Genomic DNA, 113,491 nt, shown 5'->3' on the forward strand with positions numbered 1-113,491 from the left:
TTTGCCTCCATAATGAAAGGAACATGGGGATGAGGACAGGAGACTAGGCGGGAGACCCCTCGATCCAAATCTGCATACGCGTGGAGATGGGGAAGGGGAACAGTGACAAGGCGAAAACACAAAAGCAACTCAATCTGGAGGACTTCAAGAAACGAAGCAACCTGGAGCGGTTTGACTGTGGACAGCACCGCAGCCCAAAAGAAAGGGGCCCACCCAAAGGCCATGACGCTCACCACATCCTCGACCTCTATGGTTACCATCACTATTTCACCACCATCATCCGCCTCATCATCTACGCCACCTCTTTCCTTCACCTCTCTTGCATCATCATCACAGGTCTCCTCTCCAGTAGCCTCACCACTGGCCCCATCAGCCACGGCTCCACAGTACTTTCCCCTCGTATCACCTCTACCTCTCAGTCAGCCACCCTTCATCACCTCGTCCGACCTCGCTACTCCTACATATCACTCCCCCGCCCAGATCATACTGTCCCCACCCTCAGTAGAACCTCAGCAGCCCACCTTCATTCCAACCCCTCTTGAGATCCAGTTCCCACATGGACCAGGACATCTTAGGCCCCCGCCAGATGCTTGGGACTCCCTATTGGCTGAGATACACAGCATCCGGGCCTGTCAGGTAGAGTTGACACATTACACCCAGGAGCAGGCCCGTATTATACACGAGCAAGACACCCTTATCTAGGGACTCAGACACGATATCACACAGCTTCGAGAGGAGCTCAGGACCCTCAGAGCAGCGCCTAGAGGGACCCCAGTCACAGAGATGGAGGCACAAATAGCCACGATACAGTCGGCTATAGCAGAGATGACTAGACGGGTGGACATGGCAAAACGGGAGCGCGCAAAGGCAACCGTTTCAGCTGCCATACAGGAGCAGCAGTAGAGGGCTTCGAAGGCCCTCAACATCCGGATACGAGGGATCACGCGAGACAACACCAACACCACTACGACGCCCATGGAGAAGGCGATTACCTTTGTGACCACCACCATGGGGGTCCCCGACCATGGCATAGAGGGAGCATGGTGTGTTGGGAGAGATCTCAACTGAGAGCAGTCCCTAGTCATTCGCTTCAGAGACTCACATGCTCGTCTAGCGACACTCCGACGTCGAGCCTCTCTACGAGAGCATCCCACCCTGTCCATGGATGAGGACTTGACACCACTACAGATTGAGGAGCGACGAGTTCTTCTGCAGCAGGGGGATGTTGCCTGCAAGGAGGGGAAATGGGCCGTGGTCCGAGATGGTAAGTTGTTGACCGCCACCTGTCGAGCTCCCACCCGTATCCCCTAGGGGGATGGGGCCTATGAGACTTAGGTTTCCGAGACCGTAAACTGCACCATTTGGAACTGTAATGGCACCTTATGGTCAGACCCAACAAACTTCTCGGAGTCTTATATAGAACGAGACATAGTCTTTTACACGGAGACACACCAGAGCCCAGAGCGTCCACTACCGATAGTCAGTGGCTACACATGGGAGTCAGCCTTCAGGGATGAGACGAGGGATACAGGAGGAGTCCGAGGATCAGGCGGGGTCGCAGTATTGTACATGTTTTCCCTCGCTGGAGCCATCTCCATTGAGAGCAAGGACGCACACTCCTGATTCATGTGGATCCGGATCCGACGCACAGACACCCGTGACCTTTTCATAGCAATATGCTACTTTCCGCCAGACACATCCCACTTCGCCAGAGTGGCACGAGAAGAGGGTGAGACATCGCCATATGCACCCTTACATCAGGATATCCCAGACCTTTCAGCCCGCGGGGAAGTTCTCCTTGTTGGGGACTTCAACGCCAGGTCGAGTACGCGACAAGCACTACTCCTGGACTTCCAAGATGACTCTATCATGCTTCCAGACATGGACCTAGACGTAGCAGGTATGACTAGGACCTCATCGGACCGACACGGGCCTGTTACACCATATGGACACGCGCTCCTTGATTTGGACAGGATGCATGATCTCATCATCTAGAACAGGCTCGACCTATGGCCCTCCTCAGGTGGTTTTACTTGCTTTCCACACGGGGGGGCACTAATGTAGTAGATTACATCATGGGATCCCCTACCTTCACTTCATGTATCGCCGACTTCACCGTAGCACCACTCCCTCCAAGAGCTGATCACACATACCTATTCTTCACTATCGCCACCCCATGCTTAGCCACACCACACACACCACATAGGAAGCACGACACCTACCACAACATACACTTTGATCACAGCCTCTCACCGGCCTACTCTGGACGCCTAAACAGACTCCTAACCTACATCGATCACATACCACTCATAGAGGACTGTGCTGCCCTGATTAGTCGCACACTCCACAGGCTACCCTCCATATCTTTCCCCACACCACACGGTTCACTAGACCACCACCTCTTGGTTTTGTACCTTGCAACAATAGGTACGATGCGGAGTGCAAGGCTTATTGCCGACAGCTCCGACTTGAAACCAGATGTCACCTCCTGAACACACCAGACACGGTACGCAAGTACCAACGTCTCGTACGTCGAAAGAAGTAGGCTTTTCTTCGTCAAAATAAGGAGGAGCTGCTGCACATCTTGTACAGCAACAACTCTAAGGATTTTTTGCGGAGATTCCTTGAGCGTAGGTCCCCATCACCCCTCACCAACACGAGAGTCTGGCACACGTATGCACACCATCTATATGATGTCCCACACCAGCCCACTCCAGACCTCATACACACCTCGTCCCACCACTTGCACGTTGTTCACAAGAGGGGGACTCAAGGACGCTACATTGAAACTGCACAATGATCGAGCTAAGGATCATGAGGGGCTATGGACTGAGTTTATCGCATATGGGATTGACACGTTAGCCTCGATCCTAGCAAAGCTATTCAATGACGCTATTTGCCTTGGCTTCCCCCGCACTTGGACACTCAACACCATCACCCCCATCCACAAGGTAGGGGATCCCATGGACCCAAGTAACTACAGGACTATCATGATTGGACATGTGATGTCCAAGATCTATGCAACTGTATTGGATGCATCGGTCAGCCTGTTCGCAGAGATGAGAGGGCTCAGAGTAGAGGGTCAGGCCGGTTTCAGGCGAGACCATGGGACTATGGATCACATACTCACACTCAGGAGTGTCATTAAGGAGGCCAGATCACAAAAGGAGAGGGTATACTGTTGCTTTGTGGATTTCCGCAAAGCCTTTGACACAATACCTCGAGCTCGTCTTATCACACGCCTACAGACACTAAGATTTGATCAGGAGATCATCTGGGCAATCATGGCACTGTATGAGAGAGTCTCAAGCCGAGTTCGTACAGGCGCAGGTTGGACAAATGAGATCCTGAGTACCATAGGGGTCAAACAGGGTTGTCCCTTATCACCGACCCTATTTGGCCTCTACATCGATGAGCTTGAGACTTTCATGGGGACGTTCGGAGGGACCGGTTGCTCACTTGCCGGGATCATCATCAGGATTCTTCTTTATGCAGATGACATGGCACTCTTGTCGTCCACACCCGAGGCGCTCCAACGACACCGCAGCCTTTTAGACCATCACATATCTACACCGGGTTAGATCATATGGGGACTGCACATCAGGGAGACAAAGGTTGCCATGGTTGGCTCTCGATTCCTTCATGAGATTGGCAGCAGAGGGAGACGAGTGATGCTAGTATGCAAGGACTCACAAATGGTTTGTGAGACTAGGGTTCCACATCGACAGGATACCTCCTTTTCAGTACAGTTTAAATGCCCCCCTCGATACTCCCACCCACCATCCCGATTGGGCCACATACCAACCAGGTCATTCGAGAGGATCTCTTACAGCTACACACCTTTAGGACCTCGTTGGAGCCGAGGGAGCTTCCAGTGAAGCTGAGTTTCTACAGAGATTACTGTCTTCGCATTTTGGAGGAGGGATTCATCACACCACCGGGGTACACTGAGCTTCATATGCCTCACTCACTACGGATCTCCATTGGACAGTTTCGGGTATCATCACACCGCCTCCGCATAGAGAGCAACAGAGTAGAGGGGATTCCTAGGGAGCATCGCTTATGCATATTGTGTGACTGTCAGGAGGTTGAGTCGGAGGAGCATTTTATTTTTTGGTGCCCAATGTACTAGGAGATCCGAGGTCGCTACCACTGCCTCTTCAGAGACAGCTCCGGGCTCCTTTCCAGATTCCTCGCCTACCCAGATTAGAGATGCCTCGCGACCTTCATTCACGAGGGAATCCGACATAGAGAGTACTTACTCAAGCGACAGGGCTTAGCCACATCATCAGACACCTCTCAAAGCAGGATCACAGAGTTCTTTCCATCGAGTGACATTGATCGCCCAGTCTCTAGCCGCCGACGTGACAGAGACCCCGACTCGACGATCGCAGCACCACACACGAGACATCGAGGGGACACACAGATCACTCTGGGAGACCTCCCGTCATTGTTTAGACCCGAGATACGTCCCACGGGAGTTACGATGGCTCTGGTCTTGCGTCCAACCTTGTCGAGGAGACCGAGACGCACGGCACCCCCTGAGCACCAACATCCCATCACCGACTATGCACCAGCCAAGGGGACATGACATACGGAGGATTCGGCTCAGCTCCAATCCTTTTCTTTTCATTGTTACATCTAGATGTATTTGATTATGTATGATCAAACTTAGGATTCAACACGGGTGATGATGCTCGTTTCAATAGCTCCATCCTTACTGTGATTTGTATCAGGTTTTCTTTCAGTCATAGACCCGTCGGTCTTCCGAAGACACTAATAAAATTTCTTTCTTTCTTTCTGGCAAGTCAGTGAGTCTTGTTTCATTTTTCTACATGGTATCAGAGCCCGTCGGTCTCTGAACCTACCTCTATTTTCTCTCATATCTCACCCGCATACACTTCCTTCCCTTCTCTTGTGCAATGGCCACCATTGATCAAAACACAATTGCTGCTTCTACCATTGTTGTGGGCACCACCACCATCATTGAGCAAAAAGTGTCAAGCCTTTTGATGGCAAAGACTTCCAGATGTGGAAGTGGCCCATGGAGATGCATCTTCAAGAGTGCGAGTTGTGGGAGGTTGTCTCTGGTAAAGTCAAGGTCCCGACTGTTGAGCATGAGGCAGGAGAAGAAGACGAGGATGAAAGTGCACCTCTCACTAAAGATCATAAGTCCATCCTTGACAAGGAGAGTAAGGCTATGTCATCCTTGTGTAGGGCATTGGAGGATGGCCCTGCATGCCAGATTCGATCCTACAAAACCACCAAGGAGGTGTGTGATAAACTTGTCGGGATATATGAGAGAGAGTCCCCCATGACAAGGCGACGACTAAAGATGCAATTGATGAGAGCATCAAGATGAAGAGCAAAGAAACGGCTCTGAAGCACATTGAAAAGGTCTGTGCCTTGATCGAGGAGCTTACTGCGGTTGGTGCTCCCTTGGATGAGGAAGACCAGGTGTCTATGCTCCTCAACAGTCTCCCGAGCGAATACGAGATACTTATTGTCACTTTGGGCAACAACATTGAAGCTATGAAGTTTGATGACGTTGGTGCTCGACTTTTGGAAGAAGAACTATGCAAGAACAAACATAGAACCGAGATTGATTTCATCTATTTCTCTCAGGGCCTGACACAACAAGAACGATGTAAGCGATTCAATGTGTCTGCTCAAAAACGTAAAGATGTGTCCACAGTGAAATGTTTTAAATGTGGTGTGTTCGGGCATTATGCGCGTGATTGTCAAGAGAAGCACACAGATCTCGACCAAGGTCAAGAAAGCATTAAAAGGAATGAAAACGTCATGAATGTGGATGACATGTGCCAAGAAGAAATCAACAATTCCACCAGATGGTTCATTGATTCTTGTGCTAGTAGCCACATGTCGCCCATGCGGCACGTCGTGATGGACTACTGTCAGTTCAATCAGCCACGCACGGTATGCATGGGAGACTCCAACATTCAACAAGGGCTTGGGATTGGAACCATCAATATTGCAGCCCCGCATGGACGCTGCATTCAACAACATAGTAATGTACGTCCCAGGGCTCAAGAGGAATCTACTAGCCATTAGCTGCCTTGATAATAGAGGCTACATCACCACCTTCTCTCACGGGAGATGCACCATCAAGAACTCGTCTGGCACTGTTGTAGCCCGAGCAGAGCGTCAAGGAAACCTCTATGATCTGGACACCGATGAACAAGTAATGATTGTTGAAAAGCGAAGGAGCAGTACACTATGGCATTAACAAGACTGGGGCACGTTCACATGCAACGCCTTGCTGAAATGCAACGCTGTCAATTGGTTCGAGGAATAGAGCGCTTTTCTCTCGATCTTGACAGGTTTGTGAAGTGTGCCACAAAGGTAAACAAGCCTGCACCCCCTTCTCTCAAACTGTTCGACGAGCTTCACGACCCCTAGAACTGGTCCATTCGGATGTCTGTGACATGACAAAGATTACACTACGAGGTGCTCGTTACTTCGTGACCTTTATTGATGACTAATCCCACATGATTTTTCTCCACCTTTTGCATTACAAAGGGGAAGTTCTAGAGAAATTTCATCTCTTCAAAGCTCTGGCTGAGACTCAGACTGGTCTGCACATACTCACACTTTGATCTAATGGTGGCGGGGGGTACTCCTCAAACAGATTTACTGATTTTTGCCAAGTTCATGGGATCATTCACTAGATTACCCCACCTCTTACTCCTCAAGAGCATTTCATAGCTGAGCGTATGAGGAGAAATGACTCGCTGCATGCTATTTCAAGTGCAACTCCTATCTCATTTCTGGGGCTAGGCAATTACATTGGCTGTAGATGTCATCAACTGTCTCCCGACCCGTGCATGCAATATGCAGACACTAGAAGAACGATGGACGGGTAAGAAACCTGGTGTCTCTATCTTCAAGGTTTTCAGGTGCAAAGCTCTTGTTCATGTCCCAGATGAGAACCACTCAAAGCTTGAGGCAAAATCTCGTATTTGTTACTTCATGGGCCTTAATCATGCAAGTAAAGGTTACCGATTTTACTGTCCCTCTACACGAAGGATTGCTCAAAGTTGAGATGTTCGATTCATGGAGGACCAGCCAGCAGGAGAGATGAAAATTGATTCCAGCTCTCAGGAGCTGCTTCCTGAAACCAATGAGCTCAGTTCTTTTCCCCCACATACTCCATCACCCGCTATCTCCTCGCTGCCCACTCCCTCTGATTCCTCGTTTGCTATACTGAGACCTCTTCATCCCCAGCCAATTCAAAGAATAGCTACCCACCTCTTCGTCCTTCTCCACCTTCAGAAGGCATAACCCATGATAACCCACGATGCGAACGAGTGCTGCCAGCTTGATTCTAGGATTACGTACTCCCACTTGCTCTGCAAGATTCAAGTATGTTTGTTGAAGATTTTGAACCACCTACCTTGAATGCCGCTCTGCAGTGCCCCCCAACTGACAAGTGGATCCAAGCCAGGCATGAATAAATTGAATTTATCCACGCAAACAACACATGGACACTAGTCTGTTTGCCTCCAGGACGATAAGCTACTCGCACCAAATGGATATTCAAAGTCAAAAAGAATTCTGACCGTTCAATTGCTTGACACAAGGCTCGACTGGTAGCCAAAGGATTCACACAACGAGAAGGTGTAGACTTTTTTGAAACCTGTGCCCCTATGACTCGCATTTCATCTGTTCGCATTCTTCTTGCTCTATCTGTCATCCCTCCTGGAACATCCATCACATGGATGTCACTACCGCTTTTCTGCATGGAGATATAGAAGAAGATCTTTATCTTGAGCAACCCGCTCACTTCAAAGTTTGTGGCAAAGACCATCTTTTCTACAAGTTACACAAAGCTCTGAATGGGCTCAAGCAATCGTCTCGGGCATGGTACATGAAACTTGACAACTTCTTCATTAACAACGGATTCTCCCGCTCCCGCTCCAATACTGATAATGGAATTTATAGCATTCAGGTCCAATAGCATGTATGCATCATGGCAATCTATGTTGATGATCTACTCATTGTTTCTAACTCCGGCCAGCTTCTACTACAAACTAAGGGTCATCTTCAACGCACTTTCCAAATGAAAGATCTTGGTGTCGCAACTCATTTTCTAGGTATGCATACTGAGTGGTCAGAGAAACGAGACCGCATCTGTCTCTCCCAAACCTGGTATCTCACCTCTCTTCTTGAACAGTCGGGATTCATCAACAGCAAGCCCGTTCTTACTCCCATGACAACATTACCTCCCATTCCTGATGAATATTCTCCCATACTAGATTTTCCATATCGAGAAATCCTTGGAGCTCTCATGTATGCAATGCTTACTACTCGCCAAGACTTGGCTTTCTATGTCTCCTACCTCATCAGATTTACTTCCTCCCCTCATGAACTTCACATTGCTGCTCTTAAATGCATCATGTGATACCTCAAAGGTACACTGAACTGCTCACTCTCTTATTGCTATGATGGACCTCCCATGCTTGGGTATTGTGATGTGGACTGGGCCAGCGATCCCCACTCATGCAAGTCTACTTCGGGTTACTTATTCATTCTTGCTGGTGGCCCCATTAGCTGGTGTTCACGAAAGCAATAGTGCACAGCTCTCTCCTCGACTAAAGCTGAATATGTCGCCCAGTCATGCAACACGAGAGTCTATATGGTTACATCGCTTCTTCCCTGAAATCCCCACTCTTCCTATCCCGCATCCTCTCCTCTTCACTGACCGCCAAGGTGCCCTCTCCCTCTCTGGCAATGGGACTTTTCACGAAAGAACCAAACATATTGATATCCGTTATCATTTCATCAGAGAGATTCTCAAGAACGAATGTATCAACATAGAATATTGCCCCACTAAGGATGCTTGCTGACATTCTCACGAAGCCTCTTCCACAAGATCGCCACAACTCCCTTTGTGCCCAAATGAACTGTTTATCGGGTGGGAGTGTTCAGCCAACTTAAGGCAACCTGAGAAAATTTAACCAGCAGACAACTCATATGAGTACACAGTAGGTAGCATGTGAGTGTTGACATGGGGTGGGAGTAATTTTGTGATAAGACAACTCATCTGAGTTATCTGTTGGGTGGGAGTGTTGTTTGGTAAATTAGGTAGATCAGTGTGTAAGGTTAGCATGGTTGCATGCAGAGTAGGTTAGAAGGCGTGATAATAAGCAGTCAATTTTGGAGCGTAGAGTAGATACGAAATCAACGGGAAAGAGGTGGTTATATACCCGCTGAGGGTTCTCTGTGAGTGTGCCTTTGTATCAGTGCTCCACTATTGCTAATTGAACTGTATTCATCTTGCTTTTCGTCTCCATCTCTCTCTTGCAAGTCAGTGTGTCTTGTTTCATTTTTCTACACAGGATACTTCAGAACCAACTTCAAGGTCCGATCCAATCGATGTGATGAAAGGTAATAGCATGGGCCAATATCTCTCTTGAACAATATCATGTTCGCAAGTAGTTATTGGGAACCTCCTACAAAAGCGTGGATCGGATGGGCACAACGGTAACTGTAAAGAGCTTTGTGAGCTTCATGGAAGACCCAAGGCGGTGGGGGTAGAAAGCGTAGAACTGAGTGAATGAATACAAGCTGAGGGTCAAAGAGAGCCTTGGGGGATACGAGAGTTCAGTTGGTAAGTAGAGAGTGTGTTGATTCGAAGCTTTCTAATACTTTTTCGTCGGCTCGTTTTGACACTACTTTGAGACTATAGGAACAACGAGGCCAAATTAGAAAATCCATAGTGAGTCTGCAAACTAAACTCTACTTCAAAATGAACCTGGATCGTCTCCAATCTTTTTGCTGGTGTGTTCAAGTCTCTGGCCTCTCCTCGCGCCCAGAAATGGAGTCGTTCTTGTATGATGGATAGCCGATACCACACAGATGCACACGAGAGGCACAGTATAATCATTAGGGGACGTTTGAGGTCTCAAAAGGGCCTCGTAAGGAATAGATTAAGGAAGAGATTAAGTTAAGCAAAAGTGACCTACTATGGTAACCCAAGGATATAAGGGACCCCTGGCATTTACTAAGCTGACATGGGTCATCTTGTCCCTAATGGATCAAGGGCCTAGGATGCCTTGGATGGGGCCAAGGTTGACTTTAGTGGCCTCCAAATCTGACAAGGGAAAGGCCTAATAAAGAGGGATAATGCGCTTGTAGACCATTAGATCTATTCAAGATCTATGGTGGAGATGGAGATGCTTCATGAAGGGCTAGGATTGAGGCGCTTCATGGAGGGAGGGTGGAGATCACAAGATAAAGTTGGATGGACCGGATTGAAGCGCCATATTGGATGGCCCGGATTGAAGCGCCTCTTTCTCTCACCTCCTTCAATCTATCAAAGACTTTGATAAACTCTCTGTGCGTGTGTGTTTGGATTGTGGGGTTTGGGGGGGGGCTTGGGGATTATATATTAATGTAGCGAGATGGACTCATGACAATCTTTGAGTTTGCTCTCGCGATGCTTCGAGTATAATGTATTGGGAGAACTATGCACACCTTAATGATTTGATAGCTTTTGACACATGTAACACTATTGGAGTTCAGTGAGATTGAAGGTTATACACGTAGGAAACACCATTGTGAAGCCAGATCAATGATAGCTGCTTTTTGGGTCACTTTGAGGATGTTATTCCAAAATTGCCTCCAAATTCAATTCTGATCGAAAATACCATGTGATAAGAGAATGATATAATATAGTAGCCGGATCCTTCAAACTTCCAAAAAAAATTCCTCGAGATGAGAACACAAAGCATTGCCTCTAGGCTTACATTCACTCAAGAAATACCCAGAAAAGAATCTGCAAGTTGGTTGCAGCTTATGCCAGACATCATATCATTGTTGCTCGAGAAGGAGCCTTGTTTCTTGGTTCTACAAGGATGCATCTCAAGGTAGGGGTGCTCTTTTTGAGTACTTCCCCTTGATAATCTTTTAAAATGTTCATTTTTCATGGACCTTACACTTCAAAAGCTAAAATGCATGTATTTTCCCACACTATTTGGTAGTACGAACACTTCAATTCCATAATTTATGCACCTTCTATTTTGACAAAAAGACGTGAAAGTTTGCAATCTTATCTTTAGAGATCTTAAAGTATTGAGCTACATGAACATTCCCAACCTCGAAAAAGAAGCTTGGATGATGATATTCATCCTGTCCAAGCGTGAGTGTCAACATGCCAACATAGATCACAAGAATTAAATACTTCAGATCCATTCAAGGTGCACATAGCTGGTAACGATCTTCCATCCCAAATGGCAGCTAGCATCATGTGGCGAATTCGCACTGTGAATTCACATTCAAGCTTACATAAGCTGCTTATTAAATGAATTTTGGTTGATTGGACAAGCTTATTCAATATATAATCTGTAACATTGAGCTGTATACCAAAATATATGCTAATAAAGGCGCTTACCTGAACATTTCTCCCACAAAATCGATAAGCAATTTTGACCACCTTGTTAGTGGTCCATCATGCAGACTTTTCAATTGATTTCACCTCATAGATGACTCCTTCAAAAACTCCATCAGAGACTTGAGTTCTTGTTCCGTCGATTTCACAAACTTCAAGATCATGGTTTCTGGCTTCTCTTAGTATTACAGCTTCCACACTGCCATAGCAACGTGGATTGAAAACAAGCATGCATTTATTAGTCAAGTTTAGAATGTTTGCACGTTATTAACCCAAAAGGACAGATAACAGACAGTCACAAGTTTCAAATGCAAGATAGGCTTCCTATACCAAATTGTTAGGTCAAGGTTTTACATGCACAATTCCTAGGAGTCTTGACAGGAAACCACTTGCCCTTGTAACTGACGTGATCTGATAGGATTAAAAATGTTGATTTTAGGACATACACAATATTCCTCTGAACAAACGTACTTGTTGACGCTGAACAAACATACTTTTTGACAGTGTGTTCCTCTGAACAAACGTACTTGTTGAACAAAAAAGTTGTATTATGCAAACAGGTTCCTTCTGCGAGCTGGAACAGGGACCAAATTTGGCCTGTCCTGTTCCTGCTGTGGCAACTCTCTGCCCTTTTCACCACTTATCGTTGCCAACTTGGAAGTCAAGTATGTAGTTTTAAGGATCTCAAGGATCAACCAGATTCGTAGAGCGTTTTCAATCAATGAATTTTACTATGAAATGGCTGATGAAAAATCAATTCGTGAAATTACTCTGAATAGCTAAAACTCAATAAGTTGTTTAAGAAAAGAGCTAACAATTTGAACCGTCATAAGATCTGCAATATTTAGATTTGTGCTGCTCGAATGAGACCAGAAAACCTTCCCCCAGATAATCTCCTGTGTGAGCTGAATCTGTCTTTATAGTAGGAAAAGCATTCTACGACAGTGGCATATTCCAAGAACTGCCACATACTAACTAAGCAACCCATTGCAACTTCGTTTATGCTGAAAGAGAATTTTCAATCACATGCATGATACAGTGCTAACAGTTGGAAGATAACCTTCACCCTTCGTGGGTAAAAGACTCTACTTTTGAATCCTTCCCTTGGCATCCTGCCATCCTTTCGTTACAGGATGCTTTGGGGACATTCGCAGCCATGCAGGTGTGGGATCCCTTACAGATGGTCCTTCAAAGCCTCTTTGGGGTCCGGTGTCAAGGTATCAGGATGTTGTCTATTGCTGCTCTAAAAGGTGGTCTGATGCCAAATCAGACGTGGTGGCTGCTGGAAAGTGATGCCTTGGATAGCACAAAGATGCTTTGGGGAAATTTGCACAGCTAGACAATGAGGGCCTGGGACCCCTCATAGGTGTTGTTCTTGGGGCCTTTTGGCATGTACACAGCCCACATAACAGTGCACCCTTATATAGATGCAAAGCATTCAATGCGTACAACCAACTTTAATCCCCTCTTTAAATGTGTCTACTTTACATGACACTGAGACATAAAAGTTATTCTATTTTCCTAGAGATTTATTCATCGTTTTATTAGGAAGCTCTCCATGCACGTGCACATTTCATAAGCAATCCATAAATAAAGAATGGAAGTTTCTTCAAAGTCACTAACCATCTTTATATTTGGATCTACTGCAGATGGCTGTTAAGAAATCAGTGATCTTTTGAACTTCACATCTGCGACCTTCCCATTGTGCAAAGACTCTAGGAGTCATTTGGGTTCTTAAAAGTGTCAACCCCTTTCTGATGCCAAGTCCAAAAAACTGTGCTTCTACTATTTCCAAGTGATGCCCAAGAGGCTTGGCATCAATTGAAGGACCGCTCTTATCACATGTAGTTGCATAGCTGAAGTTATATAGTAGGTAATTTGGCCAAATTAACCAACAGACCATATCATGTTGCAAGGCTCTTCGTGAGCTATGAATCTTCATGCTTTTCTAGTGTGGTGTCATTGAGACAACTCCTACATGTTAGGTCTACTATTTCCAAGTGATGCCCAACAGGCTTGGCATCAATTGAAGGACCGCTCTTATCACATGTAGTTGCATAGCTGAAGTTATATAGTAGGTAATTTGGCCGAATTAACCAACAGACCATATCATGTTGCAAGGCTCTTCGTGAGCTATGAATCTTCATGCTTTTCTAGTGTGGTGTCATTGAGACAACTCCTACATGTTAGGACTGCTGAATTTCCTCTGAAGCCTTAAGGCTCAACAAGGCATCCCTAAGTGACTATTAGCCTTCAAATCCTCTTCCAAGCAGCATGCACATGGAATTAAGTTATTGCAAAGTCAGGTCGAAGATATAAAAAGTACCTGACTGATGCTAATCCACATGCACTTCAGGCCTAGTCTCCAAGCTCAAATACGATCATTTCTCTCCTGAACCATGACAAATTTAAACTTGCCATCCAGCTTTTATTGTACTATATAAAGTTACAATGTTACATTGTATCCATTGTTGTCAATATCAAAGGGATGGCCATTCAAAACATTTTCATCCAAACTTGCAAGCTGTCTCCGGTCTCCAACCACCCTCCAAACTTGAGCCTGACAACCTGGGGGCGGCGCAGGGGGCGGGGGAGAGGGTTGTCGATGGTAGGAGGAGGATGGAGCAAAGAAGGGCCTATAGAGGGGGCTGTTGTGGTATATCTGTTCCTCCTAGGCCTATCATCCTCCTTGGCATTGCTTACAATTTATTGGGCAAGGTAGTAAGCCTTAGGCTCTAGCCCCTTCTGTCCAACCTTATCTCCTCAATTTAAAGGCTAGCAAATGCCCCATACCACAAAAACAAATTCTCAAGGAACTTTCGGCATAGCATCTCGTGATCTGCATGTAGATGGAAGGAGTCTAGACCATCCAATGGTGTGTGCACACTGAATGAACTCACAATAGCCTTACAGGCTAAATAGCACGCTACTCACGTCCTAGCCACTGCCAAGCACGTGGGCTAGAGATCAAAATCTCACAAGCCCAAGCCTATAACTTTCATGTCTCATGCCACCAAAATCCATTCCCAAGGAACCTTTGACATAGAATCTCATGATCCGCCATGTAGATGGCAGGAGTCTAGGCTCAAGAGCCAGACTAGACCATCCAGTGGTGTGTGCATAGTGAATGAGCTCACAATAGCCTTGGCCACTCTTATATAGAAGAGCACCCCCCTTTATGGAAAGCATCCTGGCCAAAATTAGCCAACTAGCCCTTCGCTACTATCTAAATCCTCTAGACCCCACAATAGCCTCCTTTCCTTAATCCTAGGGATTCCCCCTAACCCTGTTGGATTAAGGTACTATTCCGAGGATTAGCGTCTAGGTACATAACACTACAACAGGTACAAGTGCTTTAGCAGTTCCACTAGACATTACATTGTTGCAGCCATGGGAGGAGCAAGATGCAGAGCATTTGCAATGCTCATACATACCATGAAGGACAATGTATACCATTGATTCCTCTGGCTAAGGAAAAAGGGGGGGGGCGGGGTTATATCCAACATGTAGCCATAGGCTGGAGGAAGGCTAGAGGAGGAGACAAAAGAAGGATGAAGGGTCAGAGAGGGGCCAAAGCTAGGGGTGGTTTGATAGGGGGCAGAGAAAGGTTGTGAGATCCTCGAACTGCGATTAAAGATTCAAGAGATGTGAAGTGAAAACCAGGGAGAAAATGAGGGAGGGGTGACGAGAGAGAGTTAAAGTAAGCAGGCGAGGGGTGGGAAGAGGGGCTGAGAGCTGGATGCAGAGGCAGAGAGAAGAGGGAAGGATGAAAGGCGAGCCCAGAGAAAGGGCGGAGGCAAAGGAAAGCCAACATCTCCGACAAAGGAGGATGGGCAGGAGGACAACCTTCTGGACCATCGACAGCGAGAGACATGGCATCAAATTATCATTGAGTTGCTTGTTCACTAGCGTGATCTTGATCATTCCGATGCTACTTGGCAGTCCGATGAAGATATGCAGCAGTACTTTAAGTATCAGACATTATTCATTCTACACAGTTCATCTTTCCCCATGGTCTTCATTTGAGTGGGAGGCTATGTCACAATCTGTGCCATATTCCTTTCCTAAAACCTTACGATTTTCAATGAGCACCTGGTAAGAGATTAATAAAATATTTTGTTGTGAGGTTAAGACTTGCAGAAGGGTTCACGCCCCACAAAAGTATTTTTAAGAGCCTTAGGGGTATGCTGAGTAGTGACAGTGCTTTTAAACTTACAACTGAGCATATTACCTCTTTGTACGTGCTACGTAAGCAAGGATGAATTTGCTATGTGAACCTTGCTTGTGATTCAACAGGCATTGAACTGTCTTAAGCAACAAATGTATGTTGTCCTGCTGGTAACCTGATCATTGATTAAGGATTTAAAAAAAAACACCATAGAGGATCAACAAGCAGACCACATAATGTCAGTATCAAGCTGTTGAATTAGTTTCAGTTAGTACCTCTAAAAACTCAGGGAAGAATAAGAAGACTTCTGACAGAGGCAAGGAGGCAGAGGTTACCCAACCTGCAGCAGCGCCTCAGAGACCTGACAGGCAGCCGCCCCAGGGTCCTGGGAGAGCTTCTTCTTCGTCTGTAGCCCGCCCTCCGTAGCCTCAGGTCCCCCTCTCTTCCGATCCCCAGCTCCCTTCCACTCAGCCCCAGCCCCTACCCCAGCCGCAGCCCCCTTTTCCCGGCCCACAGCATCAGCCCCCGCCTCTTCCTCTTCAGCCCCCTCCTCTTCCTCTTCAGCCCCAGTCCCAGCCCCAGCCTCATCCCTCCTCCCCCGCCCCTCTCAGCTCTTCCGCAGTGTCAGCTGCACCGGTGGTTCCTCAACCGCGGGCAGCCCCCACTCCCCCTCCTCCGCCCCCCCCGCTAGTCGCTTCCGTGGAGTCTGAGTTGCCTACCCCTCAACCTCCTTCCCCTTCCCCACCCCAGGCAGGGCACCCCGAGACTGCACCACCCCTGGAGTAGTCTTCCTTGTCTGCTAGCCCGACCCCCTCAGTTGCAGACTCTGGCGGGCCTCAGCTCCAGGAGAGAGAGCTTCCTTGCGACTTCTACAGGTCCGGTCCCTGGGATTACTTGGATGTGGCCGACCTCGGGACCTTCCCAGCTTGCCTCGACATCAGTATCTTCCTGCTCCGTAAAGGGGCGGATGGGAAGATCGCAACCTTGGCCCCGAGGGATGGCCCCAGCTTTGCTTTCACCTTTCTCAGCGACGGCACCGAGATTTGGACAGACGACTCGGTCTGGGAGGCTCTCAGAGAGCAGACGCACGCTCAGATTTGCTCCTGGATAGGCCCGTCGGGTGGACAGCTTCTCGAGACTCAGTGGTCCGAGGGTGACGTGCACCTGCGGTGGTGTTGCGCCGCCAAGCGTTTCAGATTGATTGTGATCCTCAGGCCCCCTCTGTCGTGGACCCTCCCCCAGGATGTCAGAGCCTGGACTCCTCAGAAACTTCGCGCCTTCTACGGGATGACTACCTCAGAGATCTCGAGTTGGCTCGAGAAAGCGTTTGTCCATGGCACCAAAGGCCTCACGCCTTTGCTAAAAGTTTTGAAGAACGGGCAGGATGACCCCGCCTCCCCCTCCAAACCCTCACAAAAGCGTCAGCGCCTTCATTCCGAAATTTCAGCCTCTTGATCGACCTCAGCCGCGAGCAGACAGTTGTTCGCAGCCTACCAGTCCTCATCATGAGCTTACACCTTGTCTCCTGGAACGTGAACGGGTTTCATTCTTCTGGCACCCGTGGTCCTAGGAAGCTCATCTTGAGACAGGAACTTCAGCCAGCAGTGATTGGTCGCTTGGATATACTCCTGCTCCAGGAGCATAAGCTTTCAGTGGCTCATTCCCGTAGCTGCGGGAAGATCCTCCCTGGACGCTCTCACACTTATTGGGAGCCCTCGATCGGTGCACAGGGGAGGAGTGGCGGTGTCTGCACCTCCGTTTGCGAGTCGTTTGCCCAAGGAGTTTTTGGCCATGGTACGTTGATCCCAGGGCGTGCACTTTGGGTTGGCCTAGAGTTGGAGGGCTCCAAAATAGGAATCCTCAACATCTATGCACCCACAGACCTCCGATGCAGAGCCACCTTCTGGAGGACACTCACAGAGATTCTCCCAGACATGGATTCGTGGATTGTTGGAGGTGACTTCAACAATCTGGAGACTTTGGAGGACCAGTAGGGAAGAGGACCAGAGTTTACAGGTATAGCTCAGGCAAAGCAGTCCGCTTGGGACTCCTTTATCTTCGCGATAGGAGGTAGGGACAGCTGGAGAGACCCGTCCTTCCGCCGATGGCACGGGAGCTTGGACTTCTCATGGGGCTTCCGCAGGGAAGGAGGCAGACTCCTGGAGAGACTGGACAGATTTTATGTCAGTGATTGGGCCATCAGCAGAGGTGGTCAGGTGGGTGTAGTGCCAGGGACGACACTCTCCGACCACGCGCCAGTGCTCTTATCACTAGACTCGGCAGCTCAGTCCCTTCCTCCCCGTTCGTGCAGGATTCCTGATTCCATCTTCTCTAGGGAGGAGGTGCGCAGTAGTATCGGTAGCCTTTGGGACAGAGATTGGGACGAGTGCGTGGATCTGGTAGAGTCGGTGGCGCAAGCTCTGCAGGAGTCCAGCCAGATTTGCCAGCTCGCAGCCCTTCAGGTTCGCCAGGAGTGGTGGGACAGAGAGAGAGCTCTTCGTAGGGACCTCGCCTCCATTCAGCGACTCCAGCAGGAAGCTCCGAGTTCGGAGGAGCTTCGGATCCAGGCCCTTCGAGCCAGAGCCCTTCTTGAGGAGACTCTCCAGCGCCGCTCAGAGTTTTCTTATCACGCCTCCCTCTCCTACTGGGCTCGGAAGGGCGACCGGATGAGCAAAGAGTTCTTCAGGACGCATGGCCAGAGAGCAGCAGGTGACCAGCTCCGGAGTCTTAGGACAGCGGAGGGGCACATCGTTACTGATCCGGAAGAGGTCTTGGGGTTGGCTACCGACTTCTACAGGACTCTTTTCCAACAGGAGCAGCTTGCCCCCCGTACTAGACGTTCCCGCGAGGAGGTGTGGAGGCACATTCCAACCCTTGTTCAGCCCAGCATGCAGACGACGTTGATGGCACCGTTCACCACTGTCGAGATGCAGGAGGCCTTGATGGCCATCGATGGGCAGAAATGCCCTGGCGAGGATGGGCTCTCTCGCGCTTTCTTCACCTCTTTCTGGGATCAGATCCATCAGCCCCTCCTAGCAGCCCTCCAGAGGATTTTCAGCAGCGGACATATGCCAGAGAGCCTCTCTTCGGGATTGATATGCCTCATCCCGAAATGAGGAGACCGACAGGAGATCCGTCAGTGGCGCCCGATCACTCTCCTCACCACTGCCTACAAAATCCTTGCCAAGATGATCAGCGCCAGAGTTCGGCTACTACTTCCTGACCTCATTCATGACACTCAGACAGGCTTTGTCCAGGATCGCAGTATCCTGGATAATGTCTTCACCTTCTCAGAGACGACGGAGTGGGCTCAGCACAGCGGGTCGCACTTAGCCATCCTACTTCTCGACTTTGAGAAGGCCTACGATCGAGTGGACTGGTCCTTCCTGGAGGGTACTTTGGAGAGACTTGGATTCTTAGTAGGATGGATTCAGGGTATCTCAGCGTTATACAGGACAGCTTCCAGCCAGGTCATCATCGGCGGCAGGATGGGAGAGCGATTTCGATTGGAGAGATCAGTGCGTCAGGGTTGCCCCCTCGCTCCTTACCTATTTCTCTTCTTCGCCGAGGCGATGACATACTACCTTCGGGCGAGGTCGACCGGGATCCGGGGAGTTCGCCTTCCCATCAGGGAGGACACGGAGCTCCTGGACTCGGAGTATGCAGATGACACAGCGTTGTATGTTCAGGATGATGAGATGATGCTGGAGAGGGTGAGGCTGGCCTTAGAGGTCTTCTGCTCGGCAGCCGGTGCGAAAATCAACTGGAACAAATCAGTTGGTTTTCTCACAAACCCTGGGGCATGCTCACAGTGGGGGAGGTTTTTGGGTTTCAGATGGATCCCGCGGGGGCAGACAGCTAGATATCTCGGCTTTCAGGTCGGCCTGGACATCACGCCAGCTCAGCAGTTTCTCCCGGTGCTAGATTCCATTCGACGGAAGCTGGCTTTCTGGAGCACTGCTAAGCTCTCTCTTGCAGGTCGTGCTCTTGTAGTCAACCAGGTTCTCCTGGCCACGGCCTGGTATGTGGCCTCTTGTTGGTGCTTCTCGAGATCCAGCGTGGCACAGCTCAGGAGGATGGTCCGGAATTTCCTGTGGTCTGGGGGGGATGGTCTCAGAGATACCAGAGCCAGGGTAGCCTGGTAGACAGTCATTCTTCCGTAGGCTGAGGGTGGCTTGGGGGTCATTGATCCTGAGCTTCAGAGTCAGGCCCTGCTGGGCAAGTTAGTTATCCGCGGTTTGACCCCGGGGGGGCAAACGTGGAAGATGTTACTTCAGCAGGGGATCAGTTCTTGCGTCCCGCGCCGAGGTGGAGAGTGGCTACCGTCCCTCCGGTGGATCTTCACCTCTGCACAGCTTACTCACCCCCGCTCCCCGCTCATTCGTAGCCTTCTCACGGTTTGGAGGCGACTCCGTCTCAGTCTCCTCCAGTCCCCTCCTAGCAGTCAGGAGGAGATCGACCGCCAGCCGCTCATCTGGAACGATTAGGTCAGAGACACCTTGGGCCTTCAGCTGGGGGAGATGTCACATATCCTGTGGGACGGCTGGATGCGGGGGCCAGCCCGGTCCCTTCGAGTTTGGAGGGACACTTGGAGACCGTTGCTCTAGCAGCCGCAGCCGGAGGTGTCCGTGGAGCTCAGGCGAGACGCACAGAGATAGACGGAGCGATTCCTGCCGGTTGGTTAGTTCCACCCGAGATTCAGATCCTCATGCCTGGTGATGACCGTTGGCTTGGACAGTTCACCCCCCGTGGCATTCCACTGGTGGTTGCAGGCCGGATGGACGACACCTCTGTATCCTTCTTTGCGGTTTTGGGGGACGGCCGACTCAGGAGAGAGGGTGTGCTCATCGACCCCCTTCTCTCGTGGCAGAGGGTTCGGGTCGTAGGCCTCGTGGGGAAGGTTTGGCAGATCGATCCTAGTATAGAGCACGATCAGCTGCAGTTATGGCGACTCTAGCTTTGGGAGGGGCGGGCCCTGTCAGAGCTTGATTGGGACCCAGGTGAGTGGAGATGGCCAGAGGTTGTGGCAGGCCAGGGGCCGACCCCTTTCTTTGCTTACAACACGACATTGGGCAGGAGAGTTCTCGGGAGGATGCAGAGTTGCCCGCCCACCTTGCGGCCCAGTTGGTATGCTCAGGGTATCTCCAGGCTATTTTTGCAGGCCTTGTGGGAGAGCTGGCGGCCGCATAAGAATTCCTACTTCCTTTGGCTACTCACCCACAAGGGTCTTCCAGTGGGGAGCTGGTTGCGGCAGATTGGTCAGGATGGACTTTGTCAGATTTGTCATGAGGACGAGGAGTCACCAAAACACTGCCTGTGGAGCTGCACTCGCGCCTAGGAAGTGTGGAGGTGGACCTTCGGGATCCTTACTCGCGCAGCACCGGAGTTAGGTTTGATCACCTGGGGCGCGTTCTGCTGGTGCAGCACCACACCTGGCTATCATCAGTTGTTCGAGGCAGGCCCGCAGGACCCCATGTTTCTTATCACACAGGGGACTTGGGGGCCGCTTGAGGGCATCCCGCCGCACTTGGCAGAGGCGGACACAGGATCTCAGGAGAGGCAGCCAGTCTGGGAGATTATTAGCAGCATCGTTGGATGGCACATTTGGACCTCGCGCTGCGCGCAGATCCTCGGTGGTACCTCTCTTTCGACTGCCCAGGTCATGGCTGACATCTGGAGCGAGATTATACACACACTCAGAGGCCAGTGGGACCAGATACAGGGAGATTCCCGGGCTGGCCGGGAGAAGCGGAGACGTTTCCTCCGAGATTGGGATACGCAGGGCCTCTTCTTCGAGCATACTTCTCAGGGCCTTCAGTGGCGCTATTCACCACCTCTCTGGCTGTTTATTCACACCCGCCTGATCCCTCCGTGAGAGAGAGCTTTTTGTTTCCATTTAGGGCTGCGTCCGATTTGTGAACGCAGCCCCGTCAGCTGCAAAACTGACCCCATGTATCTTGTTTTTTCGAAGTAATATAATCAGCACTGTATCTTGTGGAAAAAAAAAAAAAAACTCAGGGAAGAAAAATATTAAACTGCAATTCGTCTTTGCTATCCAAGCTGTGAGATCTTGAAAAATATTGTGCCTGTGCACTTTCTAATTGGATACAAATGTCAGCTCCAAGGATGATGTCGAATCCATCAGGATGTTCCTCTAGGATGTGGCCAAGTTGTTCACCATTCCCCCATTCAAGCTTTTCGCAAGTAATACCTGCATAGGAACATAATCAAGCCATCAGAGAGAGGAATCTAGTGCTCTTTGGCCTGCATGTGCCCCAACCATATATGCTGTGGATTGAACTACACAAAATAAGTTACAGTTGATGCATCAGCAAAGCCAATAAAGATGAACCAATACAGTGAAAAGGTTTGATGTAGCATGTACATTGTTATAACAACAAGAGCTCTTCCCATAAGTTTCTGACCTTCATTGGCCCACTCATTTAGACAAATGATTCTGCTCTAGAATGTGAAAGATCTACCCAGATGTGTTAAAAAATGTTAGCTTATTCAACAATTTGAGGTGTTGCCCTGGGCTTACTTTGTATTTCCTTTTCTTGCTGCACCCAAAATTTGACACTGGAACTGTATATTCTGGCATTGGACTGTGGATAGTAACACTACACTCCAATCTCCAGCATACCTTAATATGATCTTGGCATTTACAACCCTTAAAAGTCACAGGGCAGCACCAATTGCCATTCCACACCAAAAAAGCACTGACGTTTTTTATTCTGGCAAATTATTGATAAAAAAGGAAGCCAAACATAGATATGAAGAGATGTGCTGAACTATAACAAACTGTAAAATAAGATGGGCAAGAGAAGCACCTTCTAGAGACAATCCCTAAGATACAGCAAATACCCTCAAGATGGTGATTCTGTACATCACTTGGTGTGTTGTGAGATCCCCATCTCCCATAAAACTTATCCACTGTGCAGTGTATTGCAGGCATAATTATTTACAATGTCACATATTTTATAGGTGCTAGGCGTACACACTTGGTAGATGTTTGAACTTTGCTTTCAAATTCAGGAATCAGAAATATACAATCTACAGCACTAGGAAATTTTTGACGCATTCCAACTGCAGTTCGATTAGCTGGTCTGTAACCATAGGGTAATCCAAATGGGCTCATCCTTGTGGAAGCCTATTTTCTATCAGTACAGACAAAGTCTAGAAAACGGAACGACTTTGTTCCATGTGTTTTGCCACAATGGTACATATGCTCTTCGCATATCCTCAGGTGTTTCACTAAGTGTCTGACCATCCAAGATGATCATCACTACTTGATCCAAAGTCAATCCTTCTTGCATCAAACACTATAAACTAAACATGATTGATAAACCACATGTCTTTGTCTAGCACCACATGGATTCACAATTTGGTAGCCCATGCACACAACACATCCTATTTATAAACTACTAGGCAACTTTTGAAGCACTGATTGTTTCCTATGTTGGAGTGAATTTAGCCACCTTTGTTAGGCAATTATCCACCACAAGAATGGAATCATGTCTCCCTTATGATTCAACAATTACATCCATAAGGATTCTCTCCAATCTACATCATGGTATTTCCAATGGTTGTTGTAACCGGCCTTTGGGAACCCCAACGGGCGGTGAGCAATTAATAACCAGCAAATACCATAATTTCAGCCACTTAGAGAATTGTTACAGCCAACCAGAAAATAATAACAGCCAAACAAAATAATTGCCCCTTTCGGTATTTCTTTATCTTTTATTCAGAAGGCATTCAAATACAAGAAAGCACCGTAGTGCATCAGCCCACAGACAACCAACTGAATAATCCGTTCATAGGCACTTCCGTCCTGCTATGCAATCACAGAAAAGGCATCCCAGTCCAGTGCAACATGCCACAGTGGCCCTTCTTCCGAATCTGGCTGAGGGTTCTAACTTGGCAGCTCTGAGACCCACTAGGGGAGCCCTAGTTGGAGACAAATCAGCCCAATCTGCATTGGTAGCTCTGAATACCCGTCAAGGTAGTCCTAGCAAGACAGAGGCCAGCAAAACAACCACACCTGGCTGTTTCTGGCAAACAAAAAGGCTAGCTGCACAAAGCAAAAGGATTTGAAGGTTCTGAGGCAGTAGGAAAGCTCTCGGAAAGCAATTAACCGATCGGAAAGCTCGAGAAACCCTGGGAAATCAGAAAACATGGAAAAACGAAATTCCTTGGCAAGATCTCTGGCACCCCAGTAGGTGAAAATCAGCAAAAGCAACCTTGGAAAACTTGCTGAAGAGAATCGCCAAGAAGTAAATTGAGTTGCCTCGAAGCTCCAAACTGCCTAGAAAAGTGCGGTTTGATAGGCACCTGGCCTGGAAAGCTCCTAGAAGAAGTGTGAGTCAGATTTGGGCCTCTGGGAAGGCATGAACAGTAGGCATGCAGCAAAAACGAACTAATCTAGAGGATCCTGGCACAAAAACGAAATTCAGCCTTGGCAGCCCACTAACAGCCCACAAACTGCCCTGGTAGTAAAAAATCAGCAAGGCGATGTGATAGAACAGCCCTGGAGCACTTTCCTAGCCTGTGACTTGCCGCTCCCTGTTTTTCTGTGGTCAAGAAAACGTGGCTATGTTTAGCAAAAGGGATTTTTACGCCTCTCTAACCTTCAGTCCCTTGTCTTGGCCCATGGAATTAATTGCACTAAAGTGTCCTTTAAAAAGCTCAGTCCACTGTAAATTCCTAAAAACTAGAAATTCACGTCCGCGTGACAGACCACCCTCTTGAAACACAGCAAACGTCCTCGTTTGCACCGACTTCTCAGAGCAAAAACACTGCAGTCATGCAAAAATAAGCATCTGCTCATCAAGAACCGAAACATCATGGACAGAATGGCAAAACCGGGAACAACAGGAACGGGATCAACAGGAATGGGATCAGCAGGAACGTGAGCCGTAGGAACAAAGAAAGCAGGAATAGGCACATCACATCAAAATATCAGCCTTCTTCTTTTTGCAATCTTTCACAAAATGTCTTGGCTCCTCGCAGTAGAAGCACTTCCTCTCTTTCTCTCTCTTTTTCTAGTTGCCTTCATCTAAAGAGTCCTCTCCGTCATTAGATTTGGGCTAGCCTTTGCCAAGCTTGCTCTTGCCTTTGCTCCCGTCTTGTGCTATTAGGGCCTTGTATCCCTATTCGTACTGTTGTACTTCTTTTCCCAAGCTTGCTACAGCAATACTGGAACCAGCTCATTGGCACCACCCTACGCCCTACAATCATTGTAGTCACAAAACTAGTATAGCTCTAGGGGAGCATTCCCAGCAACAGCCTTGCTATCCTAGTCGTGCTCGTCCTTTGACCAACTAACGCTAGCTGATCCCGCACCAGCTTCAACTTGGTGATGTGTTCCTGTACCGATTCCCCTTCATCCATCCTCATGCCGTACAACTCTGTCTCAAGGTCCAAGATTCTCGCCTCATTGTCGAGCTCATACATATCCCTCAATGTCATCTAGGCCTTGAAAGAAGTGTCCGTCAATTGAATATGAAGCAACACCATATCCACTGTCGTTCCCAAAATGATAGCCAAGGCTTTCGCATCCCGGATTTGCCATGCTCTCACTAATACAACATCCGTTGGCATTATCACCGCCGCTGATGATGATGTGGCTGGAGTAGTTACGGTGGCTTGAGGTATCAGCTCCGTCAACGTTAGAAAGGTAGGCGAACAAAAGTGCTGAAAAGTCTTACAATCCCCTTCCATATGATTCTCGCCTGTCTGCAATCTCAAAGGCAGTGCTGTATTGTCTCCAAAGCAGAAAGGCAGCGAGAACAAGAAGGGTCAGCTCCGAACCTGGATCTCCAATGGTTTACTGCTGTCCCACCATGAATAGAAAGCCAAAAGAAGAGAGTGATTTTTCTATTCCGGTGGGATTTCCAGAGTCTCTGCCAAAAAAATTTCTGCAAGTCAGCAGGAATTTGAAAGTTCTCCCAATGATGAGCTCTGGTGGGCCATTAGAGTGCATTGAATGGCAGGTGCATGGGTCATAGGCTAGAGGTAGATCTAACTAGGAAGATGAAACTTGAGTGATCTCAAGGGACATTAATGAAGGGGTTACCTCCTTCATTGTGAGATCATACGCAACATTCTCTCGACCACCTTGCATTCATCCGCCTTTCACTAACACATACTCTCACGAGGAAGCTCTTCCCCCATTGGAGGGCCCAATCAGTGGCAAATTTCTAGATGAATTGCATAGATTTGCATTCTCACAAATCTGGAACTTCACAATGTGTGTGTGCGCACGCGCGTACACGGGCGCATGCGCATGTACACATGATTTCTTTTACCGATTGAGCACAAGGCTTCGAGCTCGTTTTCCATCCACTTCCTCTGGGAAGCAGTTTTGGTTGTTTGGAAGATATGCTTCTATCCTAGAGTATGATCATTTCTTCTCTTGGTGTCGATATTGGGCTCTTTGGTCATTGTATCATGCTCGTACCATTCGACTGTATGAGCACTCTACAGTGAATGTCTTCCCCTACCTTGGAGCTTCTTTGCTTCGGTCTCTACAGGATGCTCATTCCTTTGGAGACCTTCCTCAGGCCCACAGTTGGAAGTTTTTTACTATTGTTTTTACTTATGAGTAGTAGCTGTCCCACTCTGTATGGCTATGAATGTAAATTCTTTCTTAATGCAAAATTTCTTTTACCCCAAAAAAAGAGTGTATACCTATATATATATATGCATGCGCGCGCGCGTGTGTGTGTAAAGCTTAAACAGTGCGCCCTAGACGTATCTTCAAAATGAGGTAGTTTTTTTATATCTTGACCTCCATTCCAATAATATACAAATGTCTGCCTTATGCACTTGCAAGCAGCCTTTACTTTTTGAACTTAGTTAGTTGCCAAAACAATTATATTATTAAACATAAAAATAGGTACGTTCCTCAACACAATTCCTTGAAAAATTGTGCTTTCTCTTTCACTGGTTGATTTGAGATGACTAGTCGATGCATCCCTTCTAAGAGACGTTTTATTTCCTAAAACTCTACGGAAATATTGCTTGATGTGAGACCTTACTTCCATCGTGATGGCTGTTACAAGATGACCTTTGGAGTTCAATGTTTCTTTTCAAGACCTGCACATACAACAAGTGCAGTTAGAAAATTTCAAGAAGAATATACTAAATAAAATACCAAGTTTGAGTTTTCAACTTCTAGAATGGACTATCAAGATTGTGAACGTCTTCAAGACTACCAGCATTTTCCTTAGTTTCATCATCCCTTGATATCTTTGCACCATTCATTTTTAAGACTATTCTGAGCTTTTTGAAAATTTTCCACATAAGAGGCGATGATGTTTTCCCACATGCGGTGAAGGGTTGTAGGGTGGAGACTAAGAAGACTAAGTAGAGCACCTTCAAGGCAACAATGAGGGAATGCCCTAGGGGCCAGGGATAATTGAGTTGGGGTGTGGGGGTGGCAACTACTCTAAAGTATCGGTTTTGATAAAAGGGGAGCCATAAAGCTTGTGGCAGGAACTCTATGAGAAACTGATGCAGTAGGGACATACCTTAAATGACGAGTCGTAAGAGAGTGGGAGGCAAAAGCAATGCAGGTTCAGCCTGTTAGAAAAGTAGAGGGAGGTTGCTTGCTTGGGGGCCAATACTCCTATGCATCAGAAGATTCACCCTGAGGTCAAAAGATACTTAATGGAAAGCAACTCAAATACATGTCCTTATATCGACATAGAGAGGGAGACTCAGATCTGAAAGAGAACTCGGATGTATAGTCAAAACATAAATCTGCGGTGACTGGAGGCCCAGTGGTGCCATCAAGATAATCAACTACAATTCATCGAGTGAAAATTGAGCAAAAGAGATTACAATGTACATCTACATCCAATAACAGGTTATATAAAAATTAACAACTTATACTGAGCAAAAATGGAACAGAAGATCTTACATTTATAAAAACTCAGCAATTGCTATGAGCCTTAAAGGCCAAAAGATTACATCTAGCGACCATAACCATTCAACTATAAGAGTTAACAACAGTGCATACTGAGAGCCTCAAATTGAACAAAAAGAGATTACATAAAAACAATTTCTGAGGTAAGGTACCAAAAATGGGCTCTATTTTGCTGCACCCTCTGAAGGAAACTCCTCTTCTGCTACGTGCCTCTGTGATACGCTTCAGTGCTCAAGGCTGAGCAATCCTGCAAAGATATGCTCCGATGTGTATCACAGGCAAAGCTCCCTTTGCTGCACCCCCAATGCTTTCCTACTGCGGTAGGCCTTCAACTGCAGACATCTGGACTTATCCTACAAGGGCACTCCACGTATGTAGTACTGTTGATGTAGATCCCCAGGTGCACTGCTGCATTCCTGCCCTCCACAATACAAATTGCTGGTCTGCAGGCTGGAGTGTCCAGAGAAGTGCTTAGTTCTGCAACCCTGTGAATGACTGATGCTCCAAGGGAGGCCTTTATGTAGGCCCAGAACTGGCCAACCAGTCTGTCACCCAACTTCGTCTGCCCCTGCTGCCAACCTGGACAGTCTCCTGCCCCAACTGAGTCTGCTGCTGGTGGCCCGATTTCGTCTGCTGTGCATCACCTGTTGCCGACACCCAACTTGGTCAGCTGTCCTGCCAACCTAGGGCCAGGCCTATAAATGGCCCTAGCCTCTCATTGTATGCTGCTCCTCTACTGCAGGTCCGGCACCAGCCCCAAGGCCTCATGGATGGCCACATGGCTGGGACTGTTCCAGCCCACAATCTGCTCTAATTGTGGGCAGACAGTCAACCCTCCACGCTGACCTGGGTGGCCCAGTGGGCTGACATCCATCTACCCACATTCCTATGTAGGAGTCAAGCCCTTGAGCTCTCCTCACTTAGGGGCTCACAGGTGGGGCAGTGACCCTATATTCCCAACACAGCAATGATTAAAAGCATATGAAACCAAGCTATGAATTGTTATTTAGAGGCATAAAACAATTACAAAGCCTCAATGAGAGATTCAAACAAAGCCGTAAGGGGAATGGAGGATCCAGATATAGTCACATAACTTGTCCCATACTTCACTTGAGTAACGATTTCTTTAAAAAACCTATGTGCACGACATATCTCTCAAAATTGCAGAGGGGCAATTCATTAAGAAATTACTAAGCACCAAAGCATGCAAACAAGGGAAACAAGTAGTAGGCCTTTGGAAAGGATCCTCTACCATGGGTTTCCAAATTTATTTTTAAATACATTTAAGAGGTCAATATTTTATTTCATCTACATTTCAATTGGTCAGTAATTTTCAGTTCATAATTGAGCTCTATGCCCTCCCACATATATGCTCACAAAGTCCATCAGTGCATTTTGAATGTAAATTGTCTTATAATTTGATCTTCCTACTCAATCATTCACTTCGGACCAATTGAATTTTCTTGCTGTCCATGTGTTCCAGCTTGGAGACATTTTAAGATATGTCCGATTTTTACTGCTGTGATACTGCTATCACGGCGATGAATATTATTCAATAAAAATATGTGGTTTCCACTCAATGAAATATCTCATTATCAGTGCTATAACTGTCCTTTATATTGTTGTATATTAATCGTCCATAGCAAGAAGGTACATGAATCTCAGCAGCAAAAAGTCTTTTCTGGACACAAGCCTTGACATTCATGAGGCCCATAAACTCATACTAGTCAGGTTCCCTTCAACACTATAAGACACGGAAAAGGATGATGCCTGTAAAAAACATGTGCTTGAGAGGAGCTAATGCTTCACCTTCAATGTATAAATGAAAGTCAGATCTATATGCAACAAGACAGGCCTTTTACAAAATCTTGTGTCTTTGAAAAGATAGCAATGTGCTACATGATTTATATTCGGCATTGAGCATAGAAAACTTTCAACCCTTTAAGTTTGGTTTTAGGATGGGGTGCATCCCCCCTCTCCAGGACCTTGAATGCACTTAACAGAACCGAATCAATTCTATTTTTGATTCTGAAGTCATTCCTGTACCTTAAGAACCCTGTCATTATGATCAGTCATGACGACTTTCTGACAAAATTTCCCACACAGTAGTCCTGTCAAACCTGCAGGAATAGAAAAATATCATCACCTTACTGTAAGTCACTGGCCTCGCTTTATTGCACTTACACAAAGACAGATATAACCAGAGCCTTAGTTCAAATGTACAATAGGAGATACAGTAATTTTTCTCAGAGAACCTCCCACAGACTTGAAAAGCTGAAACAAAGAAGCTTTGCTTAATTTTGATTAATACATCTCCCTTGTTAGCAAATGGTGGGCAAGTTTGGAACCAGAAGCTCTAAGTAAAACACCAGAGCACGATGCTCTGTAGACATCAGAACAAGGCATAACTTCTGCAGAATGTGCTTCTATCTCTTTCATGCAACAAAAAATAATCCAACCACACAAACATTGATAATGTGAGTAAGCTTTAAAGTACAATAAACAGCAATGTCCCTCCTGTGTCCAGAATAGACCTGATCTTAAGAACACAAGGCTCTAAAAGAGACCAAATAATACTGTGGACTAGCTTTTCCTGTTCACCAACCTAGAAAGCCAAGCTCAAGCTTTCTGTAAGCAGTCCACCCCATGCTCATTCTGTTTTGCTTCTTCCCCAAAGCTGAGACATATGGAACAAGACTCATTAATTTATCCAAGGAGCTCACCTTTTTTTAATTTTATTCATAGAATCACTACTGCATATCCTGTTTGTCCAAAGCTCCACTTCCAATGCACCTGCAAATCTTCCAGTTGGGCGCCTCCCAAGCTCCATTTCCGAAAATTTCTGGTGTACAAACAGCTCGCTTATTACCGTACAGAATCTGTACATCAGCCTGCAATAGGTAGGTTCCTATTGCAGGCACGTAGTGTATCTTATTCTTCTCTTTGAGCTTCAATGTAATGGATTAACTTCAGAGTTCAATCATTCTCTTTCATTCTGGAATGAAACTTGGTTTTCAGCCAGATTCTTTTTTTTCTGCTGAAAAAAGTAAATGCAGTGAAAACAATACACAAGTTCAACTCCATGAGGCACTGATAGGAACGAAGACCTGGCTGCTTGCAGCCTGCTACTGTAACCTAGGAGTCGGTCCCTGTTACGGAAATTATATTTCTGGTATTTCACGCCCTCTCACGTTTCTTTGGTCACTATGGAGTAGGGCAGGGAGGTAAGCCAATGTTACAGCAGCAGGAGCCCGTCCAGCCTTCTCCTCCTCATCCAACCACTTGAGTAGTAATTCGCCTTCACAAGTTCCACCATACATGACTTGGATACTAGCTTCATACCAGAGAAAGTGACATTATGTAAGAGCAAGAACATGAAAACTAGCAAGGAAGCAGACTGGAACACTTATGGAGGTGGACCCTCGAGGATGGTTGGACGAAGAGATCCAAGGCTTAACATCCCAGTTTGAAGTCTGTACCTTTGTCTGATAGATAGCCCAATAGGTGAAGCCTGATTGGAAGAAGGTGTGGCAAAAGTATGTAAGAAGACAGATATCAACTTCAACCATTCAAGAAGGACTCCTCTAATGATAGTTCAAGTGAAGAGTGTGCATCCAACAATGACTAGTACTTTGGTGGATCCTTTTTGGGGATGGATAACATGTAGCTATGGCTGTAGAATCTTTAGATGTATAATCCAACGTTGGGGGTCTACACCCTCTTTTTGTATCTTGACCTCTCCCTGCCCATATAGCGTTCTTTAGCCTACATGTATCCAACCATATATGTAATAAAAAAAGAGCAAATTTTTTTTCCAAACAAAGGACTTTCATCGAGTATGAAAGAAACACCAAAAGCAAGCTTGTGATGGTAGTACATCATACAAAGTATGAGGAAACAAACGCCCAGTAGGGCAAATAACATGCTCATCCAAGAGAGCTAGAGCAATTCATGGTTGAGGCTGGAAATGCGACCTCAACTTGTAGAGGACTCCAAGAAAAATAGGGAGCCACTCCACTCCCCTAAGGAAAATAGTCCTCCTAGCAGTAGAAGCTGCCCAGTAAGATAGTTGCATGCTCACCCAAATGGCCGTCAAGCTGTGTATAGTATCTATCCATACACTAGCCAAAGTGTGTGAAGGGTGGACCTCGGAGCCATCCAAAGCCTCTATACATCTGAAAGAAAGAGAAAATTGGGGCATACATCGGTTCCACTTTGTCCTACAAACCACTTTTTACATTTAACAGCATCAAAATCACCAAAAATAGTTTTGAGGAATCTTAAAGCTTCTCCCTGCTCGCAAGCTGCCTCCTTGCCATCTCGATTCTCCATCCCCCTCATGCCTTCTCCTTCCCCCCCGCGTGCTTCCTTCCCACCACCCTCACCTTCCCTTCCATGCCTTCTCCTCTTCTTCCCTCATTTCCCCCTCCATCCTTTCTACTCCCCCCCACCGAGCTGCTTCTCCTCTCGCCCCCCCGTGCCTTCCAGCGTGCCGGCACCTTTTCCAGTCACCTTTTCCTACCCATGGCTACCGCTTCTGACATCGAGGTGCTGCGCCTCTGTTGGCTGAAGGCCGGCCTTCAGCCACTTGGCCTCTCGCGCCTTAGGGGTGCTGCTGGGAGCTATTTGCAGTCGGCTGGCTTGGTAGGCGAGCCCAGTTGGGAGTTCCAGTGTAGCCCGCAACAATTGGGGCTTGTTCGAAGAGCCTAGTTACAGCCCACGAAGATGATTTGGGTCTCAAGCAGGCTAGGTCTGTGTTTTGGCTCCACCTCTACCCTTATACCCCTGGATTTATCTCTCAAAGTCTCTTTGGCTCCTTTTTTGCAGTTCATTGGTTGGCCTTGTATCGACCTCAGAGGGCCAGCCTTGTTCGCTTTGGCTTCCCCCTTGGCTTTGCTTTCTTGGAGATCCCCTCGAGCCCAAGTCATTCCAATTGCTCAAAGGTTCTCCTTTAGTGATTGGTGTTGGATGCTCGAGCCTCCGTCATTGGCCCCGGGCTTCTTTGGTGGGCTGACCCTTCCAGCCAGTTTTTTGAAGGACTGGTCTCCCTCCCTTTTTCCTTTTCTGCCCCGTCTTTCCTTTTCAACATCGAAGAGTTTGTGTTTGTTCTTTTGGGGGTTCGAGTCTTGGCAGTGCCCTTGTTCTGGCAAGATGAGCTCAAATGGCAACATCCTCGACTCCCCAAATTGTTAAGGTGCACCTATCCCCAGAAGACAAACAACCGGTAAAAGAAGCGGGCAGGTCTCTTCAAAACAAAGCAATTGTGAGTAGGATACTAGGACTCACACCCACAAGGACACAAGTTCGTAATTGGATTCCAACGAGCTTATCATTAGAGGGTGACTCCATCCACCATCTATGGAAGAGGGGCCTTCCTTCCCTAGTTGAGTTCCCTTGACACCACCCAGGCCTTGATGGAGAAGAGCCCCCTACCCCTTGGGTTCACATCTGATGACATGGAGAAGCCTCACCATGTGCCATGCTTCTCGGTGACGTTCCCCTTCCCAGGGCTCCTGCAAGAGTACCAATCCATCCTTCACTTCATTGAGAGAGCTTTTGGAACGATGGTGGCGTCGCCACCCCAGACAAAAGCATGAATGGTAGCAGATGATGGGGTCCCCCACCTCAAGTTGATTGTTGCACACTAGAGACCCTACAGGAGGAGATCTTCCTCGAGACTCTCGATGGTGGAGAGTTTAGGCAGCGCTCACGCACTTCTTTCGGATCTGGCTCTAACTCCCCGCCCTTGAGCAAGGGCAAGGTTGAGCTCGCCCCGTCGACCCCTCCTCCACGACAGCTAGTTAGCCTTTAGGTCCCCTAGCATGCAAGACACTGCCTCCGCACACTTTTGGAAATGGGCACCGACTTTCCCTCTGCTCCGCTCCTCGGACTGATTGGTAGGAGGTTGGTCTGCTGAGACGCTCACGTTTTCTTACGGCGTATGATTCAATCCTAGTTTTGCCTACCCATGAACAGTGTGTGATTGTTGAGTCAGGAATCGAGAGTGAGAGCGAACTTGCTGAGGGTCGAGCACAAGACCTGCTGAGGTTGTTGAGGTTCGAGCGCAAGACTTGCTGAGATTGTGAGTGTGAAAGAAGATCAGCGTGCTCTTCTATTTGGTGCGAGGCTCAGCTTCTGTAGCACGTGATTTGCGTGAAGAAGTTCAGCGCTTGTTCCATTCACTGGTGTGAGGCTCAGCCTTTGTAGCATTTCACTGAGAGAAGAAGTATGCTGAAACGAAGGGGCGTCTACCATGAAGCTAGGAAGGAAGGCCTGCACGTCGTTTCCTGACGTCATCTCTTTATGTCTTTCCTGAAGAAGCACAAGATGAAAGATTTGTTTTGGAGTTCGATGACGAGTGGTGGCACACCTGCAGCAAGCGCATGATGCTAGCAGGAAGAACTATCTCGAAGGCTAACAGTGGCGCGTTGGTGCTTGTTGGGGACAAAATCTTGAGAGCCAGGGAATGGACGTCTCTAAGAGCATAGCAAGGAGTTTCACTGACAAGCACAGTTTCATTGATGGAGTGCGTGATAGAATTGATGCCCATCGAATTTTCCATCGGCCAAGTGCTTCTGATGGTACCAACGTGGCCATCTAACAAGTAGTGTGAGCAGCTAAAGGATCTTCCATGCTTATCTGCGCAGGTGCCTGAGGGTAGCAGCGTGATCATCAACAAACAATAGCATGAGCAACAAAAGGATCTTCCATGCTTCTCTGCGCAGGAATTGCTAGATCGCCTTGAGGTGAATCCCTGGACAAAGGTCAACGACAGGCACGGGAGAAGGGGCTTACCACTTTGCTTAGGTCAGCCTAACCCCAGGCCCCCAAAAAAGGCCAGACTTGGGTGTTTTCCCTGCAGGTTCAAATAACCAGATTTGAGTGTTTTATTGCAGATTCAGACTGTCAGTTTTTTTCCTACAAAGATTTGGGGAAACGTGCCTTGAGCAGAAAGTAGTCTGTCAGATCTTATCTGTCAGAAAGCAGTAAAGATATCAGCAAAATTGCAGAGGAATAAAGAAATATGCAGGCCTATGAACTGAGAAAGGGGAGTCAAATGCATTGTTGCAGCTACTTGCCGTAAGAAATTTTGTGGTTGACAGCCAGCTATTGGCATAAGTTTGGATTAAGTTGTGAATGCATATACCTCTTGCTGAGGGAAATTCCAGCTGGGACAAAAAAGATTGTGTGCATTAATATCATACTCTTTTCAGGCAGCACAACTCTTCGTGTTTGTTTCTCGGGAGAACTGACCTTGACAACGACCCTTGGTCTACAAGAAGGGCTCACATGGCAGCACCTTCGACCCCCACTATGGTTAAGATTATGCTCTCTCCGGAAGACAAGCAGGAGGTCAAGTGTGAAGTAGAGGCTTTGCAGGACAGGGCCCCCGTGGGTCGCATTGTTGGGCTCACCTCGTCAAGGAAACAAGTCAGGGATTGGCTTCAGGCGAGCTTAGCCCTAGGGGCTGACCACATCCAAGAGGTCACGATCTATGGGAGAGGAGTCTTCCTCATGCAGCTGAACTCCCCCGACACCACGGCCTCCCTTGTCGAGCAGAGCCCTATCCTACTAGGCCCTCATGTCGTCTACCTCCTTCCTTGGTACCATGACTTCATAGTCGAGGACATGGATTCGACTCATCACGTGCCATGATTCCCAGTTACGCTCCGCTTCCCGGGGCTTCCAAAGGAGTACGGATCTATTCTTCCTTCCATAGGGAATTGTTTTGGCACAATTCTAGCATCTCCGCCACAAATAGCAGCTTCAGTAATGGCAGACGACGGGGTCCCATGCCTCCGAGTTATCGTAGAGCATCCAAAGTCCCTCCCAGAGGAGATCCTCTTGGAGACCTTAGATGGAGGCGAGTTCAGACAGCATGTGGAGATCTCTGGCTTGCCCGAGCAGTGTCTTCGATGCAGACAGATGGGTCACCTGGCACGAGACTGTTTGGTGGGCAAGGCCCCTCACCAGAGACAAGAGCAGTGTCTTCGATGGAGGCGAGTTCAGACAGCATGTGGAGATCTCTAGCTTGCCCGAGCAATGTCTTCAATGCAGACAGATGGGTCACCTGGCAAAGAAGGAGAGCCAGACTTAAAGAGCGCGAGAAGGCACAGACTACTTCTTCCTAGGACACACGAAAGGGGAAGGGGAAGGTGCCAGTGGAGTCCCCGGAGCGGGCATAGATGGAGGAGGAGGAGACCTTTTTCGATCTCCCCTCGGACCCGCAAGCGACAGTAGAGCAGAGTACCCTAGTTTTCGTTCAACGGGAGTCTGGAGCCCCAATAGAGTCGGCTCCGGAGGTCCCTCCGCCTCCCCCACCCCCTCCTCCTGAGGTCGCCTCCCCACCCCCCTCCTGATCCCGCCCCCCCCTTCCCTAGCTGCTGTTACTCTCGCCTCCCACCCCCCACGCCTCTCCCCCTCGCCCCCCCCCCCCATGTCCCCTTACAACAGCCTCCTCCCCCCCGCCCACCTCCCCCCCTTCCTCGTCTCAGCCTACGGGCAAGGGGGTGCTTGAGCACTCTTCGACGCGGCCCACCCCTGGCTTTGCCTCCTCACAGTTAGGGTCATCGGGGACCTTTTATCAGCTTCCAGGTCCTAAGCCTCGCCCTGGTCATCCTCTTCCCAGAGAGTTTTGGAGCTAGGACCGTGGAACTACCTAGAGATTCCGGACAGATACCCGCTTGCTCTAGAGGTGTCAGTCTTGATTTTACAGCCCTGAAAAGGGGGTTCCATAGGAGTGTACAGCTCTCGCACTCGTCCCTTCTAGAGATTTTACTTCTCAGCTAGTGGGGAGGAGCTGTGGACCCCCATGCTGTTTGATCTGATGATGGGGTAGCAAATGTTCAGCATGATGGAGGAGTGGCTAGGCCTGCAGGGGAGGGAACTTTGGGTCTCCCATGGGAAGACCGCCACTTTTCAGTTGGGTTTCTCTGCAGATAGACGAGACTTGGGAGCAACTATTTGTAAGCTTCGCCTAGGTCCTGAGGTTCAACTTAAGCACGCATCATACTGGACGCTACAGCAGTGCGCGGATAGGCTTGGAGTCGAGGCCTCCTTGATGCAGTGGGCCATCAAGGTAGGCATCGAGCTAGTTACACCACTAGTTCGGCGCCGAGTGAATTTAGACTACTCCCCCTCCAAACCACCGACGAAGTCACAGAAGTTAGAGGTTGTGGTGCAGTCTCCTTCGCATAGGAGAGCCTTGTTTTCCACCCCCCGCCTCCCCATCAGTTGGAGCATGGTGAGTTGGAACGTGAACGGACTCCACGATCGGGCATGTCAGTAACCCCAGCACTTGTTACTTCGCCAGGAGTTACAGAGAGCAATGGTTGGCAGGGCAATGGATTTCCTTTTGGTACAAGAGCATATGTTTTCTGCCTCGGACATTAGACGTAGACGCCACCTCCTTCCTGGGAGAGGCCTGGAGATTTGGTCTCCTGCAGTGGGAAGGAGTGGAGGGGTTTGCATTTCAATCTCGCAGGCGGTTGCATCAGAGGTGTATGACCAAGGGGAGCTCATTACAGGTAGAGTAGTCTGGATGGGATTACGGATGGGAGATTCCAGGATTGGGATCCTAAACATGTATGCCCCAGCTTGTAGACAGCAGCGTTTGGCCTTCTGGAGGCGCTTGACTGATTGTCTCCCGGATGTAGACTTGTGGATTGTTGGAGGGGACTTCAACAATCTTGAGTTCGGAGATGACAAACAAGGGGGTGCTTCTTTCTTCGAGATGCCCGCGGCAGAGAAGAGTACTCTTTTCGGTCTGCGGCAGGGACCCTTGGAGGGAGGCTGAGTTCTCCAGGACCCCTGGCAGTCTTAGTTTCTCCTTTGGCCAGTGCCGGCATGATGGATTGCTTGAGAGGCAGGATAGGTTCTACGTTGGAGATTGGGCCATGCATAGAGGTGGTTCCACGGGCACTCTTGCAGGGACTACCCTCTCAGACCACTCGCCGATTGTGCTTCATTTGGAGCAGCCCCGTTGAGGGCTCCCACAAAGGGGGGTTCGCATCCCAGATGCGTTGATGCAAGAGGAGGAGGTGCAGCAAGTCATATCGGAGATTTGGCAGCAGCCAGAGGACAATCCGGACGGTGGCTAGGCATCCTGGACAGCCGAGGCAATTCAGAGGAGCAGTGAGGAGCTCCGCACCTAGGCTCTCCACCGTCATTTTTCCCTTCAGGAGATAGAGAGAGCTTTGAGGCGTGACTTAGCCTCCATTGAGCATCTCAGGAAGCAAGACACGGAATCCCAGTGGCTTGCTAACAGATATGAGTGTGCACGTCTGGAGCTTCAGGACACGGAGTTGAGGAGGGCTGAGTATTCTTACCATTCCGCTCGTGCTCGTTGGATACAGCAGGGGGATAGGATGAGCCACCAGTTCTTTCAGGCCACGGGGCCTAGGTCGGCAGGTGCCCAGTTGCAAAGACTGAGAGACACTAGCGGCAGGGTGGTTTCGGACCCTCATGAGATTATGAAGTTGGCTTCGGATTTCTATCAACACCTTTTTCAGGCTGAGGAGGAGTCCCCCCAGGTGCGGGAGGCCCACAAGGCGGTATGGGAGCATGTCCCAGTTGTGGTCTCTCAGGGCGTGAGCAGCCTGTTGGATTCTCCCTTCATAGATGACGAGCTTCGGGAAGCTCTCAGGCCACTTCCGACTCAGAAGTGCCCAGGGGAGGATGGGCTGTCCCCGGTCTTCTTCAGAAGCTTTTGGCCCTTTGTGCACACCCCCCTTCGGCTGGCCTTTCAGGAGATGTTTGACTCATGAGCACTCCCACCGTCCCTGAGCAGAGGCTGGATTTGTTTGATCTCGAAGGGAGGGAACCGCTCGGACATTCGACAATGGAGACCGATCACTCTGCTGGACACCGCATACAAGATCTTAGCCAAGGTCTTGAGTTTGCGGCTACGACCCCATCTAGTCGACATCATTCACGACACGCAGACAGGTTTTGTCCAGGAGCGTAGCATCCTCGACAACATCTTCACCTTTTGGGAGGCGCTCGATTGGGCCAAGGAGGAGGCGCAGCCCCTTGCGATCCTGCTGTTGGATTTTGAGAAGGCCTATGATTGGGTAGAGTGGTCCTTCTTAGAGGGCACGATGTAGAGATTAGGCTTCTCAAACAGGTGGATCGGAGGGATCTCCGCCTTGTATGTAGGGAGTTCCAGCCAGATGTTGATTGGTGGGTTCACTGAGGAGGCCTTCCCGCTCACCCGCTCCGTGAGTTAGGGCTGCCCACTGGCTCCCTTCCTCTTTCTCTTTGTCGCGGAGGTGTTGGGCTATTTCCTGAGGTCGCAGACGGTTGGCCTCAGAGGGATGAGGCTACCAAACAGACAGGAGGAGGAGCTTCTAGACTTGGAGTTCGCAGATGATACGGCCTTGTATGTGGAGGGTTCGGAGGAGAGCCTGGATGCGGTCAAGGGGGCTCTTGAGGTTTATTGTACCGCCTCAGGGGCAAGGATCAACTGGGGCAAATCAGTCAGTTTTCTTTCAGTGACTGAGGAGTCCCAGGAGATTCTTCGGTGGGGCGCATTGGTAAGCTTCAGGTGGATCCCGAGTGGCTAGTCGGCGAGGTACTTGGGATGCCGTGTGGGCATTGACATCTCCGCAGAGCAGCAGATAGCCTTGGTCCTTGAGAGCGTGAGGCGCAAGCTTCTTTACTGGAGCTCAGCCAAACTCTCTCTGGCAGGCAGGGCCTTGGTGGCTAACCAGGTCCTGTTGGCCACAGCCTGGTATATAGCCTCTTGCTGGTGTTTTCACAAGGATTGCATGGGACAGTTGAGACGCTTGGTGCGTAACTTCCGTTGGGCAGGATCAGATGGCACTCGCAACACCAAATCTAGAGTTGCGTGGCAGACAGTGATACTAACACAGGCACAGGGAGGCCTGGGTATTATAGATCCAGAGATGCACAGCAGAACGCGGGCCGGCCGGCTCCCTGCGGACATGGTCTAGACTCCCAGCAGAGGCAGAGGCACGATTGGAGGTCCTTTCTCATCTGAGAGGGGCCGGCCAGAGGATGGTGGAGGTAGAGGCAACTATTCCGAACTCTTGGAGGGAGGGACTGTAGGTTTTCACTCCGGCACACTGGCTAGGACAGTTCTCTAGGACGGGTGTACCTTTAAAAACTCAGCTATGCCCATAGCCGCCAGCCCCAACGAGCGCGCGGTTCTATGATGTGGGACTGGGCGGACTACTGCAGCCCTGGATCATAAGGGATCAGGAGATGGACAGGGTGTTAGGCTAGGTGGGTTGGCAGAGGGTCAAAGTAGTGGGACGCTTGGGCAAGGAGTGGTCGATCGACCCTTCTTGCATCACAGACCTAGATGCCCCCCGCTGGAGACTATGGTTATGGGAGGGACGCCCTCTCAGCAAGATACAGTGGGACCCTAGAGAGTGGTTATGGCCGGTCAGAGCAGGTCTCTCAGAGAGTGGAGGAGATGTCTTTCTTCTCGTACACCACATGGATTGGACGTCGCATCCAGATGGACGCAATGGCCTGGACCCCTTCGCAGGAGAGACAATGAAGTGCACAGCAGGTGCCCGATCAGGTTAGATCCAGATTTTGGGCCCACCTGTGGTCTATCCTGCGTCCACGGAAGATATCCTATTTCTTCTGGATGGTCGCACACGGTGGTCTCCCAGTGGGCCCGTGGCTTGAGCAGATGCGGGTGGATGGCAGCTGCCACAGATGTACAGTTGGAGCTATGGAGACTATTCCTCACTGCTTATGGAGCTGCCCAGCAACTCAAAGGATCTGGCTCGTAGCGCTTTGGATTGTGGCACGGCTTCAGAGCACGTAGAGAGATTTCACGTGGGGTATGGCATCTTGGCTTACAGAGGGGGGCCACGCCTTCTCCATAGACACAATCTCACCCGGATACAAGGTCGGAGCATTCACAGCATTGAGCTTCACTTGGCTACCCCCCCCCTTTCTCACCATCCCCCTTAGTCGAGAGAGGATGGTGTCTGGGAGACGATGGCCAGCATCACGGCCTGGAACATCTGGGTGGCCCGTTGCAGCTGGGTCATGGGCTAGCACCATGTTCCTCTGACGGCTACACTGGTTGCCATTTGGCAGGATATCATTTATACGTTGTGATCCATTTGGGAGCACGGCCTTCCAGGTTCTCGAGCTACCGACGATAGGCGGGCACGTTTCTGCAAGGCCTGGCCTGCAGGTGTATTTTATGATCTCAAGCCGCGAGGGATTCGTTGACTGTATAGTCCACCACCGTGGTTGGGCTAGTGTATTTTATGATCTCAAGCCGCGAGGGATTCGTTGACTGTATAGTCCACCACCGTGGTTGTTAGCCCCTGTTACAGAGAATCCCTAGGCAATGAGCTAGAATCTCTGGCAACAGGCGGGTTTTCTTTCAGCCCGTTCTTGTTTTTACCATACAAATTGGCAAAACCAGAAAGGTGCCAATCGTGGCCTGGATTTTAGGCATTAATAGAAGTTCCTTTTCTCTGTTTAAAAAAAAAAAAAGAGTTTAGGCAGTGCATCAAGATCTCCAGCTTTCTAGGCCAATGATTACGGACATTTGGCTTGGGACTATCAGAGACGCTTACACAGCGCTCTGACTCAGCCCTGTCACGCTGCTTGCCTAGAGAGAGTACAGGATGAGTCTGAACAGCGGATTGAGTCCCAGAGGCACCCTGGGTAGAGCCCTCGAGGAGGGGGGACTGGAACAAGGTGGAGCGCAAGAAGCCTAGCAAGCAGGCTCTAATGTATCGAAGGTGACGGGCTAGATTCCGCAAGCGTGTGCGAACAAAGTATGAGCCCGATCCCCCAGTCCTAGGGAAAGCAATCTGAGGGGGCCTCTTCTTTTCGCCCCTAGATCCTAGAGGAGGAGACGTTCTTCGATGCAAAGCCCCTAGCGACAAAAGTCCAGAGAACCCTGGCACTGGTCGGGCAGTAGAGTTCTAGAGTTCCCTCATCCCCGGTAGAGGCTGCCCCAACTGCTTTCCCTTCTCCTCCCCCCCCCCCCCACCCCAACACCCGCCTCCCCCTCCGCCTCCCTCATCCTCCCCTCCGCCCCCGCACGTCCCCCCAGCTGCAGTTACCCTCACGACCCGCCCCCGCCCGTACCTCGTCCCCCACTACTACAGCAACATCAACCGCTTCCTCCTTTTCCTCCTGCCCCATAGCCACGGTCCCATTTCGAAACCCTATGAGGCTCCGGTGGCCCAACCTTTGGGCAAGGGGGAGATCAGGGCTCCCCCCCCCTCCAAGCTGAGGCTTCTTCCTCTCACCTGTAGCCAATTCTCCCCAGGACACAGTCTCTTCATAGGCTCCACAGAAAGAGGGTTTGTTCTCCCCGCTTCCAAGTCCGAGGCCCCACCCAGGACTACCACTAACGAGCGAGTTCTAGAGGGTCAGACCCTAGAACTACTTGGAGGTCTCGAATGCCTACCCCTAACTTTAGAGGTCACAGTGTTAATTTTGCAGCCTCGAAAAGGGGGCTCCATCGGTATAGTTAGTCCCTGCACTCACCCTTTTTGAAGTTTCCATTTTGCCTCCACAAGAGAGACCCCATCTCTGTGTGATTGTATTCTGGGAGAGCATATGTACCGCATGATGGAGCAGTGGATGGGGCCACAAGAAATAGACCTATGGCTCAACTATGGTGCCTATTAGCTTGGCTTTATGGCAGAGGGACCAGATCCAAGCTTGGAAGTAACAATGATCCATTTGGCGCCAAAGGTGGAGGTCACACCCGACTTATTGGACACTACAACAATGCACCTATAAGTATGGACGGATTATCCGTCATGATGCAATGGGCACGGAAGGTTGGCATAGAGCTTGTCATGCCCTTGGTACGCCGTTGTATAGATACAGATCCTTCAAATTCATAGAAGTCCGGAGGTTGTGGTGCAGGCTCCCACTCATAGGCGAGCCCAGTTCTCTCTATCCTCCTCCCCATGAGTTAGACCATGGTGAGTCGGCGGGCTATACGATCATGCACGCAGTCAACCACAACATTTAATACTTCGTCAAGAGTTGCAAAGGGAAATGGTAGGACAAGCAATGGATTTTCTCTTGATTCAGGAGCATATGTTCTCAGCATCGGATATTAGTCGTTGCAGCCACCTACTCGCAAGATGAGGCCCAGAGGTGTGGTCCCTTAAATGGTAGGCCGGAGTGGAGCGGTTTGCATTTCAATTTTCCAAGCAGTGGCTCCAAGTCTTTGAGCAAGGCGAGCTTATCATCAGACAAGCAGTTTGGATGGGCGATCAAGTGGATGAGTCTAGGATTGGTGTCGCCATTTGGTACTTCTCTCAAGAAATAAAGTATAAACTTTATTAGAATTGACTTTGGTTAACTAAGAAAAAGTTTTATTGTTTTACTTTTGCTTTGCATTGGTAAAGAGAACTGTGGGGAGACCCACAAGGTACTAGGATTAGCCCAAGAACTAGGAATGCATGCATTAAAGTGTTGGAGTTTGTGTAGGACTTGGAAGAGCGCCAAAAGGCTCAAAAAGCTGGAGCAAGTGGCAAAAAGCAAGCTCCACAATATTATATAGATTTATAGAGTGAACTCTTCTAAAATCTACTACAATATCTTTTAATAAAATTATGTCTCATTATTACACTAGTGCGGCAATCATGATGCAGGAAAAACTTCCGAGCAAGAGCACGGGGCCGCACAAAATTTAAGATCTCACCCACCAACGCATCACGTCGCGGATGTTTCCAAAAATAGTTTCGCGATATTCACATCTCACACATATCGATACCTATTCCATTCTTTGATAGAGGGTAGATTCACTCATGTTGAGTCACTTGGCAGTTTAGGTTACTAATTTTGGACGGCTAAAAGCAGGAAAGCTTTAGAAAAGCAAGTCTAGCTTTTAGCTAGGCCAAGTCTATAAAAGTTGGGGCCGCAGAGCTCCTAGATTCATTCAAGGTTGTACTCAATTCCATGCTCTTCACAGAGCCAGTTGTACAAAGTTTATTTATGTTGCAATCAAGACCTTCGGGGGGGTCCAGTCCTACTGTCTTCTTCTCTCTCTCTCTCGACATGACTATGTTGTACTTAGGACTTAGTACTGCCATTCTGCATTTTTTGCATTTTTTGCATTTTGCATTTTGCATTGGTATGGACGCTCGTTTAGTAGCTCCACTACCACAGCTCGTTGTATCAGGATTTTCACAGTCTCATAGACCCATCGGTCTTCCGAAGACTTTAATAAACTTTCTTTCTTTCTTTCTTTCTCTCTCTCTCTCTCCCCCAGTCGCCTACTCTTGATGCGAGTTATCTTCCACACCTCTTCAACTAGCCCCGCGCGTGAGCTATCCAGAGGCTTTAGATCCTGTTGCAACTAATATTTCAGCCTTCCCAAGGGCTCCAGAACTGCTGCAATTTGTACTAGGAGGCCACCTATCCACAGCTCCACAGGAAAAGCCCATTCGAAGTCATCATTTTGCCACCTATCCTCAGAAGAAAGGACGAGATATTTGCATTTGGTCAGTATATTCGAGACTTGGACACAACCTTTTCCCAAATTCGGACAGCAATTGAAAGATCTCAACAGAAGCAAAAGAAGGCTGCAGATAAGCATAGGAGAGAGATGAATCTCCAAGAAGGAGATTGGTTGCTACTTAAGTTTGAAAAAGCACGTCTCAGAAAAATGAAAGGGAAAGAAAAAGTATCCCCTAGATCTTATGGGCCTTTCCGAGTTACTGAGCCCATAAATGAAGTCATGTATTGACTAAAGTTACCCGAGACTTGGAAGATTTACAATGCTTTTCCTGTGAGTCTTCTCAAGAAGTACCAAGGACCGCTTCTCCTCCCCGCATGAGCTGCCCCTCCCTCCTCTCAGCCTAGCCTCTCCTCTCATCCCCCCCTCCTCCCTCTCAGCCCCTCCCTCTCCTCCCGGCTGCTACCCCCGTCTCCTTCCTGCCCTCTCCTCCCTCTCTCCTCCCGGCTGCTACCCCGCTCTCCCTCCCTCCCTCGCCTCCCTTCCTCCGCTTCCTCTACCCCCCCCCCCCCACACCTCAGCCCTTCCCCCCCACGCCTCAACCTTCCTGCCTTAGCCCTCCCCCCCCCCGCCTGTAGGAACAAAGTGGAGACAGGTTGTGAACACAAGTGAGCAAGAGTGCACACACAAGAAAGCTCCAATAGAAATGTTCAAATGAAACAATACAAGTACTTTGTATATATAGTACCCAAGTACTACTGGTCAGCCATAGGGTTGACTTTATGCCTACAACACCATATCTTTGTAATCTCTTCCTCAAAGATATGGCTGAAAGTACCCGAGAAACATCTCACGTGTACCCTGCAGTACCTAAAGTACCATGGTTGCGCAAATTCATCCAGATGGATATGCAACCTATGGGAGTACATGAAAACAATGTCATTGTGAATCACTTCACAACCCCCCTTGACATTGTGAGAATGTCTCTGATCCCCAAGCCATGTCGATGTCGTAAGAAAAGATCTGTTGATAGGACTTTGGTAAAAATATCTGCCACATTGTCCTTAGATGGACAATAGATGAGATCAATGAAGCCATCAGAAATGCAATCCCGTACATAATGATAATGATTTTCAATGCGTTTCATGCGAGCATGAAAGACAGGATTGTTGGCTATGGCAATGCAACTCTAGCTGTCACAGAAGATAGAGTTTGCTTCGCTTGTGCATGATGCAAGTCATGCAAAAGCTTTCTTAACCACATTAACTCCGTAGTGGCTGAATTTGCAGCTTTGTACTCTGCTTCACTGGAGGAAAGAGAGACTCGCTCTTGCTTCTTACTGAGCCATGAGATACAGGCTGAACCCAATGAGAAGCAATAGCCAGTAGTGGACCGTCTGTCGTCAATGTCCCCTGACCAATCCGAGTCGGTGAAACCACTCAGCTTTAGATCACAATCTGAAGCATAATGCAAGCCAAGAGAGAGAGTGCCATGGACATATCTGAGAACCCTCTTTGCTCCATTCCACTTGGACAAGATGAGCTTCACCATGTGCATCTGAAGCACGAGTTTCAGTGGGGGCAACAAAATTACTGCTAGAGCTATCCCTTTGCCTCTTCTTTTCATTGGCAGTCCTTTTCTGACAGTCTGCAATGTAATGCCTTGGCTTCTTGCAATAATTGCATTTGTCCTTTTTTTGATTTTTGCTTGTTTGATTTTTTCTTGAACTGCTTGCATTCCCCTCCTTGGGTTGAGTTGTATGGCTGTGTTTTGGCTCAAACTTTTTCTAAAATTTGCCCTTTCCACCCATGGCAAGCGCTTGCTCACCCTGACGAGAGGCTTTGGCAAAATTTGAGCATCTCTCCTCTTCTTGCAACAAAAGCCCAACTAACTCATCGAACGAGAGTAGGGCTGCCCTAAGAACAATGGTCAATGAAGTGATGAATGTGCCATATGAGGGCGCTAAGCTATTGAGAGTAATAGAGACGAGATTCTTGTCTTCTATTTCCTCATCAATACTTGCGAGCTGATCACGTAGATCAGTGATCCTCGCAATATGATCAGTGATGGCCTGGCCTTCCTGCATCTCGAGATCCTTGAGCTGATTTGTCAAGGCAATGGCCCTTGCCTCATTCTTAACATGATACATGTTTGCCAATCTTTCCCATGCTGCCTTTGCATCCTTGCACGACTTGATAGTCGTCATAATGTGTCTCTTCACATTTGTGGCAATCAAAAACATCGCTTGGGCACTACGGCAATCAAACTTCTTCTGCTCCTCCGTCGATGCTATGGGACTAGCAGGAGGGGCTGTAGCAGTCTGTTGTCTGCCTGTAGTCTGACCCGAAGAAGCTATGCTGAATGTAGATGAGCTTGCTGGCCTCACCTCATCCCTACTAGCAATATCCCACAAGCCCTTACCAACCAAGATGTTCTTAAGCATGAATGACCACAAGGCATAGCTTGGTCCATCCAGCTTGTCACCCTCGGACAAATTGCCAAAACTATCTAAAAGAGTCGACATGATGCAAAATGGGATACCCACAAGCTGCAAATGTACCTGCAAAAATAACTGCAAGTCCCAAAAGTGCAACTGACTGCAAATGTGCCTGCAAATCCCAAACTAATACTGGCTGCAAATGCAAAGTATGACTGGCTGCTCTGAAATCCCACTGACTGCACAATGCAATCACTGCAAAAATGGCATCAACCAATCACTGCACTCTGCTGCAATCTGAAGTGCAATCCCAAACTGAAAATGCACAACCCAAATCTGAAAGAGCGCACACAAGTGCTCAAATGCATCCAACGGAGCTCAAAAGCATCCACAATTGTAAAGTAACTGCAAATGCACCCAACAATGCAAAGTATCTGCAAATGCAACTGAGAGTGCAAGGGTATGGGCTGCAAAAACAGTCCCAAAGCGAAATACACAGCTCAAAACACTTACTGAAAGTGCACCTTGGCCCAAAACACCTGCAAAACAGTCCACTGACTGTGTGGGCAAGCTGGAGATGACAAAGGAGCTAAAGTGAGCTGCTTGGAGCTAAATGAAGCTGTCGGGAGTACTTCTGAACACAACACATGTGTAAAGAAGAGCCTGGAGCTACTGGAACACACCCGAGAGAGGCTGGAGCTGAAAAGAGTCCAAATCTGAGCAAAAACGTCGAAAAACAGCCGAAAACTGCTCGAATCGCCTTCTAACAAGTCGTACGGACTCGAAATCAGGTTCTGACATGTCGTACAGACTCCCAGCACTGTTGCGCAACTGTACGGACAGATCCGTACGAACTGTACGGACAAAAAACAGAATTATTTTTTTTCCACCTGAAATGGTGCAGGACAAGCTGGTTTGTATGCGGGCAGCTCCGAAATTTCAAAGAACGTTGAAATCGGACCTCAAAAGGTCAAAAAACAGCCGTTGGACTGTTGGAGCTACCTCAAGCGAAAGCTGGAGAGGTGAATGTGAGAACCAGGAACGCGCACTAGAGCACCAAGCTTGCGGGAGTCTGGAAGCAAGCGCGGGAATGGGCTCTAGAGACAGAAGCACTCTGATACCAAATGTAGGACTTTACCTAGAGACCACGCAAGGCACCTCACAGATGTTCATCCGCTTGGTCGAGGTTTCTTTCAGGTTGTTTTTTATTCCCCGGATGCATCGAGTACAGTGCTTCAGGCCAATCCTTTGGCACTCTTCTTGACACCTTTCTCGTTGGGCTTTGACTCTGTGGAGGTGGATGGCCGCACATTTTCACTCGCTACTGGACCTTCCACCTCTTGCCCAGGACCGTGGGCTATAGCCTCTTGTCTTGGACCTTCGTTTACAGTGTGCACGGGACCTTCAGCACGTCCTCTTCCAGTCATCCCCCGTTGGGTGCCAGTCAGAGTTGTTGAGCCAGCTCCAAATCAGGAGGCTACTGATGGTGCCACGGACCCTCCCTTATAGGCAGGAGTTAATACCTATTTTTGTTCCTTGTTCTGATGGGTTGCTCTTGTCTCTTCAGATGTTCATGTGAAGGATCTTTCTCCTAGGGAGCAAGCCTTTGCTGAAGCTCGTGCCGTACTCCAGACTAATGCTACTATTTTGGCCGAGATCCATCAGCAACAGCAGCCCCTTTTCCCTCTTGTTCCTACTTCTTCACCTCTTGACACAGACAAGGGGATTATTGCTTCTACTCCTTCATCCGCAAAGATCCTCCGCACACCTACGCCAGGAGCATCATTTAGGAATTCTTTTGCAATACTCGCAGACATGGCAGAGTTTGATTTAGAGTAGTAGTTTGTACCCTCTACCCTTGGGGAGCACCTCGTTTAGAGCACCATGGATAGAGCTTCCCCCTCTGCAAGTGTGGGAGTACTTTCCCCAGTTGACTTCCCTCCTCTTGATAGCAGAACTTTTTCCCAGGAGAGAGATATCTCCGTTACCAGGTCGGGTAGAGTTTTTCATCCGGCCTCTTCCTCTCGTCGATGAGAATTGTCAATTGGAACGTTCAGCGCCTTGGAGATGTACCTCACCGCCGCCGTAGGCAGCTGATTCGTAACCAACTTCATCCAGGTGTTACTGGGGGCACCTTTGATGTCCTCATGATTCAAGAACACAAACTGGATGTCAAGGACTGTGCCAAGTCGGGTAAGCTTCTTTCAAAGCATGCTTTTTGGTCACCCGCCTTGGACACCGGAGGAGGTACTTGTATTTATGTTTCTTCTTCGATGCTACCCTTGGTGATTGGACATGGGATCATAATTCCCTCTAGAGCTCAGTGGGTCATTCTTTTGATTGGTGGGCGTAAGGTTGGTTAAACCTTTATGCCCCCAATTCAAGAGGGGACCATGTCCTTTTCTGGAAGGAGCTGCTTTCTTGGTCATGCATTGTAGAGTCTTGGATCATTGGGGGTGATTTCAACATGGTTGAAATGCTCACAGACAAAAGAGGTGGTAGGGAAGGTGGATTACATTCCCTAGAGAGAGCAACCTGGGATGCCTTTTCTTTTCAGTACAATGGCAGAGATGCTTGGCATGATGATGCTTTTCACACTCAGTTGCAATCACTCATGTTTTCTTGGTCGAACAGGAGGTTGCAGATGCCTATCCATGCACGGATTGACACATTTTATGTGGATAATTGAGCTCTGGACAGAGGTGGGACAGTATGCATTACACCTAGGGTATCCACTTCATATCACTTTCCAGTTGTTCTGTATGTTTCAGATCCTTAGGTGAGGAGTCGCTCTGTTGGTAAACTGAAAGGAAAGAGTAGAGTGAACACAAACTCAGAATACTTGCATATAGAATGAAGAAGAGTGAGGTCCTTATGTAGGCACCTCTTACATGCTCACTGACATCACTGATGACTTCAGAGCTCCACAATCATCTCCTCAATCTGCTCCTAGATTCTCTCAATCATCCTATGTGGCTTACCACCACCTAACTGTGCTTATGGGCACCTAACTGTGCCTCTAGCACTCACACATAGAAACCAAGGTGTGCCTAAGGCATACACCTTGAGATATCCCAACAAACCCCCCCTCAAGGGAATGCCTCAGGCTATGTCAAGGATACAGCTAGCACAAGGTGTCTCATGCCATCTCATGGTGGTCATGGATCTATCAATGGCTAGGATCTCAAGCTAGCAAGGGTTCCCATGGGTGTAAGGTAAACAAAAGGGATACAAAAGACCTTCCAATGGTTATCTCCCCTGCATGTACATGCACACAATGTCTGCAGGAGGTACCATGGAGCAAAAACACATACACATAGCCTACATCATAAGGTGACCAGAGGTGTTTACAAAACACACAAATATTTCTTTCATTTTGGACCTTGACTCAACATAAAAAGAGAGATCTGGAGCATACATAGAGATGATTTAAAAAGCATAATCTTCAAAGGATGCCTCATCTTGTGGAGGCACATCAACTGAAAGTAGATTGGCATTTTCTGTCTTTGAAGTTGCTTCCTTTTTGGCTCTGCAAAACTTCTCATGATGATTGTTTTTGCCACAGTGTTTGCATGGATTGATTTTGAAGCAGTCCTTTGAAAGGTGATTTGTCTTCCCACAATGATTGCAAGGTGAAAACTTGCTCTTCTGGATTTTTATGGCATAAGCTGTGTCATTGCCTTTCCTGAGCTCCATGTGCCTTTCTTCTTCTTGGAGAGCAGAGATAATACCTTCAAGATTAGGATTAGGAAGATTTTTCAAAGTGGTAACAATATGATCATAATCTTCAGGCATAGTCTTAAGCAACACTGCCATAGCATCATCTGTAGTGATAGGAGAGTTGATAGAAGCAAGTTGAGTCATAAGACTCCCCATGTAATTGACATAGGCTGCCAAAGGAGTGCCACTAACCATCTTCAATTCAAAGAAAGAAATTTTAAGTGATAATTTTGAGATGTGAGAGCTAGCACCAAAAATCATGTCAAGCTTCTGAAGGAGACTCTAAGTCAGAGATGTGATGAATATAATCATCTCCTAAAGCAAGAGCAATGATACCATATGCTTTCTCCTCTCTAGCGGGATCCCTTGCCGGGAGTGTCGGAGCTGAGGATTCTCCAGCATTGGAGGCTGTAGAAGAAGAAGTTGAAGTCGGTTTGACAAGTCCCCAGAGGTTTTCCCTCATCAATGCAAATTTCACCTTCATCTGCCATGTGTGGAAGCCCTTTCCATTGAACTTATCTATATTCAATATGGTAGCCATGAGAGGGTCTAACCCAGTTATTGGGCAGTGTCTTCTCTCTTACAAGGCTAGAATAACAGCTGAAAAGCTTCAAAATATAAGCATTTAATGTAGCAAAGACTAGTGACCAAATTTCAATCAATGATGCTTTTTCTTACATGCTTCACAGAGGTGGCTAAATGAAATCTTTCCAATCAAAACCAGGTATAGCAACTCAAAGCAAAGCTGAAGCCACAGTTGTACTGATGCTATTCAAAACTTCAAAAACTCAGAGATGCTAAAGTAGCATTTTATGTAGCATCACTTTCAAAACTTTGTCAAAACTGTCAAAAAACAAAGGACTGAACTTGGAGGGCTTGTTTCTCACTCTCCAGAGCAAAGGAAAAGGGGGTTTCTGAGGCAAAAGAAAGCTTGTATACCATAGAAGGTCCACTGAGGAGAAGGGGCGCAAATTCGCGTCAGAGCGCCATAGCTTGCCTCTCCATTTTCGACTGGTTTTTCTCTGTTTTCAGCTTGAATATACAGCCATTGCTGCTCAGATTTCAGCACAGGATAGCTCAAGGTATGGAGAAGCTCCCTCTGAAAGGAATTAGAGAAGCATGGAGCAGTCTCAGAGAAAATGCAGGAAGAAGAGTCGACGATCTACGTGAAATGACGACGAGCAGAGGTAGTGATTCTTCAATTCGTTGCAGCCAAGGGTTCGCCCCTTCGAGGTGTATCTCCAGCAGGAAGGGCGTGGAGAATGGCAGAGAAACGGAGGAGAACATGCTTAAGCAAGATTTGGGAAGAAGAGGAAGAGATGGTGAAGAAGAAGATGGAGAAGAAGATGATGATGTGGCAGAAATGGGATCAAGGGGGATCAAATGGCTCTGATACCATGTTGGTAAACTGAAAGGAAAGAGTAGAGTGAACACAAACTCAGAATACTTGCATATAGAATGAAGAAGAGTGAGGTCCTTATGTAGGCACCTCTTACATGCTCACTGACATCATTGATGACTTCAAAGCTCCACAATCATCTCCTCAATCTGCTCCTAGATTCTCTCAATCATCCTATGTGGCTTACCACCACCTAACTGTGCTTATGGGCACCTAACTGTGCCTCTAGCACTCACACATAGAAACCAAGGTGTGCCTGAGGCATACACCTTGAGATATCCCAACACGTTCTACCAGTATCAAGATTCCAGATGCATTCTACGTAGAGAGGGCCTCACAGAGGCAGTGTTGCAGACTTGATATCTCACATGCATGATGGGCTGCTTTCCCCATCAGATTTAGCAACATCCCTCTCAGATATTAGCGACTTTTATCACTCATTTGCTCGGTCCAAGAGAGGTGAGATCCTTAATCGAGAGATAGGTATCCGCCAGCAATTGGCTACTCTTCAGAGGGAAGAGCAGAAGAGGCCTACAAATGCTTGGGTTCAAGGGCGCCTTGCTGCAGCAAGGACTCAGCAGCAGTCATTTTGGATCAGAGAGCAGAGTATGCCTTTCATGCCAGGGAGTCATTTTGGACCCAGACGGGAGGTAGGGTCAACAAGCAGTTCTTCTCTACTCTTGGCCCCAGACATAGTAGGGAGAGCGTTTCACAGCTTGTTGACTCAAACAGAGTTTTACAGACACATCCAAATATCGTCTTGCAGATAGCTACATATTTCTATGCAGCAAATCCTGACACTCAGGCCAAAGATGATGCTCGAGTTATTATTTGGCAACAATTACCTATGTTGGTGACTGGAGATATGATAGTCTCACTTGATGCACCTTTCACCAACATAGAGTTCAGGACTGCTCTCTCTACCCTTCACAAGGGCAAGTGCCCTGGTTCAGATGGCCTTACACCCTCTTTCTTTATTTCATTTTGGGATCAGATTGGGGATCACATTACCTCAGCCTTGCATGGTGTTTGGGACTCGGGTGAGATGCCAGACTCACTTACTAAGGGCCTCACTCATCTTATCCCTAAAGGGGGTTGCAGGAATTTAGTGTCGCAGTGGAGACTGATCACTTTGTACAAAATCCTAGCAAAAGCAATCGGCCTACGTCTGCAGCCCTTTCTTCTAGATCTTATACATGATACGCAGACGGGTTTTGTGCATGGCAGGAGCATCTTCGATAATATTTTCTCATTTTGAGAGGCTTCTGAATGGGCCATACATAATGGCCATAGGCTTGCCATTCTACTCCTGGACTTTGAGAAAGCTTATGATAGAGCAGACTGGCGTTTTCTAGAGGGTACATTCTCCCGCTTGGATTGACAGATGCATGGATCAGAGGGGTGTCAGCTCTCTATAGATCAGCCCATAGCCAGGTTCTCATTGGTGGAGTCAGGCGAGACAGATTTCAGATTACCAGATCGGTCCGTCGAGGATGCCCTTTAGTCCCCTTTCTCTTTTTATTTGTGGCTGAAGCTATGAGCTACTACCTTAGAGCTCAAGCTGATATTATAGGGCTGAGTCTTCCATTGAGGCAAGAGGATGAGCTTTTGGATAGTGAGTTGGCAGATGATACCGCTGTTTTTTTGGATGCCACACCACATACATTCACCTCTTTCAGAACAACCTTGGATTTGTTTTGCACTGCAGCACGGGCCCGTATTAATTGGAACAAATCCAATGGCTTTTGAATTAGTGATGAGGACACTCCAGACTGGGGGATTGACATAGGATTCACTTGGATTCAAAGGGGTGTTTCCATCAGGTACTTAGGATGCTAGGTTGGGGTGGGCATCTCTCTAGCACAGCAGTTTGCTCCCAGGAGGAAACTCATTTTTTGGAGTTCTACCAGACTTGACCTTGCATCCAGAGTAGTGGTTGTGAACCAGGTATTATTCGCTACTGCCTTGTTCGTTTGCTCTTGTTGGTGCAAATCTAGAGGTTGTATATCTTAGCTCATGAGACCTATCAAGAACTTTCTTTGGAGTGGGTTAGATGGCACCTCAGATGTTGTAGCCAAGGTGGCTTGGGAGACCCTCATTCTCCCTAATGGGGAAGGAGGCCTCAATATTATTGATCCGAATTTGTAGTGTATGGCCTTGCTCTGCAAATTTGTAGTGAGAGGATTGATGCTTGGACAAGAGTACCTCCCTCAAGAGTCTCCAAGAGGATCACCTCTGGAAGGGAATCGGGACTCTCTACCACTAGTTGGGACAAGGAACCCCGTCATCTGTCACAACTTCCATCTCTGACTCCGAGGGGTAGTCTAGAAGAATGCCAAATGCCCAGCTGCCGAGAGAAGGAAGGATGGCCCTATACTCCCTCAAAAGCCCGGAGAAGCGGGGAACATGGTTAGTCGAGTCCATGTCTTCAACCGTAAATCCGTGGTACCAAGGGATAAGATACACTAAATGAGGACCTAGGAGAATAGGTCTCCTCTCCACGAGAGCCAGAGTAGTATCCGGGGAGCCAAGCTAGAGGAGAAATACACCTTGTACATAAATGGTGACCTCCTGAAAGTGATCTCCATCCAATGCCAAGCTGGCCTGGATCCAATCCCTGATCTGCATCCTCGATGGAGTAAGGCCCACTATCCTGCCAATAACTACCCTATCCTGTAAAAGATTCACCACTTGTTGTACCTGTTGCTTATCAGTCGGTGAAAGAAGAATTTTGACGGCTGAGGGGGTCAAGGGTACTGCCATACAGCCCCTCTGGCTAGGGTCGCCACCAAAAGCCCAATCACCAAGGAAAGCAAAGAACTGCACCACTCACTAATAGAGAGAAAGGAGCTAAAAAGGATAAAGAAAGGGAGGCCCTTAAAAAAAGTGCTGGTGCCCGCTCCTCGAATGAGTGAAAGAAAAGCTCCTCCATAATAAGTGAGAGGCCAAGAGTTCGCCCACCAAAAATCGAAAGGGAGTACCTGCTGAATCCTCAGGTAAAGAGCTGTTTGAGTGCGATCCAGGGGGAATGGATATTCTTGAAATGAAAGACAGCCCCAAAGTAGTTCCAAGGCTACGAAAGTCGGCTGTCCACACAATGCAGCCCCAAAGAACTGAGGGCTTGCTTGGTCTCTTCCTTGAAGCACAATATGCCGCCTTGAGCCCAATATGTTAGGCTGTAGTGCCTGGGTTGCTGTTACCTTGCTGAGGGCGAGCTTTCACAATTGGAGAGGAGCCGCCAAAGAGGTCTTTTGCAGTGCTGTAAGGGGAGGTACCCTGCCCGTATGATTGGCAGGGTCTTGGAGTCGAGGCTTGGTTGTCACTTGCAGCTCGAGCAGGGCAGACCATCTTGGGGAAAACATGCATCAAATGTTAAAGCATGCCTAAGACACTATTAAGAAAGCTCAAGATAGAGCCAATGTGTCAGTGCAGCACGAGCAAGGAGCACGAGCAAGGGCGGGAAGTCACGGGAGGGCACCAGGCCCTACCAATAGCTGGCGGGGGGGGCGCGAACTGTCGCACCCCCATCTTGAGGGCAACGCTGCCCGTACAGCCCAACTAGGGGCTCTCAATGTAAGCAGCCCTGCCTCGAAGCAGACGGGGGGAAGAAAGACGAAGAGGAAGGAGGGAAGGGGGGGCGGGCAGCGAGTAGGATGTCTGCAGCTCTGCAGGGTAGTTGTTGTGTGACAAACTAATGGTAATTTTCCGAGAAAAAATAGATACAGAGATCATTTTGGAGGAGGCTCTCGAAATCTCTCAAGAACAGAAAAGCCACTCTCTTCTTTTGGCTTTTTAATCATGGAGGGATTGCAGCAAATCAATGGAGGAGTCTTTCTGGAGCTGATCCCTTTTGTCCACGGTGGTTATCAGCTGATGAGTATTCAGCACTGCCTCTGGGAGTGCAAGCAGGCCAGGATCATCTGAATCAGGATATCAGAACTTGTGGACAGACTTCCATCCTCAACTTTGTTCATTAGTTGGGTTAGGTTGCCTGGCTTTCACTTACTGTGCCTCAGGTATTTAGCGAGAGACAGAACTCCTCTTGGTCTATCACAGTTTGGCATCATTGTGTACAGTTCTGTCAACTTCATGCCTCCCCTCCCTCTCTCTCAATACAGACCTGCACATGCATCAGTGGACACTTGCTGGGAGATTGTATTGAGCATCACTACTGGCACATATGGAGATCTAGATGTATAGCGGATATTGATGGCAGCCAAGTCCACCTAGATCATACCATGGCCAGTATCTGCACTACACACATTAATGGCTATATTCTCAAGTATACAAGGACCTTGTAGGAGAACGATTTTTCTTAGATAGTGGAGGGGCTGTCCTTTCTTAGAGAGTGAAGGGGCTGTCCTTTCTTTTCTGAGACTATCACAAGCATGATGTGACATTTTCAGCCACAGTCTGGTTCTTATCAGATTTTTCATTTGCTCATACTTTTTGAGTGGTATTTTACCACCTGTTTTTCATGCTCCACATGATGTATCCATGCCCCCAGTGTCTTCTCTCGGCTGTTTCTTTCATTAATAGAAATCTATTTGAAGGAATGGGGCCAAAGTGGATTTGGCTTTCATGGAATTACAAAGGGGCCTTTGGGACTGCACAAATCTCTATTGCTTGGACGTTCTCTAGGTCCTTTGGCAACCTCTCATTTTCCTAGAGGCTGTCACTCACAAGCCATAAGATAGGACTGTATTGACAAGGCTCTTCACAACCTTTCCGATTCACATGCCACTGGTTACGATTATTGCCAAATCTTACATGAAAACCAAGAAAAACAGATAAAATAATTCCTACCTTGGTTTAGCCATTTAGCTTTCAAATTAACTCAAGTTTTCATCAGTCTTACAATCTAAGAAAACCAATGAGAGAGAACAAACAATAACTATAGACCTATGTTCCAAAGACCATGTCTGATTTAAATAAAATAATATGATCAGTGAGAAAAAGAGAATATGACGAAGCATCTTACCAACACCTGAGCCAAGCTCTATGATTGACAGACCTTGGAAAAGGTGTGGGTTTGCAAGAATAAAGTTGTTCATTAGCTCAGCTCCTGGCCATATGAGCTGTCCCGTGAGATCATAATCAGCTGTTGGATCACAAATTCGTGGTCGTAAGAGCTTTTGCAGTATTTCAAATCCAAGCCAATCAAGTGTCAAAGAGAACACCATTTGCTAGAGCTAAGATGCGCCTTGCCTACACGCTTTGGATAGCGGTTTAATCTATTTTTTGTGTGTTAGTTGAATTATTATTTCTGCATTATAATCTCTTTGTTTGTTCACAAGTGCATGATGCATCCCCAATTTAGTAGTACCCATAATGTTTCATCATATGATACACATCATGAAGCCTTTTCCAATTGTCCTCCAGAAGTAATGTCAAGTGACTAAGCTTTTCGAGCTATCCATCTTGTAAAAATTGCACAGGTAAGGTGTCAAAAATTATGCCCCCAAAAAAATGAAGCTTAAAACAATTGAACTCCAAGCAAAAGCTCCCCATCTAAGGAATCCTGCTCCCCCTCCCGTGTGATGTGTGCCTCCACCCCTCATCGCATCCATGCTGCCCCGCCACTTGCACTGCTGCTCACCTCTCCTTCATGCCCGAACGGATCAAACAAATTCAACCTGAATGGCAATATGCTCCCAAAAGCTCCGACAGAAGGCCAAGGTCAAGTCATCCTCCCCGGGGCACTTCTGTTCAAGCACGGCGGGGCCACTATCGAAACCTGATCCCACACTGCCTCTCGGGCTACAAGGACTGAAGGAGGATTGGAAGAACTGTCGATAGAGTCTGTTGTCATCTCAAGAATCTCCTGAGGGTCCGTGTGCATCTATACCTGCTCCTTTTGCAAGCATTGAAGCTTCGTCCCAGCTGAGCGAGGCCCCACAATCCAAAAGAGCTGCCTGGTCATCATGTCTCCCTACTCAACCCACTTGGGAGGAGTGGTACGAAAACTTGGCTCACTCAACCTCCATGGCATGGGGGCCGATCCTCGCACTCTCATACCGATCATTGAGCCACTCAGAGCCTGGGTCCTGCTCTCTGAGTGTCTCTATGGATGCTAAGTCCCGTCTCAAGCTCTCTCGCTACTGTAGAGCATGACCCTGAGGGTCTGAGACTGTAGCTCCTCGCTGCTTCTCTATATTGCATCTGCCACCCAAGAGGCCCACCCATCCCTGGACCCGCCCTCCGGCGCTGCCATAACTCGGCTATTACCTGTTGCACCTCCTCATCCTCAAGAAGGTCGTCTCGGATACGAAACTCCCTTTGGGGGATTCCTTGGCAAGGCTGCTCTAAGTGAAGCACGGTAGGGGAGGGGTCTGACACCGTAGTGCTAGAATGCCCGTGGAGCCTCCCCTGTGCATCGCCCAATCTCCAATGTAGATGCTCCAACAAGCCGTCATGCCTCCTTTGCCCAAAAGAAAAGAGAAGGCTGCCTGCAATCTTGGTAAACACCGCCTCCCTCCATGGCTCTCTACCACTGATCGCAAAGATGAGCTACTCCCAAGTACTTCTCTCCACTACAAGCATTTTGGAGAAGGAATCTCCTCCCAGCTTATCCTTTGTGAACTCTAGGTTGTTTAAGTCACATCTAGCAATCCAAGAGTCAACATCTAGAAGGCACTCTGTCAACCATCTCCAAAAGGCAGGGCGGTACTCTCTGCAAGCAGATGAGTACATGTTTAGGATCCCAATCCTGGACTCGACGCCCATCAAACTGCTCGACGTGTGATAAGCTCGCCTTGATCATAGACCTCAAGGGTCATTGCTTGGGACACTAAAATGCAAACACCTCCACTCCAGCCTACTGCAGGAGACCACAACTGTGGGCCTCGCCCTAGGAGCAAGCGGCGGCAAGGACTGATGTCCGATGCTGAAAACATATGCTCTTGTACCAAAAGGGCATACATTGCTTGTCCTACCACTGCCCTCTGCAACTCCTGATGAAGTATTAGGTTCTGTGGCTGGCTACGTGCACGATCGTGAAGCTGGTGCACATCCAACTCACCATGGTCCAACCCATGGGGAGTGGACAGTAAACAAGGCTCGTCTATGAGTGGGAGCCTGCACCACAACCTCAGATTCCTATGACTGCGATGGGGGCTTGGACAGGTAGGAGTCTGTATCTGTGCGTCTGCGTAGGCTCGAGGCCGACCTTTCATGCCCCCTACTCAAGAGCAAGACTCGTGGGGCAGTAAGTCGGATGCGTGAGCTCGACCTCTGGCCCCAACCAAATCACTGCTATTGCAATGCCTGCACCTGGCCTCTCTGCAGTAAAGCCGAACTGGTAGATGCTTGAGGCACCATAGTTAAGCGACAAATCAATCCCTTGCGAGCACATTAACTCCTCCAACATAAGGTACATCTGCTCTCACATCATGCAATCAAACGACGCAGTCCATTGTTCCTCTCCCATGGACGCAACATGGAAACCCCAAAACGAGTGGGAGCAAGAGCCGACAACACCAATGGAACCCCTTTTCAGGGCCGCAGGATCAACACCGTCACCTCCAGGGCCAAGGGATACACATCCAAAATCTCTAGATAGTTTCAAGGCCCAAGCCTCCAAAACTCGCTCGGCAAGGGCTGCCCTGGCCGAGGTCTAGGGCCTGGAAGTCGGGACAATTAACCCCCTTTCTCTGGTGCCAAGGAGTCTTAGTTATGGGAGGGACTAGAGTCCGAGTGAGAAGAGAAAGCCGTAGTCTGAAGGGTGGGGGGTTTGGGGAAAGGACCTTGCCTCCTCCTTGCTCGAAGGCTAGGAAGCAGGATCGGGTTTAGGGGAGGAGAAGCGGCCAGGGGACCTGTTGCAACGAGGGAGGGCGAGGAAGACAGCGTGGCGGAGGAGGGTAGGGGCAGGTAGTGACAGTGACTACAGTAGGGGAAGCGGGCAAAGGAGGGAGGAGGGGGGAGGGAGGTGATCAAGAGAGGTGAGGGAGTCGTCGAGGGAGGGGAGGTCGGCTACTGAAATAACAAGAGCTCTAGTGGCTCGCTGTTGCATAGGTACCTGAGTGCTCTCAACCCATGTCCCTGGGTGCTTGGGAGAGGGAGGGGGAGGAGGGCAGAGGGGAGAGCGGTCCTCAAAGCGCGCTCCTACGTCTTGTTGCTGGGCAGGTTCTTAAGTACTCCGGGCCTCTGCCACAGGGGGAACAGTCAGAGGATCGAAGAAGGTCTTGTCCTCTAACGTCTCGAGGCGACCCGAGAGGGAACTCCTCTCACCATGAGACTGGGAGGCCAACTCTCGCTCTACATGCGCATTCTCCTTGAAAGCGTCGCCTGCGATTCTTTGCTGCCTACTTGCTTGATTTCTTCTTTTTATCCTTGGTCCATTCCCTTCCCAGGGGGTCTACGACACTTGCTGTTGTTATTGTCTATGAGGCTGCTAAGCCCTATCTTCTTGAGGCTCCCTATGATGGATTTGTTGAACTTGTGCGGGGTGGGTTGGGGGGGGGGGGGGGGGGAACCTATCCTCTGGGGCAGTCTTGAGCTAGAGGCCCATCCGATGACACCGTAGGCACTGCTGCCCTGGTAGCCCTGAGACCTTGATCCTCTGTCGAAGCACCCTCGTCGCGGGTCTCGAGGTAAATCTCCTCTACAAGGACACTGGGCTCTCAACAACCCGTCTGAGTCTAGGAACCCCATCATCTTCCATGACAAAGGCTGATGTGTCTAGTGGAGCCTCTAGCACTGTGCCAAACATGCCACCAATGGAGGGACGGATGGCTACTACTCTTTCGGAAGCCTAGAGAAGTGGAGCGTAACCAAAAAGCGTGGCACGTGATGAGTCATATCCATATCCTCCACTGTAAAGCCATGGTACCACGAGAAAAGGTAAACCAAGTGAGGACCAAGGTAAATGGGGCTCTGCTCCACAACTGCCAGCGTGGTTTCAGGAGATCGCATCTGGAGAAGGAAAAATCCCCTTCCATAGATGGTGACCTCCTAAATATGGTCCCCTTCTAGCACTAGGCTCGCCTATAACTAATCCCAAATCTACTTCCTCAAGGGCGTGAACCCCACTATTCTGCCCACCACTACCTTATCTTTGAGAGACTAAACTACTAACTTCACCTGATGTTTGTCCTGGGGAGAAAGTAAAACTTTGACGGTTGAGGGAGTCGAAGGTGCTGCCATTAGAGCTCGTCTTGACAGACAAATGTCACCACCAAACTTTTTTTCTACAAAGCACGAACAAAAAATCGCCCACACTACGAGAAAGTAGTATTCTCTCTATTCACCTTGCATTCCTCTGCCATCTCTCTTCCACCTTGCATGTAGGTCGAAAAGAAAAACAAATACTCTCACGAGGGTGCTCTTCCCCCATTGGAGAGCCAATTGGCATTCAAATTCTGCATGCATTGCACACATTTGCATTCTTGAGGAATCCAGATCTTCACAATGCCAAGGTATACCCAGCAAAACATTGCATCCATTTAACAGCATAATATAGAACTCTTCAGTGTCCACATAACTCTGAATGTGCATCCAACGTTTCCCAATTATCAGCAAGACTGACTCATTGTGCCCTGGGCAAGCCATATCTGCATCACATAGTGGCCCCATCTCTTCTACCTTTATGTCCAATTTTCCAGCCAACTCTGGTGATATGAAATTGGCTCTCAAGCCTAGATCAAAGAGGAACGAAGCAGTCTGGTCACGGATTTGGCCCCACACTCTGCATAGCTCCATGGCATCCACATCCTATATGGCTCCGGTGACATTTGGCATAAGACCAGCTGTGGGTTTGGGTTTCTTACCCCTCTGGTCATCCTTCTTTTCTCCCTTTTTCTCACTCTGATCCGACGAGGGAAACTTCCTCTTTCTGTTTGGGCATTCACATGCTCAGTGGCCATCTTCCCTGCATATGTAACATTTGTTGGCATCATAGAGGGCCTTCTTTTCTTCCTCTAACATCTTTGGTTAAGGCCGATCCTCGCCTCTGTCCTGCAACAAACCGAGCCTTGACGGGCTGCTCAAATTTTCTGAAATGTTTATGGCCTCCCTGCTTGCTGCCCTTAAACTTTTGTGCTTTTTGGTTGCTGCCCTTGAAGCCCGAAGTCTTCCCTTGCAAGAGGGCATAAGCTGTAGTGGCATTTTCCATCAACTGAGACATATTGGAGACTTTGGTTTTGGTGCAGTAATCCCAGATTTCCTTGGCAGCCCACAACAATACTTCTCAATCTGTTCGGACAGCTCCACACGCCTGTAAGAACTCACAGGCAGCAAGGCTTCCAAAAACTTTTTGTTGTTAACAGTTCGTGGCATCCAGCTTGTGCCAAGCTGTCCTTATGTCCACCTCAAAAGTGGTGGTGAGCCAAGCAGATGAAAAGACTTGCTTGAACTCAACACAAGTGGTAGGGGCTCTACCTTGCAAGAGCAAATTAGTCCACCATTGAAGTGCATTGCCCTTGAGAAATGTGGTTGCCTTCCTAACCTTTGATGACTCCGTGAAGTTCCCACCAGCATACACGGCATCAAATTATTGCACAAAGGTCAAGGCTTTCAGCCTGTCCTATGTCCAATTGAATCTCAAACTTTACGGCAGCCCCACCCTCTTAGTAGTCTTTCAATTTGCCCTTGGGTGCAATATTGTCATACACAGCTGGCTGCAAATAAGGAGGTGGCATCATCTGGCCCATACTCTGTGCATTACTGCAAACTCCCATAGCTGGATTGACCATTCCAAGTCCCATTCCTTGCATCTGTGGCATATTCATGGAACCACCCATCATTCCTGGCATCCCCATCTACATCATGTTGGCATTTGCAGCTGGCATACCCCCCATCATTTGTTGCTGAAAACTTTGCATCCCTGCCTGAAGACTTCCCAAGTATGTGCCAGGCATTCCTAGCCCTTCTGTGGGCTGTCCCACCATTGCTTGGAAGACCGACCCTCTTCCGAAGTATCCTGGATACATCACTGAAGGAGAAAAGGGTTGTTGTCCATAATTCACCGACTGAAAGTTGTTGCCTTGGGAGGCATCCCCCATACCAAGAGCAACTGAGGGCATTACAAGTGGAGTCACGGGTGGCTGTCCAACTCAAGGTGCATAATTGTGCAGAGGCCTCTGGTTCCTCTGCTTCTTCTTGGCTGTCTTTTTGCTCTTGGGAGGGGCATCCAGAATTTCAACTAGATTCTGGGTCAATTGTGTCAAACTGCCCACTGCAATTTACAATTTCATCTTGAAGAGGGCTTCTGCATCTAGTTCTTCAGCTTCATCTTGGGATACCTCAGTGGCATGCCCCGAAAGAACATGCTGTCCCTCACCGTCCTGCCCTTCTTCACACTCACTGGTGTTTGGCTCCTCAAAGCTGTCCGACCTCCTATCTTCCTCTTGCTCTGAGATAGTCTGTGACCTCTCACGTTGTGACATGCTTGCTATTTTTATGGCTGTAACAAGAATGCAATGGGGGCTTTCTTCACCCAACACTACCAAGGCTCAACTCTGTAGGAAGATGGTCACTATCCCGGCAATGGAACCATTGAGACCGGCCTTCAGTTAACTAAAGGGAAAAAAACAACTTAGCAAACCACTGAAACCAGTCTTCAGTCAACTAAAGGGCAGTGAACTGTAACTAACTTAGCATTCACACCATTTTACAGCCACATTGCAGCATTTCCAGTCACTTCCATTAGTTAAATGCCACTGATAAACAATCATTGAAAACACTTAAAGGGAGGCTAGAATGCCCCTGCTCGGTAACCAAAAACAAGACACCCACTGGGACCTTGGTTTCAAAACAAATGGAAATCAAAAGGAAGTCAGAACGACTGTACCCAATGTCCGTGGAAGAGGGGCACCTATCCTCTGTCCAAGCCCCTAGCGATGTAAAGGTGACTTCCAGCCATAGGAGAGAGAGAGAGAGAGAGAGAGAGAGAGAGAGAGAGAGAGAGAATGAGAGAATGAGAGATTGGAAGCTTAGCTGAGAGGGAAGAGCAAGGCTCGGGAATGCAGAGGCCAAGGACAAGAGAAAAGGAGCTAATCTGCCATGGCAAAGTCCACCTGCAGCCTGCAACTGACCTGTACAGCTTCAAAGAACAGCCCTGCTTCGAAATGTGTGCCTAGGGGTGCATGCAAGCAGCAAATCAGCAACCATGTTCACATCGGGATGCGTGCAAACAGCAATGAAAGTCCGTACAGCGGCAACGATAGTCCATACAACAGCAACGATGGTCCGTACAGCAGCAGTTATGGTCCGTACAGCAGCAGCAATGGTCCATACAGCAGCAACTAAGGTTCCGTACAAGCCATACGGAAACCTTGGAGTCAGCGCCTGCAGTCCATACAGCCGTACGGACTGCCTCGTAATGCGTGAGCAGCCAAAGTGTGTAGAGAGAGAGCGACCTTGAAAAGCATGCCAAACCTTAGCCTTGCAAAATGTGCAAGTAACCAGCCCGTAATGCTTGAAGGAAGAGAGAGGGAGAGGGTTGTAGGTGGAGCATGAGGGGCTGCCACGTGGCCCCCTAATTAATGCTCTAACCCACCCAACCAATGACAATGGTGGTTGCCCTTGGACATTTAAACCCCTCTTTAATGCCTTAGTTTTGCCCTTGGACCTAATGGGTGCACTTAGAATTGGCCCCTAGGGACTTCTAGGAAGTTAGCACTTCCTCTAGGCCAGTCCCCTCCGGCCAAACTATCCTCGGGTTTGTCCACGAGGTTATTTGCACATGAAATCCCACCTCCCCATGACAGTCACCTGCAAATTCTCATCTTCTTGAGGCTCCCCAATCTCCAACACACAACCTTCAACTAGATCAACCACCTTAATATATAGCATCTTGCAACTGGCCCAATCAACTTCCTCTATCAACAACTCAGCCTCCTTGCAACCTCATCACCAAATATCTTCACCCTTCATTCTCCGAACAACAAAGAAAAGAAAGAAGAAAGACCGAAGGGTCCATGAGAGAGAAGAAAACCAAATACAATAAAAACTAAGGGATGGAGCCACTAAAGCAAACATCGTTGTTGCAGATCATAAAGAGCATATCAACTGGACCCTATAAAGACTTGCCCACATAGAAAAAGAGCTCCATGCAACTGCTGTAAAGCATCAACACCCACCATTCACCGCAATGGACTGCCAACTTGATCAGGAATCTCAGCTTTCTTAACCTGTTATAAAAAGGATCACGACATTCCTTCTATTTCCATGCATAATGCTGTGAGAAACACGGAGAGCAAGAGTGAGCAAGAGAGTGAGCTGAACGTAGGTCACTCAAAAGTGGACTGAATGAAGTGAAGTACAAACAAAAGATGAGGGGTTTTGTCTGAGTGACAAAACCCTATCTAATCACTAACCGTAGATAGAGATTAGACTGTGGTTAGAAGGAAATACCTCTAAGAGGGAAAAGTGCCCCTAACCCACTTAATACATTACATTGGCCACTACCTAGAATATAATAATAATTCTAACAATCCCCTGGACTGCCAATGTGGTGTACAAGGTAGTGATCAATCACCAAAAGGAGATAAGTTTAGGGCACTGCGAAATGCCTCAAACTTCTCACGTGGAAGTGCTTTGGTGAAGATGTCTACGACATTGTCATGTGTTGACACATAGATCATACTGATCTCCCCTGCATGCAACTTCTCTTTGACATAATGATAATGAACCTCAATGTGCTTCGTGCGAGCATGAAACACAGGATTCTTTGCCACTGCTATAGCACTCTAACTAGAAGGACCCTCCAATAAGAGACGAAGATCAGCGAACAAACGTCACAGCTAAACACATTCAACTGTCCCTATGAAAGCTGCCTTGTACTCAACTTCACATGAGGAAGCAGCCACTGTAGATTGCTTCTTGCTCAACCAAGAAATGCAAGCTTTGCCCAAAAAGAAACAATTACCACTAGTGGACTGCCTGATATCATAGTCTCCAGCCCAATCTGAATCACTGTAAGCATGCATCTACAAGTCACCCCCCCTGGGAAACATCAAGCCATAAGACTTTGTGCCTTGCAAATAACGGAAGATGCGTTTTACAGCCTGCCAATGTGTTGTCTTTGGGCTGTGCATATATCTGCTCACCTGAGATACTGCATACTGAATATCGGGCCGTGTATTGCACAAGTATATGAGGCATCCAATAGCCTGGTTGTAACGTGTGACATCCACTGATTCACCTGCATCATACATAGTAAGCTTCAGCCCCGGCTCCATGGGAGTGGCGATAGGCTTACAATCATGCATGTTGAACCTATCCAAGAGCTTCTGCACATACTTGGATTGAGACATAACGATGCCACGCTTGTTTTGTATAAACTGGATCCCCAAATAAAAATTTAACATGCCCAAATCTGTCATGTCAAATTCAGCTTTCAACTCAGCTTTAAAATCTTCCTCATTTGACCCTATGAGCAGCATGTCATCTACATAAAGAATGATGACCAAAATATCCCCCCCATCCTTCTTGATGTAGAGGGTGCTTTCCGTGGGACTATTATGTAACCCCTTACTTGCCAGGAATGCATCAATCTTGGCATACCATGCACGTGGGGCTTGCTTCAGCCCACATAAAGCTTTGTTAAGCTTGCAAACTTGAAGTGCATTTCAAACCCAGGAGGTTGTTTGACATAAACCTCTTCCTGCAAGTCCCCATTAAGGAAAGCTGTTTTTATGTCCAACTGATGGACATTCCAAACAAAATTTGCAGCCATTGCAATAACTGACCGTATGGTGGTCATCCGGGATGTAGGAGCAAAAGTATCCTCATAATCTATGCCCTTCTTCTGTGCATAGCCTTTGGCAACCAACCTTGCTTTGTACCTGTCAATAGACCCATCTGGCTTCCTTTTCACCTTGAAAACCCACTTGGTACCAATGGCATGCTTACCTGGTGGCAAATCCACAACATCCCAAGTCTGATTTTTCTCAATGGACTGCAATTCATTGTGCATGGCATGCATCCAATGCGCATTATCCTTTGCTTCATCAAAAGAGTCAGGTTCCTCTTCATCAAAAAGAGTCCCTGCATAAGCTGTCTCAACTAAAAGAGCCCCCCCTGCGTGCCTTACTGCACTACGAGTCCTGCCAGGCAAATAGGGCCTCAAGCCTACTCTCCCTAAGAGTCTGTAGCAACCAATTTGAGACTGTTTTGGCTGCGTGTATCTCTTGAATCTCTTGCCTGACAACTTCATCCACACCCTGTGGAGGTACAAAATCAACCAATGGCTGAATCGGGGCATGTGGATCAGGAGAAGGTTGCTGTAAATTCTGATTTTCAGCATGAACCTCAACAACGGGGAAACCAAATGCTATAGGAAGCATCCCCTCAAAAACATCATCTGAAGAAGCTGGAATCTGAAATTTAACATGTGTATGTGCTGAATTCTCTGAAAATATTACATCTCTACTAACAAAAATCTTGCATGAAGCAGGATTGTAAAGACGATAGCCTTTGCTTTGTGCACTATACCCAACAAAAATGCATTTAAGTGCCTTATCTGACAACTTATGTCGAAATTCCACAAGCACGTGGGCATATGCAACACAACCAAAAACTCTGAAGTAATCCACTAAAGGCTTTCTCCCGTGCCATGCCTCATAGGGAGTGATTGTCTTCAAAGCCTTTGTGGGATCCCGATTCAAAACATAGTTGGCACACATGAGGCCTTCAAGCCAAAACCTGTGAGGCAACTTTTTACTGGTAAGCATGCATCTATCCATCTCCATAAGAGTCTGATTCTTCCGCTCAGCTTTGCCATTCTGTTGAGGTGTAAGCCTCACTGTAAGCTAATGCGTGATGCCTTTCTCCTTCAAAAATGCCTCAAACTCATGAGACATATACTCCCCCCCTCGATCTGTGCGAAGTGTCCGCACCTTGAGTCCTGTCTCATTCTCAACTATAGCCACAAAGTGTTTGAAATGCATAAACACTTTGCTTTAAGACCATAGACCCAAGTGTAGTTGGTGAAGTCATCTATGAATGTAACATAATAAAGATAACCCCCAAAAGCAGGTGTCCTCATGGGACCGCAAACATCAATGTGAATAAGCTGTAATTTGTGTGTAGCTTTCACTGCACCATCCTTCTTTAAAGAAAATCTATGCATCTTGTCAAGGATGCAACCCTCACATGCATGAGGAGGAGGTGACTCTAAAGGAGGCAAGGCATCAACCATAGCATGCTTTTGAAGTGTCATTAAGCTGCCATAGCTCATGTGCCCATACCTGGCATGCCATAACTCCGCATTCTGCATTGCAGCAATAGGAGTGCTCACTAAAAATGCATGATCGGATCTTTTCTCATATATATCAAGCTGAAAAAGACCCCGATACAAAGTGCCAGACAAAATCAAAGCATAGTCATTCTCTTTGTCTCTGACTGCACACTTAGCATCATCAAATACAACCTGAAATCCTCCTCTATTAAGAGAGGACACTGAAAGCAAATTCTTCTTTATACCTGGCACATAGAGAACATCTAAAATTCTGAAATCTGTGCCATCAGTGGATATGAGAATAATGTTCCCCACTCCACATACTAAATAAGAAGATTTATTTGCACAAGTCACCTTCTTTTTAGTAGGTGGAAAATGCACAGATGCAAACAGGCTCTTCTTAGAAGTGATGTGCTTTGAAGCACCACTGTCAAAATACCAAGTATTCAGTGTCTCATTGACACTGAGAGAGCATGCATCCTTTGAAGGATCATGACTGCAAGTCAAGAAAGCATAAGGGTCATCATCATTAGTGGATGTAGCATTTGAACTACCCACTGAAAAATATGAATTGCAAAACAGAAAGACATACTGCTCTTCCACAAAGTTGGTTGTAACATCTCCCCTATCATGTGAATGAGGAGCTGATGCATCTGACACAGCCATACCTGAATCCCTTTTCTTTTCTTTTGTTATGCGCTTCTTCCATTCACCAATATAATGACCTCGCTTCTTACAGTAGTGACAAATGCCTTTCTTTTTATGCTTATCTGCATCACCCTTAGCCTTATAAGAGGGTTGTCCTGAACCAACTTTATGCTGATGTGCGGGCTCATTTTGCTGCCCTTTTCCCTTGGGCTTGAACTTGGAAAGCATGGCATGCTCGCCAGCCCAGGTTGCCATATTTCTACGTGTTTGTTCCCCCTGCAACAGAAGTCCTACCAACTCGTGAAAAGAGAGAGGATTGCTGCCCCTCAATGACAAATTCAGCAAGGTGTGGAAACCAAGATAGAATTCAGAGTGGTGGTAATCATCTCTGAATCCGGAATGACTTCATCAATATTCAACAGTTGCTCCCTCAAATCCTAAAGCTTTGTGAGGTGAGTATTCATGTAATCTCCCTCATCCATATGCATATGAGAAAGCTCTCGCTTTAGAAAGGAAACTCTGGCATCATTTCTTGCTGCAAATGTACTCTCTAATATCTCCCAAGCTGCCTTTGATGTCTTGCATGACCAAATGTGAGGTATAATGAACCTCTTGACAAAGAGAGAAATCATTGATAGAGCTTGTGCATCTCTAGAATCCCATCTTTTCTCTTCTGCTGTGGGAACTCCTGGAGCGGCAGCTCCAACTACTTGTGCTGCATTTTGACCTCTACCCCTGCCTCCAGCTGTAGGAGTGACAAGTGTAGCCACTGTATCTGGCCTTGCTTCATCTCCATTGACATAATCCCAAAGATGTCTGCCAACCAAGATGTTGCGAACCATAAAACTCCACGAGGAGTAGTTGGTGCCATCCAACTTATCCTCCTGTGTAAGGACTCCAAACACCTCATTGGGGTTGTTCTGAGCCATTTTTGCCACATAAACTCAAAAACCACAGCAAACTGACCAAGTAGAATCCCTTCCTGGGATGCAAAATGCACAAGTAAAATCTGCCAAAGAAAATCTGCCCACAGTGACAAATACTGTCACAGCCTATCAGAGGCTCGAAATGCACCACAATGCTCTGCTTAATGCCCAAAAATATGCAAATAGAATCTGTAAAAAATGGCAAAAGTCTGCAAATTGACTCACACTGAGTCCAGAATTGCTTGCAAACCTCCAAAATGGTCTTTCAACTGCCAAATTGCATCCGAATGCCAAAAGCCCCAATTTCTTCAAGGAAATTGCATCCAAAAGAGGGAAAATTAACTGAAAGCCCCAAATTTGCAATTTGTCTGCCAAAGCTCCAAATGTGCTCCCAAAAACTAAGCCAAACAATGGTTGTATGCACAAGAGCCTGACAAAACTCTTTCCAATATCCTCCTGCAAAGAAAACCCTGCAAAAATTCAACTTTCCAAGCCCACCTACAAAGTGACCAAATGTGAATGATGTTTCACCTTCAAACTGTACGGACTAACAGTACGGAACTGTCAGTACAGTTGAATGCAGCTGTACAGAACTGTACAGCGCAGCCTGTACGGTCGAAATCCGTGCACCTCTACGGATGTACTGAATCTGTACGGACATCTCAGCACAAGTGTACGAAACTGTACAGACAGAACTTGGTGCTGTACAGACAGAACCTGGCGAGGCTGTACGGCGAAATCGTACGGAAACATACGCTTGTATGGGCGACGGATACGAAAATGTATGGCTGGCGCTGATGAAGTTCGCACGTGCAGCGTTACAGTACGGATTGTCAGTCCGTACATTGTACGGACGTTGTACTGCAAGCTTGGCGATGGAGCTGTACGGACGAGAGGCAGGGAGCTGAGAGCAAATGCGGAAGCAGGGAGCAGGTCCGAGAAGGAGAGCTGCTTTGATACCAAATGTGAGAAACGCGGAGAGCAAGAGTGAGCAAGAGAGACTGAGCTGAACGTAGGTCACTCAAAAGTGGACTAAATGAAGTGAAGTACAAACAAGAGATGAGACGTTTTGTCTAAGTGACAAAACCCTATCTAATCACTAACCGTCGTTAGAGATTAGACTGTGGTTAGGGGGAAAAACCTCTAAGAGGGAAAAGTGCCCCTGACCCACTTATTACATTACATTGGCCACTGCCTAGAATATAATAATAATTCTAACAAATGTCACTTTATCCTTTCAATAGTCGGCCATCACACAGATGACTACAGCCTTGAGAGCTTCACCCCTTCATTAACTTATTGCAGGTATCCAACACCTTTGTCCTCCTCATTTGGGGACTCACAAGCGGGACAATGAGCCTCATCTCCAAGACAGCTCACATACTGGCAAAGACTCTCCTACTCTACTAAAATTTGATTTTACCTTTGTACACAATGGACTTATTTTCCAGACCATTTGAAGTGCTGTGTGCACTATACATGACTAAGTAAGCAGAAAAGCACTTTGGAGTCCAATGTTTAGGGTGCATTTTAGACTCCAAAAAAGGCTTTAATCATCCCACTTGCACATTTTTGCCACCATAATAGGATACGAAGACATACATTTATGAAAACACAAAGAAAGATGCCTAGCAATTGAAAATCAAAAAATGAAAACATAAGCTTCGAGTTCCAGAACGTAAGACTTACTTGCAGAAGACTGAAGACTGAAGACATCAATGGTGTGTGAACCATAATGAAAAGTTTGAATCACATAACTGCATTCAGCAAAAACATGTCAGTCAGAACTTAGGCAGGAACATTTCAAACACAGAGCAACAGAAATCCCCAAATATTTGCCATGTATCTTACATCACGGGTTTTTAGTATTCCAAAATTGATCCCAGCTCTTATGAATATACACGATACTCTGTCTTCCAACTCATCATCAATGGTACAGTCATCTGAAGTTTCTGTTTTACAAAAGGGGCTCGCAAGACTGAAAAGTTTGTGGAAAGAAAATATTGGGATCTGTCTAGATCTTAGATCTTGAAGAAAATGTTAAGGCTGATCCATAATTAACAATTTTCATGGTGAAAGCCTTTGATGATTTTGGCATTAGAGGTCTTGGATAATTTCAAGTAGTTACTAGTGTGGTTGGTGTTTTAACATGTAAGCAATCAAGGAATGCTGATTTAAGGACAAGGAATGCTGATTTAAGGACAAGGCCTGCTTCAATAACAACAGGAAGCCTAATGAGAAGCAAGTCATATTCCCCATCAATTCTTTGGCTGATTGGTAGCATCTCTTTCCTTGTGTGTCCAAGGTCACTGGGGACTAAAGGCCCATCTGCAAAGTTATGACGGTCGATGGATATATTGAAATGGTGATCCCATATGCAAAGTTGTAATATGACGGCCGATGGATAAGTGGGCCTTGCTTGATGCTTCTATTCCTCAGCCAATGTGTTAAAAGCTTTTCTAAGAGTTCGATCAAAATGCATAGTTTCTCTTAAGTATCCATCATTAAGATGAAAGGTATCTCTAGTCATTAGATGTGTCCGTAAAGATAATCTGCATCTTGTGCATACATGTCTTGAAGAGTTGTAAACTGATCATGATATGGAATTGAGATATGCTGAATCCTTGGTCTACAAGAGTAGCCACGGTTTCTTTTCCATATGTATATTGTATTAATAAATGAAAAGATTCAAGAAAATTTAGCACCTCATATGTCTCTCTCTCAAAAATTACCTTAAGAAATATTGAAGGATCTAATGGTCAGTCTTAAGGAGAAAGTTTGTCTAACAAAATATAACCAATCATACAAATTAATTATTTTAATAAACAAGCAAAAGAATAAAGGAAAGAAGGGAGTTTGTAAGCCACTTTAAACAAACTTGCGAGAAATTTTTTAAAAAATAACTTAGTAAACAAAGCTACGCTTATTTTCTCATTAGTATTGAAGCATAAGCTGTCATCTCGGTTTCACAAGATTTCAGAATCTCTATGCTTACAAAGCTTTGAAATCCCAACCCAAACAACAAAAACTTTGATAGTAAAAAGGAAGAAACAAAGCAACAGAAATGCAAGAGAAAGGAAAAAAGAAAGAAACCGAGACTAAAAAAACCTGATACAATGGGTGGAGGCTCTAAGCGGGCATCTACAGACTACACCCAAGACAAGTATGACATAAACATTGAGAAAACGTGCAAAGTGTCTGAGCCCATGGAGAGGACGGTAGCTGTGGCGTGGCATCACTGTGGTGGTCCTCTGTATGTTGGCAGAGGAGTCAAGTCCACGAGAGGCTCCCACACGGCAGCATAAAACCCATGATACAGCATTGGTGATGGTCAATATGCAAGGTCTGTTGTGATCTCTTGGTTGTGGCTCTGCGTTGGACAAGTGCCGTTGTCACACCCCTCAACCATGCCTCTGGTCTGGTGAACATGAAGAGAAGATCCCCAAGCCTGATCCGTGCATCGACACACTAACGGGTCTATCAAATCTCTCACTCTAGGCCTTGGCTATGCCATCTCCTTGGGCCCTGGTGGTCCATGCTATCCGACTAGAACAACTCTGAGTGGAATTTGGCTGAGCACCCAGATCTCGTCTATATCTGCTGAGCAGCTGATCTCTTTGCAAACGGCCTCATGAATGAAATTCGCTAGACCTACCAGGTTCAAATGAGACAAGAGTCTGGAGACAAGTCTGAACCAATCCCTATAGAGATAGTGATGACAACCTCGGATCTCATTGTACACAGGACATCTAAAAGCAAGACTCGATCTCCTGTAGATCACATAGAGTGCAATGCAGCCTTGTCCAGGAATGTCCTCCGCCCGCCCAGTCTCAATGCATAGCAGTGGTGCGAGGGAACACGCAACTACCCTATCCTGAAAGAGTGGTGAAAATGGATCTGTTTGTAGCTTGGCGGAAATGGATCCGTTTGTAGCCTGGTGGATCGATGAAGCACTCCTCGGATTTCCATAAGCAGTGGTCTCCGTAGAAGCTAAGCTTCACAAGAAGCTTGCCAAGGGCTAACCGCATCCTGAATGTGTGTAGCTGTGTGATCCTCCCGAATAACCTAGTTAGCCTTGTGATAAGTGTGCGGAATAGAAGGGACTTTAAGGTTATACTAAAGGGGGGGGGGTAATCTATCCATATGGAGTCCCAGACTCACGATATGCGTGTACATGTATATCAACACCTCTTGGATGAGGATAAGGCCACGCCGGCTTGAGGTCGAGAAGCCATAATCCATGACTCGAAAGAGGTATGTGATCGCCTGGAATGATGTGTCAAGCTATAATGGCGGTGCCCTAAACTCAACCATATTGCTGATCATCCAATAAGAGTACCCAAATCCTCTCCACGTGGGCTAGTCTACCTTTTGCTAGATTAGGCCGCAACGAGGACTACCATACATGCCCATTGGGCAACTTGGTTGAAAATGAGAGTGAAAGCATTGTTGCCTAGCAAGTGCAGCGTATTCCCTGCTCAATCGGACCTGCATCGCCGGTGGCATCTTGGAAATTGGGCTAGAGAAAAGAACCCCAAATGTGACAACCTCCAACGGTAATCCGTCCAGTCTAAATTCTAGCAAGTGCGGCGTATTCCCTACTTAGTTGGGCCTGCATCGTCGGCTGTATCTTGAAAATTGGGCTAGAGAAAAGAATCCCAAATGTGACAGCCTCCACTGCTAATCCTTCCAATCTGATTGATCTCTATGCATGCTTGCCCGAGATGTGTTGAAATCATAACAAAGGTTGACTTTCAGATCATGTGTCTCGCAGAAGTATGGAGTGCATACAAGTGTCGCTGGAGGCTCTTAGCTGGAGAGAGTACGACCACATCATCTGCATGGAAAAGAATCTGGATCAAGGAGCTGGTGAGAGAGCATCATGTCTCCCTAAGTGTTCTAATGAAGGTCTCAAGCTCGTCAATGTTTAGGCCAAACGCGGTTAGTGATAACAGACAACCCTGTTTGACCCTATAGTGCTCATGATCTTCTCTATCCACCTACAGCCGTCCAAACCATATCTGAGACCCTCTCATAGAGTGCATTGACTATCCAAATGATCTCCTGACCATACCACATATCATGTAAGCGTCGAGTGAGGCAAGCTTTTGACACTATGTCAAAAGCCTTGTGAAAATTCAAAAAGCAGCAATAACCCCCTTTCTCCATGCTTTGGCCACCTCAATGGCATTCTTAAAGTATGTGATCCTCCTCGTTCTTGATGAAAGCTTGCTTCTTCCAGCGGAGCAGGTGGCAATACTTGTGTATCGTCTCTGCCTCACTCAAAGGTGATGCTTAGCCTCAAATCTGAGTTGACCATGTAGAGCCTTGCGCTCATTATCGTACCAGCTATTGCAAGGTACTACGATTATGTTAAATATCAAAAACAAAAGAAACACTAATGCTAATACAAGGAAACAAAGATAAACCAACGAACGTATAAGAAAACAAATGAAACACCAATGCAAACAAAAGGAATATTATCATTATTTTTTAATTAGTTAGTTATTTATTCATTTATTTTAACCTAATAACAATAATTATAATAGAATAAGAGGGGTTGGAGAAAACCAAAACTAAATAGGTTTCTAAGGGTAGATGACCTTTAAAAGAGAACAAACCTAAGAACTTAGAAGAAAATGGGCTTGGAAGCTCCTCACGTTTGGTTGTGATTCTATGTTCAAGGATCCTAAACATACCCAAAGCCGGTATTCCAAAGATATAATGACTACAACATAGGAAAAAACGAAGTTTCTTCATTACTTTTCTTGTATTATAGTCTTTCTAGAGAAGTAATAGGATTGAATTAATAAATTGAGATATGAAGGTACTCTTACCTGTAGAAAGGCCAAAGAACCTATCGAATTGAGAAGAAATCACTCCATATTTAGCCATATCAGAGATGTTTGAGACAATGTGACGCATTCGTATAATATACAACACAACATACTTAGGTGTTTGTTATTTATCATCAATATCAACTTTTAAACCTAAAGAAGATTGAGTAATGCTAAGAGATTCCAGACAAAAGGAGTGCAACTTTCACGGAGAGATCACCCTCTGGCTCCCAAACAATGGACCTAGAAGATGATGATGAGAAAGAATGGAAGAAGCCGGTTCCCAAGGAGAAACGATTGATTAAGCTCAGGTTGAGGAGAAGACAGAGCTCTGGAGCAAAGCATCCCTCATCAAGGAAGGTCAGCCTAGGTGCTTTTAAACGAAAATATTTAGATGCTGCCCACCAAAAGTATCCAAAGGGTAGTATATGTGTCAATGATGAAGAAATCAGGAACCACAACCTCCAAGATTATGTCATTACAATCCATGTGTGTCACATTCACGTATTGAAAGGACTTATGCTCTTTTATTTTATTGCCATGTATGAGCCTTAGAGATACTGAAAATATGAGCTCTAAAAGAAGAAGGTATAAGCTACAAAGAACTTCCTCAAAGTTCTGAACCACATGCCAATATAATATCGAATCTTTTAAAACCATGGAAAGAGGCGCATACACCCAGTTTTTCACGTAAGAAGACGTAGAAGAAGCCTTCTAGAAGATGATAATCAAGCCAGCTACTCTTCCGATTGAACCAAGGTTGCCAAGTGTAAATTTTGAGAGCATAAACCGTTCCTAAAGGGAGGGAATGTTGAGGACCCAATAAGAAGGTCTCGGAATTGCAGGAGCCCAAAACCAAAAGGAGGCCCTTTTAATATGGTGCATCCTACAACTTACCTCATTAGGCATGGGAATGCCAAGTAGAACGCTCAAAAACCTTCTCCAACTTATGCAAGGCAAGAGAGGTTGACTCCCTCTTGAATCGAGAGGACAGAATATGTTGCTAGATCACGTTTAAACAGTTCTGGTGATATTCAGTGTCTTGCTAATGTGAGCAGAGGTTTAGATATTAGAAACTTTATCAGTTATAAATCATTTAGGTCCTATATGGCTTTTCTGCTAGATTGTGCATTGCTTGTCCATTTTTTCGTCCAGCTTCTATTGCTAAAGGAACCTAACTCCTCCGTCTATGCAAAAGTTATGAAACAATCAATGCAAGGACTTTAACAATAGGTTACTTGCAAGGAACGAGGTCGACGAGAAATTAAAAAAGCAGATCCACATGGAGACTTGCCTTTCGTTTACGAAGAAAGACTCGTCGAGGTAAACTTCGTCCTCCTCCTCGTGAGCGTTATTCTCTTTAGTAGCATCCCCCATTTAGATTTGGCTGGCAAAAAGCGTAATTTTGTATCTCTGATTTCGTCACTCCTTGAGTGAGTACATGTACGATCGAACTATATTGGTGACCATAACATTTTCCTCTCTCTTTTAAAAGTAGTCTTTTTGGCCCTCCAAGGGTCCTAAGTGATGTCTTGGTCAGTGAGTCCCCTAATTACGTTCATGTTAGTTCATTTGTTCATGCAAATTGTGGTTAGTAAGAGGTTTATGTGTAGGGTTTAAGAGGTTTATGTGTAGGGTTTAAGGCTATTGTTTGCTTGTGGAGGTCCAAAATGTCCTTGTCTTTTGTTTGTCCTCTCTTGGAGATTCTAAATGCTTTTGTCTTTTGTTAGGTATTTCTCTCTAAAGATGGAGGCTCTCTTTGTCTCTTGTATGACACCAACTATATTACCTCTTGCCCAAATAAGCACATCCCCACTTCTATTTAATAGTCTCTTTTCTCTCCTTTCTTTCGCTCATCTACCTTTCCCCATATTCCTACACCTTCACTTGCTTTTTCTATTTTCCTTTCCTTCCAATTTATACCTACCCTTTCCCTTTTACAAGTCATTGAAAATATTTATTGAGCTACTTTAAACTTAGACTTAAAATGACACTCCAAAAGGGAGGACCTTAATGGCTTTGCCACCTTACTTTTCAAGGGCTTACTCGTGACACGAAGACACACTCAACAAGATAAAGCACTAAGTGTGAGCGGCTAGATCTTTAAACTATTCCTTATGCATTTCACCTTTGCATAGAATGCTACAATGTGCCCAAAATATTCAACCTCTTCTACCATGAAAGTACATTTGCTAGCTTTTGCATAAAGCTAATGCAACCTTAAAATTTCCAGTACATGTTTGACACAGTTAGATCCTCATATCTTGGCAACACAGTCTGCTGCAAAGGTCTTAATTTTTATCCACCTTAGACATAATATACCCAAGTATAGCATAGCACCACACAAGGAAGGCCAAAATAATATCAGGTTGGAATGACATTCTTCCAACTGAAGGCAATTGCACCTAGTAAAGTTACTGCTCGTAAGTATTAAATAATTCCTTAAACATGACTACATTCTAGCAAAGAATGGGACGAGCCTAAAAGAGATGAATTAAGGTCTCTCCAACAAATCTGCACGAAAGGCATCTAGTATCGAATCTTCTCAACTTGCCCCTTATGGGCAACCATTGTTAAAGAATTTTCCACATCAAAATACAAAAGTAGGGAAAGCATTTGTGGGTCTATATTCTTCTAGACCTTGCTCTCCACACCATTGTATCTGAGAAAAGGTTGCTTATCATAAATGAGCTTTTCATACCATTACTTCACGTCAATCGAGTCTTGTTGGAGGAAGCAGTGATTGATATATTCCCTCTCATTTACTGCAACATTAATTGGCTAAAATCACCTACCTAGGTTACCACTCACTCTATAAATTATTCTTCAAATTTTCTCAGCACAAGTACTTAGTTGAGGAGCTGACATCCATTAAGCTTTAGAAGTATCCCACATATCAGGCCAGTATACCAGCCTTTATTATTAATCTTCCACTTTCTTGAGATCACAATGGACTGTGCCAAACCCTGTGGTAGTTGTATATGTGTATTTAAATTTGTGTCCTCTAAGTTCCTTTCCATACTAACCTATAAATCAGATTCTTACATGATTGGAGCAATAATATGCCTATAGCACTAGGTTGCCTAGTTCAAAGCTATTGATCCTTACACGGATGCCTATTACCAACGTGCCTTTCCACATCAAGTGCTTCCATTGTCCAACTGGTTTAATACTACCATCGATAATTTAAAAAATTCATACACACAGCCCAATAAGGAGAAGGACTACATATAGTTTGATCAACCACTTTCTTAGTCAAGAGATGAATTTCCCTTGAAGAGCAAGGATGCCATGCCTCCATTTTTTTTTTGGGCAAAAAAATATGTATTTTTTATATTACTGGAAAAAAATTTACACATCACTTCCAGATCTCCACTCAGGGAGTCTAATAACTATCTTAAAAACTCTTCTGATGAGCTACAGAAGAGTGTTGAGATACATCAGGTGGATTCACATAAAACCTTGAACTGGATAAGCAACGGTAAGACATAATATTGAACATTAGATAGGTTCCTCTTTAACATCTGTAGTAGCAAGAACAATGTGATCCTCCAAAAAGCAGCAAGAGTACCAGCAGGAGTTTTTGTGCCATTCAGTGTTCCATTTGTTGTTTCAATTACATTTTGAGAAGTAGTAAATGGGGGGGGAATGGAAATTCTTGGACCACCTCTAGCAAAAGCTTCAATTTCATCCTAAAGTTGATCAAGAAAGTTGTTGAAGATCATGACAACTCTTTCATGTTCCTGGATTAGGATGTCCATTCTCCAATAAAAATTTTGCGAGCAAAATAATTCTCAAGCAAAGTTTATCAATTTTAGTATCCTTGACTTTGCACAAGCTATTCCAAATGCACATTTAACAAGATCAATGAAAAACATTGGCCTTTTTAACTAAACGCTTATAAAATAATAAATGAAAATGTAAAGGAGTATGACTTATTGCAAATAATGACAACTTAAAGACTAGGGTTCTGAGCCACATAAGGTAGAAAGGAGAGGAAAATTCTTCCACATGGGACCTCTTATAATTTGATTGGCATTTCTTAGTAGCAGCACAGTCTTTGTCAGGGTTCAATATTGCCTTTATGATCCAATGAAACCTTTTTGAGTGCATGATTAACATTCAAACCCCTAGCCCTCCACCTTACCTTTAAGATCTTGTTCTCACCACCCCATAAAAATATATAGAAAAGTCTAATAAACTTGTATAGAATAGCTTGGGAAGGGAAAAGCAGGAAAGGTAAAAGATACCTATGGGGTAAATCCAATGATTGAGGACTATTTTTATCCTTGTAAGATCGGTGTGAAATCCTCTTCACTTATCCAACTTTTTCCTGAATCTTACTAGGAAACACTCCCACCTCTATTTCATTGTGAGGATACCTAGTAGTTTAAAAATTGTGCCTTTGTTGATCTTATGACATCCCTTAATGTTGATGGTTGATTTGACCCTTTCAAAGTGGAATAGCCAGTCTTAGAATGGTTAATAATAACTGATCCAAAGGTTTTGCAAAATATGTCTGGGTTGTCCATGACTCTTGAAAATCCTGAGTAGTGTTCTTGGGTGTGAGGTTGGTATCATTTGCAAACTATTAATTAAGAAGCTGATGGCCAAATGGGAGCTCCATACCATTATTTGTATCGTCTTGTACTTGTCTATGCAGCAATCAACTAAGAGCATCAGCTACAATAGCATAAAGCAATGGGGCTAGAGGACACCCTGGCCTAATCGGTCTTTTTAGTTGGAAGGGTTGAGTCATTTCTCCATTCACACAGACCTTGGCTGAGGCATTAGTGACTACAAGACTAACCTGAGAGACAAAAGGTGGTCCTAGCTCGGTCCTAGTCCCATGTCTCATAAAGATTGAATGAGAAAGTTCCATTACAGCCTATCATGGGCTTTGTCAAAATCCACCTTAAGGAAGCAAATATCCAGTATAGTGTCCTTTGCTGCATACTCACATCCTTCCCAAATATTGATTAAAGCTTCAAAATATCCTTGATGAAGCATTTTTGCTCCTTTAAAATCCAAATATCCATTCTCTTTTGTATTCTAATTGCTAAAGCCTTGGCAAAAATTTTGTAGCTACTATTGAGAATGGTAAGGGGTCTCTAGTTCCTAATTTCCAGCTTGTTCCCTCTTTAGGAATCTATTTGATGATGCCTCCATTGATGTGGTGGGAGAGGTGCTGATTGGTTACACTTTCATTCCAAAGTAGAAGGAAACAGGGACCAACCAGATCCCAAAAGGCCTTGTAGAATTCAATGGGGAGGCAATCTTCCCTAGGGGTCGTCTTGCTATCTGCCATTACATCTACAGCTCCTTTGAGGTCCTCTAGAGTCAAGGGATTTTCTTAAAAAAGCTTGTCAAAAATTTGGACAATTTTTGTCTAGCCTCCTAGCATAACCTTCTTGCTCTCTTAACTAACTCATCAGGAATGATGGAAGTGGATACTAGATCTATGTAATTTTTATGAAATATCTGTAGGTTGTATTTAATGCTACAGGCCAATTGCCATCCTTTTTCTTGAGAATGGGAATTTCTTAGCTTGGTGTCCTTTATTGGTCTATCAATCTTTCTAGCCCACCAATCCTTGAGATAAAACTTGGTCTCACTAACTTTTATCTACTCTTGAATTCTCATTTTGCTTTTAACACCTGCTCTTGATCATCTTGGTTGCCTTGCCTTGCCAATTGTTCAAGATGTCTTGAGTTTTGTATGCCATCCATTCTCTGAGATCTTATCTTAGCCTTATATTCTATTGCTTCTTTGAGAACCCTCTAGGTATTCTCCACATCCTTTTCCCATGATTTTGAAGTAGAGTATTGCTCCAACAAATTGTTCCTCAAGGTGTTGGAGATCTGAGCCTGCACACTCTTAATTTTAAATAGGCTACAATCTGCCTTAAACCAAGAGGCGGCTCTCCTCCCACTGCCAAAGTCACAGAGGATAGTAAAATAGGCTTGTGGTGAGATAAGCAAAGAGACAAGAGTGTCTGACCTATCATTCTACTTGTTTGGCTAATAAGGTCCTGGGAGATGTAAATTCTATCAAGTTTGGCTTCCCTTCTGCTGTCCCCTACTTTATTGTTGTACCAAGTGAACTCCCCTAAAGGGGAAGAATCTACAAGGTGCAAATTGTCTTTTATTTCATTCCAGGCATGCATCTCTAATCCCCTGACAACAAAACCCTTCCCTAACCATATGTCCTACAAGTTCTCAATCATATTGAAATCCCTTAGTACCACATAGTTTCCTCCCATCATTGCAAGCGGCTCCCATGTAAGCACTCTAGACTATGACCTTGTTGGGGCACATATAGAAATTATAATAAAGTAGAAAGCTTTGATTTCACATTGGAGTGAAAGCCAGCTGTTGTGAGGGTCAAGAAGAATGTTATGCGTAAAAGACAACTGTTGTGATTTCCCATTAGAGTGAAAGCTAGTTGTTGTGAGGGTTAAGAAGAATGTTTTTGACACCCTCTTTGTAAAAGGAAAGAATTCCTATAGCTACACCTCCTTTTCCTTCTTGATGGTTTGTATAAAACCAACTTCTTCTTTTGTCTAGCTATTTGAGTCTATGCTCTAAAGTGATTTCATTAAGTTTAGCTTCCTACAGAGCTAAAAAAGTAGGAGAAAGGGAATTAGCTCTCAGCAAATGGGCAAGCTCATCACCTCTTCTAGGATCAATAAGACCCCTAACATGTAAAGTCATAAATGAGATAGCTTAACTTACCATTCTCCTTTCGACCCTTTCTAGCCCTAGGGTTAGGACTATTAACTTGAGGGATAACTTTCTTAACTTGAGAATGCCTACTTTTGTTTTGTACAATAGCAAAGACTTCACCTACTAGGGGAAATTCCTTTTCTCTAGTAGCTATAGCAGGGCTATCATCTTTAGATTCTTCCTCCTCTTAGAGTTCTGTGACCATATCATCCCCTCTATTAACATCATCTTCAAATTCTTTAGACCAACCTTCTTTTGGAACCATATCCTCCACCCTGTTTGCATTTTCCTTTATCCACTCTTTAATCTCTTTGTCTACTAGCACATCAAAGCTAATTTTGCAGACAAAAGAGATCTCTTTCTCCTTACCTTTGTTTAAAGCAACATGAGGGGTGACAGCCTAAGAGTTTGTCTTCCTAGGAGAGCTAGGAGGAACAAGGACCTGCTTTCTTTGGGGACCCATTTCTCCTTAGGAGGGGCTGGAGGGTGAGAAGGGGTAGCTAAGGCCTTAGGTTCAGCCTTAATCTAAGGGCAATTCTTGACACTGTGACTTTGTAGTCCACCCAAGAAGCAAGAGTTGGGTATAATCAGCTACACTACCTCCTCCATACAAAAAATAAGTGAGTCCATCAGAAGAGGGCCATCTTTCTAGACCATTTTAGATAATCAAGTCATGCATCCTATCCATATAGATGAAAGAGTGTCCGTATGGGCTAATCAAGTTGTCTACCTACAAAGACTCAAGAAATATCTGCCTTATTTAGAATAATGTCAAGTAATGTGATTGCATCATGTTGAAGTCAACGATCAATATTTGATGGTTGCAGTTTGAGTATTGAAGTCTCCAAGAAGGAGAAGTTCCGTAATGCTTGAGAAGTCCATGATATGTATCTAAGAACAAGGATGCGTAGGATGACGCCTCACCCTCCTCTCAAAGCTCCCTTGCAAAATGTGAGGCCACTGGATAGTGAGAAGTAGTAAATTGCAATGAAATTGTCTTACTGAAATGTGCTCCTAATTTAGACCCATAAGAATTTGGCATGCAGTTCATGCTACTTCATAAATGCCATGCCAGTGAGAGTTGTGCCTCTGATTTAAATACATACAAATTTGGCAAGCAAGTCATGCCACTAATTAGATACCATTCCTGTGAAATATGATCAATATAGAACTTCTATTTTTCATGATCCTCTTATCGCACCTATGTCTCTAGTCTCATCAATGATAGGATGAATCTCATGCATGCTCACAAATTAGTGGTAGTGGACACTTTGGACTTTGGTGGATCTCTACATAGAAGAAAATATCTCATCATGTGTACAACTCAAAGAAGTTCCTTAGCTCTGACCACAAGACACCATTATAGTTCCAAATGGTGCAAGTCAAAGTCTCAATCCTTTGAGTCTCATAGACCCCCCTACTTAGATACGTGTGCCAATAATAGGCATTTGCCTAGGACCAATAAAGTTCTTGTGAGTCAAGTGAGAGAGAGGATTTATAAAGGAAAGAAGAGAAATAGAGAGGACCATGGATCTTCTCAAGTCTAGCTCGCAAACCCCTGAGACCCCTAAGCTTGAAAGTTAAAGAAGCTTTTAAACCCTCATCACATCTTGTCATTCAATTACAAATCTCGATCAAAGGCTCTTAAAATAACATCTTTAATGTGGCAACTCACTCTTGGCTATAATAGCTCTGTCTCAACAGTGCATCCACCATCCACAAGTAGCCCCTGCCCTAGCTCAATAGTCTCAAAAAGTGTAAAATAGAATCTAAACATGGCACCCAAGGCTAGCTAGAGAGCACATAACTTCCTAACTCTTTTTCTCTCTCATGGCTTCCAACACTCAATCTATTACATGCCCTCAAGCCATCTTCACACAATAGGCGAGGCACCTTCGACCATATATTGCGCATGGCCTATACCATCATCTTTGATATGCCTCTCAAAGTAAAAGCATGCTAATAAAGGGTCCAAGCAACATCAAGCCTATTGAGTCCTAGACTACAATCTCAGAAGGAGCACAAAAATAGCAACTACCATGCCACGATGATGCATTTTAGTGATCCTAATGAGCTAAAATTTGCAAAAACCACCCTAAAAGGAGATGCACCAAAAACCAAAATCTAGCAAGAAGAAACTCTCCAAAATATTGATGCATGGTTGTATCCTTATGCCACATCATCACACCCAAAAAATGGACAAGTGGTAAATAGGGTGAGCCCCCTTATATCTAACAAAATGGGTAGCTTCCAAGAGTGAGCACCATCATGAGTGCAATTGCTTCAACAAAGAACCAAAAAGATCATGGGAAGGTGAAGGACATTGATATTTCCTATCCTTTCATTCGACATCAACCAAAGAGGGAAAATTTTGACCTATGACTATTTCTTTGAAGATCGGTAGACCTATTTACCAAGGCATTACCAAGAGTGAAATTCAAAATATTGGACTCCTATGTATTATATACATGAAATATTTCAAGTGAAGTGGAAGTGTCACTTTTAAGGTTTCATGTATGGTATTTAGGGTGCATAGGTTAGTGCATGTGACTGGAGCATTATACATGTGATAATGCTAGATATACATTCATAGGTTACATGTTGTGTGTCTTTCAGCATCCTCTCCCTTCTTTCATAGTTCTAACTATTATCAAATAAAAAGCAAGCAATGTTAAGGATAGTGTAAATTGCACTATCTAGATAGGATTCATAGGTCAAACCCTAACCCTAACCCTAACCCTAACCCTAGCCCTAACCCTAACCCTAGCCCTAACCCTAACCCTAAGGGGTTCACATGTACATATTCATGTTTATGTTCAATACAACATAGTGTACATGTAGCTATATTGTGTGCACTCCTCTATCTCTCTCTCTCTCTCTCTCTCTCTCTCTCTCACACACACACACACACACACACACACACACACACACATCCCTCCGCTGTCATGGTATTAGAGCACCAGGTGCTCCCAAGCCCTTGCATCTTGTCAAGGCACCAAGCCCTCCTTCCATGAGGGATCCTCCTTCTCCAAAAGCGAGATTGTGAGGTTCATTCTGTGTGAGAGAGTTTTGCAAGAGAGAGTGTAAGCACTTGCTTCAGCCAAGGCACAAGCCCTCTCCATGAGGCATCTTCATCTATCATCTAGCTCATCTTGTAGAGCCCCTTCTCATATTCTATTCGGATCAAAAAGCTGAGGAATCCGATTCCAAGAGCTTGAGATATGGTCTATTGAGTGATTATGTTCCTTGTGAGGAAGTTTGAGAGATAGTCTGAAAGGTTTCCTGCTACAATGGAGAGGTTCAAGTTTTCAGAGTTGTGAGAGAGTGCCTTTGTACAAGGGTAATCCTCTTGCACAGAGCACCAGATTGCCTCCAACGTGGAGTTATCCACTTCACACAGTTGATGCTACACTAGTCATGGTGTCGGAGGAGATATGTGAGTGGAAAGAGAACCTTCTTCCATTTATTGCCACAGGGTCTGTACCAGTGTATGATGCCGACTTGAGCCTCTAATTGTTTTGAGCAGTTGGACACAGATGTTCCACAAGTTAGCATCACATTCGAATCATGCACATTTGTTGGTAAGCCCTCAGTACGAGGCATATTTGATGGTAAGCCCTCAGCACGAGGCAGTCTCATCTACATCAGCATCGTCTAATTCCAGTGATGTACAACCATCACATTAACGCATGGATCTTACTCAATATATGATCATACAGTTATTCAGCAGTAGGTAAGTGAGGCACTCACATCTCTAGCAGCATGTAGAGATACATGCCCAAGTGCATTCAACTCCTCAGGTAATACCATTCCAGCATCCATCATTGATGCTTTCTCCTTTGACACAGAGCATTCCACAAGCGGCATGGATCATCAGATCAATATTCAGGACATTCCAGCATTGGCCCAGTCATGCCGCATTGCACTGCCCTTGGATTCAATGATCACCACCTCTTTGTATCAGCAAATCATTCCTCAGCATGAGGATACTTATGCATCAGTGCAGTCCTACCCCAATGCAGTGGACATCATCAGGATCATCCATAGTGCAACCTGGGGAACATCAGTGTTTCATCATGCACTTATGGTTGTCATATATAGGCCATGCTTGATGCAGCTTAGTGGTTGGATCTAGGACTTCATATTAGTGCCTTCATCAGCATTCGGCACCTCGTATGCCTTGGGGACATCTTATGTTTTCTCAGTTCTATTTTAGGCTTCTAGGCCTTTATACTGTCAGCTCCTTCTTGACAAGGTTATGATAGATGCTACTTCACATGCTGATGGATGTTTAGCTATGCACATAGCAGACGACCTTCAGCTCATGATAGTTGAGCATATAGGTCTGATAGGTTGCTGTACCTTGTCAGTTCGACGGGCTTCTTCCTCAGTAGAGCAGAGTATCACACCTACACCTTCGGCCCCAAATTTTCAGCCACCACTAGATCACTCTATCCACACTGGCTATGCGGTCTTCTTCGACACGCATCATATGATAGATTAATCTACTGCAGCATCGCTCCGACATTACTGTCAGTTCTTTTGGGTTGGTGACACCCTCGTATGTCACAACCTACCGGATTACATCTTCATGGCTACAGTGACTAGCTTCACATCCGGATGCCTATTCTACAGAGCAACTGCACATTCCACAGTGACTTATGACATGTTCCAGCATGCAACCATACACACCATTCTTCACGCAATCATCTTTTGATCGACCAATCTTTGATCCAGGTGGACTTTACTTTCTGCATTTTTCCTTCCTCTTTCTTTCGGCCTATCTTTTGCGTTTTATTTGGTGCATATGATAGCATCCAAGACTAGAAAAGAAAACTAAAAAGAATTAGAGTAATATGTGTATGTGTGAGCACAGTGACTACGTAGCGGAAGCATGTACAATGAGTACAACTTACTAGATCCTGTACATAAATGTGGATTTCCCCCTCTTAAGTTGTGGGTCATCCTTCGCCTTTACAAAACACAAAAAGATATTGTACATGAACCCTATACTTACTCAATGCAATTTAAGAGGGGGTGTTAAGGATAGTGTAAAGCACTATCTAGATAGCGTTCATAGGTCAAGCCCTAACCCTAACCCTAAGGGGTTCACATGTATATATTCATATTTATGTTCAATACAACATAATGTATAGGTAGCTATATCGTGTGCACCAGAGGCAGAGGCAGAGGCAAAGGCAGATCATCATCAACAACAAAATCAGCATCAAAGTCAGCATTCAAAGTCAGCAACATCAGAATGAGCAAAGAGGAAAACATTCCAATCGAGGAAGATTCCAAGGACGAGGGAATGCATCCACCAACGTGTCAAACATTCAGTGCAACTACTGTCACAGGTTTGGACATTATGAAAGAGATTGCTGCAAGAAGCAGTACGACCAAGGCGGCCAATCCAATAGCATTTGAGGGAATTTCTGCGGAAGAGGAAATCATCGCGGTGGACATTCTAGTCATAGTCATTATGCTAATGAACCTGAGAGCATGTTTCTTGCAAGCAAGGATATGCAGAAGACTGAAAACAGTGTATCTTGACCTTGCTCGTAATTCAAAAGAGGATTTCAGTTATCAAGTCAACCAAGCAGATCAGGATCCTTGGTACATCGACAACAGTGCATCATCTCATCTGACAAAGCATCAGGAATGCTTCACAGAGATGAAACCATTAGAAGGACAAAAGAATGTCATCTACACGGTAGATAACTCATCGAATCTAGTTCAAGGGAAAGGCATTGTCCCTATGAACAATTTCACTGGTACAAAAGGATTGGTGAAAGATGTACTCTATGTTCCAAAGCTAGGTCAAATGACAGAACACAACTATCGAGTCATCTTTGATGGAGATGAATGCATGATTAGAGACAAATCCAGAGGATATCAGCCTAGTAGGAAAAGCAGTCAAGGAAGGACGCTTGTTCAAAATGCTAGCTACAGTACTAGATTTGCATGCCATGTTAGCTCAACCGCAACAAATGCAACTTTTCGCAAAATGGCATAAGAGATATGGACATTGTCTCCATCGCCTACGTTTGGTTCTGCAACATGTTCCTCCACGTTTGTGTCTGGAACCTCGTCCTCCATGACTTGCTCCATGCTGGCGTTACATTGAACGTCTCCTTCATTTGCATCAGTATGAATGTCGCATAGCAAGCCATCAAACGCCAGCATTCGTCTCACTGATGCTCTTCTCCCACTTCTCGCCATAACCTTTCCCCTCATCACACTTTGCAGTAAACACACGTTGGTGGTAGACGAACACACACATGTTGGTGGTAGTACAGTTACTTAGGTCACTCAGAAATTGCAGCAACAGTTTGTCCCTGCAAGCATGCAAGCACATGAAACAACCGTTGAAGACAAGGAATGCAAGTGTGTTGAAACAGCAATAGTTTGTCCCTACAAGCATGCAAGCACGAAGCAACAACCACCACCTAAGGAGAAATGAGCTCAACTACCTCATTAACACATGACCTTACAAATGCAAACATTAGCAATATTAGAGCTTTCTCAACCCCTTAGCTTAAGATAAGAGTTTAATCAGGTATATTAAGAACTAAATGTAATACGAATTTGTATTTTTTTTTCATTTGGGGACATACTCTGTATATAAAAATCAATCAGTAGACTGTTAATGGATACTTCCACAAAAGAACAACTAATCATTGATTATGCATGAATTCCTAAGAGCAAATCCTATGAGAGACAACCCAAGGTAATGGTACTTCTTATGGACGGGCTTGCCCATGTCTAACCCACAGCAGTCAATGCACCATGGGCGCATGGGCAGACATAGTCTGTAAACACCCTAATGTGTGTGCCTTCCAAGGAGGATAGGTGGAAATTAAGGGTGTTTACAGACTAGGACATCATCACGTTTACAGACTAGCACATCATCACGGATCATGGACGAGCACATCATCACGGGTCAAGGACGGGCAAGATTAGGTGTCCACGGCCTACATGCAATGCACCACGGGCGGCTCTAGTTTGTATGAGCGACCAAGTTTGACTTGTGCATGGATTCCTCTAAGCACACGTGGCTCGCTGAGCTTGGATCTTTGGAGAATCCCATAAATTTGTGATGATTGCATTGCTTCTCGTTTTGTCGTCATTGGCATCATCTTCAATCTCTGCTCTTGACACACAGCTTATCGATTTGTTCTGTCTATCTTCGATCTCTCAGTTCTCAGATTTGTCAAAGCTAATCCGAAGCTCTTTGGTTGGTTTTTGTATCCTAATTGTGCGCATTCCTTCTGCCTTTTTGGAGAAGCTTACACAACGAACGGAACTGGCAGAATCTGCCACCTTACACGAAAGATCTAGACTCCGTTTTGTTAACAGAGAAAGATCAGAATATGATCTCTCAGCGCAATTGCATTCTTTCCAGTTCTGGGATCATTCCCTCTGACATTGCTTGGAGTTCTGTGCCATGTGTACGATGCGATGCTTCTCGGTGCCTGTCTGATGGTTTTCACCCCAGATATTCGCTTTTCCCGTGTCCCGCTTGCTATGCCAAAAGCTGCAACTCGAACTTTTGTCAGAGCACGACTTTCGGTTGGGAAATGAGATCTAGTAGTGTTATTGGTGGGAGGTGCGTAGGATTTCTACTTTCTCAAGGAAGAGGTTTCTCAAAGGGTACGGGAAGGCAAAGGGGAGCATATGTTTGCGCAGCCGCCTCTTCTTCAGAGTCTCTTTATGATATCTTAGGTGTTCCGCCAACAGCAACGGAAAGGGACATTAAGCGAGCGTACCGAAAATTAGCGTTGAAGTATCACCCAGACGTAAATAAAGAGGTCAGTCGTACCACGATTATTCTTTTACTCCGCGTTGTCAACTTGTCACACATACAAGCACAGAATTAGAAGAAGATTCTTCACCGATCACGGAAATGACGATCGACAAACAGATATTTACGAGGAATTTCATACATTTGGGTTACAATAGTGCTCAATGATTAAGCTTGACCTTCTATTGTTCTCTTATAGACTGTCTTGACATAATACATATGCAAGATATGGGAGAATCCACGACTCGTGTAGTGCTCAAGTAGGCACAGGGTCACCAGCCATTCCAAGTATATAACTTGTACATGCTGTACGCAATTACTCGCAGCTTCGAATGCACATACAATCTGTACATTTGCAACGAACCTTGCAAAATTTTCATAATCCCTCCCGCACATTGGGTTCACGTCTGTCTCTGGATTAAAGGTGGATCTTATGTTCTGTCTTTCTTTCCCTCGTGAATCAAATGTATCTCTATCCTATTCCCTTTTCGGCCTGCCTACAGGGAGGCTTAAGTTGAGACGATAACCCTTGAAAGCGAAATTGCTTATTTTTTAATTTAATTTATTTTTCGGGAGAGTACTTGGCAGTTCCACCATTTTCTCCCACTTCTTCTCATATTTTCTCCCACTTCTTCTCATCTCTCTCTCTCTCTCTCTCAAGTCTCCCCCCACTCTCGATCTCCAAGCCCACATTATCGTGATGTAGCCTAGAAGCTGCACCCTTGCTCCAACTCCTTATCGGCAGGCCTTATGAATGACAAAAGTCATTCAACTTGTTTTTAAGAATTTGTTTTGTGGAGTTTGTTGGCTTCATGTGTATGTTTATTGGTCTCCCTTCTCTCTCATTCTCTTGTTTTTCCAAGAGAAAAGAAACTTTCTATTAATGCTTAAAAAACACCTTTGCATCAGCTTCTGGAAGAAGCAAATAATGGTAAGTACAAAGGTAATACTAAGAGGTCTCCCTTGGCCTCCCATTATCAAGTTGCAAAGGACCATCCAGGTTTTCCAGGCAGTGATGCTGGCTACGGTCTCCCAAACTCTATCCTTTGGTGACTATAGCAGACACCGCTGGGAGGGGGGACGTGAACCTGCTGCCCATGAAACCTGTAAGCTGGGGAAGAAAGATCAATGAGAAGGTGTGGCCTCGCTCCATCATGTGAAACCCCTTTGCATCCTTTGTGTACTGGCAACAAACTGGAGAGTGCTCATCCAAATCATGTGCACTGTTGGGTAGCCCCAGAGATAGGGCAAGATTGTCTCTTGATCTCTATCTGGGCAGTAGTGGCATTTGCCGTCCCCATGCATATGCTCCAACCAAGGCCCAATGGGCAAGCCTCCATGTTCTACCGTCTAGAAAAAATGAGATATCTTCCGCGGCCTAAGTCTAGATCATAGGTGAGACAAAAAACGTGAGATGACCTTGTGCGAACCTCTTGCTCTACCCAGTGCCTCTGTCGCGAAGGGTCCAGTTAGGTGCCTCTACTGAAGACGTTGGCCTATGCGAGTGGTGTAAGAGTAGAAGGGCACCTCCTTTATCCTGTCCGAGTGCCCTACTTATGTTGGCCAAAACCACTCCCTTGGATCCCACTGGACCTCCTTGAGGGGACGGCTCTCCAACAACCGCAAGTGCCATCTCGTCCCTATCGGCCCGCGAGCCAAAGGAGCTGGGTCAATAGTCTAGTCCTTGCCCGAGCATCCCACTACCATGATCCTATCGTAGTTCCCTCCCACTACCATGATCCTTTCCTAGTCCCTTCCCACCATGCGCTAAGAGTCAAAAGAACTAGGGATGGGGTTAAGGGGGAGAGGGCACATGGCATTATTTCATGTGTTTAGGAGGTGGGGCAAGGACACATGTCATCATTCCATGCTTTCCAATCCCTTAAAAAGGGTCCCATGATCTTGAGGCTAGGGTACAGGATGAGAGAGAAAGTAGCTCATCCTAAATCCATCCTAGACCACATCATCCTAGACCATGTGGTCTAGGATGGGAGTAAGGATGACAAATAAATTCCCATTCTAAACGTGCACTAGTGCATCCATGTGCATAGGTTCTAGGAGTCTCATGATTTGCCTTTAATTACCTGTAAACCTATCAACCCTTAACTTATATATCAGATCTTAAACTCTTCTTTAAAAACCTCTTCAACTCTTTTTAAAGTACCTAAATTTCATTTAAATAAAGGCTTTCAAGCTATAATTTGTGTATACCTTAAAAAAAAGCTATACATTGAACCAATGTGAGAATTTATGGAAGTGGAGAGCTAAAAACGTGGACCTCAGCTATAATATTTCTAGCACCTTTCTGCAGTGACAATCTCACAATGTACAAGGAATAATATCAATCACCAAATGGATATAAGTTCAGAGCTTTGCGTGCAGAAAGCCTCAAACTTTTCTCGAGGTAGAGCTTTGGTGAAAAGATCTGCCACATTCTGATGTGTGGGACAAAAGACCAAGCTGATCTCCCTTGCATGTAGCTGCTCTCAGACATGAAACACAAAATTCCGTGCCACTGTAAAGGCACTTCGACTCTCATAATAGGTAACAATCATTCATTGTTTTTGCTCAACCAAGAAATGCAGGAGTGTCCGAGGAAGAAACAGTTACTGCTGGTCGACTCCCTAGTGTCAAAATAACCAGCCCAATCCGAATCGCTGGAAGCAAGCCTACCAATGTGAAGTCATTGGGCTGTGCATAAATCTACTCAATTAGGATATTGCATATTGAATGTCTGTCCGTGTATTACACAAGTAAATAAGGCACCCTACAGCCTAACTGTAAATGGTGGCATCAAAGGGCTCACTATCATCATGCATGGATAACTTAGCCCTGATGATGAAACGAAGCTGGATGTCACATGCACCCCTACGCTTGGGTGCAGTGTGACATGCTAGCTACATCATCAAGTGCTTAGTAGATCCATAATAGGCGATTTTATCGTATGCCATGACCCCTTGTATGTTGATTGACATGCTGCTTACTGTAAAAATTGCAGACTTTAAGGCTGAATTGCAGAAGACATTTGAAATGTCTAATTTTGGGGCTGCTACACTATCTTGGGCATCCAATTTGTACAAATGGGGCATTGGTTTGTTGCAGTCCAAGTACATTGGGAAACTGCTTGAAATGCTGAATTTCAGAAATGTACACTACTCCTTATGGAGCTTTATGGTTTGCAATATCTTAGTTGGCAAACATCTATGGGATTATGTCAACGGAGATGAGACAAGGCCAGAGACTGTGGTTGCACCTGCTACTCCTCCTCAACAAGGTGGAGGAAGGGGTAGAGGTCAAGGTGCAGGACAAGTGTTAGGTGCAGCTCAGCTGCTGCTTTGGTGCCTCCTACACAGGGACAGAAAAGGTGGGATTCACGTGATGCACAAGCTCTTTTAGTTATTTCTCTTTCTGTCAAAAGGTTTATCATTCCTCACATTCGGTCATGCAAGACCTCCAAGGCATCTTGGGATATTTTAGAGAGAATGTTTGCAGTCATGCCCGGGTCTCTTTCTTGAAGAGAGAACTATCTCACACACATATGGATGAGGGTGATTCCATGAATGCTCACCTCACTAAGCTTCAGGATTTGAGGGAACAATTGCTGAATATAGATGAGATCATTCCTGATTCAGAGATGATCACCACCACTCTAAATTCTCTTCCTGAGTCGTATCTCGGTTTTCATACCTCGCTGAATTTGTCATTGAGGGGAAGTGGCAATCCTCTCTCTTTTCACGAGTTGGTAGGACTCTTGTTACAGGAGGAGCAAACCAGGAAGAACATGGCCACACGGGTTGGCGACCATGCTTTCAAAAGTCAAGCCTAAAGGAAAAGGGCAGCAAAAGCAACATGCTAATCAGCCTACACATCAGCATAAAGATGATTTCGGACAGCCCTCTCATAAGGCTAAAGGTGATGCAGAGAAGCCCAAGAGGAAGGGTATTTGTCACTGTTGCAAGAAGCCGGGTCACTATATTGGTGAATGCAAGAAGAGAATAGCAAAGGAAAAGAAAAAGGATTCGGGTATGGCTGTCTCAGATGCATCAGTCCTTAATGCACATGAAGGAGCGGATGCTACAGACAACTTTGTAGAAGAAGATTATGCCTTTTTGTCTTGCATTTTAGATTTTCAGGTGGCTGGTTTAGATACTATAGCCACTCTTGAGGACGATTCTTTTGCTTTTCTGACTTGCAGCTATGACCCTTCGAAGGATGCATGCACTTTCAGTGTCAATGAGACATTGAACACATGGTATTTTGATAGTGGTGCATCCAAGCACATCACTTCCAGGAAGAGTTTTTTTGCATCTTTGCATGCACCATTCACTGGAAAGAGGGTGACTTGTGGAAACAATTGTGTGGAGTGGGTGACATTATACTTACCTGCACGGATGACACAGATTTCAGAATTTCTGATGTTCTTTATGTGCCTGGTAACAAGAAGAATTTACTTCCAGTGTCCTCGCTCAATCAAGAAGGATTTGAGGTTATCTTTGAAGATGCCAAGTGTGCAGTCCGAGACAAAGAAAATGATTATGCTTTGATGTTGTTTGGCACTTTGTATCGGAGTCCTTTTCAGCTTGATGTTTATGAGAAAAGATTTGATCTTGCACTCGCAGTAAACACTCCCACTGCTGCCATGCAGAATGCAGAGTTATGGCATGTCAGATATGGACACATGAACTATGGCAGCTTGATGACACTTTGGAAGCATACTATGGTTGATGCATTCCCTCCTTTGGAGTCACCTCCTCCTCATGCCTGTGAAGGGTGCATCCTCGGTAAGATGCATAGATTTCCCTTCAAAAAAGATGGTGTAGTACGAGCTGTCTGAAAATCACAGCTTATACATAGTGATGTATGTGGTCCCATGCAAACACTTGCTTTGGGCGGTGATCTGTATTATGTCACATTTATAGATGACTACACAAATTACACTTGGGTCTATGGCTTGAAGAAAAAATCAGATGTGTTTATGCATTTCAAACACTTTGTGGCCAAGGTTGAAAATGAGACAGGACTCAAGGTGCAGACACTTCGTATTAATAGAGTGGGGGTGTCACCACAATGTAAATATCCTAAGTCAAAGCACAATTGACCATTTATTTGATCATAATTAAAGAGTTTTATATGTGTTAATTATGGTCAAAGAGTTATTTTAATGGTCAAAGGATTGACTACGGTCAAAGATACTTGACTCTAGTCAAGTAAACCTGACTTCGGTCAAGGAGACTTGGTTTATTACCAAGAGGGTTAACAGCGGTTAACCAGAGAACTATTAAGCTGACTACGGTCAGAGAGTGTTGACTTCGGTCAACAAGACTTGGCATGCGCCAAGAGGGTTAACCCCGGTTAACCAAGATGTGCCAACTTCGGTTGGAGAGACTTGGCTATAATTAAGGCGCCTCGACCCTTGGTCAAAGCTCCTTAATTATAATCAAGAGTGTTGACTCCGGTCAACCAGAGAATAAATATATATTTTTATATTTGTTAGATGTGCACATGTGTTCAGTGGGGACGCCCACCGTGACTAGAATTAGTCCACAGTGTGTTATTTACATGCAAAGCGCTAACAATTAATGGGTGCCATGGTGGTGCGCTTTAATTAATTGTTGCAGGTACTAGGAAGAGTTATTTTTCCTAAGCGCTACGGGAGCCTGACAAGCATCTAGGAGGCGGTTCGTGTGACCAAGTGCTTTGAAGACTCCAGAATGGCCCTTAGTGGCATGTAATAGGACTTAGTCTAGATTTTAGACAAGTGGCATGTTGCCAATTTGAAATGAGCTTGAAGCTCTTGTAATAAAGGGGATTTTTCACGTTTTGAAAAAAGAGAGTACCAGACAGCTCTACGCGGAACTTTTGTAACAGATTCTCTTCAAGTAATAAAATACCTTCGGGGGGGTCCAGCCCGACATGTTGTCCTGGGCCCTATTGTCTTTGTAGAGAGAGGGAGAGAAAAAGGGGAAGTGTGCTTGCTGTCTTTTACGGAGGAGATTCGTAGTGAATCAAAGAGAAATTGTTGTCCGTAACAGAGCGTGTGGGATTTCGTCTGATTTTATTGGTATCAATGGGGGAGTATATGTGTCATGAATTTGAGACATTTTTGAAGGAGAAAGGCATCACACATTAGCTTACAATGAGGCTTACCCCTCAGCAAAATGGCAAAGTTGAGCGGAAAAATAGAACTCTCATGGAGATGGATAGATGAATGCTCACTAGCAAGAAGTTGCCTCACAGATTCTGGCTCGAAGGGCTTATGTGTGCCAATTATGTTTTGAATCGGGCTCCCACCAAGGCTTTGAAGACAATCACTTCCTATGAGGCTTGGCCGCCGAGACAAAAGTGCCATGATCCGTGGCTTATAGAAGCATGCTCTCCCATAAAGCACACCCCTACTTTTAGTAGGACTGATGCTTTTTTGATCTTTCCCAGCCCCGAATATCGTCCAACCGAGTTGCGAGAGACTGGCAACTATTGCACAAGTCTTCCCGCTTCCGCCATCAGCGCCCGCTCTCTTGTGCTCACCCCGAAGGATGCACGCAGCATTCCATCCTGTCCTAGCCCCTGGCTTTTCCTTTGGCAGCTCGCTCCTACTTCATCCCTTGCGCCATCTTCTCAAACTACGATCCTCTCCAGAGCACTTCCCTACCAAGTGACCTTTCTTTCAGCCTCTCTTCCAATCCACCCTGCTTCCCTACTAGGACTCTCACACACCTCTCTTCTATCCCAATCCAGATAAGCAACAACCCTAAACGATGAAGCAACAAGCACTTGTAGAGCATCAGCATGAATTTCGAATTTGAGACATACCTGGAGAGAATCACCTCCAAACTTACTCGTAACAGAGATTCCTACCTCAAGAGTTGACTTTGATACCAACTGACATGACCCCATCACTCCTTAAACCCCTGATCTGCAGCAACTCCCAACCAAATCCCGACCAGCCTGGTGTTTCATACCACTAGGTGGTGCCTAGAGCACTTGGATTTGCTACTGGGCCTTGGGCTATGCTAAGATGTAGGCGCGCGTCCGCAACTCAATCTAGGATCAGACCTAGCACTTGGGAACGAGACTTGCTTCCATCGGCTCTTTGAGAACTGAGCCTTAGGGTCCCTTATATAGACTCGAGCCCCCAATGCGCCAAAAATAGCGAAGACCTCTAATTGGTTCGTACCCTTGCCACTCAACCCGAGAATCTAGCCTACCTAGCCGTAAGCCTCCCCAAGCTACTTGAGCTACTCTTGTGTACCCCAGTACACGTCAGATACAAATTTGTGCACATGACAGATGGAGATATCAAATGAACAATTATTAAAAAATAATAAAAGAAGAAATACCTCACATGAATCTAAGAGGGGACAAGCATTTGCTTACCCTTATTTGGGAACTATGATGAATGTTACCTAGATAGACTTGGGAATGTAAATGTTACCTAGATAAATCTGGGAGTATGCTCAGACTCTTATGTTAAGGGCTTTCTTATTTGGGTGTTTTGATTTGAAAAACAGCTTTGAAGGCTTCCAATTCTGCATGCCACCTCCGTACCTCGTCCGTATCTCCCTACCTTCGTCGTCTATACCATACAGTCCCGTCTGCACCGCGTCAACAGGCAGCCAGTACCGTATAGTCCCGTCGTCCGTACCTCTCCCCCCGTCCGTACAGCCCGTCAGCAGGCAACCAGTACTGTACCGCCCGTCAGCAGAAGCTGTACATCTCCATTCGTACCTCTCCCTCCGTACCTGTACCTGTTAGAAGCAACTAACTAACCCTAACCCCGAGTTGGGCTAAACCCCTAACCCAACCCGAGGGTTAGGTTAAGCTAGGGGGTTCAAACAGACAGCCAACTCTGGACTACTAGCCTACCCTCTCCTCCAAGTTCCCCTCAACTCCCTCAACTCCTTCAACATCCATCAAGACTCGGTACTCTACAGTTGCAGCCATGACACCCTCTCCATATGCACGGAATTACCAACAAGAAGGCTCAAAACGACCCATCCTTGGGCAATAGGATCAGATCTTTTATTTGCAGGAGGCAGTGAGAGAGCTACGATTGGAACTAGCAGAAGTAACTCGACTTCACATTTTGGAAGGGCCTGGTAAGCAGGCAGTAATTGAAGAGGTTGTAAAATCTTGTTTTGGTCTTTAGTGGACGTAAATAGACTTTCTTTCTTTCTTTCTTTCTTTCTGTGCAGGCTGAGGGCCTGGCACAAAGGGCTAGGGCTTGGCATGGGCTGAGGGGGGGGGGGGGGGGAGGGAGAGAGAGAGAGAGAGAGAGAGAGTGCTCTTATAAACCATTCGTGTCTATAGTAATGCTTATAAAACTCGTGTGTGCGCGCACGAGCGTGTGTGTTTGAGAGAGAGAGAGAGAGAGAGAGAGAGCTCACAAACCGTATTTTGCAGCCAGATGCACAACAAAAGTTCATGTCCATAAAATCTGCTTATCAAACTCTTGTGGACTCAACGACTCGTTCCAAGTATGACTCAAGGAGACGTTTTGGAAGTGATGACTATGGCTTTAGTTGGGGAGCTTCAGCTAAGAAGGAACAGCAGGAGGACTTCTATGGCATAGGTAATTTATTCTAATCAGCTACACACACTTATGGCAGGTCACTCTAGGCTGTAGAAGTCAATGCACGGCCAGTTGAGATTTTATTATTGCAGCTGATATGCTCTGGATTTTCTGTTGCAGGCGAGTTTTTGAGAGATATTCAAATCTCACTTGGTAGAGGCACCATGTGTCAAGAAAACATCTAGCCATAAATTAAGACTAACACTGATTAGTATGTGCCCTTACTTGTGTCATGCTTGTGCAGATGATTTCTTTCGGGATTTGCAAGCGGATTTTCAAAACAGAGCAGCATCAGGCCAGCCAAAAAGTCTTTGGGAGGAGTTGGCAGTAAGAGCCATGCTTGTGTTTCCTACTTCTATGTTGTAATAAAGAGTGTTAAAATCTGCACGAGAGGCATACTAAGTGTCCTACTGATTGTGGTCCCTTTTCTTGGTATATACTGTTATCCTTCTTCCTAACGTTACCTTAACAATTAAAGACCAGTAGTTAAATATCCAGGTTCAGAAGCAAGATAAGAGACTAGCACTCTCAATGTTAGCATCTCAATCCACATCATTTCTACAATAAAACTTACAAATAAATACTGTGATTCCCCATCGCAACATTGAATCCACCCAGGTGGCCCATCTTATAGTTAAATCAAAACATTATACCTGTAAACCTCGCCAGCAAAGTTTTATGCTCCCTGCTGTCAATTATTACATAACTGTAGTGCATGGGAGTCTCCAGACTCCACAGCACGTTTAGCACAGTTAGCATTGCTGTGATTTCTCCATCATTTCTCTGATTGCATTCTAAAGTGAAAAGGTGTCAACTGAACCAAGGTTTTTGTGAGACTTGCGAGACACAGGGCTAGCCACCCTGATGAATATATGAAGCTAATCATTGAGACACGTTTTGGCTGTAAAAATGAGCTCTCTGTAGTTTATTTGGCTGTGACACAAGTTTTGGAGCCTGTCGGCAATTCATTGATTCCTATTTTTCATGATTCCATTTCCTGTGTCAGGGGACCAACAGAAGATTACAAAGCCAAAAAAAAGCTTTAAGGTAATTTTCTGCTTCTCAATCATAGTTACTAGGGAACAGCGTTCTGACATCCGGAACACCTGGAACACCGTTCCAGGTAGCAGGCCGGAACCGGAACGGCCCCGGAACATCCAAAAAAAAAAAAGCTATTCGAAAGTTTCAAATGGGTATTTAAGAGCTTGTATATAAAGTTTAAAGCTGTAAAATGTTAGTTTCTTTCATTTTCTAACATAGTTTTATGCCATATGATGATGTGTCGTGTATGACGTGGTGTTCCGGTTCCCGTTCCCCCATTCCCCCTTCCGGAAACGTTCCCGTTCCGACACCCGAATTTCTGGAATGTTCTGTTCCTGGTAACTATGTTCTCAGTGCCAGCCTGTGTTTTGACCTATGCAAATTACATACACAGAAGTTCTCTCTTTTACCAGAAAAGTAGAGACTGGTATAGCAGTAAAATATGTACCAAATTCTCATAGAGATGTCATTGTAAAAGGATATTAGTAAAATTGTTCATGGTATTTTCATGAGATTAGATGAATATCTCCAAAAAGTTTGATATTTATATAGAAATAATCATAATACAGTTTTGAAGATGCAAAGTTTTTTCTTTCAGAAATGGTCTCATATGTATGTAACTTATGCTCCACTAAGTTATTCTCTGCACCATGAGGATATCAACTTAATGGCATTGGCTCAGATTACATATTGTTGTCGGTATCTCCAATGAGATTTCTGCACAAGCTTGAAGGAGATTTCTGCATATGAGCTTGTTTAACTATGGGAAATGTCTTGGGAAGGCCAGAGGTGCACAAAAAAGTCCAATAATGTTTAGGCCTTAACATTATTAACACTGATATTCAGTGCAGATCCTTAGTAAGTTCATTATCAGAGGACTTCTTCCTGGCAATGAGCCTTGGGAAGAATTTATTTACTTACTAGATTCAAGGCTACACTCACCGCAGAGGCTTGATTTGCTTCCAAGCATCAGATGGATTTTCATAGATGCCCACACTAGCTTCCATCTTCTTTCCTTTTGGCAGTGGCTACCAGAGACTGCCAACAGATTAGAGTTATCCCTCGAACAAGTTTTCCCTTACACTCCAGATGAGAGGAACAGACAACCCATTACGTGGAGTGGACGTTCATTGGGCTATTCGGATAATGCTGCCATCCAGATGGGAGACGTGACCGGCCCCGACAATAGGAGCTTGGAGAGTCTTTAGAGAGCTGCCTTCTTCATCCCATCATCACCCAGGATTTAGGAGGCACTCATAGACACATCTTACAGATTGGCACAGCCATCCTTCTCGATGGCTACAGGGGACAGACCAGGTAGAGGGTAGACAGGTTCATTGACGAACAGGTCCATTGGCTGCTGTCTTCTTCTCAACAGGGTGTTTCTCTATTCTGGAGACTAGTCAGATTGACAAAGCGGGAGCCATTGAGGATGCTATTCTCCACATAATCAGAGTTTTTGACTTATCGATGTGTGCTGGTACATAGATCCTCAGTCGTCTCTCATATGGGTAATCCAGGGCAGTGGCTGGCTCTATGGTGGCTGCCCTCTTGAGCATCTAGCATGGGACTTAGGAGAGTGGTGATGGATTGATGCAGTGTCCCTCCAGAAGACTCTCCTCTTCTTTGACTACGCAGTCAAGATTGCAAGACGAGCACAAATTTGGGTCTTCGGTGCATACCTACTCGGAGAGCACATTGGCATGCTCTAAATTTTGGCTTAGAATATTAAGAAATGCAAGTTGGGCTCATATTCATTATATGTTTGAGGTATTCTGAATTAGAAATTGCTGAATAGAACTCTCTTTGAATGAAAGGGACAACAGTAATCCATGAAACCGTACTGGTGGACTGTGCATATGCATGTATACACGCACATGCGCACATGCGTGCACACATAGACACTTTTTTTTGGGTAGGCGTGTGTATGTGTGCATGAGAGAGAGAGAGAGAAGAAGAAGAAGAAGAAGAATGTATTACCGTCCTCTGGGGGCCGAGAAACCGACCCATGGGACCCATGAAAATCACAATACAAGTGTCTCCCTTCTTTTATGGAAGGGGTAGGAAAACAACTATTCTGAAATACATTGAGTAATACAACATTCCCGATATTGAAGAATCTTGGCAATAAAATTGCCCAGAGTGGCTATATGGGTATGTGAAAGCAAGCTTGCGAGGGTGTCGTGTTCCTTTGTAATGTTGTTAAAGTCCCTCCTTATGCATGCATATCGTGGGCATGTAAGGAGGACATGTGCCTCTGTCTCTACTTGTTCTTGGTCACATAACTTGCAAAATCTTTGTTCCCTTGAGACATCTCCCCAAGCACCTTTCTCTACCTCCAAAGTGTGTGATCGGGTGCGGATGAGTGCAATACTTCTTCTTGCATTTGCAGGTATGGGTATAGTTATGTACTTTTGTGCATTATCTTCCTCCTTGGAGTAGGTGTCCCAATAGATGGGATTGATATGTGTACAATAGTACTCATACTTAGCCCTTTTCTCAGCTGATTGCCATTTTTGTTGCAATATTCCCAACAAAGCTTTATGAAATGCCTTCTCATCCATTTCCCCGGATGACATCTCAAGGTAGGATGTTACTCTCCATCTTTGGAACCATCTTTGAATGTCTTGCCACCAACCAGATGATAACATCTTGCTTTTGTTTGTCTTTTGAGGCCTTTTACTTGCTTCCCATGCTTTTGAGGCCTTTGAGAGAGAGAGAGAGAAGAAGAAGAAGAAGAAGAAGAAGAAGAAAGGCTATTAACGTCCACGGGAGACCAACAGGTCTGTGGGACAACCAAAAAAACCCCATCTAGTACATCTGCTTAGGAGGGCACATGGCAGCTCCGAAGGAGTCCAAAGGAGAGAGAGAGAGAGAGAGAGTTCTCTATCAACATCCCTGGAAGATCAGAAAGATCTATGGGCAAATCTCTAAAATGCGAGTGCATGAAGCATCTGCATAGGAGTACATAAAGCATCTCCGCCCTTATTATACTAGATAACCTCTTTCCATTCTCAATACACAACCGATTTTCCCTCCTCTTTGCTTCCTTTAGTTTGATGAGTTCCTTGGCACTTTCTTGAAGCTTGTTCAGAGTGAGCTCCTCTAATACCCAAATCTTTATGCCTTCTAATTTTGGAGTTTGTCTAAGAATCTTTATCTTTGCTGCCCTTTTGATAGGCCCGGGCCTGTCATCATAATCCCATTCCACATTGGGTATCTTTTCTACGAGGCTAATGAATTTATCTCAAGTGTCACTCTTTTCATTATACCATCCATCTGGCAGTCCTTTGGTTTGTAGTTGGAGGTCAACTTTGTTAGCTTTGTTGTCCACGTTGCTGTCATTTCTACTTTTTGTCCACTTTGCTGTCATTTCTACTTTTATTGACTTTCGAGTGTTGATCATTTCTTGAACAGTATAAACAAGCTCTGACGTATTTTTGCATTACCTCTCCTATTACTTCCTACTTACCAGAACTGTTGATATCGTGGAATTTCTTCTCTATTGCTGCAAGTCAAAGTTCTTTAATCTCTTGTTGCACCTGGAAAATCTGCTCTTGTGGTCCGGAGATGCTTGTGTGCTTGTCACATTGGCTGTGGTACATCTTTTCAAATGGGACTGGTGTAGGGGGCTGGGGCTGAAGAGATGAATTAGTGTGAGTAGTTGCTTGTGGGAGTCAATCTAGCAAAGATTTAGAAGGCTCCATTGTTCTGCATGTTCCCTTTTTGAATTACACCCCCAGCTAGAAACTAACCATTCAGTCGGGTTAAGGTCCAGTAGAGTGTGCTCCCTATCTTCCCTCCCCTGCCAAGATTGAGTGGAGTACTGAAGAGATGGTAAGCAGAGTGGAGGGAGTGGCGGTGGTGACATAGCGATGGCAAGCATGAAGTGCTGCAAACTGGCTGGGGGCTTCGGCTGAGGCTTGAACTGGAGCGCAGGGAGAGGGCCTGAACGACAGTCCTGAAGGCCTCGAGTGGAATGATGATGAATGGGCCCAGAGAGAGAGAGAGAGAGAGAGAGAGAGAGAGAGAGAGAGAGAGAGAGAGTGGTTAGCCATGCTTACACTGCTCTGCCACTATGTCATTTTGCAGGAAATCGGTGAAGAATTTGTGGAATTTTTAGAGAAGGAACTCAATATTGTCGATGATACAAATCAATCAGAATGGGATAAGGAAAGTGCAAATGGTTTTTATTCGAGAAAGGAACAGACATCAAACTCGGATGATAATATGAAGCACAATGCTGATGCTGAACCAAAAAGCAACAAGGAGATCAATGATATTGAAGATATGCTGGCTAAGCTAAAGCAAGAGTTGGGTCTCTGAGCTGGTAGGTTTTCATCCTGCCACCTTGTATTGTAAATTGCATTGTGATTGAAAATTAGACTATGTTGTAAAAGCAAAGTTCTGATTTGTAGCATCCTGATTCTTTAAAAAAGCTCTCTTTTGAAGGGGAGAGACAAAATAGAGCTCAGTGATTCAGAATATAGATCAATCAAGAAATCAGAATTATATTGTGACTAAGCAAAATGATATAAAGCCAACTTCATAGGAGCTGCCATGAAAGGGATGTCTTTTTGCATCTCTATTGTAACTTACAACGTATCCATAAGCAAGTTCTTCTTTAATGCACCTGTGCTATATGTAGACTCGTTTTAAAAAGTGTCATGAGCTTTGTGTGTATGTATGTATGTGCGTGTGCGCACATGTGCACACGTACACGTGCCCCAAGCTATGTAAGAAATGCATAAGCTAGCTATTATCCAACTTTAATAACTAGATGGCAATGTTGAGATTCAAAATACTATGGTGGTAAGAACCACTTCTTCATATCTTGGCAAAGGTTCTCCATGTGAATGCCACAAGAATAGGACAAGGTATGCAATCGATTGAGTCATTTGGCCCACCACGAAGTGGGCTGTCTTGTGAGACACATAGTGGCCAGCAAAATTTTTCTGATCTCCATTTGTACATTGCACAAAAGTAACTCTTGAGTTTGAGATTACCAAGGATTTGTTTTCGAGTCACTCTTCAGGCATGCTTACATGAACAATACTTGACTAACCTCGAACCGATCTCTTTTTTGGGCTTGGAAAAGGTTGTGAAAACAATATATGTGTGTGGGACAAGGGCATTGTTGAATGATGCAATTTTTAATGGAAATTGGATAGATTAACATCTTAGAAGAGGTGTCTTCAGGCATTTTGTCTTCGTATTTAAGCTTGAGTGTGATGGATGGTTGTAACATGAAACAAAAACAGCGAACGGGGTAGTAGCAACCCCAAAAGTGCCTACAAGAGGAGCTATGACTCATGCCTAATGACACTTACAAAAAAAGCAAGAGACAAAAGTGAAGTTATCGAATTCAACAAGACCAACAACTCAATGTTCTTAGCGCTAGCATCAATGGCCATACAAAACGCTCAAGGCTAATGGCAGCCTCTTTATCTCAACTCCTAGTCAAATTAATGCAAGCAAAAGTGCTTACAGGGAGCGTCAGATGAATATAAGTCGCAAAGGTGGGAGTCATTGAAGCCAAACTTCAATATAACCTCCATATATGATTTCAACCCAAAAGTTTGGACAACAGAAGTAGTAATATGCTGAAATAGCCTAGAAGAGCTTCAACAAAGACTAGTAAACACAGTGTCTCTGAGAGTAGCTATAATAGTGAAGCGGCACGCTTCACAAGACACAAGTAGGATAGCGATGCCCATCCAAAGGGACCCTTTGAGAGCAATGTAGTGCTAAGCTAGCTCCAACACCAATGACTCCAAAAAATGACCTACAATGATGTGAAGCTATAGAGCGGCAAGCTTTAGAGCAAGCTCGCAGAATCAAAGTACACACTTACAATAGAAGAAACTTAAAACTTCTTGGAAATGATTGAGCACGTAGATTGGGAAATAGTGAAAGCTACAAACATTGAAAGACCCGTAGGCTAGAGTTTCAGTCACACAAATGACACTTGCATGTAGTAATGAGAGGTATTGGCTCACAAAATACTCCTAGTCCACACTCGAAGAGTCCAACCACCCTCAATACTCGCAAATCACAAACTTTGAAGTTCTTTTTGCATCTGCAACATCATGAATGTCTAGGCAATATACGGTCTTATGTCATGGAGGGGAAAAAGAGGGAAATAAAGATGGAATTTCTGGATCTTTTTCCCTTGGAAGACATGTTTTGAATGGTTTTTCTTGGTGCATGACATAAGAATCCAAGGGAAAATGTGATAGTGCTATTAAAAAATGTCACATTCATAGTAAAGAAGTGTCACATCAATGGTTCTCAAGGGTGTGGGAAATAGCACCATTAGTTTTAGATCATGGAGTGCTATTTCCCATAGCCCCCTAATTTCCCCTCTATTTCCCATGGTGCAAAATGCAGAGCATAATGGGATAGCTATTTTCCCTCTTTTTTTCCTCTTTTTTCCTTCATGACATAAGACCCTTACAAACTTACACAAGATGCTCAAAAATCATTTCTTCACTAAGGTATGGATTCACTTGCACTTGTCATCACCATATCATGTGTCGCTTCATCACAATCAACCAATTTCCTAACAACAATGAGTCAACCTTGAGTCAAGGAATCTTAGGTTACTTTGAATCCTAGATAGGTTAACTAGATGCTAGGCACTTGAGGTCACCCTAGCCTTAACGACTATTTAATCTAATTGCAAGTACTCCCATCTATTCAAACATAAGTAGTAATCCTAGGTCAAGCCTATTGTTAGTAGGCCTAGTTCCTTTAATTGTAATGAGGATCATGGCATCCATTGATAAAATCAACTTGGAGCCATTAAACAAGTTTGATAACACAAATTATGGAACACAATCAAACCAAATCTTGGAGATACCAAAAGACCTTGCAATTGCAAAAGAGCAAGTAGAATGGAACAAGAAAGGCAAGCATGCACATTATTTGATCAAACACGACATCCAATATATGAGTCAAGATAGATTGTCAAAGCTTAACATCGAAAGCAACATGGGATATGTTTGCATCTCATGTAGGAGCAAAGAGCATAGTCAAAATTTTGACATTGAGAAGTCAAATCAAAATTGTGGGTCACACAATGAAATTGGACTTGCATATGTTTTCAGGATTATAAGGACGTATACATACATGTAACCAAAAAATAAGCTACATTGGAAGAGAATCATACTTTGTTTCTAAGTAAAGAATTGAGAAATATAAGGAAGAAAAGGTTCTAAAAGTTATCAAGCAATTTTTACTTCAAGTAGAGGTAGAGGTAGAGAACAAATTTAGAAAGTGGAAGATGGTAGCATGAACACCACCAGATGAACAATAGGCCACATGGTTAAAGCAATCATGTTCAACATCATACAAGAAATTACCAAAGAGCTAACTCCCCCAACCTTTGGGGGTCACTCTATGAGAACCAATATAGCACGTGTGAGCAGGCATGCATTTAAACTACCTATATTTACAACTTTACGTCTTTTAACATCATATATTTTTGGATGTTGAATTTGTCCCTTTATATTTACATAAATAGCTTCATATTGGTTAAGTATTTAAAAATTACCTCATGTATGTAAATTGCATTTAAGATATCCAAAGAGGATCAAGCCATGAAAGAGGAAACAATTGGAACTAGTGACCAATTTGATGCAGTTATTTCCACAAGTTAACCTTTATAAAAGAAATTGTAAAGAGAAACAATATAAACTAGGCAATCAATACAATGGTAGAGGACACTTCAAAGGAAGAGGCAACTCACATGGCCATAGTTATGGATATAATTTTAATCAAGCGTTTGACAATACCAAAGTAAACATGAACATCATAGTTTAATTCATAGTGGAAGAAGAAGAAGAAGAAGAAGAAGAAGAGGAAGAAGAAGACAATGATGAAGAAGAAGATGATGATGATGGTGAAGCATCATCTTAGCATGATTGAGTCAGCCAAAATACTCAAATGGGGAATGTAGCTATAACCTACACAATGCAATACAAGGCAACAAAATATTAAGATCCATGGTATGTGGATCATGTAGCATCGTCTCATAATGCAAGAAAACACATGTCAAGGTTCATGGTATGTGGAAAGTGGATCATCATCTCACATGACAAGTCACAAGTCATAAAGAATGGTTCATTGAGATGAAACTAGTTAGAAGATCCAAGAAAGGATCGACACAATTGACAATATTGCCAATTTATTCCAAGGTAGAGGATAAGTCCTAATGGAAAATAATAAAAAGAAGGGATTCATCAATGATGTCCTACATGTTCCAAAAGTCAACAAACTTTTGCTTTAAGTCATGGAAAAGAATAATAGAGTCATATTTGATGGAAACCATTGCTTGATAAAAGACAAATATACAAGTCCTACAATTACATTCATCCACATCTAAAAGTGCACAAAATTTTCACTCGAGTAGTGAAGACTCTAGTAAAATAGTCAACCCTAGAAACTCGATCCACACAATCACCCTAAACCCTATATAAGGTTCTTGGTATGTATTTTACATATTATAATATGCATTGGCATCGCCGTTACAAACCACGTTTCTCTCTCATATTTAAAATCATGTGCTCCATCTCATAATCTTTCTTATCTCATAGTATGTCTAATTAAAAACCATATTTCTTTCTCTCACCAAAATTATGTGCTCCATCTCATAATCTTTCTTGTCTCATAGTATGTCTCGTAATATGGTACCTTTATTAACTTTCATCTATGGAAAAGAAACAAGTCCACATGTTGAAATTTTTGTATTTTTCCTTTTGCTACAACCTCATTTCCAAATGACATCATTCCCAAGACATATCTTACTCTAAAATGTAGCACCAATTGGCTATTTGTTTAGCAAAAATGTATTTTAGAAAAGTATTAATTCTTTCCCATGGTTGTATTTATTGGATGTATTGTGTGCTTAACGTGCAGGCTAAGAAACTTTTTTTACAATAATTACTAGATTATCATGGCCAAGTTTCTAAAATGATATGTGGTATTTGGATCACCACAAGGAATGGTCAATGGTCATAAATGGACCTATTTCTCTTTTATAATGCAAAATCACATCCTCTGTGATACAAATGTTGTTGCCATATGTTTGACACTTGCATTGAAAATACAAAGGCATGTACATATTCTTCATAAAACAATGAATTTCGAATTCATAATTTAATACAATTTAAAAAATATACATTCATTTATGTATTTTACATTTATGCAAATAATGCTCAATGAGAATGGAAAAGAGGGAGAAAGACAGACATTCTACAGGAGGTTGGAAGTAAAGATTCACTAAATGGAAAATTGACATCAACATTTTATAAAGGGTTTGAGAAGAACCTCAAAAATTATATTTGAGGACAAGAATACTAGAGCATATTCTCTCCTTTTGGCTAGGAAATAAAAACATTTGATGACAAAACAAGGAAAGAGACATCCTTATTATGTTGTGTTTATTTATATGTATACATTTCAACACCTCACTCAACTCCTTACTTAGGCTATCAAATTCAGTACCTCACTTCAATTGATCTATATGTATATACACTTCAGTACCTCATTCAAATCCTTACCTAGGCCATTAACAAAGAGGTAGAGGTGGGAGTCATTCCTAAGTCACCTTGATGTGGACTTCAACGTAGCTATGGCTAGACCTTTATGTGGTGAGCTAGCGACTAAAGCAACTACCTCTAGTAGTTCTCCTATGCATGTGAATATTATATGAATGATAAGAAACATGGAAATTCTTATGATTACCCCCCCTCCCCCTCCCCCTTCCCCCCCTTCTCTCTCTCTCTCTCTCTCTCTCTCTCTCTCTCTCTCTCTCACCTCCATTCCTAACTCGAGTGCTTTTCCACCCTTTTATTTATTTCTAAAAGCAATTGAAATACAATTGTATCATCCTTGGCATAAGTCTTGCAACCTTTCCCTTAATTTCATGACAAAAGGGGGATTCAAACATTAGACATTGGGAAAACCTTGTCGACATGGGTGATGGAGTATTAACGAGGCAGTTGACTATGTTAAAACCCCCATCACTATGAACTACACCTGGTCCCTCAACTATGCGACGTTTGCACAAGGGTATTGGAATCTTTGCTCCTAAGTTGCCACGCACATGGGTTGGGAAGCATAGGCGTTTGGCTAATGCTTGAGAATCAAGGAGCAATTTCTACTCTAGCATATGATCTAATTGAAATAGCGTTGTGGTTGAGAAATTTCTAGCACTATTTTGTAAAGTAAAATCTCAAATAATAATGGTGGGGATTGGAGTTGAGCTACAAAATTTTTTTGTTCAACAATAGATAGGTAGTTGAGAAGAGTGGCAGGCAAGCGGGATTATTGAATAGAGACCTCAATCAAATGAATTTTTATAATACCTTATGGACACGTGGGCTTATTGAGACTTGAGTTATTATAATACCTTATTGATAGGCACGTGGGCTTATTGAGTAGAGACCTAAATCAAGAGAATTATTTTATCCTTATGAGCCCACAGGTTCTGCAAACTATGCTTGCAACTAGTATCATTTTTTAGAATGGAAAGACTTGGGCACCTAAATTAATGGCCAATAAAGTGTATGCATTGTTGCTTTTACTGTGTTCCTTCTTGGGTGAGGAAAAACCTTAAATTAATCCTAGTGGATCCCCTATGTAAAGACCCTATTTAGCATGTGCATTCAAGGGACCAAACTAGATCCCTTATCTTACCTAGGTATTTTATCCTAATTCTTCATTAAAAAAGTCAAAAAATACCATTTAAAATGATTACAAAGCAAGCACCATCAATTTAGACCTATTTTTATTCATAAAGATAATGAAGAGCATAACTTACTATTAGCAATGATCTCTGTCTCTTCAAATTGTGTTTCAAGTTATATTCATATTCTACTAGGTGTGTTATGTCGTTGTTGTCTACTAAATCCATATTATATTAGAGTTTGTGTCATTTTCTTTCAATATTTGTATTTTGATATTTTTTAAGAAATTTGGTCAAATCTATTAATGTTCATATTTCCTTTAGTATAATTATTTTTGTCCATGGAGATTTTAGGTACTATGTTTTCTTAGACTTCTATATATATTATATGTGATTTCTTGTTTTTAAAGGCATTTATTTTGTGTGTTAAAGTTTGAGTTGCGGCAAGAAGTTTGAGGTTTTGTATTGCTTATTGATGTATTGATATGTTATATTAGGTGAAATATGTTTGAAACTAGAGTCGGAGTTGGGAGTAAGAGAAAAGTGGACATTCATTTTCAAACTGAAATTGAAAATGCTCCCTTTTTAAAGAGGAATGAATCCCCTTAGAATGTGGAATTAGTTTCAATAGTCTTCACAGTGAAGGGAGAAAACATATAGTTTCCTGGTTTGATGGGAAGATATATCCTTTAGATCTAGTCTCTTCATAAGCTCCACAATTTTATGAGTGACTTGTTCTATGAAGTTTTTTTGTGAGGTTGAGAATGACTTGTTAGAATATTGTTGAAGGTTACAAGATCATGGAGATGCAAGGATTAGAATGCTAGAGTCTTGGAATCAACATTGCATGTCATCTATAAATAGCGTAAATGTCATGATGATCGAGAAGGAAAGAGGGGATACCAGTCAAGAATTGCAAATCCACATTGACACATTAAATTCCCACATGGCAGAGTGTACTGTAGAAACCTTGGACTTTAGGTGCAGAATGTAGCTTTAAAAGAGGAGATTTCAAGGTTACAAAGAAAAACACTATACATGAAAGATATTCCAATGATGCATGCTTGAATAAAAGGAATTACATTTGATGGATGAATTACCTAAGAAAAGTGGGCATTGGAAGCCTTGAGCAAGATCTTGTAGGACTATTTCAGTGCTCATCTTTCGTCCATGACAAAGGTTCTAATGATGTTGGAGAAGTGTTCACAAAAAAATTGCTAGAACTATTGTAGTGCTCATCTTTGTAGGACTATTTCAGTGCTCATCTTTGTCCATGATGAAGGTTCTAATAATGTTGGTTTGGGGAAGTGTTCACAAAAAAAATGATGTTGGAGAAGTGTTCACAAAAAAAAAGAGTGATCACCTACATTTCATCGTTTTCGTCAAATTGGACATAACCTCTACGTCAATGCATAAAGTTGTGGAACAATTCACTATAGCTATCACAATGAAGTGTGTGATATTACAAGCATAAGTACGAGGCATACCAACCCATACTTAAGAATTTAAAACAAGCATGCTTTTTATTTAGGCCAAAAGTAAACGCCCCACTACCAAAGCCAAAAGATGTTCATAAAGCTCACCACGCTCTCATTTTAGGAATATTGGAACTAGTTGGTGAGCCTCATCATGTTCGAGATGAAGAAATTAGTATGGTCAAAGTATTGAGAGTTTGAGGCCACCCTAGCCCTCTAGTAGGGCAGGTTGTCCAAAGCTAGGAGAGGTGGAGTCCAATAGATTTTGTGTTTTAATCTACCTTATCTTTTGCAATCCCTAAGAATCACATGAAGTTTTGAAGTGGTTTTTTGTCCAAACAAATATTCCTTATGTGATTGATAGACATGTAGTGTGGGCTACTTGATGTTGAAGGCTATGGATCCTACCAAGTAGAATGGCATCTAGCTGCTGCTGCCAATTGAAATCTATTAAATGTATGTATGGTGAAATTACCTTAAAAAGGGTACACCTTTAGGTGCTTCATGCTATTGTAATGATAATTTAAAAGCTATTTCATTTCTATAAAGTTGATGCATATAACTTGAAGCTATAAGAAGAGAGTTAAAAGATGATTGAAAGAAGTGAGAAAGTTCTTTTAAATATGGGATTGCATTTTAGCCAAGTAAATATAAAAAAAGATGGAAAAAATCATGGAAATCAAGCAATATTCCATGCAAACCAAGCTTCGATGTTGTAAAACCTTTGAGATTTCTACCACAAATTATAATAAAATTAATAGACTTGAGAATGCTAATGAGTTTGACAAATGGGGAAAATTGCACAATGCCTATTATGAAAATGAGGGAAAAATGATTGGAAAAGGCTCAAGTGTAGTTAAACCTTGATACTTTGGTAGCTCTATTGGAAGATAAAAGGTTTGAGGGAGATGATGTCGAGACTTTTGTGGGTATTGTAAATCAATTTCTATCAAATGGAGAGTGCATGGGATTCACACAATACATGATAAGCTCTAATACTTTTCCTTTTCAAAATTTGTTGCTATTGTGAGCTTTCATACATTCTATTCTGGTTTGTTCATTGTGAATTTTTAATATAGTTTGTACGTTGCTAGCATATGCTAGCACATTGCTCATGCATTACTAAATACATGCTAGCACATGTAATTATGGGAGCCTTGGAGTTTGGTCTACTCAGGCTAGCACATGCTCATGCACCATATATGGCATGGCGTTATGGAAGCCTTGGAGTTGCTAGTACATTGCTGGCACATGCTCATGGACCATACATGGCATGGAATTATGGAAGCCTTAGAGTTTGGTTACTCAAAGCATGGAGAGATCTCATTGGCAAATGTGATGTGTATATAATCAAACGACTCAAAAAGGAGTTGGTAGGACTAAAAGGATTCCAATGGTACCATTAGTTCAATGCGGATTGAAATAAGGATTGTTGCAACTTTAGCACATAAAGAATCCTTGGTGTGTCAAGTTGTGCCAGAGGTAGACCCATAGCAAAGCAGAATAATCTATAATTTCTCACATGCAAGACAAGAGCATGAAAGATGTTGTGCAACTCATCATCAAAGGAAAAGGTCATGCATGGACACACTGTTAACTCTGTGGCAATAAGGGCCAGAAGTGCAATCGAGGACAACAACTATGAGAGCATTGTGTGTGTAGAGTAGCGGCAAAGCTCCGCTTGTAATATCTTGAGCATGAAAGATGGTATGATAAATCTTAAAGGATGAGGATAGCCAAAATCCTCTCTAGAAAAGATCCAATCATACTTGCAAAATCAGGATCTAGAGAAAGAAAAACTAAATCTAGAGAGAGAAAGACTAAAAGCCTACACTTTCGAAGGGCCCTCCACTTTGTGTAGAGACCCAAAAGTCCCCCCACTTTGTGTAGAGACCCAAAAATTTTCCCCACTTTGTGTAGAGACCCAAAAGATTTCCCCAAAAGTGGAGGGACTCCTGTCTAAAAGGTCTCCTACAAAAGAGGTCCCACCACAGAGGTACCTATGGATTGTGTAGAGACCAACATGTATAAATATCTCTCAATGGAATGAAGCTCCCACTCTTTGGGGTTCAATGTTCAAGCTCACTATTGTGTTCATGCGATTGAT

General features: G+C 45.2%; 2 protein-coding genes across 7 annotated transcripts; one reads left to right on the forward strand and one right to left on the reverse strand.

Annotated features, from left to right (window-relative positions):
- Positions 1 to 10,706: 10,706 nt before the first annotated feature.
- Positions 10,707 to 76,554, reverse strand: LOC147904637 (Putative methyltransferase family protein). Of its 3 annotated transcripts, none has more exons than XM_087394992.1 (9): positions 76,375 to 76,554; positions 70,933 to 71,000; positions 56,504 to 56,590; positions 29,554 to 29,627; positions 26,618 to 26,675; positions 21,688 to 21,789; positions 15,642 to 15,753; positions 11,414 to 11,609; positions 10,707 to 11,283 (listed from the first exon to the last, which is right to left on the reverse strand). In XM_087394992.1, exons 1-8 carry the CDS (start codon positions 76,455 to 76,457, stop codon positions 11,471 to 11,473), a joined length of 723 nt encoding a protein of 240 aa, XP_087251118.1. In that variant the 5' UTR covers positions 76,458 to 76,554; the 3' UTR covers positions 10,707 to 11,283; positions 11,414 to 11,470. The 3 variants fall into 3 exon arrangements, with proteins under 3 accessions (XP_087251118.1, XP_087251114.1, XP_087251124.1); XM_087394988.1 differs by having other exon boundaries at positions 56,471 to 56,590; XM_087394998.1 differs by lacking the exon at positions 76,375 to 76,554 and adding an exon at positions 75,978 to 76,072 and having other exon boundaries at positions 56,471 to 56,590.
- A 12,384-nt stretch (positions 76,555 to 88,938) lies between these two features.
- LOC147904638 (Chaperone DnaJ-domain superfamily protein) lies at positions 88,939 to 103,830 on the forward strand. 4 transcript variants are annotated; one of them, XM_087387739.1, is made up of 5 exons: positions 88,939 to 89,616; positions 98,010 to 98,178; positions 98,299 to 98,331; positions 98,423 to 98,505; positions 103,312 to 103,830. In XM_087387739.1, exons 1-5 carry the CDS (start codon positions 89,179 to 89,181, stop codon positions 103,543 to 103,545), a joined length of 957 nt encoding a protein of 318 aa, XP_087243865.1. In that variant the 5' UTR covers positions 88,939 to 89,178; the 3' UTR covers positions 103,546 to 103,830. The 4 variants fall into 4 exon arrangements, with proteins under 4 accessions (XP_087243865.1, XP_087243880.1, XP_087243872.1 ...); XM_087387754.1 differs by lacking the exon at positions 103,312 to 103,830 and adding an exon at positions 99,185 to 99,497; XM_087387762.1 differs by having other exon boundaries at positions 89,486 to 89,616; positions 98,014 to 98,178.
- Positions 103,831 to 113,491: the final 9,661 nt, after the last annotated feature.

Source organism: Dipteris shenzhenensis, chromosome 2, assembly GCF_047967505.1.
Source record: "Dipteris shenzhenensis isolate YYH24624 ecotype China chromosome 2, Dip_SZ_1.0, whole genome shotgun sequence".
NCBI classification, from domain to species: domain Eukaryota; kingdom Viridiplantae; phylum Streptophyta; class Polypodiopsida; order Gleicheniales; family Dipteridaceae; genus Dipteris; species Dipteris shenzhenensis.

Excerpts from the sequence above, each read along its gene's own strand:
- LOC147904637 (XM_087394988.1), bottom strand. The coding sequence starts at position 76,457 with ATGGGGGATGCTACTAAAGAGAATAACGCTCACGAGGAGGAGGACGAA. Across the intron at positions 71,001-76,374 it reads TCTTTCTTCGTAAACGAAAG|TTATGTGATTCAAACTTTTC; the intron begins GCAAGTCTCCAT and ends TGCTGAATGCAG. Across the intron at positions 15,754-21,687 it reads CATCCTTGGAGCTGACATTT|GTTACCAGCAGGACAACATA; the intron begins GTATCCAATTAG and ends ATCAATGATCAG.
- LOC147904638 (XM_087387739.1), top strand. The coding sequence starts at position 89,179 with ATGATCTCTCAGCGCAATTGCATTCTTTCCAGTTCTGGGATCATTCCC. Across the intron at positions 89,617-98,009 it reads ACCCAGACGTAAATAAAGAG|CCAGATGCACAACAAAAGTT; the intron begins GTCAGTCGTACC and ends CGTATTTTGCAG. Across the intron at positions 98,179-98,298 it reads GGAGGACTTCTATGGCATAG|GCGAGTTTTTGAGAGATATT; the intron begins GTAATTTATTCT and ends TTTCTGTTGCAG.